Source organism: Abramis brama (assembly GCF_963993115.1).
Source record: "Abramis brama genome assembly, chromosome: 6".
Lineage (NCBI taxonomy): Eukaryota > Metazoa > Chordata > Actinopteri > Cypriniformes > Leuciscidae > Abramis > Abramis brama.
The window spans coordinates 35,645,466-35,789,644 of NC_139968.1; the positions used below are offsets into that span (position 1 = coordinate 35,645,466).

Below are 144,179 nucleotides of genomic sequence, written 5' to 3' on the forward strand. Positions count from 1 at the left end.
TTACGGCTCAAGGTTAATAAAGGCCTTCTGAAGTGAAGCGAAGGGTTTTTGTAAGAAAAAAACATCTATGTTTAAAACTTTATAAACAATAATAACCAGCATCCGTCAACCATCCGCACATAGTCGACTTACAACGGAAGTGTAACTTCTATACGTATTGAGGAACGCGCACACACAGAGGATAGGCTACAGCAAAATAAAACACTGGTCACAGATTTTTACAACAATAAACAATGAGCATTTTTAAAGAGAATTATTGGACGATTTCAATACAAGAGAAGATGAACTTGAATTTGTTACCCAGACTTTTCTGTTTAAAATACAATAAATGTCTATTCTCAACTACTCCAACGTCATACGTCACGCAAGAAGTTGCACTACAGCCGTAAGTTGGTTATTATAGTTTATAAAGGTTTAAATATGGACATTTTTCCTACAAAAACCCATTGCTTCGCTTCAGAAGGCCTTTATTAACCCATTGAGTCATGTGGGTTATTTTTATGGTGGATGAATGCACTTTTTCGGGCTTCAAAAACTCCTGCCTCAATCACTATAAAGCTTGGAAGAGCAAAGATATTTTTGTATACTTTGATTGTGTTCGTCTGAAAGAAGATAGTCATATACATATAGGCTGGCTTGAGGGTAGGTGAATCATGGAATAACATTTTTGGGTGAACTAACCTATTTAACATGAACATTTTATATATATATATATATATATATATATATATATACAAACAGCTCAATGGCTGATGTTAACCATTGAGCTGTTTGAGCCGCTGTTATTCAAAAAACCACCAGATGGCACCATTTATGTAAACAGTCTCATTCAATGGATGACCAAAGTTGAAAGTAGGCTATATCTTTAAAATCAGTTGCATTCCAGTAATAATGACTGTCTGTAATTCCAGTTCCAAGTCTGATACCCACTGCTGTTGCTGCTGCTGTTCTGGTGGTGGCTGTTTGTTCCTGTTGCACACAACTTCTATGTCAGAACGGTGAATAGCCTATTACAAAAAACCTGACAATTTAACACAAATAGATTTATAGTGGTTTTTAAAAGAAAACAAAATTATGTATTTCCTCTAATATAATGTGTTTATTTGATTATGTTGTCATTGCTGAAACAGATGACAGGATGCAGCGCAGCGATCGGGTGAGAGTATATCTGCACTGATTCTGTGTCAGATCTCAAAGTGGAATTTGAGTTTCCTCTGTGTGGTTTCATTCAGATATCATTACATACAAAAGTGCACTGCTATTTTATGGTTTAAGTTAAAAATGAATAGATATGAATTTACATTTATTATTATTAGTGGTAGTATTAGTAGAAGTTGTAATTAATTGTTTATTAATACAGGGTATTATGATTCTGCTTTAGGGTCAGGTTGTAACAAATGTGAGAACGGTTTTCCTTTTTATTGTCCTTTATCATGATCAATGCAAATTAACAAATAAATTAAGTATAACAATAAGCAAAGCAATATGACAGTCAATGTTACAATGTTGTATTTTTCTTCTTTCTGTTTTTGGATAATGTTGCATTTAAATTTTTGAAGATTTGAAAAATAAAATATTGTTCTGTATAATTTTGTATAATGCAATTGTATTTTTGTATTTAGTCTGATATACGTATGTATGTAAATGTTAATGTAGGCTACATAAATTGGTTTTTAAACTATTGAAGTATATGCACTTTAAAATTATTAATTTTTTTTAACACTGAAGACTGGAGTAATGATGCTGAAAATTCAGCTTTGATCACAGGAATAAAATTACATTTTACAATATATTCACATAGAAAACAGCTATTAACACTTCTACGTTATTCTTTTTTAATGTAGGCCTAAACCTACAGGATCTCAAGAAAACCCCAGAAATTAAAATGTGATTTTGTAACATAATAATGTATATTTTTTAAAATAGGTTTTTATATATATAAAAAAAATAATAATAATAATAATACTTTATTATGTGAAATGTGTTTACCCCACAAGGGATATGTGTTGTGACATTTGCCCTTCATTTTGTGTTTTTCTTATTATGCAACAAAAAGCATTTTTTATAGTCTCCCATTGATGTCTATGGAATTTTTTTTTTTACATTTATCAAAAATTTTAAATACCTTGATTCCTTATTGAATTAAAAGCAAGAGATGGGATAAAATATGTATCTGTCAATACGACAAAAGGTCAGTTAAAACTATTACACCTGACATTTCTGTCCCCTTCTGAAATGATGGCTGGTTCAGATTCTTCCTGTATAATTGTTTCTCTCCATTGTAATGTAACTTATTTCGTCAAGTGTTTAATATGTTACAAGGCCTGGATAGGTAATTGAATGCAACACGTAGGGTCTACCATTGTATTGGAGCATTAGGGGCGATTGCCACCCCTTGTACTTTTGGTTTTTGTAGAGAGTAGTTAGGTTGTCACGGATGTTAAAGGTACAATATGTAAGATTTTGTATTAAAATATCCAAACTTGCAGGGTTATATTTTTCTTTTAATTGTGTACTAAATGCTTCAGAGAATTTGTAAATTCAGAAAAATTCACAATTTAAAATAGTGCCCGTCCCTTGTAACTTATTGCCTGTCAATGACATAATATCCACATTATCCCTGGTTTCCGCTTGTACTGCCTTAGTAACCATGGCAACAGACGTGGACAACTGCGTAACGTCTAGCGCACGCTCACGCTGTTGTTGTTCTGTTTAAACATTATGGACCATGGCAAGCAGACTTAAGGAGAAATAAAACAAGGATCAATATCAGCGTGGCGTTTTCAAGATGCCGAGAGCTCCACGTCCACGACTAACTTGGACTTGACAGAGTCACTCTTGCATGTACTTTAGACAGGTGAGGAAATGTAAAACTAATCAATGTGATATAACACAACATGATGAAATATATAATGTTGAATATAGAATATGATCAGTATGTTGTATGTTGATCAGTATTACATGAACAGTTGATTTATTATGTCTAAGCTCAACCCGCTCCTCTCAGATGATTGACAGCAGAAACGAACCAATCAGAACGTCACCTGCAAAACTGAAAGTAAAAACGGAGAGCGGCAGAGAACAGCACGGGAGAGAGAAAAATAGCAAAGAGCACCAGTATCAGATTCAGAATAAACAGAAAATACTTCAAACTTTGCTAAAGTTAGTGTTTTAAACAAGTATTAACTTGAACATCAAAACATTATTTTAGCTAAAGTCATTTGTATTCATTGTGCCTTTTGCCCCATGTGTCTGTGTGGTAACATTTGCCACCTCATTCATTTATAAGATTTTTAATTCAAATAAAACACTTCTATACTTTATTTTCACACAAAATCTGTTACTCCATTAGTGTTCAATAAAAACATGTATTTTTTTGAAATCATACACTTTGGGAGTGGTGAAAAGCATATTTTTCTTAAGGTGTGACTTTACCCCTGTTGTTACTCAATCCCTCCAGTGGTCAAATAATGTTTAATTTCTGATGTTATAGTTTCATTCATAATGCTATCATTCATGTTGGTGTGTGAGAGAGAGGGTAATTTAGTGACACTGCACATGTTTATTAATAGGTTTTATTATAATAATGTAAGGGTTTGTTTATCCTAAAAGTCACTGTTTGGATTTAAATAGGCAAATACCTAAGAGTCTATGCCTGGATTTCACACATGAATTGTCAGTCCAGACTATAGACTGTAAAATATACAGATTTTAAAAATCATTTAATGTCTTTGGGATGGGCTAGAGGAGACTTTACAGTGCGCTTGACTCTTGCATTGTCACTACAAGATCTTTGATTCACCTCTTTATTGAAATAACATCATTTATTTCCATCAAGAGGTGCATACATTTTTGGTCAAGATCTTTTATATACTTATGAAAAAATATAAATTTATTTTTATTTAGGGAGATCTTATAGTTTATTATATTTTTATTAATTGAATTGGTGACCGTGTTATTCCTATTATGATATGTAGATGGAAACAGTGATTTAACTCAGCCGATTTGTTCAAATATTGATTCATTCAGTAAGAAAACATCACATGTTGCTTAGAGGCAGAGCGGTTCTGTGGAGTTTGGATTTTTTTTGTGTGTGTGTGTGTGTGTGTGCAAAACAACAACAACAAAAATATTCGGAAAACACTCTTCTCGTGTAATATCTATTATATCACATTATGTTATATAATAAAATGTTCACATGGGTTTTTTTACGGCATTTTTAAATAGGAATAATTTTTTTTTTAAATTAATTTGGATGATTGCGAGATGACAGAAGAAAGCCAATCTAAAATGGCCGACGATGTACTATATGGACGACATCAGTGAAGGTGGTGCGCAACTTGTGGTTTGCAGTCGGATACACGTGGATAATGGCGGTGTACAGAAAAGACACAGATTGGTTAGATGGCCTACTTTCTTTCACCACCTCAAAAACATCAAAATGAATACAAGATGTAGACATACATATATGCATAAATAAATGTGAAAATAAATAAAAGTAGAAATAAATAAATGCATACATAATTAAATTAAAAAAAGAAAGAAATGTGGAAAAAATACAATTATACATAAATGATGAAATAAAAGTATAAATAGGCCTTTGCCTTATTTTTATTTATTTTTTACATTTCTGAATATATTTGTTTGTGTATTTATTTATGTATTTGTTTTTATTTCTTCGTATATTTATTTATTTATTTATTTATTTATTATTATGTCAGCTTTGTCATTCCATAGTTGGGTGCACTCCAGACAGTGCACTTTATGGTTAGGCCAACATAAATTAACAACATGAATAGACAATATATAAGATATGGTACAAAATAGGCTAGAGAATGTAACACAAGAATAAATAATGTAAATAAATAAATAATATTATTGACAAAAAAAGAATGTATCCAAAAATACTGTTTTGAGTCAAAAGTGAATTTCAATGTGCATTAAGTTATAAATAGACCGTTTAGTTGAGTTTCTGGATGTGTGAACCACTAAATTAAACTAACACAGAAAACACAATCTCAGACATTACAATAACAACACATGAGAGTGTAAAAAGCAGAGAATTAATGTGAACTATGAGGTGTGAGTCAAGGCTGAATGAGCTCTAACATTTATTCCAGTAGATACTGTATTTGATCATCGTTTTTTGGGGACATTTTCATACACAGCCTCCTTCTTTGATTTCTGCAAGGAAAAATGCAGTCATATAAAAAAAAAAAAAAGTAACACAATTTGGCTTTAAATTTAAATACCTGATAATGAACTGTTTCTGTAAAATAACTTATTTGTCCGGCCATAGTTTTAAGTTTAATGTATTGTATGTATTGTTTAATGATCGCTGTCGTCTATGTAATGTATAATCTATATTTTTATCTGGAGGATAGTCTATTTTCTAGTGTTTCTAACACGAATCCACGATAACTGTACTTGGCAGCCTCTGGCCACTGATGGAACGGCGTTCTATTGCGCATGCGCGACTTTACCTGCTGCTGCTAATCCGTGACGTGTTGATCTCTTGTTGCATTGCTAATGGTTACTGTCTGGAAGATATCAGATTCGATCGAATCAATGACAATCAGCGTGCTTTGCCCTTTCAGATAATGAAATCACAATAATACCAACATATCAACATGTAGTAAGAAAAATATTGCGCTAAAAAGTTTTTTATTTTTTATAACTGACGAATCACATGCGTCACATGGAGTAGCCTACAACGTCAACTCACCCTGTTATTCAATTTCTTGCGCACTTTCTAAAAATACGTCCAAGCTTAGAAACATGTTCTTAGTGATAAATAAAAGAGCACGAATAAAGAAGGACGAACGTCTTCAGGCATCACTTTCTCCCTGAACACGGATGTGCCGTTATAACTCACGATGGAGAAGATAAACTTAAGTTGACGTTACTTTCTTCCGGGGAACACAAAAGGAGAGGCAACACAACTTAATCAGAAAGTTGACTGACAGTGACATGCGAGTTTGTAACAGTAAGGTAAATAAATACGATAATTTTTATGTTTGGATGAATCACTGAACATAATAATTTATCAATGACCTTTTACTGTTATTGATTTTGATTTGTGCTAATTCATTTGTAGGACTGCAAAATGGAACTGTGTGTTAATTTTTACACTGAGGTACAAACAATAGGCCAATACTTTGTAAATAGTAACGCATTTTTTTTTTTTTTTTTCTGTTTAAGGCATTTAACTCACAAAAGCTTGAATCAGACTGACTGCAACAACTTGCAACACAGTCATAAATGATCTTACCATTTTTTGTGTTTTTTGTTGACAGGATGCTGAATTATTTCCTTCCTCCTCCCGGGTCTGAACTGCATTCATAATCACAGAAACAGTATGTTAAAACAACAATGTTTTTAATCCTATATTGACATTTGTACCTTAAAAAAGAGAAATATTTCGCCTTATGCATTAATTGCTTGCTCTCCTGACCTGTTTTTCTACATTTCCTGCAGATGCAGAAGATCACAACGACTGCAACAACAATCATCAAAGAACCAGCAGCAGCAGCAGAGATCAACACTATCAGAAACACTGAGACTGGAGGAACTGAAGGAGACTGTGTGTCCGGTGCTGTAGTGATAAAGAAAGAAGTGAATGCATCAGTCTGATCTACAACAGAAGACAGAGATCAGGTCAGTAAACACACACATATATCATCAGTGCTGTGGTACCTGCACATGTGTGACAGAGTGTGTTGATGTCCAGATGTGTGGTCTGGTTGCTGATGGGATTGTTCAGCACACAGCTGTAGGTGTTTTTATCCTGATATTCCACCTCCAGAGGTAGAGAGAGACTGATGCTGAGATCACACACACTGATGCTGGACAATACACTGATTCCTGCGTACCAGGAGAGAGTCGCATCACTCACATTCAACACTGATGAACACACCAGTGAACAATTTGATGATGAAGAACAGTTTCTGCTGATGACAGGAACAGGCAGACGAGCTGAGAAAACATGAGCGAATAAACAGAAATCTGGATAGATCTAGTCAACAAAATTGTATTTTCGGCTCAATGTGTGAGTGAGTGTTCAGTGTGATGGCGGTGATTAAACATTTCAGTATGTAAATAGTTTAGTAATATTCTGGTTTCAGTGCTAGTTAAACTCAATTGACAGCATTTGTGGAATAATGTTGATAACCACAAAAATAATTTCCATTTGCCCCTATTCATCAAGTACCTTGGGTGAATGGGGATTTTTGTAATTTAAGGAGAGAGTGCAGGAAGTTAGAAAGTTTATGGAAATCAACAAAACTTCATGTTCATTTTGAGCAGTTGAAAGGGCTTTTTGTTCATCAGCAAAGGCTGCAAGCTGTTAATATCTCAAAATTAATAACTACTAACTGCCATAATGCAAGGTTTTTAATCAAAACCATCAATAGGCGCTGTTCCACTGTCAGCCCAGTGCAAGTTTAGCCCCTCCCGTTCAAACCGCCCCGCTCTAAGCAGGACTCAAACCCTGGGCCTGTCCGCACGGGAGACGGGCGTTCTAACAAGAGGTGGTACCATTTAAAGCGAGCCGTACCGTACCGTACCTGTACCATGCAGTGGAAAAGCGCCATCATTCATCCTCCCTTTCTACAATCAACTGTGGTGTTCCACAGGGCTCCCTGCTGGGACCAAACCTGTTTTCAATTTAGATGTTACCTCTTGGATATGTTATCCGGAAAATCATATAAATTGCATATGATTTACAGTTATATTTATCACTGCACTCCAATTATCGACAAGCTGTTTTTAAGATATTACTATTGACATATGCTTACAATGAAAAGTCAATGGGGTCCTTCTGTAAATGTTCAAAAACTGTTACAACAAGACAAAATACGTAAGCAATGAGCGTTAAGTTAACATCGGTTTAGAGTAAAAAAAAAATCATTAAATAATTGTATTATATAACTTTATTTCCATGACAGTTTAACTCCTTAGACCCTTAAAATTACTTTAAAAATGATTTAAGCAGTTAATTGAAGCCCTCCAGAAATTGTGTTGACACAAGCGCTTCACCTTAATCTTGAGTTTTGCTTAATAAAAAAAGTAATGAAATATTTTATACATTTATATTTATATCAACCACAAATGCTGTTGATAAAACATAATTTGTTCTGAATTAATAAAAATAAAATAAAAAAAAAGAATATTTGAAGGGCAGGACAAATGATCGCTACTCACCATATATAGAAACACTGAATGTTGTTAATGTCAGGTTCAGTCCATATATCTCTTCTATATAAACTCCAGTATGTTCAGTTGTGGTGTTTGTGATGGTCAGAGATCCAGTTTGATCGTCCAGCTTCAGTCTGTCTCTGAATCTCCCATCAGAAACATTATATGTGGAGAAGATTTGCTTCTTTTTATTCATTTTAGCTATGAGAGCCTTTTCAGCTCCAAATTTCCACATTATGTAGTCATCTTCACGTATTTGAGTATCATCAGAGTTTAGAGTGACAAAATCTCCCTCCATCACTGACACTGAATCACCAAACACACCTGATGAACAAAAGATTTTACATAGATGCTCCTGATGGTTTACAAAACCTGAAATCAGCTGTTCTTTGTAACTAACTTACTAAAGAAATGTATATGAACGTTATATTAACGGTGTAATTACAGCTTGGAAAGTTGAGTTTTTCTAGATATTAACATAATTTAAAACCCACGAAAATGTGGCTTAGCTGTGAAGAATGTCACTGATATTTAGCAAAAACAACATTTATTATTTTTTATAACTTACCTGTGAGACGACACCAGCACAAACAGAACAAAGCAATCGTGTGAAACATTCTCACATTGTGACATAAGCAGCTCATCTTAGTCAAACTGAAACCTGCAGAGATGTGGATTGGTTTGCTTGTAGGTGGGCATTCATTCACAGAAGAGTGGAATATGGTCTACATCTTCCTATATTTCATGCTGAATTAGAGCTTATACATGTGAGATTTAAATGGTTTTTATAATTCAACTTAATTCAAATCAATGAAAATTAAATTAAGTATAAATTATTGTGTATGGATTTAACAATTTACACCATCTGCAAACTCCTATTGTGGTTCTAGCTGCTCATCTTAGTCAAACTGAAACTGCTGTGGTCGGTTTTCTACAGAGATGTGGTTTGATTTGCGCAAACATCTTTTAGTTTAGAAAGTACATTTAGTGTATTTGTGTTTAGTTTGAAGGTGAAGTGTTTCTTCCTCTGCTGCTTTTAATGAACCTAAGAGTTGATTTCCTCACAAAACAGCTTTAAAGTGTAAAAAAAAATACTGAATCCATAAAAAACATAACATACACAGATTGACAGGCCAAATTAGCAATAGGCGTAATTTGCAGGCGGAACGGGTGGGACATGTCCCCACCTCTTTTTGAGACATCTTGTGGTACAGATGTATCTAATACAAAGAAAACCTCTAGTTGAGTAGCAGACTCTCTTTTCATTCTGGTGAAATTACAAAACAAAATGCACAAAAACTTGTCCCTACTCTTGATATACAATCACTGATTAAAGGTACACTATGTAACTTCATAGTAAAAAAAAATATATATATATTATTATTATTATTATATTTATATAATGCTTTCCTGGGTACTCAAATACTAAAAACATATATGTTTGGTCTAGCACACACACAACACATTATAGACTTTATGTAAAACTATAATTGAGTTTTAAGGCCCGTTCACACCAAGCACGATAACTATAAAGATAACGATAAAGATAACTATATATGCGTCCACATGACCGATAACGGTCTTTTTATTCTAAGCACGCGCGCGCCCGGATGATCCAGATCCATTTTAAATGCGCGAGACCTTTAAATTAGAATGGATTCTGATTGGCTGTCAGTGTTTTATCGTTCGACAGTTCTGAAAGTGATCCCAACGATATCGTTCCTCATATCTTTATCGTTATAGTTGTGGTGTGAACTCTGTTATTCTTTAATATGGAGAACGATTTTTAGAATTATATCTTTATCGTTATCTTTATAGTTATCGTCCTTGGTGTGAACGGGCCTTTAGGCTGTATAGATTAGGTCAACCAGAACCGGGAACACTTCCCATAAATCCTGATGTACTCGTTACATCATAAGAAGAACAGCGTCTACACTAATATTAGTCTCTCTGTTTATCCCGAGGTTTAACGCAGTCCGCCGTATCCAGGCCGTATCCAGATCTGATGAAGGACCTGCGCCTGGACACGACGACAACGCAGTCCTGAAGTGTCAACTCTGTCCCCTGTGAAGGCCTCCTTCCCTTCCCTTTACCTCTCTGCAGATAAAGCGTTGTCAGGATCATTCCGGTTTACGTGGCCACGTGGACATAAATAATTCTGTATTATAAATTTTAAGGCCAGACAAGTAGTTTGTTGAGGGTTTATTTCAAAAGGAGTACACGCCTGCACACATATATTCAAACGCACATACATGGACTGAACACGTAATGTGCATATGCGCAGAGATAACTGATAATCATTTGCACCTTGGAAACTATTTCAGGGAGTGCATTCTTGAGACACCAGGCACTGTTTTGTGCGGATGGGCGGCCGGAGTGCCGTATTGTTAAACAATTCATATTGTTAAAAGCACTTTGTAAATTTAGGTGACTTGACTTGACTATATGGGGATGATTAGGAGGAGGATGAAGGAGGCCATTGTGCAGATTTGGCCAGGATGCCGGGGTTACACCCTTACTCCTTTTTTCGAAGGACATCCTGTGATTTGTATTGACCACAGAGGGTCAGGACCTTGGTTTAACGTCTCATCCGAAAGACAGTGCTTGTTACGATATAGTGTCCCCATCACTACATTAGGACCCACAAAGAGCACAGGGTGATTGCCCCCTTCTGGCCTCACTAACACCTCTTCCAGCTGCAACCTGGTTTCCCCAGGAGGTCTCCCATCAATCAGATACTGACCAGGCTCAGCCCTGCTTAGCTTCAGTGGGCAACAGGGTGATATGGCTGCTTTGGCCCTTTGTTAAAAAACAAAACTCCATGCATTTTGCAGAAAAACATTGTTTTGGTTGTGCTTGGGCTCTGCGTGACTGTGAAACTGTAAAAACATTTAGACCACTTAACTTAGTGACTGCTATCGGGATGTGAAGAGAGTTTCGACCAGTATAACATAAAAAAGAAAAAAGTTCTTGAACAAGGGATATAGGGGCAAGGAGATAGGAAAGTTGAGTTTTATTGTATTTTCTTTACTTTTTTTCCAGTAAATTAGAGATTTAAAAAAAATGTTAGTTGTTTTGCTTAAGTTGCTTATTGAAAAATAAAACCTTTATTTATATTCACTGATGATTATATTTGTATTGCCTTATTGCTAGACTACTTGGTGTCTTCACTTGCAATTCCTTATGCTTCTTTCATTCTTGCAGCACATTTATCAGCATATCTCATCAGATCTGTTTCTTCTGAGTTCAGTGCAAAAGTATCCAAAGCATGGAGTAAAATCATTGAATATTGATTCTGCTGCCGGTTTTCCAGATGTGTTCTTGGTTGCATATGCTTGAGCACACCTGGTAAAGTGGTCAATGACAACCAGTATGTATTGTTACAGTCCTGACTAGCTTCTGTTTCCTCATTTGTGTTTTCCTGTTGCCTAGAGGCATTTGTCTTGTTTTTGTGTGTGTTCTCTTTGTGTGTTTGCAGGGTAGAGTCAAGCTGTGGTTGATGTGGGTGATGAATCGACTGATAAAAAGTTCCTTCTTCCCCAGTGTTGTTGTCGATTGAGGCCTTTCCAACACCAGGAGTTTTCGAGTATTCATTTGTTATTTAGTCTTTTTTTTTCTGTTTTGATGTTGTTTGCTTGATTAATTTATGCATTACCTTAATAAAATCTACTTTTTGGTTAATTTAATTTGCGTGTGGCCTCGTTATATTCCCTGAGTCAGGTGGTTTTGTAAAAGTACTCAGTACTCAGTCATCTTTATTCCTCTCCATGTGAAGATAGAAACGAGTTAGAAAGGAAATATATAAATAGAAAAGTAGTTTTAATGCTTCACATTGGAGCACTATCATGGGATACATGCTTTTATCTTTGGTTAACAGGAGCTGATCTGACCATCAACAACCTCTCTCTCATTTACATTTTTATGTATTTTTAATTTTATTTTGTTTGTCAGTGTGTGACTCAGAGTGATATTTATGGAAGATTGTTTCCATCATGGAATAAAAATAATAATAAAGGTAAGTCACCTCACAAGTCTAATATTTTCTTTCCTTTTATTTCACACAATTCTGACTTTATAACTCGCAACTGATATGTTTAAGCTAGCGATTGTGAGGAAAAATAATCTGAATTGTGAGATAAATGGTCACATTTTTTTCGTGGGGAAAACAAGCTTCCATAGATATTTCTATAGCCACGACGTTAATATTGCAGTCAGTTATAATGCTTATTGTGTACTTTCAAGTTCTACCAGCAGGTGCGTATGGGACAGAATTCTTTTTTTATCTGGACTCATATGTATTTTATTTATTAAGTCTCTCACATTACTCATGTTACATGATATATAGCCGTGTGTTTACATTTTTTAAAATGTCAACTAAAATAATAAACTATCATTTCAACTTGATATGGTCTTTAAATTCTGTTTACATAATAAGTAATTGGCTATACTAATGCCATAAAAGTGCATTTAGGCTACGATATTTAACAAACGGTTAGCTCTGGGATGACTGAAAAGCCGTTTTGCATATTAGAACGTTCACTGCGTCATCGCTCTACATTCCATTCAGCCTGTCAGTTTCACTCACAAGTAGCCTACTAGTTTTAGGCTACAAGTACGCCCTCAAAGCAGGACACTTTTATGAATCAGAATAGCCATTCAATTTCTGTTGGGAAAATGTCGCTTCTCTTTAATTTGCTCGCGGTGATCTTGATTTCAACAGACCACGGTAAGACAAGATGTGTTACAATCTCTTTTGCAGAGTTGCACTGATTTATTTGAACGAATATGTATCGTAGTGGTGGTAGGATTATTATAGAGTGACAACAAATAATAGAACCAGCCCAAATCTGTTTCATTGGCGTTTTGTAAATGACTTCGTAAAAACCAGGCACAAAGAAAATACAGTGTACGTCGTCAGGGCTCTGTCACAAAACCAAGAACAAACTAGACCGAACCCTGACAAACATGGTATGATACTGTTAGTAAATATTATTTTACATCAGTGCATTAACTGATCAAATGTAGTCTAATGAATAAAATGCAATGTAGCCTAAACGTTATTTACAGGGAGGACTAAAAATATTTTGAAGAAACGGTCTGTATTATGAGTCTTGATGCTGTGGAAAATTGCACATTTTTCTGAAATATTTTTATGGGTAATAGTTGCATAGTTTTGTTTTTCTTACGTTAACTGGTTCTTCTCCAGGTGTGTCTGGTGTTGGTTCAGATGAAGTTTCAGTGTCAGTGATGGAGGGAGATTCAGTCACTTTATACACTGCTGTTCAAACAAACCAACAAGATGATATTAAATGGTATTTTAATGGCCTTCTCGTTGCTCAAATCAGTGGAGATCTCAGTTATATCTGTACTGATGTTCAGTGCAATAAAGATATTGAGAGATTCAGACACAGACTGAAGCTGGATCATCAGACTGGATCTCTGACCATCACAAACACCAGAAACACAGACTCTGGAGAATATAAACTGCAGATCTTCAGCAGCAGCAGCAGTGGAAAGATCTTCAGTGTTAATGTCCATGGTGAGTCATATACAGTAAAAACGTTTAAATGCAGATTATATATTTTTAAATCACATTGTTAATGTGTGTTCATATGCACAGCCCAAAATGGTTCTTTTCTGATCAAAAGTCAAGAAAGGGCTTATACAATCGCAGTCATGTTCACAGTTCTCTCATGTTGTGTAGTTTGTATTTGTTTTCAACAAAAGATCCTCCAGCATCTGTTGGTTTGTGTTTCAGGTGTTTCTGCTGCTGAAATAGATGAAGTGAAGAGAAACGAGGTAGAAACTGTCACTTTTGATCCTGCTGTAGCAAGAAAACCAAATTATGTGATGACGTGGCATTTTAATGACACTCGCATCGCTGAAATCACTGGAGATCTCATTGATATCTGTACAGATGTTCAGTGTAATGAAGGAAATGAGAGATTCAGAGACAGACTGAAGCTGGATCATCAGACTGGATCTCTGATCATCACAAACATCACAAACACAGACTCTGGAGAATATAAACTACAGATGATCATCAACAACAGCAGATTCAGCATCACTAGAGTGAAGAGATTCAATCTTACTGTCATTGGTGAGTGTATAATTTAATCTTTCAATGCATTTTCCTTTGAGGAATGAAAAAAAAAACAGTTTAATATTTTTTAAATCAACTCACTGTTGAGTTGTGGACTTTTTTTGAGCTTTGCCCAATAACACTTTGACTAATGATATTAACTTGATAACTTGAAAAATGCATTATATTAGTTTTCCAGTGACCGCTGCTGTTTCCTGTTGATACAACTGATGATCAATAATAAGAAGGGTCTAAAGTAAAAAAAAAAAAAAAAAAAAAGTCTTTCACAATAATGTCTTCACAATAATGGCTGTTTCTCTTTATCTGTTCCAGGTTCAGGTCTGTCTTCAGGAGCTGTGGCAGGAATAGTTTTTGGTGTTCTGCTGGTGTTTGCTGCTGTAACTGCTGCTGTGATTTACTATCGTCACCAGAAGACCCATGCACCAGTACCACAGAGTGTAAGTATTACATACAGCTGAATTAACAAGATAGATGAGATTTACTGTGCAAAAACAAAGTTTTGCTCTTTACTTTTATTTTTTATTATTATTATTTTTTAACAGTACAGAAGCAGCTATTCACTGGTTAAACAGTCAAAACAATCAAAAAACACCAATAACATTTTGTACAGTTTGTGTTTGTGTAACTTAAACATCAATCCTTCTCATCACTGACACTGTCACGTTTTGGGTTTCGTTTCTTGTTCTTATCATTGTCATGTTTCTCTGTCTTGTTAATGTGATCAAGTTTCCCTGTTTGTCATGTGATCCTGCCATGTGTCTTGGTCAGTTCTTACCATTGCACTGTTGTGGTTGTTCCGTTCCCGAGTCTTGTTCCTGTTCCTGAGTCTGAGTTTGTGTTTGTGAAGTTTTGAGTTTATTTAATAGAAGACTGCTGCACTTGGATCCTGTTTCCTCCTCTGCTTCAACCGAACGTAACAGTAACCTTCTGTGAATCTGTGTTTTCTTACAGGAGAATGATGCTGACAATAACCCACCACCTGATCCCAATGACATTCAGGAGAATGATGCTGATAACCCACCACATGATCCCAATGACATTCAGGATGGTGATGATGATAACCCACCACATGAACCCAATGTCATTCCTTTGGAGGACATGGAACATCCTTAAATCAGACTCAGGCCGAGGCTCCCAATAAAACAATGGACACTGAAGAGAATCAGGAAATGATGGAGAGACGAGGATCAGCTGAAACTCTCATCACTCGAGTAATTGCATCACGATTCCAAGATTTCAGTAGTCGGCACCAATACCATTTCACCTATTACATACCAATTTAACCAATTTCACGAGTTCACACTTGCTTATAATTAAATGGAGTGAAGCTTTATATGTATTTAGCGTGCTGTCCGGGGAAGAGGCTCCGAGCTCGGGATTTGGCCCATAACCAGAGTACTCCACCTGTGGTAGTAGTTACTAGAAGTGTGAAGAAGGGGTGGTGGAGGGATTCTGATAAACTGTCAATGAACAGAGGTAAGTCTGCTATATATATATATATATATATATATATGTATGTATGTATGTATGTATGTATGTGTGTATATATATATATATGTGTGTGTGTAAGCAATAAGGTACGAGAGGCTGTGCTGTCGCGGAGTGCCTGCAACCCCTTCAGCCGTTACTTATTCGCGATACAGCACTTGTCTCGAGTGCATATATATATATATATATATATATATATATAATTGTGTTTTTTTTTTTTCTAAACTGGAACCAAAACCAGCCTTAATAAGCTTGGAATATAATTTATTTATTTCAAAGTTGGTGAAACATTCAGGTATTTATTTTGTTCTTTGCCCGTAATTAGATGCATATACAGTATGACACAGCAGGCTGTGTTAAATGTTGTTACTCTGGCGTTAAACATGAGAAATACAGCCATAATAACACACAAATGTGTGTATACTTGATAAAACAATGCAATTCAACTTGTAAATCTTCATACATTAGGTAGATATTTATCTTCATCGCTGAAATGTGCAAAAATGAAGTTCACCTGAAGTTGTGAACAAACATCTGTGACATTTTATGAGGTGCTGATTCGCTGTGATTGTCGAGTGTTTTTTTTTTTTTTTACTCATGCCATTATTGTATTTTGTTGATGTGTTTGTTAGAATATTATGACTGTTTGATGGAGACGATTGCCTTGACTTTAATACTTTTTTTCCCCCCAGCTTTAAACTTGCAGTATCCGTTTTTTCTTTGGCAGCAATCTTGATCCCTTGGTCCTATTCTTTGATTTTTCTTTTTGTCTGGTGCTCATTGTAAATATATTAATCAATAGAGGTGTTTCATGATTTGTATTTATGTCGGGTAAATATTTTAAGAAAAGAATTTAAGTGTCAAAGCTAATATATGCTAAACTTCTCTCAAAAGCTTTTATCACAGATCTAATCATAAATCAATAAGAACTGGACATGAATGTTGTAGTTTTACTAACACTGAGGCTTTTTTTATTAATTTTTTTATAGACAATTTTTATATTTGTTTTAGAGACAAATATTGTGTATCTTGCATTCTGGGCAGAATATTTCCTTATCTTTACATCAGCCAAGGGAAAAAGTGACTTGAAGTAAAACCCACAAAAACACTGTTTTCTTTCTGAAACAAGGAAATTAATGTGAAAATTCTTTGTATATTAATGTGATAAATATTATTAAAAACATACTCATAACATATCTGTGCGTCTCTAAAATATTTTTGTTATCAGAAATATCTAAGCTAATATTGAATCATCTAGTTACAGGAATTTCATCAATGATGCACTACTTTGACTAGCAATTTTTTTATGGTTGTTCGAGGTCCTGTAATGTCATGATCAATGGACAGCTGTGTTTGTTTCGCTGTCTGTTCTCTCCCTCTCGACTGTTCATTATTCCTTTGTGCTGCTGCTCTAGATATTGATCACATACACCCAGCCAAAGAAGCACAGCAAGCAGAGACTCATTCTCTCCTGTCCCAGACAGTTTGCTGACTGTTGCTTTTTTACCTGTGATGTTCATCATTTGATCTTCAGTGTTTGTTGAACTGAAAGTATAGGAATGTTCTGCCAACCAAAATGTGTTTTGGTATACCATTTGCTGACGGCTCAATTTGTTACACGTTTTCTGTTATTTGATTTGTTTGGAAACCTATAGGGAGGTGGGTGCCATTTCCTTTGTAATCTTCTCTCCCTTAATTCTGGGCGAGACAAGGAAGTAGCCTGGAAATAGCCGGAAGGGGGGGGCAGCCTCGGCGGGAAGCAGACTGAGGGGCCGCTGGCCGTCGGGGCAGGATATGCTTTATTGCCTCAGTCTTCTTCTGGGCGGCTGAGAACTGTTGGGCAAAGTCCTCGACCGCACCACCAAATAGCCCAGCCTGGAATATATGGGAGTTGAGAAAACGAGTTATCTCAGCCTCCCGCATATCAGCCAGGTTGAGCCACAGATGGTGTTACTGAACCACACGTGGATATCACCTGGCCCAGGGATCGTGCAGTGACCTTCGTCACCCGTAGAGCGAGGTCGGTAGCAGTGCGCAGCTCTTGCAGGAGCCCTGGGTCAGCCCTGCCCTCGTGCATGCCCAAACACGCGAGGCAGCATTCATGACCGTCAGGCGGATGGACCATGTGCCCACAGCCAGAAACACACGGGCAAAACCTCTTTAAAAAGATTTGCCCGTGCAGCTCTTTAAGAAAAGAAAAACTCTTTCAGAATGCTGAAGCACCCAGGGGAACACGAGCCGCGTTCAAGCCACTGAACACACCAGCAGCACAGACGCGCCGTCCCACCAACACCGACTGAAGAGCGCTCGTTGCTTGAAGAAGGCGAAGGAGAAGCACATACACACTTCGGCTCCAAAGCAAAAACATAATGCGAGAGTGCTCTCGCGGCTCCTTATATACCCACGCGGTGGGGCGATGTTCGCGATGCAAATTCCGCAGACCCATAGTATTTTCATAACATTGGCTCGTTTTCTAATACTCGAAGGTAATAGGGCTCTCTAGCGACACGGCCATTTCGTCAGTCACTGACGTATCTCGTAGTGACTGACTGAAAGAGAATGTGAGTTCCTGGTTTTGACACGTACTCAAGTAGTACAGTAGTATACATACTGTTTTATCAAATACAAGTGCCTGTCTTTAGCCTATAAAAATATAAAAAGCTCACAGCAACAGTTTTACAGGTTTATGTGCTATCAGAAATGACTGTCATCAAAATAATAATTAGAGCAATTCTGAAAAAGCACACTCTTTGACGAAGATCCCACATTAAATTATGTTTTTTTAGTAGGATCAATAACTTGTTTGGCGATGATGTGGTCTGCTTGAGTCTGTGGAAATGTGATGCATTCCACTAGTTGTCATTATGATTATGTGGTTTAATTTCTGAGCGGTGTTGTGGTGAAGGTTAAAAGCAACAGCACCATGTCGGTCTTAGGAGAGAAATGCACAAGAGGATACAGGTTTTCACTGCAGAAGACTGGGTGTAACACATTCAATTGGATGTGGGATATTTAATAAGCAGTTAAATGACAGAAAATAGTTGTGTTTGTCATCAACACAAAAGTCCCCAATAGCAACCAAATCAGGCCCAGTTTAAGCTTTGAGATGCAAGGTGGGCCGGAGTTGTTCCTTTAATGCATTTAATAGTATTTAATTTTTTTGTTTTGTATCACTACTGTAATTTTAGATTTTATAACAAAAGGGTAAGGTTTTGAGAGGGACTATTAACACTGCTATTCTATTTTTAGAAGCATAAATCATTTATGTTCCTGTTTAGCTTCCTGCTCATTTTATAATATTCTGTCACAAATTCAATTATGCATTTTTCCTTAATGTTTCAACATTAAAAAGTAATCTTATATGTCTACTATTAAATTGATACATTTATGAATAATTATGATCTCCTATATCAGTTGGGGGCAGAACAAAAAACCTTTTTTGTGTGTGTGGGTGTGTGTGTTTTTTTTTTTTTTTTTTTCTTAATGTAATAAAAAACTGAAACAAACTCAATTTTATTTCTTACTAGGTTGTTCTTACAAGCTATGAAATGGTAAACTGGATACATTTGTTCAGATAGTTTTTCATGAACAAGCAGATTTCTGATACCAAAATTTTGATCTTATCCCCCAAGCAATTGGATTTTTAATGAATTTGGATTAATCCATAATAAACCGACTACTACTATTATTCTTTAAGTCTCCTTATATTGCTCTATATCTATTCCCCTCCTAAAGCTGAGCTTTAAAGGTGGTATCAGTGATTTCAGGGCCAAATTTTTTTTTTATCACATTCATCGAATTTTTCCTAACGATCCGCTAGCTGCCCGCCCCATAAGCATGCCGTCAAAAAAACGCGTCTCTGTAGGCAGCCTAGGCTCTGAGATCTGCACACAAAAACAAATGGTTTAGCCAAACACTCAAAACCAAAACAAATAGTGTTCCAACCAATCACCGACAGGGGGAGGGTGTTGTGAGGTTTTGTGCTCATGCATGGCTGCACGTGAAGTCAGAGCTGAAGAAGAAGCTGGCTCAAAACCTCACAACACCCTCCCCCTGTCGGTGATTGGTTGGAACACTATTTGTTTTGGTTTTGAGTGTTTGGCTAAACCATTTGTTTTTGTGTGCAGATCTCAGAGCCTATAGGCTGCCTACAGAGACGCGTTTTTTTTTGACGGCATGCTTATGGGGCGGGCAGCTAGCGGATCGTTAGGAAAAATTCGATGAATGTGATAAAAAAAAATTTGGCCCTGAAATCACTGATACCACCTTTAACTGATAGGCTAGTCTTTTCATTTTTGTCTGTGTCAGTAAAGAGTGTAAACATATATAAGGGTCAAATGAAATTTGTTTTATGAATCATTTCTAAGTTTAGTGAATTTACTTAATTCATTCGTTTTTAAATAAATGCGCATTGGCTGGTCTAGCCTGAAATATGTCTAGCCTCTTTTTAAAGCTATTTGAGCAGAAGAAACAACCATCTGTCTTTAGGTTCTGTAGCAGGGATGTGTGTTGTTATTATGCTGGTGTGATTTACTATAACTGAAGTAACATGAGCAGGACAAAACACCTGATGTAAAAATTTTGTGTGCCAAAAAAATATTGTAGGCTATTTTTATTACAATAATTGAGTTTGTTATAAACAGGCATCAGGGGGCAGCCCAGTGATCAGCGAAGTGTCTTTACTTCATTATAGTGTTGGAAGAAAAAAACCTTTCCGAAACTCTGAATCAATTGAACCATTTGCTTAGAAAAAATGATTCACTCTTTCGAAGCGCTCAAATTGTCACACCCTGGTGACCCCTGCTGGTCAGAACAGTGTAAATACAACAAAAACTCAGGCCAAACATGCATAAAAGCAGCTTTTACAAACCAGTTACAAATGTTTTATTGAAGGTGTAATTTATTAAATGCAATTAACAAATCATCTAATACCATTAAATATTATTTAAGTTAGTAAACAAGTAAATAGTAAACAAGTTTTGTTTGTTTTGCAGTCAGACCAATAAGAGACTATTAACTGTAACTCTTACTTTTTATTATACAAATGTGTCATTAAATACCTACAAATGTATAATAATGTATCCAAGGTCAGGTTCATGTTTCCCAGAGATCATCGCCCCTTAGCGGCGAACCATTGTCATTTCAAAACCGTTATGATGTGCATAAAACTCTACCGAAATCACATTACTGTGGCAGTTTCAAACATGCCCCGAATAACTGGTTCTAAACAAATCAATGGCAAAGGTTTTGAAGCTTCATGTGTATGGAAATTCACTTCAGACTTTTAGTTGAGTTTCTGAATGCAATGCTATTTTTGAACCATTATACTAATTCAGAACAACACAATTTCAGACATAACAATAACAACACATGAGATTGAAAAAAAGCATGAAACCATGAAGTTAAAACATAGCAGAGAATAATGTGAACTAAGATATGTGAGTCAAGGTCGTATGAGCTCTAACATTTATTCCAGTAGATACGGTTATTGATCATCGTTTTTTGGGGAGATTTGCATACAGAGCCTCCTTCTTTGATTTCTGCAAGGAAAAATGCAGTCATATTTAAAAACAAACAAACAAAATTAACAAAATTTTGCATTAAATTTAAATACCTTATAAGGCCCTGTTTCTGTAAAATAACTTCTAATAGTTTCAAGATTTGAAAAGTGCTGTTGATTGTATGTATTGTTTAATGATTGCTGTCGTCTATGTAATGTATAGTACATTTCTATCTGGATGATAGTTTATATTTTCTAGTTGGCGTTCCTTCTATGGAAACACAAATTAGGTTATTTTTTTATTAAATCTGAGAGCGGTCTCACTCCTCCATAGGCTTCTAGGTAGTTGCATATTGCCGGCCCAGAAAGTTAGTAAAGACAATGTTTAAAATAGTCCAAGTGACTACAGTGAGTCAACCTTAAGTTTATGAAGAACTTCCACAAATAAAAGAAAAGAAAAAAAAGAAAATAACGACTTTATTCAAATATTCAGTTTCCGTGTGGGCCTCCAACGTGAGTTCACGAGAGATCCATTCCAATTCCAATTCGACATTGATTGTGCTTTAGGTCTCAATGAAGTATTTACAATGGTTCTAAAGTGTGCATTTCCTGGATGTCCGAATTCAATAGCTTACATACACCACGTGTCTTCCTCTGCTTGTAAACAGACAGTGTAGGGCTTCCGTGTTTGTGTAGGTTAACTGTGTGTTGGGTGTGTATATACAATGTGTTGCCATTGTTCTCTCGAATGCCCAAGACGAATTTCTCCAACTGGAGACAATAAAGGCTTATCTTATCTTATTCTGGCTATGTCAGGACGTCATCTTCTCAGTTCTCGCACATGCATCGTGGCGTTCTCGTGAACTCACGTCAGAGGCCCACACGGAAAGAAAATGAATAGTTGAATAAAGATTTTTTTTTTTTTTTGCACAAAAAGTATTCTTGTCGCTCATCCATGTCTTGTACCACCCATATACAATGGTTCCGACGCCCATGTAATCAGCGACCTATAGTACTTTCAGGTAATGAAATCACAACTATACCAACATTTAAATCATGTTTTGCCTGCTTATGCCTTGTCGTCTTGAGTATAATAAACAACTCCCTGAGCACGGGTGTTGTGTCTGCTGCACTCAAAATCGCTGCTATAACACTGGTACCAAAAAAGACCAACAGACACTGGGTAAACCTCAATAATTTTCGTCCCATTTCCAATCCGTCCTTTCTGGCTAAATTGCTTGAGCGAATTGTGGCTTTGCAGTTATACACTCACTTCACTTTACATTTCTTTTTGAGCGCCTCCAATCTGGTTTCCGCAAACTGCATAGCACTGAAACAGCATTAGTTAAAGTCACCAATGACCTGTTACTTGCTGCTGACTCTGGCTGTCATTCAATCCTGATTCTTCTCGATCTCAGTGCAGCTTTTGACACTGTAGATCTTTCTCTTTTACTCACTTTTTTGGAAAGTTCAGACCGTGCAGCAGTTTGTGTCCCTGGGGGAATTTAGGTCCAATATTGGTTCACTGCAATTTGGTGTTCCCCAGGGTTCAGTTTTGAGTCCCCTACTTTTTTTTGCGTTACATTTTTTCCCTTGGGCAGCTTCTAAGATCCTTTGGTCTACATTTACATTCACTCAAAACCTGGTGATAACTCGGCTTTCTAGAACACTGCATATCGGAGGTAAAAATATGGATGTCACAAAATTTTCTTTGTCTCAACATTGACAAGACTGAGGTTATGCTCATTGGTTCACCCCAACAAATACGTAAAGCTGGCCCTTTAACCCTAAAGGTTGATGGCTCTGCTATGGAGTTTTCAAACTAATTTACAAAATCTGGGGATGATATTTGATTCAAACTTAACATTTGATCCACATGTCCAGAGCATGGTTAATGTATAATTTTTTCACCTCAGAAACATTGTAAGACTGAGCCCAATGCTATCTTTATCCGTGGTGGAAAAACTGATCAACACGTTTGTTTTTTCTCGCATTGACTATTGTAATGCTCTGCTCGCTGGGGTCTCTAAATCAACTCTAAACAAATTGCAGTTGTGTTCAAAACTGCCAAACTCCTGACAAGGTCCAGGACACGTGAGCACAAGTGTGTGCCTGAGTCGTCCTAAGTGTGCCTGTGCGCAGCCTCACACTGGGACAGGCAGGGCTCGTTGTGGCATAGTGGGTACTCGTTCCCCAAAGTGTCATAGTCAACGCAGTTTGAATTCTCTCGAAAGGGAACATCTCGGGTTTCGACTGTTAGAGAAAAATAGTATATTTATGTTTGGATGAACTAATCACTGATAATTTATCAATAACATTCTATTGTTATTGAGGAAAAATACCATACTTTTGCTAACTGCGTGCAGATAGATTTTGATTTGTGCTAATTAATTTGTAGGACTGCAAAATGGAAATACTGTATGTTAGTTTTTACACTGAGGTATGAACAATACACTTAGTGGGTTTTTTTTTAGCTATTTGATTAATATTACTCACAAAAGCTTAAATCATACTGACTGACTGCAAAAACTTCTTACAACACTGTCCTAAATGATCTTACCATTTTTCGTCTTTTTTGTTGACAGGATGCTGCATTATTTCTGTCTTCATCACAGGTCTGAACTGCATTCATAATAATCACAGACGTGTTAAATCAACAATGTTTTTTAATCCTATATTGAAATTTGTACTTACAAATAATATATTTTGACTTCTGGATTAATTGCTTGCTCTCCTGACCTGTTTTTCTGCATTCCCTGCAGAAGCAGAAGATCACAACAACTGCAACCACAATCATCAGAGATCCAGCAGAGATCAACACTATCAGAGACACTGAGACTGGAGGAACTGAAGGAGAGAGTGTGTCTGGTCCTGTAATTGATAAAGAAAGAAGTGAATGCATCAGTCTGATCTACAACAGAAGCCAGAGATCCGGTCAGTAAATACACACATATATCATCAGTGCTGTGGTACCTGCACATGTGTGACAGAGTGTGTTGATGTCCAGATGTGTGGTCTGGTTGCTGATGGGATTGTTCAGCACACAGCTGTAGGTGTTTTTATCCTGATATTCCACCTCCAGAGGTAGAGAGAGACTGATGCTGAGATCACACACACTGATGCTGGACAATACACTGATTCCTGCGTACCAGGAGAGAGTCGCATCACTCACATTCAACACTGATGAACACACCAATGAACAATTTGATGAAGATGATGAAGAACAATGTGAAGAGTTACTGATGATGACAGGAAGAGGCAGACGAGCTGGAAAACATCAAAGAATAAACAGAAATATGAATTAATCTAAAGGGATGGGCACGAGTACTTGAGTAGTCAAACGTGACAGCGATTATCAATCATGAAAACGATGATCGCCCTGACTTTAAAAAATACATTTTTCTATTGGTTATTGCGGAATTTTGGATGGTACCTGAGGTCTGATTGGATAGCGTTAGCACGCCTTCCAGTCCAGCGAAATCAAATGAAAATTTATTTGAAAGGCAGTGATGCCTGGAATCACTTTGATCATGAAATATTGCAAGATGTGCAGCACCAGTCTGTCATACAGTATACAGAATGTGATTGTAATAGATTGGAATGTTTGTAAATTCCTTTTGCTTTAGTTGCCCGTGTATCAGCGTGCTGTAAAGGGAACCCACAATGAGATAGCAGACTAGCACGGTCAAGTTCACGTGTGCATTCGTGCACTTTAGTGCAGATGTAAGTTGTAAGATTACTTGTATTTTGTCTATCTGATTTAATCTCATATAGGACAAGTTTGGTTGAGTATATTAACCAGCTAGCAAAACACTGCAGTACCGACCGGTCCTCATTCACTCTACAGTTTGCAGTGCCCGACATGGGTTATTTGTAGGGGTGTAATGATACCCTCATGTCCCGATTCGATACATATCACGACACTGAACTCACAATACAATATTATTGTGATACTCCAAGATATATGATAAAAGGTTAACAAAAAATGTACTGTTGAATAAAATGCTAAATTTGATATTACATTTTAGGTGTAAATTAACAGGCTTGGACTTGCATGGGACAATGGTGACACCAGAATACAAATATTCATGATTCTGAAGCTGAAAATACAGAATTATTTTTAGACGAACATGCTTGCACTCTGTCACTGATTAGATATATTTAAAATAATGTAGGCCACTTTTTTTACTGGTAACATAAGACATTTGGCATTATGAGGACCCACAAATAGTCCCCCGTTGCATAGGGTAGGACAAATGATCTCTACTCACCATAGACAGAAACATTGAATATTTCTGATGTCAGTTTCAGTCCACTTATCTCTAGTTTATAAACTCCAGCATGTTCAGTTCTGGTGTTTGTGATGGTCAGAGATCCAGTTTGATCGTCCAGCTTCAGTCTGTCTCTGAATCTCCCATCAGGAGCGTCATCGTATATAGTGAAGATTTGCTTTTTTTTCTTCATTTTAGCTATGAGAGCCTTTTCAGCTCCAAATTTCCACATTATGTAGTCGTCTTCACGTATTTGAGTATCAGAGTTTAGAGTGACAGAATCTCCCTCCATCACTGACACTGAATCACCAAACACACCTGATGAACAAACAGATTTACACAGATTACGGTTTCTGATGGTTTACAAAGTCAGAAATCAGCTGTAGTTTGTAAATAACATACTAACGAAAGGTGAGATATATGAACATAATATTAATGGTGTAATTACAACATGGAAAGTTGGGTTTTTCTGGAAATTGTCAGTACCTACCACATTTTGGTATATGGGACATTTATAGATAAAACAGGATTTCTACACTTTTTATCTAATGAATTTGTATATTTTTTTTATGTTACTACTGAATAATACAAAAAATGTTTAGAGATGATTTGCATTTGTAATCCTTGAGATTAACAATTTAAAACCCACAAAAATGTGGCTTAATGGAGGATTTGCTATGAGTCTCCATTGGTTGAAGTTACATTCAGTGTAGCAACTTGACTTCCATGACTTTTATCATCTGTGAAGAATGTTACTGATATTTAGCAAAAAATATGTAAATTTATAACTTACCAGTCAGACGGCACCAGCACAAACAGAACAAAACAAACACGTGAAACATTCTTACATTGTGACAGTAGCAGCTCATCTTAGTCAAACTGAAACCTGCAGAGATGTGGTTGTGGTTGTGGATCTGCTTGTAGGTGGGCAAATACAAGCAGGTGGGCAAACCTCCAAGCTCATTAGGTAAAATGAGAAGAAAATTGGAATATTGTGTACATCTTCCTAAATTTCATGCTGAATTAGAATGAGATTTAAGAGATTTAAATGGTTTTATAATTCACTTTCATTCAAATCAATCAAAATTAAATCAATTATAAATTATTGTGTATGGTTTTAACAATTAACACCATCTGCAAACTCCTATTGTGGTACTAGCTGCTCATCTTAGTCAAACTGAAACCTGCGGTGGTCGGTTTTCTTCAGAAATGAGGTTCGATCTGCGAAAAGATATTTTAGGTGAAAGGGGGCATTCAGTGTATTTGTGTTTAGTTTGTAGGTGAAGTGTTTCTTCCTGTGCTGCTTTTAATGAACCTATAGCAGTTGATTCCCTCATAACACAGCTTTAAAGTAAAATAAAATAAAAATACTGAATGCATAAAAAACTGTCAAATCTGACTCACAGGTCAGACATGATAACATACACAACATTGACAGCTAAGCAATAGGTTTGCTGGAGGGACATGCCTCTTTACATCATGTGGTACAGATGTATCTAATACAAAGTAAACGTCTAGTAGACTCTATTCATTCTGGTGAAATTACTAAACAAAATGCACACAAACAACTCCCTGCTCTAGATATGCAATCACTGATGAACATCTTTGGTTTTAAAGGTTTTCTGGTTACTCAAAGCGCTTTACAAGGGGGGAAATCTCCTCAACCACAGTGTTTAACATCCACCTCGATGATGCAATGCCCACCACACACCAGCTTATTGGTGGAGAGGAGATGGAGTGATGAATACAATCACCATATATATATATATATATATTTCTAACATCTAACCGTATTTCTCTTTTTAGGCCTAACATGCTAACACATTGAACATAATGTACTGTCCTGTGTTTTTGAATGTTGTATGTTGTGTTGCCATACCCCCTTGACTTTAATTGTGTGAGTCTATAAATAACAAATGTGGGATATGAAACTAGACAGATGTCTAAACTTGAAACCAAAAACCGAGTTTGGTTCTACCTGGTAACAGAAGGGTTTGCATATGAAGGACCAATCAAATTGTGGAGAAATTATGTAATGTTTCATGTCATTTTTGCCATACCTCCTTATTCTATAAAAACTGTTGTATTTGTGTTTTCCGGTGGGATTCTCAATGGAATTTGTCTGAGATCCTCCTGCCTTGCTTCTTCTTGGGGGGGATTCTCTGAGAACTGCTCGAGAGATCCTCCGGCCGTGATTAAAGCATTTAGAGGACATTTGCTGAAGTCTGTTTGGAAGTCTGTATTGCTGCGCAGCAAGAAAGCTAGTTAGGGAAACAAGTTGTGATAGTGTGGATCGCGTTAAGAACACTTGATACCTTATTCCCAAGTGATAGTGTTTTCGATAGGGGGCGAGTCGTCATTCGACTCTTTGTGAGACTCTTAGTACGTTTTTACTTAGTACGGTTTTCTTGTATTTCTTGTAGGGTTAGATTGCAGCTTAGGCGTCAACTCGAGCGTTCAGAGGTAACTCAACTGAGTATAATATATTCAGGTGTCAAGGTGACACCAGGTGCAACCTAAGTCAGGTGCGATCTACCACACACCCCTACTCTTTTTTCGAAGGACGTCCTGGGATTTTTAATGACCACAGAGAGTCAGGACCTCGATTTTAACTCTCATCAATGGTGCTCGTTACAGTATAGTCACTATACTGGGGCGTTAGGACCCGCATTCATTCATGCATTCATGCATTCATTCATTTATTCATTCATTCATTCATTCATTCATTCATTCATTCATTCATTCATTCATTCATTCATTCCCAGCAGCAACCTGGTTTTCCCAGGAGGTCTCCCATCCAGGTACTAACCAGACTCAACCCTGTTTAGCTTCAGTGGGCAACTAGTCTTGGGCTACAATGTGATATTGCTGCTGGCAGAACAGAACGTGGTAATTCAAAGTGATTTACATAGAAAGGAATAAAAATAATCACAAAATAAAAGCAAGGAAAATTAAAAAAGTTATTCAAAATGATTTACATAGTGTGACATTTGAATTCCTTTCTATGGTAATTCAAAGTGCTTTGCATAGAAAATAAGCACAAAATAAAGCAGTTATAAAATGAATGAATTAGAGTCAAATTAATTAAAGTAGTAAAAGATGATACATAGAATAAACTTCTCATCTGGCAAAACACTGGTGTATCTTATTTTGCATCTTTCAATTTCCTCACCTAAGTGGTTTATGTTTCTCTCTTACCCAATTCTCAGAGCCATTTGAGTTCAGTTTAGAATCAAAAGGAAGAATACAGCAGTCAGTCGGACGTACAGTGGATACTTTGAGATTTTCCCATGATGGTCAGTCTCCGGTAAAACCTAAAATGCAAGTCATGTGAGATTTGTTTAAACTATATAGAAAACATACATTAGAATACACAACTGCATGCATTTTGCAGAAGAACATTGTTTTGGTTGTGCTTGGGCTCTGTGTGACTGTGTGGGTGAATATGATTATGGCATTCCTAGGGGACACCGCCATACGAGCGAAAAGGGCACTTTCGCTTTACCTATTAAAGGGGCAGGGACTCAAAATGTATGTTAGGAAAAAGAAGGCTTGGGAAGGCAATGAGAAATAACAACACAGGTTTATTTATTAGAAGTGCAGGTAATGGTTAAGCAGGGAAGGAAATTATATTTCTTGGATGCAAATTAATAACCAGAGTTGTACTGTGTTGCAGGTGACATTGGAGATTGTGTATTTGTGGATGGTGAACGTGGAGAGCACACACTTCCAGGGATGATCCAAACAGGTGAGAATAGGTACAGGTCTTGAGTGGCGTGCAAGAGAGATTTTGTCTGAGACTGTGAGTGTGACTGTGATTTTCATCTCTGCTAATACATGTTTGTACATACATTTTTGACTACAACTTATTGTATTATGATTTGGGCTGTGTTCACCAGTAATTTGTAAATATATATATTTTGTTTACATATTCCTGAATATAGTTTTTGTCAACTTAAAGGTAGGGTAGGCAATTTTCGTAGAAGCTAGCGAGGCCAGCTTTGAAAGCATAAGATCCCACCCTCCCTACAGAGTGTCATCAAAGCCACGACTCCTTCAGAACATGAACACGTACAGCAAACAAATATATAAATCAATAATAATGATTAACTTAAAGAGCACTGACCTGTACCACCTGACTGCTGCAGTTTCATTTTGGCGTGATAGTGTTGACATTGAAATGCATACATTTGAATCATTCAAGTATAACATCACAGGTTTCCATCTCTTTCAAATTATAGTAGTTATGGCATGAATGGAAATACATATGCTGACAGGCAGGTGGGACCATTGTATCATTATATATACATATAAATACATTTGGACCACTTAACTTAGTGATTGCTATCAGGATGTGAAGAGACTTTCAACCAGTATAACAAAAAATGTTTCTGGAACAAGGGATGTGTGGGGGCAAGCTGCCATTTATTTCATATATTCATCTTTTTCATGCTATTTTGATTTAGGAATATAGGGAAGTTGAGTTGTATTGTATTTTCTTAACCTTTTTCCCAGTAATTTTGAGATTTTGGCCTTGTCCTCTCGCTTGTTGAAAAATAAAGTTGCTTGTTGAAAAATAAAACCTTAAAAAAAGATTCTTATTGACTGATGATCATGATATTTTTCCCTGCTTACTTTTTGACAATTGCTGTCTTCACTTGGAATTCCTTATGCTTCTTTCATTCTTGCAGCACATTTATCAGCATTTCTTATCAGATTCTGAGTTCAGTGAAAAATATCCAAAGTGTGGAATAAAATCATTGAATATTGTTTCTGCTGCCGTTTTCCAGATGTGTTCTTGGTTGCATATGCTTGAGCACACCTGATAAAGTGGTCAGTGACAACCAGTATGTATTGTTACAGTCCTGACTAGCTTCTGTTTCCTCATTTGTGTTTTCCTTTTGCCTAGGGGCATTTGTTTTGTCTTGTTTTTGTGTCTGCTCTCTTTGTGTGTTTGCAGGGTAGAGTCAAGCTGTGGTTGATGTGGGCGATGAATCAACTGATAAAAAAGTTCCTTCTTTCCCAGTGTGGTTGTCGTCGATTGAGGCCTTTCCAACACCAGGAGCTTTCATGAGTATTCATTGGTTGTTTAGTCTTTTGTGTTTTTTTCTTTATTTCTTTTTCTGTTTGTTGTGTTCTAGTGTCCTTTTATGTTTATCACTATATTTAATTACACACCATGACTCTGAGCGCTGTGCATCCTTTTTTTTTTACTGAACTCGCATACAAGACACAGGCATGAGCAATCAACAGATGATTAGTCCAGACACAGGCATGAGCTATCAAAATATGATCAGTCCAACACATAAGTCAACTTAATCAAACACAGAGTGTGTCAAACCAAATCCACCACACTGTTTCCATGTTGCTTGCTTAATTTATGCATTTATGCAGTAAAATCTACTGTTTGGTTAATTTAATTTGCGTGTGGCCTCCCATTTTGTTATACTACCCTGAGTCAGGTGGTTTGTAAAGGTACTCAAAGTCATCTTTATTCCTCTCCAAGTGAAGGTAGAAATGAGTTCAAGGGGTGAAGTAGTTGTGATGCTTCTCATTGGAGCACTATCATGGGATACATGCTTTTATCTTTGGGTGACAGGACCATCAGACCATCAACAACCTCTCTCTCATTTACAGGGACCTGCAAAAAATTTTATTTGTATGAATTCTTAATTTTATGTAGTTAGTTAGTGTGTGGACTCGTAGTGATATTTATGGAAGCTAGTTATCAAGTCCAATTCTGGGGGGTGGGGGGTCAGCTCACAAGTCTGATATTTTCTTGCAATTGCGAGTTTATTTCATGCAATTCTGACTTTATAACTCGCAACTGCACGTATTTAACTCACAATTGCAAGAACAAAAGTCAGAATTGTGAGATAAATAGTCACAATTACCTTTTTATTTTTATTTTATTTTTATTTTTATTCTGCCGCAGTAACAAGCTTCCATGGACTTTTCTATAGCCATTAATACAGAAGCTTATTGCAGACAGTTATAATGCTTATTAGTTACAACATCTACCAGCAGGTGGAACAAAGTTTTATTTTTATTTTTATCTGGACTCATGACATGTATTTTACTTTATATTAGCCTACTCATGTTACATGATATTTAGCCTTGTCTTTACCTTGTTTAATTTTTCAAATAACTAAAGTAATAAACTATCCTTTAAACTCAACATGGTCTGTAAATTCTTTAAAATAATAATATACTGCCACAAAAGTATATAAAGGTTACAAACGGAAGACTGCGAAAAGCCTTTTTGCATTTGCACTGGTCATATAATGGTACGTGCACTTTTACAAGTTGATTGTACTGAAATGTGTGTTGGCAGTGCCTGTACACAACCATCATATAATGTTAAAAATCCATCCAGTGTTTTTTTTTAATCTCCTTATATGTTTTCCCCTGTCTCAAATCGAGCCGTCTGACCGTGTGACTTGATTGACAGCAGCGTTTCAACACAGGCCCGCCCTCGCTCGTGAGCGAGCTGTCATCATAGTCCGCCATTGTTGATACGCTGCATGGAGCAGAATGGCTTCTAAGCGATTGTGGTGTTCTTGGGTGTAATAACGAACACAACAGTCATTTTGATGTTCCTAAATCCAAACAGCTGAAGACGCAGTGGCTGAGTTTTGTTTTCGAAGGGAATATTCCTCACGTTCAACGTCAATGCTTTCATGTTTGCGCGAATCATTTCTCACCAGACTGCTTTAAAAAGGAGGGTCCCTCAGGTGCACCTGAGGCCCACAGTGACGGATTAATTGACAGCTGCTGTCGGACTCTAAAATGGAGAGTGACTGGAGTGATGCAAGTAGCTTTGCAACAGAGCTGTCATTTGAAGTCGAGGACTTTTCTCCCCCACCTTCATCTGAAGTGGAGGAGGGTGAATTGTCTGTGGACACAGGACCAGAGCCTTATCAATTCGAGCCACTGGCTCAAACTGCGGTCTTAACTCCCGCATCGCGATAGGTATCCGACGATGCTAGCGAAGCAGGGAGAATGGGGCCAGTGTCTGAGTGGAAATAAATACTTCCTCACAGGGTCGCAAGACGACGTAAAGTACATGCATCTGATGAGTTATATCGAGTTGATGTCAATAGCGCGCACTCTCTGTAGGCATATTCATATTTTGCCGCTATGTGAAAAAATCCAGCAAAATGCGCTGACGTGTTTGTCGACCCCAGAGGATTTACTTTAGCCTAACCATAAATTGTGATTAAAATATATATGATCACTCACATCAAGACGCCACTGCGGTGGTGGAGTCCATGCAGGAGGAGCAGCGTTTGGCACTGTGGTTGGCACTGGTACAGTGGTTTTGAGAAACAAGATGTTTTTTATACTGCCAAGGGTGTGGTGAGCTCGTACCAAGGGCGTGGTGAGCTGGAACCTGCTCACGTCATATAGTACCGGTTACATACCACCGCAAACATCCAATAGGAAAATTCAACTGCAGTAGCCACCGTTCAACCTGAAGAAGGCAGCACTCAGATGGTTTTACACCATATTGTAGAATTAAAGGAGCCGTATGTAAGATTGTGGCCAAAACTGGTACTGCAATCACTGTATCCCCTCCCCCTCCCCCCTGACTCGAGGTTGCCAGATAGGCTGCAGGATCCAGCAGGAACGTAAGCTGCAGTTTGTAGCTGCAGCTGTGGTAACTAGAGCAGAGCTGGCAACCCAGATGCCGAAACACTACTGACTTCGTGATTGGTAGATAGGTGGAGGGTGGGGCTTCAGGCCAAAACACAACATGACAACATCAACATCAGTTGAGGGCTGCAACTTCACTTTTTAAATGACAATATCCTGGCCGGACTACTGTTGTCAGTGATAAGTATTTGAAATGAACGTGATTTCTTAATGTCTAGTGATATCAGGGCCATTTTATGATTAATTGAAATAGCCTACATTTCTTACATACAGCTCCTTTAAAACACTTTATATCCAAATGTCAAAAAAGTTACTCGAATCAATGAACAGCACTAATAAGGCCCCATTCTTACAGATCATTAACTAAAAAAAAGTTGGTTTAGGGTTTAGTTACCTTTTAAAGTATATTACACATTTTTAATTTAGACCCTAAAGAATCATATTAACTTGTACAAAAATGTCATTATATGACCCATTCAGACCCTGCTTCCATTACAATGGACATCACGTCAACCCCCCCTTTTTTTACTTCTGGAGCATTTCACCAAGTTTAAAGCCTGCAGTCCATTAGATTGGATGCTTGTCATCCAATCAAATGGCAGTAAAGCTCTGCATGTAGTAATTATAAAAAAAAACACTACTTTGAAGAGAAGCATGTCAGCACTTCACTCCAAACACAGAAGCAAGCAACATTTTATATGGTTTTATTTACATTTTTTGATATGTTTGTCAATATTTCATAGTTTGTATGTAAAATAGAAAGATTGAACTTATTAATTAAAGTTAAAAATCGATTGTAGAATTTCAAATTTTAAAAATCAGGATTTTTTCAAATGTGTCTGTCCTTTAGAATGGACAGTGGGTTCAAAAGCCTGTTACTGAAATCACATTCCAGTAATTGAAGTCCAGTAATGCTGATTGAAATTTCTTATATAAAAAATCTATATCACAGTACCGATACATTTTTTAAACTTTTTCATATGCAGAATATATAGTTCTTGAAGTGCTTGAACATATAGCTGATGGAAGTATCTCAGATGTTGACTTTATGTGGAGTGATGATGAGGAAGATGGAGATGTAAGAAAAATATCCATATTTAAAACTTTATAAAGTAAAATGACTAGCTTCCGGCCAAACGAAACATACAGATTTGACATAAATCTAAAGCGTAACTTAAAAATGAATTATTTTTCTTACACAAACGCATCGATTCGCTTCAGAAGGCCTTTATTTACCCCCAAGAGCCGCATGGAGCACTTTTATCATGGATGGATGCACTTTTATGGACTTTCAAAACAGAAACAACCATTCACTGCCATTATAAAGCTTGGAAGCCAGGACATTTTTTAATATAACTCCGATTGTATTCGTCTGAAAGAAGAACGATGTCATATACACCTAGGATGGCTTGAGGGTGAGTAAATCATGGGCCAATTAAAATTTTTGGGTGAACTATCCCTTTATAGGTATAGTACACCCAAAAATGATATTTGTCATCACTTACTCATCCTCATGTTGTTCCAAATCTGTATGAGTTTCTTTATTCGGCTGAACATAAAAGACGATATTTTGAAGAATGTCGGTAACTAGACATTTGACAGTATAGCCATTGATTTCCATATTTTTTCCTACTATAGCCTATATTTCCTAACAACTACATATTATATTATTATTATATTATAGTATCATTATTAGTAATTATTTTGAAAATTATAATATTTATCAGTAATGTATCAATATAGATATTACAGTACAATACCGTATAATTAATTACAGCAAAAGCAGATCAAATGACGAAATACAGTAAAGTACTATTTGGTAGTTTACAGTACTGATCTTGTGTAGCCTACTGTAAAGTGAATTACAGTAGAGTTACTGGAAATCCAAATACATGCATCATGGATGGCAACCGTGCTGCCAGTAATGTACTGTAGAAATACAAGAAAATCGTTAACAGAGAAATTGTTTCAAAGATGCACACAGTAAATTACTCTAACGTGAATGCGTTGATTGATTCCTAGGTTTATTTTGTTATGAATAAACAAATGTGCGATCTATAAAGCAAAAACCTTACAATTAAAGTTGAAATGTTGTAATGTTCAAGTTTTTGATCTAAAAAAAGAAAGATGCGCAAAGAAAATGACTCTAACATAACCATATTGATTGATTAAGATATTTAGTTTGTTACAAACAATGTGCAATCTGTAAAACAAAAACCTTGAAAATTAAAGTTGAAATGGTATACTGTTGAAAAGGTTTTGACCTTGAGAAAAAGCTTTAAGTATATACTAACAATTTTTATGTTTATTATTTAATTTTATGTTGGTACCTACATTTTTGTGAAGTACACCTGTTTTGATCTGACGTCCATTGAAATGGACAAAAACAATTACAATTAAAGCCGAACATTTTTTTTTATTTGGTCTCATTTATAGAAGCCTCATGAGCTGGGAAAATGTACTTTTATATTTTTCAGAAATTTAAAACATAATTCAGGTCTGAAGGGGTTAAGAAAACTGCTGGTCATTCGTGAGGCTATCAACTAACAACTGCCGCAGCATCCACACCCTTAAATCACTTTTATGAATTATCATCGGCATTCATTGTTTCAAGGGGAGAGTGGTGAAAATGAAGATTCTCTTTCATTTGATCTGGATTTTACTCGACCACGGTAAGATTATGGTTTGGTTCTATTTTCTGGTGTTGCATCAATTTCTCTGACTGCATATTGGGCGCTGTAGTGATGGCAAGATTGAAATTACATGACATTGTCATAATTCAATGAGAAATGCGCAATGGTCAGTTTCTGTGCTGTATGCCATCATGCAGTCAGCCTAAATGTCGGTATTCTTTTGCATCGGTGCATAATCTGATTAAATGTATCTTGAATGTGATGTAAATCTGGACAAAAGCTTCTGCCGAATTAATAAAATGTAATGTAACCTCAACACGTTATTTACGTGAGTGATTCGAACGGTAAGACAAAACAAACGACACTTTATTATCCGTGTCTTAATGAAATGGAGTGATCTTAAGTATTTTAATGGAATAATCTGTCATATTTATTATGAGTAGGCTATATAAACATTTTTATAATATAAATGCGCAAATATAGGAAAGGGGGCAAAATACCCCTTGTAGAATCTGCAAAATAATGAAGTATTTTAACAAAATAAGACGGGATCATTAAAAATGCATGTTATTATTTTTTAATTTTTTATTTAATAGTCTACTGTCCTGATTAAGATATTTTACATAAATGATGTATACATATAGGCCTAGTCCACTAGAAAAAAAGAAGCTGAATTTAAAATGACCCCGTTCAAAAGTTTACATAGCCTACGTCAGGTCACGAAACACAGGATTCAATTGCGGATTTTCACATGAAAAAAAAAAATTCGTTTCTGAAGGTTTATTTAGAACAACAAGGAAGCAAGACAGGAAAAGCTGGTGTAACGTTAGAGTCGCAGCAGTTATGTCCTTGGCAGCAGTGGGCTGTAACGTTAATCCGATCCCAGTACGGGGACAGCTGAAGGAAACAGCGGTGAACGTCAACCCGGGCAATAATTCAATCCAAAACGCAGGCACAAAGAGTACGAAATAGTCCGTAAAAACAGGAGAACTGGATGGATAAACTGCGCAGACAGCGAGACAACAGAGAACCAGGCGGGAAGGAAGTCGACCGGAAGTTGAAGCCGGCCGCGTGCCACCATCTTGTAGCAGAACTTCACCTGCAGTTAGCATCCCATTGACTCCCATTCATTTTGGCGTCACTTTGACAGCGAATAACTTTACATCTGAGGCGTTTGAAGACTCCATTTGTCCATTATTTATTTCTAAAGAAACACGACAATGTATAAAATGCTCCATTACCTTGTAGCTTATGTTATGGCCCCGTAGAAGCAGTTTTTGTAAAAGTAGGCTAACGATTGCGTCATAACCACGCGACTCTCTGTCGCACAGTAGAGAGATTACCGTATGGACGGGAGGAGAAGCTCGCGGGCAATCGGGGGGACGTGGAGGCAAAATGACAATATAATTAATCAGAATACCTAGCAAAAGTTGCTCCTGCTCCAAGCTCATGTACAGCTCCTACTCACACTCTCCGTCTCTGCAAGATTCGGAAGGGAATGATTCAGATTTCTCTTGGCACAGCTACTAGAAGACAGACGGGTTGCTCACGTGGTCCGTGTAACGCTTTGCTCGGTTTGAGTCTGCGCGTCAGGAAAGGAAGTGCTAAGAAATCGCTAAAAATGGGCTTCACTTGTCTCAATATAGATCCAATGAGATGGCTCTGTCCACTTCTGTCTATGCAGAGAACCAGTAACAACGATGATGACAATCTTCTTCTTCTTCTTCTTCTCTTATTTAATGGCGGACTGCAAACAACGTTTAGGTGCATGCCGCCACCTACTGTACTGGAGTGTGTATTATCATGTCATTTTAAATTCTACTCCATAACCCTGAGTCTTTTAAAAAAGTAAATAAAGCCTTCCTAGTGATTCTTATTCCTTCTCCTTCTGATCCCAGTATCCCTACCAGATTCCACTCCCTTCCTGCCTCCTGAACCTTATCTTTAAGCACCTGTCTTTCCACTTCATTCAATGTACAGTTCAATATTACATGTTCAACATTTTCTTTTGTAAGGACCACCCATTGGCCCAATGACGGAATCCAACGGCCTGGCGAAGGTTTAAAGCGTGTATGTCTTTTCAGCGATCCAGTGAAGTTCACTTAATTTATTGGAATTTAGTTTTAGTATTACTTCAGCTCTATGCGTAATCTGACTCCAATTTCAAATGATAATCAAATTTAGATCGTATTTCTGATTAGAAAATAATCATAAATATTGATTATGAATTAATTTAGATCTTTGATTATTCTGATTATCCCATACTTTCAATATTCGTTCATTACGGACCTAGTGTCGCTTTGAGACGTCACGTCGCGACTGCGCGCTCACGATCACAAACTAGCCAGTCCTGAAATAGTCAGAGGGTGCAGTGCAAGTATTTTACCCTATGCAGCCGCTCACTGCAGACCCATAGGTGTAATTTTTTATAATATTTGCAGCGTACAACATGCTAAGTCAGGAGATAGTCAGAAATCAGAAGGTCATCTAAGATGTGCTCCATGCTCCATTCATAGTGCCTTCAGTTTGATCTATCCTGGACAAAGATTTGCGGAAACACCAGACTGCACATTAATCTACTAAAATGAATGATTTCTAGAACTTCAGAATAAATCAAGATGTAACATTTATTTGTCAGGTAAAAATGTATCATGCCAATTACAGAAGTAAATGATTAAAAACCAATTCAGAAAATATATGACATCATTTACTCAAAGATGACTCTAAAAGTAAGTAATGTTTTCCTGACAAAGACACAGTAATGTGTCAGGGCTTTCCAACAGGAAAATACTGACATGCATTACTGTATGGGGGATGATCCTGGTAAAGAGTCCCAAAGATTGCTCTGTCCCCTCACCTTAAATACCAGACCAGAACAACAGGGGTTAAACAAATGTTGTTTAGAGTTGGTTGGGCCAATCCATGTACCCCAGGGGGGTAGCACCTGGTTTCTTGAGATATCTTAAAGAGATATCAGCCAGAGAGGAGATACAGGATTCTCCTAAGTTCTCAATCTTTCTCATTAAACCAATGACTGCAATGAAATTAAGACCATTTTACCAATCGCACTGAGACCCTTAAAATGACACCAAACATGAAAAGGAAAAGCAACACATTCACAAGATACACCATATGTGATATATAGACATTCTTAATTTAACTTTTAGTGACTTGAGGAGGGAGAAGAGGAGGGAGAGGGGGGATGAGTTGAAGTCAAACAAAGGGACAAGGAGATAAGTTTGGGCAGGACAAGGTTCTGTGCTCTGTCTTTGCTATCTGCTGTCCAGGGGGCATTTCATGGCGTTATTGCAGGGTGAGTTTTGTTTTAGCAGGAAAATCAGTTCTTACACTTTAACCCCACATTTTTCACAGTTCTCACTATTCCTTTTCCCCATTAAAAATAATGTGCCATTCAGCCCTGTGTGATCCACTCTCAATCTTGTCATAACAATTTCCTCACGCCTGGTCTTTTCCATGTAATTCTTTATACTGACACTTTTTTGTATTTTATAAAATCTCCTACCTTTCCTGTCTTCCTCCCATCGTTTCTGCCATATTTCAAGACCTTTCCTTTTAACCACTGCTTTGCCTTCACCTTTTCCTAGTGGAATTATAATTATAATTACTTTTAGCAGTGTCTCTTTGGCCAGTTTATCTGCCATCTCGTTCCCTTTAACCCCCTCATGTGCTGGCACCCAACAAAACTGAATATCTATACCACCCCGATGTAATCTAAATAAACTGTTAAAAAGTTCTATTAGTAGATCCTCTCTTATTGATGTTACTGCCTGAATACTTTTAATTACGGCCAAAGAGTCTGTGCACAGTACCACCCTATCAGGTCTGACCTCTTCAACCCACTGTAGTGCAATAATGACTGCTACTATTTCTGCTGTGTACACTGATAACCGGTCAGATAGTCTTTTGGAGAAATGGATTTTAAATTCTGGTATATATATTCCAACACCCACACATTCCTGTTTATTCTTGGATCCGTCTGTATAAATCTTTAAATAATTATAGTAACTGTTTCTTATGTAAAGGTTTGTTTTAACTCCTATTTCCTCCATTCTCCATTCTCTTTTCTTTTCCAATATATTAATATCAACCTTTACTTCTGGAAAGAACCATGGTGGAATTCTACTAACTGGATTGGCCGTGGTGAAATCTAAGGCTTCCATTTCATATTCCCTCACTCTCATTTCTCTTGTCCATCCAAAACCAAGCCCCTGAAACTTGGAATACTCCCAACATTCCTGAATTGTTTCTTTTGCTGGGTTTTCTTTCCCACTTCCTTTCAATCTAATCCAAATACGCCATCGCCAGTTTCTCTCTTCTCAACTCCAGTGGTATCTCTCCTGCTTCTATGAGTATAGCATTAATGGGGGTTGTCTTAACCGCTCCGGTGCATACACGTAATGCTCTATACTGTAATCTATTAATTTTTTCCAATATTGTTTTTGCCGCTGCACCATAAACTACGCAACCATAGTCTATTGATGACCTCAGGCAAGCCCTATAGATGTTAATTAACGACTGCCTTTCTGCACCCCAGTCACATCCAGCCACAGCTCTCATCAGGTTAATAACTTTTTTACATTTAGTTTCTAGGTGCTTAATATGCGTTTTCCATGTACACCTACTATCAAACCATAGTATGATGACAATCTTCTTCTTCTTCTTCTTCTTCTTCTTCTTCTTCTTCTTCAGCGTTTTTGGCGGTTGGCAAACCAGCTAAAAGGTGCTTTACCGCCACCTGCTGAACTGGATTGTGGAACAAAAGTCTAACTGACAAACACAGGACCAGAGAAGTGAGAGTGACAGCCTATTTATTTTTAATACTGTGTCGTTACCTGGATGATCCGCAACTATTTTTTGTTTTGTGATGGTTGTTCTTGAGTCCCTTGTTTCAGTTAAACTGAACATTGTTCTTCAGAAAAATCCTCCAGGTCCCGAAAATTCTTTTGTTTTCTTTTGCATATTTGAACCCTTCCCAGCAGTGACTGTATGATTATGAGATCCATCTTTTCACACTGAGGGACTCAAACACAACTATTAAAAGCTTCAAACTAGGGATGGCCCGATACCGATACTGGCATCGGGTATCGGGTCGATACTGCCCTCATATACTCGTACTTGTACTCATAAAAATTCGCCGATACCACGCACCGATACCATGTACATTTTGCAAAACGAAACTGGCCGCTGCGAGTGCTTTGTCGAGGTGAACTGAGTCAAAGACGCACGAGCTGGTCGAGCACATCCCTTAGTTTAAACAGACATTAGTGGAAAGTTTGTTCAGTCTGATGTCAATGGCAACGAAATTAAACGAGGCATGTAGCTTTAGCTTATTATTGACGTTAACTGACGAGAGAGAGACAGAGAGAGAGAGAGCGAGAAGCGCACTTCTGTTGAATGCTCTTTGCTGATCGACTCAGCACATGTTATTTGGATGAAAACTAAATCGTATATGTAAGTAAAGTAAAACATGAACTGTTACCTGACTGAAGTATAACGAGTGGTTCCCTACATAATTACAGGACGTGTGCAGGTTAAGAAGTTTCATGAACGCAAACATCCGAAGCGCGCGCCTCACAAACCAGCGTCTCAGCGCGCGAATGCTGAATTAAATTGTCTTTCACGTCTTGCGCTTGTACGGACGAATTCACACACAACTATGTAATAACGCCCGTCTTGGTGAGTATCCTATAGTAAACAAAGTCGGTTATATCTCAAATGAACGTAGCATGTTCAAATGAGCTCTGGTGCGCTCGGTCTTAAAAGGGCAGCAGTTTGATAAACCTGCTTCTGTGTTTTAATGTTAATCAAACAAAGGACAAAGAAATACTGACTGCTCTTGACTAAATAGGCTACCCTTTTCAACTTTACAAAAATATCCATCTATATATAATTTATACAGTAATGAATATGCTTTTTTCACATTTGATTACTTTATTCAAATGTCTGTACCTGTTAGATCTACCTGAAAAAACTCTAAAAACACTGTTTATTTCATTTGTAGCCTTTCTTTGTTGTATTGTATATATTTATCCTATTTGTAATTCGATTGATTGTTTTTATTTTGTTACTGACTGCTTACTTGTTTTAAATTCACATTAATTAGGCTGCTAGTTTTTGTTGTAGTCTCAAAATTGGATTAAATAATTGATATTTCACTGGTTTTGACAAACATTTGAACCGCTGACCCAGTCCTCAGCACTGAGCCCTGCTGAAGCAGCTCTAAATATGTGCTGTGCTATTAAATGAAAGATAAAATATGATAGAGCAATAGAATGAACAATGACAGTACAGAAGTACAGTACAGAAGCTCATACAATGCATTTTAGCAGGCTTAATTAAGCATGAAAATAACTCAAAGAAATATATATATTTGATGAACAAATTAAGCCAACTAATATGATTTATAATCTTTTGGTTTATCTACTAATACATTTAAAAATTACAAATGCAGTGAAAATTCAGGTATCGGTTACGGTATCGGTATCGGCGAGTACCAAAAATTACAGTATCGGTATCGGACTCGTTCTGCAAAAAGTGGTATCGGGACATCCCTACTTCAAACATTCACTGATACTCCAGAAGGAAACATGATGCATTGAGAACCAGGGGGTGTAAACCTTTGAACAGGATGAAGATGTCCAAATTTTTCTTATTTTGTTTAAATATCTTTTTATTTTATGTATTCCTTCAGAAGCGTCAAGAGATACGTGCCCCCCAGAAGACAAATTAAGTAGAAAATACCTCTTCACATCAAAAGATCTTTATGCATCATGTTTCCATTTCTTTTTTATAAATCAAGGTTTTTTTATTGTGAACATCTTTTATATAAAATATCTTATTCAGGACAGTATTAAATAAAAAATAACATGCATTTTGTATGATCCCTCTTATTTTGTTAAAATAGTTAACATTTTGCACATTCTGCAAAGAGTGTGTAAACTTTTGAGCTCGTCTGTACTTCTCTTTGTTTGCATATGTTACATTATGAATACAGACATATTTTTTCTACTTAAAATCTATATGATCTGTACTGTAGAAAAACATTTACACAGCACTATTGTAATTTTTTGTTTGGCTTATGTTTTTCTCAAGGTTCATCTGGTGCTGATACAGATGAAGTGTCAGTGTCAGTGATGGAGGGAGATTCAGTCACTTTATACACTGGTGTTCAAACAAACCAACAAGAAGAGATTAAATGGTATTTTAATAACATTCGATTTGCTGAAATCAGTGGAGATCTCAGTTTTATCTGTACAGATGTTCAGTGTAATGAAGGTACTGAGAGATTCAGAGACAGACTGAAGCTGGATCATCAGACTGGATCTCTGACCATCATGAACATCACAGACACACACTCTGGAGTTTATACACTGAAGATATTCAGCAGTAACAACATTGAAAAGATCTTCAGTGTTTCTGTTCATGGTGAGTTATTTAATAATGTTTAAATGCAGTTTATATATATTTAAAGCACATTGTTAATGTGTGTTAACCGGCACAGACCAAAATGTTTCTTTTCAGATCTAAAGTCAAGAAAGGGCTTCTGCAATCGCAGTCATGTTCACAGTTCTCTCATGTTGTGTAGTTTTTGTTTGTTTTCAGCAAAAGATCCTCCAGCATCTGTTGGTTTGTGTTTCAGGTGTTTCTGCTGCTGAAATAGATGAAGTGAAGAGAAACGAGGGAGAATCTGTCACTTTTGATCCTGCTGAAGCAAGAAAATTAAATGATGTGATTATGTGGTATTTTAATGACACTCTCATTGCTGAAATCACTGGAGACCAGAGTAAGATCTGTACAGATGTTCAGTGTAATGCAGATACTGAGAGATTCAGAGACAGACTGAAGCTGGATCATCAGACTGGATCTCTGACCATCACAAACACCAGAAACACAGACTCTGGAGAATATGAACTACTGATCATCATCATCATCAACAGCAGATTCAGCATCACTAGAGTGAAGAGATTCAATCTTACTGTCAGTGGTGAGTGTATAATTCAGTTTTTCAATGCATTTTCTTTTGAGGAATTAAAAAAATCAGTTTAAAAGTATTTTTAAATCAACTCAATAAATGGTGAGTTGTGGACTTGTTTAAAAATTGAGCTTTGGCTCAATAACATTTTGACTAATGTGATTAACTTGATAACATGAAAAATGCAATATATTTATTTTCCAGTGACCGCTGCTGTTTCCTGTTGATACAGCTGATGATCAATATAGATGAGTCTAAAGTAAAAAAAAAAAAAAAAAGTACTGGATAGATTATCATCACTCTCTCGTAATAATGTCTGTTTCTCTTTATCTGTTCCAGGTTCAGGTGTGTCTTCAGGAGCTGTAGCAGGAATAGTTGTTGGTGTTCTGCTGGTGTTTGCAGGAGTATCTGCTGCTGCTGTGATTTACTATCGTCAACACAAGAGCCATGCACCAGTACCACAGAGTGTAAGTATTACATACAGATGAATTAACAAGATATAAAAGATTTACTGTGCATAAAAGAACAGTGGAATGATTACATTCTAATGTATAATAATGATTTGAATTATTATTAAATCTTTAAAAACACAAACAACTCCCAAATAAACTAAATAACAATTAATACAAAACATAAAGTGCAACAATTTTGTATTACTGTATTATAGAAGGTTTGATGCAATGTAAGATATCAGGCGTCATTTATAAAACGTGTGTAGCCACAGATTTGATCTTAGAGTATGTGTACGCTAAAATCCACGCCGACGTTCATTTTCATAAAAACGGTCTTTGAAGTGGAAAGGTGTTCAGCACCACGTCAGGGTCTGAGCAGACGTGTGTACTTGTTCTTCTGGCAGAGAGTCAGAGAACTGCAGGTATTTGGAAATCTAAGCAAATCTTGCTGCTCGCCGTTCTCGAGTAAAGGTTTTGGATGTTGAACTGGTGCTCTTTTATATAATTATTGTGTCTTTTAGAAGAGTATAACGGCGTAGGCAGGCAATTATGACACACACACAAACTTAGAGTGACTGCTCTGTTTACTCTCTCATACATCACTGACATAACACCGGAACAAATTCGGAAACACATGTACAAAGTGCATCATGGGAAATGTAGTCACATAAACAGCGTTAACACAATATACAACAATATTAATGACATTATTACAAGACAGAGATTCAAAAGCATTCAGCTGAGCACAATTTCAAGATCATTTACAATTTATTAATTTCACATCTGGATGAAAGGCCTACGAATGGTTTTGTGTGTGCGTACGTTCATTCTCTGAATCACACATACTCATATTTGATAAACGCTCGAAAAATGTCATGTATGGCGGTTTCTACAAAGCATTTTATAAATGAGCCCCATTGTGTTAATATTTAGCGAAAGAAAACCTCTGTACATCCACAAACAACAGGGAAAAAGACAATTCAAGTCTATAGTATCAATTGTATTACTTTTAAGGTGACCAAATGAGCTGCTGCTCCCGCCTCTGTCCAGAAGCCGGTCGATCCTTTACACGAGCTTCAGATACTCCGGGAATAACAAAACACGTGAATAACATCACTTATACAAAATCTCAGAGATAACCAGTAGCGGAGTGACTCAGGAAGAGGTTTAACTTTTAGATTAGACATTTCTGAATGGTTAGTGGAGATATTTATGTAGTTGTTGTGGAGTTACATAAATTAATCTGGGGGATTTCCGTTGAAAATAAAATGAATTCACTGCTTGTCTCATCTGAGTCTGGGACTCTAAATAGTGTTCAGTGCTCGTCTGTGCAGCGACGACAGAACAGTTTACATGCTTAGCTCGAACTTTTGCCATTGCGTTAGGACTGTTACACTGTTGTCGCTTGTGAAAACCAAATGGTGGCGCCGTGGGTGGAAACATGCAGATTAAGGGGTGTTAATATTATAATAAGATCCCCTTCCTACGTCAGAAGGGGTGCGGAATCTGATTGCCTTATTGTTTGACATGCTTGCAGAGAAAGGCTTACCAAAGCAAAGTTGCTAGGTTGTCACTTTTCACGTTTTCGGGGTTGGTAGATGCACCAGGGACCCGATTATAGCACTTAAACATGAGAAAAGTCAGATTATCATGATATGTCCCCTTTAACCATCTGTGAATCTGTGTTTTCCTACAGGAGGATGATGACTTGTGATAACTCACCACGTGACCCGCATGACATTACTTTAAAAAGGAGGATTCTTACAATCAGACTCAGACTGAGGCAGACAATAAAACAATGTAACAAACAAATGATGGAGAGAGGATCAGCTGAAACTCTCATTGCTTATCATTTCACTAAATATTTGTACTATATTACATATTTATAATATTTTTACTTATATCATTAAATAAATATGTTATTATAATAAAAAACACATTATATTTTAGTAATTTTTAACCTTACATAATACTACCAGCTGATAGGGCTCTCTGCATGTTTAGAGCATAGGTGAGATTTTTTTCTTGAGAAAAATTAACGTCTATCTTGTGTATCTAATCTTTATCCAAATGAGTCAATATTAAATCAAATCACAAGAATTGATTTGTATTGAAATCGTGAAATTTGTCAAGCAATAATAATAAATAAATAAAGTAGCTTAACAGAAATTGTATCATGTAAACATTGTAACATGTTGTCACTAAACCTAATAAAATTCTGTGTAGTTACTAAAATAAAACAAGCTAAACTCAAAAGTTGGCACCTATGGATTCAGACAGGAACAGTGAGTGATTATCTTGTTATTTTCATTATAAGCTCTAATGCACTGAACTGGTTTGACACATCAATCTTAATGTCCTGCCTGTGTACATCCTCACTGTTACTGACTGCATTTCCAGAAATACCTCACAGTCTCAGAGGACTTAAGTGCTCTACTGCACTACTGATACTGAAGCTGTTTTTACTGGTGTTGTTGCTGTTACTGGAAAAGTATGATATCAATATTGTGCTGGTGTTTAGTTTAAACATTAACACTAACCCTTAGTTATAAACCTTCATCAGAAAACACTGCTTGACTGTACTGTGAATAGCATAGCTTTGTATATGTCCAGCATCTGCACCAGAACCAAATCCTGCCTTGATTATCTTGCTGCAGCTTATTATATTCATTTATTTATTTTAAAGTTGGTGCATTAGAATATTTATGAAAATACTTGGTGTGATGTTGTCAGGAGGAATGTTAAAGCACAAATTTCACACAAATGTGTGTATAAAAAATGCCATTTTTATAGCAATAAAATCATAGTGTGTCTTCATACGTTTGGTAGATGTATCTTTATCTTCATTTTTAAAATATGCAAAAATGAGTCACAATGAAATGGTCAAATTCAGATATTTCATGAGGTGCTGATTTAGTTCTTTCATGTTATTTGTCGGCACGTGAGGAGGAAGATGAAGAGCCATGTTATTTGTCTATGTTTTTTAATCTTGTGTCTCATTCAGTTTTGGTCATGAATCATATTCAGTTGTTTGTCAAGCATCTCGTGTCTCTTTCAGTTCTATTGTGTTCAGCTGGGTTTATGAGTGTGAATGTTTTTTAAACTCATGGCATTATTGTATTTAGCTGATATGTAGAATATTATCACTGTTTGATGGAAATGATTTGGCCAGTGTATCAGCTAGCTGACTTTGCTCTTTCTTTTGGCAATACAATACAATTATTTTGTTCCTTTTTTGGATGGTGGATGGTGTCTTTTGTATGGTGCTCATTTTAAATATGTAAATAGAGAGACTAATTTATTTTAAGTGTCAAACCAAATAAATGCTAAACTCCTCAAGCCTGTACCTCTGATTTGACCATCATTTAATAAGTGGACACTAATGCTTTGGTTTTCTAACACTAAAGTTTATTTAGTAAGAAGTTTTTTTTTGTAAGAATATCTTACTCTTTCTGTAAGAGACTTTCCATCAGCCAAGGGGAAAAAGTGCCTGAAAACCCACAATGCTTTTTTTCATTTGTGAAACAAGGAAATTAACTTGAAAAATCTTTGTGTGTTTATGTGATAAATATTATTAAAAACATATGATTCACTCATAACAGCTGGAATTTATGTCTCCAAAATATTTGTGCATGTAATAATCGTGGACTGATAACATTGGATCATCAGGTTATAAATTATTTCACTTTCACCAACAGTTATAGTGATTGTTACTATACAGTAAAACTGGTCATGGTATTTATTATTTTGGTCACTGGGAGCCTATTGATATGAGGTGTAGCCTATGGAGATGTTAAAGCCTCTTGCACTTCAAGAGAGAATCTGTTAGGATAATGAAAGAGACAGACAAAAGACATACACGAGTGCACCTGGGCAATATGAAAAGAGACCCACAATATATAGGCTACATGATTTTATGTTATTGTAGATGTTAGCCAACAAGCTTGCTAGTTAGTCTTAGCCTCTTATAGATCAAGGCTGCAGATACATTAACAGTAGACTCAAGGCTAGCAAACAGTAACATTACTCTATTCGAGCGCTATATCGACTAACATGGTCTTACTTCCTTTGAATTTGCAATATATTTGTGTTGTTTTAATTCCACTTCCCTATAATGACATCGTCAGCTATTCACTGTTAGATCAGTTCGATTATTCTACACGAGCTAGATTCACTGGAAACATACTGAGGACATATGCTGGTTACAGCCGTGTAAATGCAACAAGAAGAGCAAAAACATGTTGCACACTACTTTGAAACCGCAGTGCGCAAGCTTAGAATAAACTGATTGTGTGTCATGATCTACCATGATGCAATGTTTAGTGTTCAACTATTAAGTTTATTTTTCATTGATATACTTTGTTTTCGTAAACATAGGCCTATTTTAATCTAAAGTTGTAAAAGAATGTTAATTGGCATAAATAATTTTGCTCAGTAGGCTAAGTGGAGAGGCGCACATTGGTCACAAGAGGGCGCACTTGCTATAAAAAAACCCTCTCGTTCGGCTGCATTATAATAAAGCTGTCATATTGCCTATTTTTCACTTCCATCTCATATTGTTTTTCCATAAACATGTCCCGTTCAGAGGCTCCGTAATAACATTAAAAAAAAAAGAAAAAAAAAAAAGGAAAAAAAAGAAAACAGTGATAAAATATCTTCTAAATTTTTGTAGCTTCCTACTGGGTTGAACAACTTTCTTCAGGTCAGATGTGGCCAAAACTGTGAAATGGGTCGGGTCCGATGAGTGGGTCCGATAAATGCATGTCAAACCATATTTCATATTATTGTGGGAAAATCAAATCATAAATTTTAAATAAAAACATAAAATTGTTATTCGAGCCGTAATCGTGCAGTACACAGAACATGAGAATGACAGATATTGCACTGATTTAATAAAACTGAAAAATATTTTTTCATCTGGAGCCTTCAAAAAAAAAAAAAAAAAGATAATACACATTTATTCTTATTAACTGTAAGCCGTGTTCGCCCCCGTCACTGAGAGGAAAGAGGAAGGACTGAATCTCATCTTGTGCTTCATTCAGTTTGTTTCAGAGGAATCTTAATAATGTGTCCCACTGCGTCACCAGACCAAAATCCCACTGCACTACTGGCTTTCATTCACACTTGCTTTTAAACAGTCGGTCAAATCAAGCAAGAGGTCACGTTTAACTGAGCGTCTGAATGCCTTGTGAAATGGAATAAAAGCAGGCCTTGCTTGAGCGTCCATGATTGAAGATACAGTACCGATACAGTACAGTACAGATGTTATAATGAATCATCGCTGACTTCTCTGATCTCTCTAATCTTCACGTGAGAGGGAAAAATGTGTTCAGCATTTCTTATCACAGACTCGTCTGTTTCTTCTGAGTTCAGTGCAAAAATATCCAAAGTGTGTGAGTAATGAGTAAAATCATTGAAAATTGTTTCTGCTGCCGTTTTCCAGATTTGTTCTTGGTTGCATATGCTTGAGCACACCTGGTAAAGTGGTCAATGACAACCAGTAGGCCTATGTATTGTTACAGTCCTGACTAGCTTCTGTTTACTCATTTGTGTTTTCCTGTTGCCTAGGGGCATTTGTCTTGTTTTTGTGTGTTCTCTCTTTGTGTGTCTGCAGGGTAGAGTCAAGCTGTGGTTGATGTGGGTGAAGAAAAAAGTTCCTTCTTTCCCAGTGTTGTTGATAGAGGCTTTTCCAACACCAGGAGCTTTCATGAGTATTCATTTTGTTGTTTAGTCTTTTGTGTGTTTTTTTCTTTCTTTCTTTTTCTGTTTGTTGTGTTCTAGTGTTCTTTTATGTTTATCTGTGTCTTATCACTATATTTAATTACACACCATGAGACTATATGACTCTGAGCTCTGTGCATCTTTTTTTTTAACTGAACCCTCATACAAGACATGGCATGGCACAGGCATGATATATCAAAATATGATCATCAGTCCAACACATAAGTCAACTTAATCAAACACAGAGTGTGTCAAACCAAATCCACCACACTGTTTCCATGTTGCTTGCTTAATTTATGCATTACCTTAATAAAATCTACTTTTTGGTTAATTTAATTTGCGTGTGGCCTCCCCGTTTTTTATACTACCCTGAGTCAGGTGGTTTGTAAAAGTACTCAAAGTCATCTTTATTCCTCTCCAAGTGAAGATAGAAACGAGTTCAAGGGGTGAAGTAGTTGTAATGCTTCTCATTGGAGCCCTATCATGGGATACATGCTTTTATCTTTGGGTGACAGGACCATCAGACCATCAACAACCTCTCTCTCATTTACAGGGACCTGCAACTTTTTTTATTTGTATGAATTCTTAATTTTATGTAGTGTGTGTGGACTCGTAGTGATATTTATGGAAGCTATAGTTATCAAGTCCAATTCTGGGGGATGGGGTGTCAGCTCACAAGTCTTCTATTTTCTTGCAATCATGAGTTTATTTCAAGCAATTCTGAATTTATAACTTGCAACTACACATACACTGTAAACCCAGATTTTGATTCAACTCAAAGAGATTGAGTTCATATTACTTAAATGTGTCTAATTTATTGACATTACTTGTTAATTCTGATTAAGCTGAACTTTTTCTTGTCCTTTCTTATTGTAATTGAGTTTTTAAGTCCAATCAGTAGTTTCTACTCAAACAAACTGAGTTTGTATTACTTAAACATGTGTCATTTCTTTACATTAATTATGAATTCTGAGTAAACTGTACTTTTTAATGGCCTATCTTATTGTAATTATGTGTTTGAGCTCAAACAACTTAATATCACCAAGTTTTGCCTGTCCAACAGTATGTTCAGAGGGTCAAAAACAAAATACGAAATCGCGAATTATTTTCCAGATGGAGTCACGGGTAAGTTCGTGATTTCTGGACGTTATTGTTGTGTCCACTGTAACCATTTGTAAATTTACTGCTAATTTCCTACAGAATTGTAGTGCATTTCCATAATACAGCTAGTATTAGGCTGTATCTTTTACAGAACAGCTGTAAATATACAGCACATTTCTGTTTTCAACCCGATAAATTCGTAATACAGTATCATACTGAAAAGGTGTTTTTGCCGCTAAAGTCGAAGCTCTGCAGGAACGACAGTCAGGGGAAGACGCACAGGAAACAGCGTGGGGTGATTTTTGTTTGATGGATGGCGGCAAACGCAGCGAAATCGATTATGTCAAAATATAAGAAAAATTATAATGGAAATGGACCAGAGACACTAGTTAGTGTTGATGATACGGATGTGGAAGATGATCAAATGGAGTTAGGAAAGATAGGAGAAGAGAGGAATATGGATATAAGGGAAGGTGTAGGTACAAAGAAAAGAAAGAAAAAACATCAGATAGAGGTAAGAAGTTCAGGTGAAAGTGGAAATGAACAGGAGGTGAGGAATGTAAATTTGGATGAGTTGAAGGTAATATTGAAATTTAAAGAGGATGGTGGAATACAAAAGGTAAGTCCAATTGCATTAACAAAAGAGTTGAGGAAGGTAGTAGGAGAAATTAAGGTTGCAAAAGTGTTAAGCAATGGAGATTTGATGGTGGTTTGTAATAGTGAAGAGCAAAAAAAGAAAATGTTGAAAGTTAGAGTAATGTGTAAGCAGGAAGTGGTGAGTAGTAAGATTGTAGGACAGAGACAGTGGGTAAGTGGAGTAATATCTGGAGTGCCATTAGGAGTATCTATGGAAGAACTTAAAAGTAACATCAGCGGTGGGGAAATAGTTGGTGCTAGGCGACTGTTTATGAACAGAGAAGGGAATAGAGTTGAGAGTCTTTCGGTGGAGCTTAGGTTTGATGGAGTTATTTTGCCGGATAAGGTCAAGCTTGGATTTATCAGTTACTCAGTAAGGCCTTTTGTGCCTCCTCCATTAAGATGTTATAATTGTCAAAAATACGGGCATGTGGCTATGGTGTGTAAGGCTAAGAAACGATGTGCAAGATGTGGGGGGGAGCATGATTATGGCAAATGTGAAGGAGCAGGACCAAAATGCTGTAACTGTGGAGGGGATCATAGTGTTGCGTATGGAGGATGTGAGGTGAGAAAGAGAGTAATTGAGGTACAGAATGAGAGAGCTAAGAGGAATATAACATATGCAGAAGCTGTTAAAGTGGTTGATACAAGGAGTAAAGAGAAAGAAAGAGAGAGGGATGTGCAAAAAGAGAGGAGAAGTGAGAAAACATCAGAGGTGGAAGATAGGATTACAGAAGAGACAATGATTGTAAGTAAAGTTAATTTCTTGTTGTTCATAGCTGAAGTAATTAATTGTACTGCACAAACTGAAAAGAAGACAGCTAAGATTCAAATTATAGTCAAGGCAGCAGAGAGATTCTTGGGAGTAAAGGACATAACATGGGTAATGGTTAGGGATGGGCTGATTAATGAGACACAGTCAAGCCAGGAAGCATGGTTTGGATAGGAGGATGATTTTAATTTTACAGTGGAATGCAAGAAGTCTTGTGGCTAATGGATTGGAGTTTAAAAGTGTTATTAATGAGATGGAAGTTAAACCGGATTTGATATGTATACAAGAGTCATGGCTTAAACCTAGATTTGATTTTGTTATTATAGGATATGTGAGTGAGAGGAGAGATCGAGAGGAGGGTAATGGTGGAGGGTGTATTACTCTGATTAAGGAAGGTATGCAATATAGATCATTAGGTAAAGGTGTAGCACAAGAGTATGTTGTAGTGGAGGTATGGGTGAATGGACAAAAGTATGTAATAATAAACTTTTATAATCCTTGTAAGAAATTAGTGTTGAGTGAGTTAGAACAAATAGAGGGTCTTAATGAAGAGAGGGTGATTTGGTGTGGGGATTTTAATGCACAGAGTATGTTATGGGGAGGTTTAGTGACAGATTGTAATGGAATGGTGATGGAAGATTTGATAGATCGGAGGAATTTGGTATGTCTGAATGATGGGGGTAGTACAAGAGTAGATGTGGCTACAGGTAAAGAGTCTGTGCTAGATCTAACAGTGGTGTCTGATTCAGTTGCAGGGAGTGCTGAGTGGGAAATATTGCGACAAGATACTATTGGAAGTGATCATTATCCAATAATGATATATGTTAGTGTAAATGTGAGAGTAAGTAAGGTGAGTCAAGGAAATATTGGTAGATGGAGGTTTGATAAAGCGAATTGGGAAGAATTCATGAATCTGAGTGAAGAGGGATTAAAGAATATTATAATTGAATCAGATAGATCTGTAGAAATGATAAGTGATGATATTGTTTATGCCATTCAAGGAGCAGCTAATAAATATATACCAAAAGGGAAAGGAGGTAGGAAGAATAAGATAGTTCCGTGGTGGAATGAAGAGTGTGCAAGTGCAATAAGAAGGAAAAGGAAAGCATTTAGGATAGTTAAGAAAACTCATAATTTTCAAGATTTAATAGAGTATAAAAGAGCACAAGCTGAGGTAAGGAAGATTGTAAGGAAAACTAAGAAAGAGTATTGGATGGCTTATTGTGATGAAATAGGGAAGAATACACCAGTAGAGGAGGTATGGGGCATGATTAAGAAAATGAGAGGGATTCAAAAGAGTAATGGATATCCAGTTTTAAGTATGGAGGGAGAAATAGCTGTGGAGGATGAAGATAAAGTGGAAATGTTTTTAAAGGCATTTATTAAAGTAAATAGCTCTGAGAATTTGACTGAACAGAGTAAGGAAATGAGAGAGTGTGTGATGAAGGAATATTCTGAAATAAAGAAGAAAAAAGAGGCTGAAGATAATTTGTTAGATGTATCATTTTCTATGAGTGAGTTAAAGAATGCAGTAAGAAGAATGAAACAATCTACTACAGGAGTGGATGGAATTAGTTATTGTATGATGAAGCATTTTAGTGAAATTTCTATGGAAGTGATTTTAACATTTTATAATAGAATATGGATGGAAGGTATAATTCCCCAAAGTTGGAAGGAAGCATTAATTATACCTATTAAAAAGCCTGGGAAAGATCCAAGTAATCCTATAAATTATCGTCCAATAGCTTTAACTTCTCATTTATGTAAGGTAATGGAGAGAATGGTTACTGATAGATTGACTTATCATTTGGAAAAAATGAATTGGTTTTCTTCTTATCAAAGTGGGTTTAGGTGTGGCAGAGGGACTATGGATCCAATAGTATTTTTAGAAGATGAAATAAGAAAGGCATTTATAAATAAGGAAAGTGTTATTGCTGTTTTCTTTGATATAGAAAAGGCATATGATATGTTGTGGAAAGAGGGGTTACTAATAAAGTTACAGAAGATGGGTATAAAAGGAAGAGTGTATAATTGGATTAAAGAGTTTTTAATTGGAAGAAGTATTAGAGTAAAGGTGGGTGGAGCAATATCTTCAAGTGGAATAGTTGATAATGGTACACCTCAGGGCAGTGTAATAAGTCCACTTTTATTTATTATTATGATTAATGATGTTTTTTTAAGGATTGATAGAAGTATGGGGAAATCATTGTTTGCTGATGATGGGGCTATCTGGTTTAGAGGAAAGAATATAAAGTATAACATAAAGAAAATGCAATGTGCTCTAAATGAAGTAGAAAAGTGGTCAGGGGAAAATGGTTTTAAGTTTTCAGTGGAAAAGACAAAAATAATAGTTTTTACTAAAATGAGGAGGAATATGGATGTTAAGTTAAAATTATACAAAAAAGAATTAGAGCGTGTAAGTACAGTAAGATTTCTAGGAGTTTGGTTTGATACTAGATTAACTTGGAAAGAGCATATTGAGAAAATGGTGGGAAGATGTAAGCGAGTTGTGAATGTAATGAGATGTATTTCAGGTCAGGAATGGGGAGCAGATAGATTGGCTTTAAAAACTATATATATATCTATGATAAGATCTATAATGGATTATGGTTGTATTGTATATGGTTCTGCAAATAAATCTCATTTAGTTAAAATAGAAAGAATTCAATCTCAAGCACTAAGAATTTGCTGCGGAGCATTTCCAACTTCTCCAGTTTCGGCTCTTCAGGTAGAGATGGGTGAAATGCCCTTGCAGATAAGAAGACAGCAATTAATGGCATCTTATTGGGCAAATTTGAGAGGACAGAGAGAGGATCATCCAACAAGGAAGGTAATGAGTCCTAGCTGGGAACATGAGAAGAGAGAGGGTAATAGTTTTGGATGGAGTGTGGGGAAATTAGTTTGAGATATGAGATTGGAGGAGGTTGGATATGCTCCAATAATTCCTTTATCTCCAGTACCATTATGGGTTATGCCCCAACCAGAAGTAGATTTAAGTTTATTAGAAAAAAGACAAAAGGAAGGTTCATATGAAACAGAAGTATATAATGTAAGGGAGTATATTGGGTCAAGATATGGGGAATATATGCACATTTTTACAGATGCATCAAAAGATCCAAAAACTGATCATGTGGGTTCTGCATTCATTATTCCAAAGGTTAAAGTGTATGAGAATAAAAGGATATCAGATTGTTTATCGGTGTATACTGGAGAGATGTTTGCAATAATTATGGCAATAAGGTGGATTAGGGAAGTTAAAATATCCAAGGCAGTAGTATGTTCAGATTGTAGTTCAGCTCTAATAAGTTTGAAGGAGATGAAGTCAGAAACAAGACAGGATATGGTAATAGAGATAATTCAAGAATTATATTCAATCAAACAAGCTAGTTTAGAAGTACAGTTTTTGTGGGTTCCAGCACATATTGGGCTGAGAGGTAATGAGGAGGCTGATGCATTAGCAAAAAAGGCAATAGAACGAGATATAGTAGATATACCGATTTTATTTAGTAGGTCAGAAATTAAGTCAATTATTAAAAAAAATATTCTGAAAATATGGCAGCAATATTGGGATAATGAAATAAAAGGTAGACATATGCATCAAATAGAGCCAATAGTGGGTAAAGGAAGAGTATCAGGTAGGTGTAGGTATGAGGAGAATATGATTACAAGATTAAGATTGGGACATACAAGATTGAATAGTACATTGCATTTAATAGGTAAGAGTCCAACAGGTTTATGTGAGGAATGTGAAGTTGATGAAACAGTTGAACATGTAGTAATGCACTGTAGGAGATATAATGTTGAAAGGAAAGAGTTGAAGGAGGAATTAAATGATATAGGAGTTAAGTTCACTATTCAAAATGTATTAAAGTCAGATAGGAGTATAATTAATCTAATGGTAGAATATTTGGGAAACACTGGGTTAAATATGCGCATTTAAATAAGGGTGTTTTTTTTCTTTTTTTTTTTTTTTTTTTTTCTTCTACCTGTCATGGGGGCTGAGAGTAGACGGAGGAGCTGAACACGCAGCGCCGGATGAAACTCTATGAAGCCTCTGTGCGGGTAAATAGAGGTTATAGTTTAGGAAGTGTCAATGGTCCATTTCCTAGATAGATGGCGGTAATGCACATATCTGTCTGCGATCCGCCGTAAAAAAGCAAGAAGAAGAAGAAGAAGAAGATTGATTTCTTTCGCGCTCAATTCAGTTCAAATGTGACGCGAGCAGACACTACTACAGGCAAACTTGATTTGTCAGCGAGATTCATTCAACTGAACAGAATAATCATTCATGTTAGCCTATCAAGATAAACAGTGTCTGCGAATCTGTGAGCAATTTTTAAGATTTTGTGAGCTTCGGTTCGTGTTTCAAACAGTAGCTAACAGTTAGTTGCCTGAGGCGCAGCAGAAAATGGACGACATTAACGTTACATGAAGATGGATGGAAGAATCATCTGAATAATCTAACCTGTGCCTGTAACGATAAGTGGGATTTAGAGTTTGAGAAGATGGGAAAATTGTTCAACTGAGTGATACGGTAAGCCAGTATATATATTTTTGCGTTCGCATTTCTACATTGTTTCCACGTATTTGGTTTGATTTTGCGAACGCGGTTTGTACCGCGGCCTCGCAAGCATTCACTCTGTTGTTTACCAAGTAACTGTAACAGTTAACGTTAACTTCGACATTTCACATAGCCTAATAGGCAACATTTACCCTATTTTTTACAGTCTATGCATTTACCATGTTATTTGCATGACACGCTTTTGATATATATATATATACATATATTTTTTTCGTTTCAGGCTTTGCAATCTGATGACAATCCAGTGCTAATGTAAGTGCTTTTAAGTAGTGTTACAGTTATAGTCTATCTATGTGGTAAAAAAATAAAGAAATAATGCTGTCAGTTATGTGATCGTGCTTTTGAATCGTTGTCAGAATTTTGCTAGCACAAGAAAATCCATGTTCCTAATGTTGTTTTTAAATGTAGTATTCCTGATTGCCACGCCATGGTCCTACAACTACTCCCACCATTCAAAGAGAAGTTAGACGGTGTTATCCTTAAAGCAGATAAGTAGAGATTATTCAACAAATATCATTAATCTGTAATATGTTTTATGTTTTGGTTTTGTTGATCATGGCTGTGCTGTCCTTTTTAAAAATTGTTTCAGGAATTTGCAAAGCTGATATCCAGCAATCTACACTTGCCAGAGAGTCCACACTTTATAATGCTTGGTATGTAAACATTGGGTAGTTTTAATCTAAAATGAAAAGCCATCATTTACTCACCCCACTGCAAAATATGTTTTTCTTAATTAGTGTTTTTTTCTTGTTTCCAGTCCAGATATCTAAAATTCTTACATGAAGAAGCATTTAATAGACAAGTAAAAATTGTCTTGTTTTCTGAAAGAATAAGTCAAAATTAAGTGAGTTTATGCTTAAAACAAGCAAAATAATATGCCAGTGCTTTTAACGTTCTAACCCTAATCAATTTTAATGTTTAGGTGAAAAATTTAATTCATAAAAATATGAATAGACAACTATATCGAACCACAGTGAAACTCACACTAGTTATTTTAATTATTAATATTATTTATTAATTAATTTTTATTTTTATTTTTTAAATTACAGGTCAATCTCTATGCGACCAGTGCTGGATATTACGTTTGTAAGGTCAAGGTGTGTGTGGAAAGGATCACAGCATCTTCATCACTGGCCTGGCAGCGCTGTTTGCCTCCTCCTATAACTTCAGCTTGCAGTACAGGAAGAGGCAGCACCTTGAGTTTGTTCAGAGGTTAGTCATTGACATATTTGCCATTCATATAAATATTGGACTGAATTGTGACTTGTCTTGACAGTATTTATTAAGCTGACTACTGGTATAAACAATATGGCCATGGTTTCCATACTGGGCTTAGCTTAAGCCAGGTCTAGGCCTTAATAAAATAAGGATATTTAAGCAGCTTTTATAAAAATGTCTAATAAAAAAAAAACATTACTGGTGTGCATCTTGAGACAAAACAGTGGCAGTCACATTTTTTAAGATATGTCAGTGCAAGTTGTTTTCAGTTAAATGATTAGTGAAAATTCTGTCATTAATTACTAACCAATTCTTCCAAACCTGTAAGACCTTCGTTCATCTTCAGAACACAAATTAAGATATTTTTGATGAAATCTGAGAGGTTTCTGAACCACCCATAGACAGCAACGTCTTTGCAACTTTCAAGGCCCAGAAAGGTAGTCAAAACATCGTTTAAATAATCTATGTAACTACAGTGGTGCAACCTTAATATTATGAAGCGATGAGAATATCTTTTGTGCACAAAAACAAAATAACGTCATTATTCAAAAATCTCTACTCTTTCACGTCATTCTCCTACGCTGTTGACGTAGTGTAAACAGTGTCAAGTCACCTTCATTTATATAGTGCTTTAACAATATAGATTGTTTCAAAGCAGCTTTACAGTGATAATAGGAAAGTACAGTAACATAGATTGTTTAGGCTTTACAGCAGCTCTAGAATAAATTTATTAGACTATTTTTGACCGTCAAAATGCCGGCGGACAGCATCAGTGAGTTGTTCAAAATCTTTCTTTTTAGTAAACTGTGTAAACAAACAATGTTCTCAATGCTGGAGTTCATGTGTAGAGCCCCTGGTGACACTTCCAGTAAAGTTTCATGTTGTGTCGAGCCTTCTTAGTGTTTTAAAAATAGCTATTTTTGATGCTATAATAGTCGTGCCCCAAGCACTCACATTCAAAAGGCAATTTGACCGAAAACGAAAATACGGTCAAACTTAAAATTGGCGTTTCCATCCTAATTATGCTTTTAAACGAAAGTTTGCCTCGGGTAGATTAACAAAAAGAGGTTGCATTTTGGCAAGAGTTATACTTTAACGCGTTCCGGCCCACTAATCTGCACAAAACGGATGTGTCTGGTGGCTCGAGAATGTAAACCCTGTTTTAGATTTCTAGGTGCAAGCCTTGAAAAAAAGCCAGTGCAGCGCTTCTGGGTTCTACGTCAGAACGTAGGCTTATTATTGGCCAACTCTGGTCGTGTGTGATGACCCAAGAGCTAGCCAATAGTGAGCCTACATTCTGATATAGAACCCATAAGCGCTGCACTGGCTTGCACTACGTCAACAGTGTAGGAGAATGACATGGAAAAGAAGAGATTATTCAACAATGTCGTTATTTTGGGGTTATTTTGCACACAAAAAGTATTCTCGTCACTTCATAATATTAAGGTTGAACCACTGTAGTTATATGTACTATTTACTGATGTTTTTACCACCTTTCTGGGCTTTGACAGTTGCAATGACATTGATGTCAATGGAGGGACAGAAACCTCCCAGATTTCATCAAAAATATCTTAATTTGTGTCCCGAAGATGAACGAAAGTCTTGAGGGTGAGTAATAATGACATAATTTTCATTTTTGGGTGCAAACATGCATTTTAGTCTGGTAAATATCATGTTTAACATTATCATGTAGTCATGTATGCAATTCACATTGCAAGGCTTGCAATTAAAGTTAAATTATTTCTGTCACAAAGGTTTGGGCTGGATTTTGGCAATGTGTGCTCTATATAAACTGAGAGTCTATGGCTGCCTTTCCACTGATACTCTGATGGGACCTGATGAGGGGATGATATTGTTAATGAGCTGGGTGATGAGTAGACAAAAGTTGTAGAATAAAACTTTAAATCTGGCAACCCCACTTTCAAAAGTTTAGTTAGTAGTATTTATTATGACAGTGCACATGTAAACAGACACATTGAGTTGATGTATTTTAACCCGGGCAGAAAAAATATCAGTTATTGATCACAACATCCAACATTGCTTTTTTTTTTCATGTTGTTCAGTTTTATCCAAACAAACTAGTCGTTAAAACCGATATCTGGTTTTTATTTACACATCTTTTGTGCTGTCTATCTCTGTCAAAATATATAAACTCAGTCCATAATATTTCATTGTTTTTTTTTCTTTCTTTTCAGCCTTTTAGACGCTTTCTTCACATCAATCCTGAACGTGGATCAAAAACAAAGAAAGGACAAGTAACTTCAAAGAAAGCTGGCCAAGTTGTGCAAAACAAGAACACCACAGAAAGCCTACAGGTTTCCTCACTTCTGCGAAAACTTGCAGACTTTGAATGGGATTTCCTTTGCACTTTTATGGACTTCAGAACAGAAACAGCAATTCACTGCCATTATAAAGCTTGGAAGAGCCAGGGCATTTTTAATATAGCTCCAATTGTATTCGTCTGAAAGAAGAATGTCGTATAGACCTAGGATGACTTGAGGGTGAGTAAATCATGGGCTAATTAACATTTTTGGATGAACTATCCCTTTAATTAAGCGCTAAGTGTTACCTGTTTAAAGTGTTAAAATTGCATTTTATGTTTAAAAAAAATTCAGCCAACATGTTCACAGAAGGCAATTTTCTGATCTTTGCTTTTAACCAAAATAAATGTTTTAAAACCCAGAAAATGTTGTTTTCTTTTTCCTAGTATGGCTACTCTTATGAAACCTTAACATATAATATTTTAATTATGTAATTATAAAAGCAGCATTCCCTGTAAAATACAATTTATTGCTGTATACAAGTTTAATATTGTAAAAGTATGTGGTATATACTGTATTTGGTAATTCCAGTGGAGTACTATAAATGCTTTTTACTGTGCTAGTGCTGTAAAAATACAGTATGTGGCTGGCAATGGCAAAATATTTTACATGGCTCTATTTATTGAAAGATATTTTGAGTTTCAGGAGCTAAAAGTTAAGTTGGGTACGTTAGAATATACAATTTAGTTGAATTGGTAATGGAGTAATGCTTACTTAACAAGCTGAGTTAAATAAATGGGTGGAGGATGATTGTTTAAACTAAGTATCTTCAGTTACTTTAACTCGGTTATAAGTACATTCAACTTAAATGTTCTATTCCATTCCATTATGGGCTTAAGTACATTGAACGTAGTCCATTTCACTTATTCAACTAATGCTTCATTACTTAAAAATTTTAAGGCAACGAGTTACCTTGGTTTTTTTAAGTAAATTCTACTTATCCGGGTTTACAGTGTATTTAACTCGCAATTGCAAGAACAAAAGTCAGAATTGTGAGATAAATAGTCACAATTACCTTTTTATTATTTTTTTTTTATTATTATTATTATTATTATATATTTTTTTTATTCTGCTGCGGTAACAAGCTTCCATGGACTTTTCTCTAGCCATTAATACAGAAGCTTATTGCAGACAGTTATAATGCTTATTAGTTACAACATCTACCAGCAGGTGGGACAAAGTTTTATTTTTATTTTTATCTGGACTCATGACATGTATTTTATTTTATATTAGCCTACTCATGTTACATGATATTTAGCATTGTCTTTACCTTGTTTAATTTTTCAAATAACCAAATTAATAAATTATCCTTTAAACTCAACATGGTCTGCAAATTCTTTAAAATAATAATATACTGCCACCAAAGTATATAAAGATTACAAACGGAGGACTGCGAAAAGCCTTTTTGCATTTGCACTTAAAGGGGTCATATAATGGTACATGCACTTTTACAAGTTGATTGTATTGAAATGTGTGTTGGCAGTGCCTGTACACAACCATCATATAATGATAAAAATCCATCCAATGTTTTTTTTTTTTTAATCTCCTTATATGTTTTCCCCTCTCTCAAATCGAGCCGTCTGACCGTGTGACGTCACAAGATCGGACGCCCCTCCCACGATTGTTGATTGACAGCAGCGTTTCAACACAGACCCGCCCTGAGCGAGCTGTCATCATAGTCCGCATTGTTGATACGCTGGAGCAGAATGGCGTCTAAGCGATTGTGGTGTTCTGTTCTTGGGTGTAATAACGAACACAGCAGTCATTTTGACGTACCTAAATCCGAACCGATGAAGACGCAGTGGCTGAGTTTTGTTTTCGAAGGGAATATTCCCCACGATCAACGTCAATGCTTTCACGTTTGCGTGAATAATTTCTTACCAGACTGCTTAACAAACGAGGTCAGTATAAAGCTGGTTTTGCTAAGAAGCTGCTCCTGAAAAAAGGATCGGTACCAACTATTCGTGTTCCTGCTGCACCTCCAGAAGAAGTGTGTGTAACGTTTTATTGACCTTTATATTAATATTTATATTAATGTTTGCAAATCGCTTGCACGCTTCACGATGAATGCGGCTAAGGTTTACACTCAGCGTACATTACGGCATGTTTTCTATGTACGACGTTCTCAATATAATTCATAATCCCACGTTTATAATGAACAACGCATTATGGTGCCCTCAGAGACTCCCGCTGCCATTTTTTCTCCAAAATATACCCTCAACTGTTGTCAAGGCAACACTCCACCTGTGTTTTGTCAAACACCCACAGAACAGAGGGGCGGGGTGAGCAAAGCTCATTATCATTTAAAGACACATGCACTGAAACGGCGTGCTGAAAACAGAGCTGTTTTTGACCAGGTAAAATTAGTGTTTTCTTACAATACTAATGAGAATTTTTAATTAAAGTATATTACAAACTTTTCATTTAGACCCTAAAGAATCATATTAGCTTGTACAAAAATGGCATTTTGACCCCTTTAAGAAAACTGCTGGTCATTCGTGAGGCTATCAGGTTTCCTAACAACTGCCGCAGCATCCACACCCTTAAATCACATTTATGAATTAGAATCGGCATTCATTGTTTCAAGGGGAGAGTGGTGAAAATGAAGATTCTCTTTCATTTGATATGGGTGATCTCGATTTTACTCGACCACGGTAAGATTAAGGTTTGTTATAATCTATTTTCTGATGTTGCATCAATTTCTCTGACTGCATATTAGGTGCTGGAAGGATTGAGATTACATGACATGGTAACAACTTGACACTGTCAGAGAATTCACTGAGAAATCAGCAATGTCAGTTTCAGTGGCGTGAAACAATAGATAATAACAACAATGTATTATCCGTATCTTAATAAAGGTGAACTGAAGTATTTTAATGGAATAATCTGTAATATTTATTATGAGTCTATAAACATTTTCATTATATAAATGCGCAAATATAGGGAAAGGGGGCAAAATACCCCTTGTAGAATCTGCAAAATGTGAATTATTTTAACAAAATAAGATGGGATCATTAAAAATACGTTATTATTATTTGTTTAATAGCCTACTGTCCTGATTAAGATATGTTACATAAATGATGTATACCCTACATATAGTCCACTAAATAAGAAGAAAAAAAAGAAGCTGAATTTAAAATGACCCAGTTCAAAAGTTGACATAGCCTATTTATTTTTAATACTGTGTGTCGTTACCTGGATGATCCACAACTATTTTTTGTTTTGTGATGGTTGTTCTTGAGTCCCTTGTTTCAGTTAAACTGAACATTGTTCTTCAGAAAAATCCTCCAGGTCCTGCAAAGTCTTTTGTTTTCAATCATATTCAACATGTTTTCAACAATGTTTTGCATATTTGAACCCTTTCCAGCAGTGACTGTATGATTATGAGATCCATCTTTTCACACTGAGGGACTCAAACACAACTATTAAAAGCTTCAAACATTCACTGATACTCCAGAAGGAAACATGATGCATTAAGAACCAGGGGGTGTAAACCTTTGAACAGGATGAAGATGTCCACATTTTTCTTATTTTGTTTAAATATCTTTTTCTTTTATTTAGTCCTGCCCTTCGGAAGCATCAGAAGAGATACATGTCTCCCAGAAGACAAATTAAGTAGAAAATACCTCTTCACATCAAAATGTTTACACCCCCGGCTCTTTATGCATCATGTTTCCATCTGTTTTTTTTTTTGTGTGTGTCTTGTGAACGTCTTTTGTATAAAATATCTTATTCAGGACAGTATTAGATAAAAAAAATAACATGCATTTTGTATGATCCCTCTTATTTAGTTAAAATAGTTAACATTTAGCAGATTCTGCAAAGAGTGTGTAAACTTTTGAGCACGACTGTACAAGAAGATATTCTTCTGCTGTTTGTTTGCATATGTTACATTATGAATACAAACATATTTTTCTACTTAAAATATATGATCTGTAGAAAAACATTTTCACAGCACTATTGTAATTATTTTTTTGTTTGGATTATGTTTTTCTCAAGGTTCATCTGCTGTTGATACAGATGAAGTGTCAGTGTCAGTGATGGAGGGAGACTCAGTCACTCTAAACACTGCTGTTCAAACCAACCAACAAGAAGATATTAAATGGTATTTTAATGACACTCGTATAGCTCAAATCAGTGGAGATCTCAGTTATATCTGTACAGATGTTCAGTGTAATGAAGGCACTGAAAGATTCAGAGACAGACTGAAGCTGGATCATCAGACTGGATCTCTGACCATCACAAACACCAGAAACACAGACTCTGGAGAATATAAACTACTGATCATCATCATCAACAGCAGATTCAGCATCACTAGAGTGAAGAGATTCAATCTTACTGTCATTGGTGAGTGTTATAATTCAGTTTTTCAATGCATTTTCTTTTGAGGAAATAAAAAAATCAGTAAAGTATTTTTAAATCAACTCAATAAATTTTGAGTTGTGGAGTTGTTTAAAAATGAAGCTTTGGCGCAATAACATTTGACTAATGTTATTAACTTGATAACATGAAAAATGCATGATGTTTGTGTAGCCGCACTGGCATTAGTAGTACATTTAACATTAGCTCAAATGATCTATAGGGAATTTTAATAATTAATCATGAATATGATTAATATTTTGCATATTACAGTTACATTAATTTATCGAAACTGAAACTAGATCGATATGTATATATGAATAACCAATCACAACGAATTATAATTCCTCATTCATATATCAATAATCTTATTTCAAATCGAAGTTATGGGATAACTTCCAATGGAATTAATTTAGTTATCAAACAATCTGTTTGTCCAGCAAACATTAAACGTAAGATTAACTTATCGACTTCTCAAAGAAAATTATCCTTCTTACAAACGCAAGAAAGAGAATTTTTTTCTGGCCTTGAAAAAACCCCAACTCTCTGTGTTTATGAAATTAGGTTACTGAAATCGTAACAAGATAAAGCCGTAGCTTAAGATCGAAACATCTTCATTGACTTTGTTAAATGAGCATTGAGACAATCAGGAATATATGAAATTTAATAATTGAACTAATGAATACATAACTACGATTCACACAGAGTAAATATGTATGTATATACAGAACACGTAAACAAATACAAGACTAAACGAAAATGAGAGAGAGAGAGAAAGTGAAACTAACATGTGCGATCAAAGAAAGATCACAGTTAGGCAAAATCACAGACAGTAACCTTTTGAGAGAGACAACAAGAAGTCACATCAATCAAATCAAAAATCATTACTTGCGTATGGTTCTCTTTTTATTTGCTGAAGAAGAGCTCTTTTTAGAGCGGGGCGTGTTTCCTCGTTTCTTTGGGGCGAGCAGACTTGCGCGAAGTTTAAAGGTTCACCGAACGTGAAGTTGCCAGAAACATGATTCAGAGTTCATCTCCCTTTGTGGAGGGAGAGGCAAATATGGAAATACAACTTAGTAAAGAAAATAAAACGGAGATGAGGACTCCCTAATTGTAGATGTTAGAGAAAGCTTGCTAGTTAGTCTTAGCTTCTTATAGATCAAGGCTGCCAAGATACATTAACAGTAGACTCAAGGCTAGAAAAAAGTAACATTACTTTAGGTATTCGAGCGCTATATCGACTAACATGGTCTTACTTCCTTTGAATTTGCACTGCATTTGTGTTGTTTTAATTCCACTTCCCTATATTGACATCATCAGCTATTCACTGTTAGATCAGTTCGATTAGGATACACGAGCTAGATTCACTGGAAACATAGCATACTGAGGACATATGCTGGTTACAGCCGTGTAAATGCAACAAGAAGAGCAAAAACATGTTGCACACTACTTTGAAACCGCAGTGCGCAAGCTTAGAATAAACTGATCACCTGTCATGATCTATCATGATGCAATGTTTAGTGTTCAACTATTAAGTTAATTTTTCATTGATAGACTTTGTTTTCGTAAACATAGGCCTATTTTAATCTAAAGTGGTAAAAGAATGTTTATTGGCACAAATAATTTTGCTCAGTAGGCTAAGTGTAGAGGCGCACACTGGTCACAAGAGGGCGCACTTGCTATACAAAACCCTCTCGTTTGGCTGCATTATAATGAAGCTCTCATATAGCCTATTTCTCCCTCCCATCTCATATTTCTTTTCGTCAACATGTCCCGTTCAGAGGCTCCATAATAACATTAAAAAAGCAGTGATAAAATATCTTCTAAATTTTTTGTAGGTTCCCTCTGGGTTGAACAACTTTCTTCAGGTCAGATGTGGCCAAAACTGTGAAATGGACTGAAGTGGGTCCAATAAATGCATGTAAAACCATATTTCATATTATTGTGAATATATTTATATTAATCATAAATAATAAATAAAAATATAAAATTGTGTTATTCGAGCCGTAATCGTGCAGTACACAGAACATGAGAATGACAGATATTGCACTGATTTAATAAAACTGAAAAATATTTTTTTCATCTGTTAAACTTTAAAGGACCATCAAAAAAAAATAAAAAATACACATTTTATTCTTATTAACTGTAAGCCGTGTTTAACTCTTTCAAATAAGCATCAGCAGGTTCTTGAGCGTTTCGCTCCCGTCACTGAGAGGAAAGAGGAAGGACTGAATCTCATCTTGTGCTTCATTCAGTTTATCTCAGAGGAATCTTAATAATGTCCCACTGCGTCACCAGACCAAAATCCCACTGCACTACTGGCTTTCATTCACACTTGCTTTTAAACAGTCGGTCAAATCAAGCGAGAGGTCACGTTTAACTGACCGTCAGAATGCCTTGTGAAATGGAATAAAAGCAGGCCTTGCTTGAGCGTCCAGATTGAAGATACAGTACCGGCAGATGTTATAATGAATCATCTCTGACTTCTCTGATCTCTCTGATCTTCACGTGAGAGGGAGAAATGTGTTCCTATTTCTAAAGATGACTAAATTGAGCTGTGCTCCTATCAAACTTTTCAATCTGTAAATATAATAAATTTAGTGGGACATCCTTAATTTCAGTCTCAGAAACTTTGCCAGTGGCAAAAACTTGTGTGATTTAAGGAGATGGTCTCCATGATTCACCCCAACATTAGTGAAACTGGTACAAACATCACATCACATTAACAGATCCGATTTCCCTGATTGACACATTGGTGGGAATGATGTGAATCAGATATTAAAACAGGCAGGGTATTTTTCTCTCTTCTCATCTCTACTTTGGAAATTTGGTATCTATAAGTAAGCTGTCATACAAAGGTAGAGTTTGCTCCATATCATTACTGGTATAGATGCAAAAACTGTATGAGGTTTGACATGCTTATTTCTGCTACTATTATATTACTATTTCTGCATGCCATGGTCAGATTATTTTGCTTAGATCATTTCCATTAACATAGGATAAAAATGAATGTTTAACCAGTAAGGTAAAGTATCAATAACAAACAAGTATGCTCACTGCTCAGACTAAACTGTTTCTCAAATATTCCCCTTGGCTCCATTCCATTGCAGTCTGACGTAAATATAAAGTGAACTGAGGTAAGCAGGACATCCACATTGAAAATCATCTTTCAGAGTAGTTTTCAGTGTCCACACACTGAGATCAATAAATCATCGATAAATCAACATTTATTAACAGAATTGTTTTATGACTGAGAGTCACATTTCTGTGTATTTAGAGCGAGTGGTTCTTAAAATGTGGTAAATCACACCACCGTGGAAACTAATTGAAATGTGCTTTTTATTTGGCCATCTCATTTCTGATCTACAATTTTATTATAGCTTTGTGTGTCTAATCATTAGACCCTTAAGGCAATGCCCACACTCTTACATTTACTGTGAACAGTAAGAATAGATGATTCACATGTTAACACAATATAGAGACTAGCTTTCTCCCGTCCGGTTGCGACTGCGATCTCAGAAGTAAACTGCCAAGGGAACGACAAGGAAACGACACTCATTTTGTCTGTCTCTTTTATTGTTTCGCACTGTTTTCATAAGTAGCCTACACAGTGCTTCACTGCCTGTGTGTCCTTTGCTGCCAGCCCAGATATCCCCTAGGTCTGAGGCCGGTAACAGTGTGTTAGGATAGAACAATATTTGACCGAGATAAAACTATTTGAAAATCTGAGGGTGCAAAAAAATCGAACCATTGAGAAAATCACCTTTAAAGTTGTTCATTTATGTTTGCGATTGTGCTGCATTCACTCACAAAAATAAATGTTTTGTATATTTATGGTAGGAAATTTACAAAATATCTTCATGGGACATGATCTTTATCTAATATCCTAATGATTTTTGGCATAAAAAAAAATCTATCATTTTGACCCATACAATGTATTGTTAACTATTGCCACAAATATACCCGTGCGACATGCGACTGGTTTTGTGATCCATACTGTATGTTTAACTTGATCTGACAACCACCGATTTAGATTAAAACAATCAAATCAACAGTGTTACTCACAACAGGATATTTTAGATATTTCATTTCAGAAACTGGACTTTGAAACACTATTAATGTTTTCCTTGTTGAATATTTGCAAATAACAAATAAGGTTGATGAAATTCCCGTCAACTGAATAAGGTCATGTTTGCACTGTCCAGTGTTTAAAGGTCACTTCAGTAATAAATACTCCAGCGGTACTGATGGACAACAGTGGAGCAAGATTCATCAACACTTTCTAAGGTTTGTTCATCATCGTGCTGTTGATTACTGTAAAACCTTCAGGCAAAAGAAAACAACAAAATATTCATTTACCCAGAACAAGGTAAGCATTTTAGAACTTTACTCAGCAATAAGATATATATATATATAATATAGTAATATAATAATATAATATAATATATAATAGAGAAAAACAAAGGCACTGGACTATGCACAAAAAAGTGCACAGCTGTGTTAACATAAACTATGTGCAAGTAAAAACAAAGGAAGGGTCTCAACAGCATTTTGTTAATCACGTAATGTCAGTAAAGGTGTTTTGATGTGTGTATTGTTCAGCAGGTCATGGAGATTCATCAGTCTGCTGTGATTCTGCTGCTGGTCTTGTGTGTGTCGTTCTCCACTCATGGTCAACCAGCCGGTTATTACAATTTCCTCAATCAGCACGTGGGTCCTTTTGTGAACAGGGAAATGTGTACCAGTGAAATCCAAAGGAGACGCATCACTGCACCTGACGGTGGCTGCAAACCTGTCAACACCTTCATACAAGCAAATGATTATGAAATTTACCCAGTTTGTGGCGGAGGAACTCCACAGGGCGGAAACCTGTTTCGGAGCACCACAACTTTTAACGTGGTCACGTGTAGATTACAATCTGGGTCGATATACCCAAACTGTAAATATCGTACAGGGAAGTTGTCCACTCGTAATATAGTGTTGGCGTGTGTACGCAGCGGCTGGCCTGTACATTATCAAAATGAGTAAGTAAAGTACAGATGACCGGCTGAATAGAGCATCACAGAGATATAGTTGCTAATCATTTGTTCACTTCTCCTTTCCCATCTTTCTTTGTTTCTCAAGTGCAAAAAGAGAAAAAAGTGAGTCAATCATGAAACCAAAAATAAAATAGATGAATAAATACAAAATACAAATAGAAAGTGTAAACCTCTGTCTTTATGAGACTCTGATATGAATAAGAATATCTTCACTATCTCTCATCATTTACCTTAAAAGAGCATAATGCTAAAAATATATTTACATTTCTTTAAGTCGATGGTATATTCCTCACTTCTTCATGCATGTCTCTGTGTGTAATTGTGCTTTTCATGTGCAAGATTCAGCTAGTCTACTGAATTTTTAAGCACTTAACACTTTTTGAGCATTTATTAAAAAACATTTTTAATGTGAGAAGTGAAAGAGCAAAAACAGATGTCCACCTGTCTGTAATCCTCAATAAAACTTCTCTACGACCTTTAACCTCGTCTGCATGATTGCCTTGCATCTCAACATCACAATATTGTGCAGCATTGCTGTCGTAGTCGTCACGGCGCAATACTTTTGGGTCCAACGACAACTGTCTTTCACACGGTTCAGCCATTTTACTTGTTCGCCATTTCTTATTTTATTGCAGTCTAAACTCTTGTTTCACGCAAGTTTCATAAATATTTTCTGGGGTTTGTTCATTATCATATTGTTGATTACTGTAAAGCATTCAGACAAAATAAATTTGTTAGAACAAAATATTCATTTACCCAGAACAACAAGGTAAGACCTTTAGAACTTAATGACTCTAACACAAATACAGAAACACAAAGGAACTGGAGCGAAACCGTGCACAGCTGGGTGAACAACTGTCAACTATAATCGAGACCACGTCAAAGTGACTGACAGAGAACATCTCAGTTACTATAGTAACCTCTGTTCCCTGATGGAGGGAATGAGACGTGGTGTCCCTCCGGTCACAATGTTGAACTGTCTGCTGAAATACCCGGGACAAGCTCTCGCTGAATGAGTGGATGCACACCAGCTCCTTTTATACCCATAGCATGCAAATTCCACTCGCCAGTTCTCATTGGCCTTTTCTGAAGTCTAAGAGGTGTTTAGGGATCTGAAGTCTCAGAGGTGTTTAGGGATCTGAAGTCTCAGAGGTGTTTAGGGATCTGAAGAAGTCTCAGAGGTGTTTAGGGATCTGAAGTATCAGAGGAGTTTAGGGATCTGAAGTCTCAGAGGAGTTTAGGGATCAGAAGTCTCAGAGGTGTTTAGGGATCTGAAGTCTCAGAGGTGTTTAGGGATCTGAAGTCTCAGAGGTGTTTAGGGATCTGAAGTCTCAGAGGTGTTTAGGGATCTGAAGTCTCAGAGGTGTTTAGGGATCTGAAGTCTCAGAGGTGTTTAGGGATCTGAAGTCTCGGAGGTGTTTAGGGATCTGAAGAAGTCTCAGAGGTGTTTAGGGATCTGAAGTCTCGGAGGTGTTTAGGGATCTGAAGTCTCGGAGGTGTTTAGGGATCTGAAGTCTCAGTGGTGTTTAGGGATCTGAAGTCTCAGTGGTGTTTAGGGATCTGAAGAAGTCTCAGGTGTTTAGGGATCTGAAGAAGTCTCAGAGGTGTTTAGGGATCTGAAGTCTCAGAGGTGTTTAGGGATCTGAAGAAGTCTCAGAGGTGTTTAGGGATCTGAAGTCTCAGAGGTGTTTAGGGATCTGAAGTCTCAGAGGAGTTTAGGGATCTGAAGAAGTCTCAGAGGTGTTTAGGGATCTGAAGTCTCAGAGGTGTTTAGGGATCTGAAGAAGTCTCAGAGGTGTTTAGGGATCTGAAGTCTCAGAGGTGTTTAGGGATCTGAAGTCTCAGAGGTATTTAGGGATCTGAAGAAGTCTCAGAGGTGTTTAGGGATCTGAAGAAGTCTCAGAGGTGTTTAGGGATCTGAAGTCTCAGAGGTGTTTAGGGATCTGAAGTCTCAGAGGTGTTTAGGGATCTGGGCCCGTATCCCTAAAGAATTTTTGTGCAAAAAGTGGCTCCTAGCGGCCAAATTCTAAGAAAATTCTCAGAGTCATGACGTTTTCTTAGAATATCCCCTAAAAGTGACACGAGAATCCCAGTTAATATAAAAGCTATTCCTCAAGATTCCTAGCGCTTAAAAGGGCTCCTAAGGCGAGATCTGCTAAGAGCAGGGAAGAGGACTTTTAGTGGCTTAGGAGTTCCCCTAAGCAGCTGCACAAAATGGCCAACAGAGGAGGCAGGAGAGATGTTCTGCAAACACTGGATGACAGGGAATTATTGAGACGCTACAGATTGGATCGTGCAGGAATCATGTTTGTGGTGGATCTCCTTAGAGATGCAATTACTACTTCATTAAGGACAGCCCCTTGAGATAGGCCATCTTGTTTTCAATGGGGTCCATATGGGAGTGAAAGTACAAAATATGCCAGCTAGGATATTAATATGAGCAAATAAGACACGAATCATTATTTGAACAGGGTGTAATGAGCTTAAGTTTTCACATATTTTAGATTCTAATGTTAGGCTATAACCCCTACAGCTTACTATTCATTTTCCAGATATTTTCTTCAATGTGAAATATTATTTACAATTACAGTCTGTATAAGATTAGAGTGTATAATTATGTTTATTGATTTGAGGGTACATCTTTGCTCATATCACCAAAAGTTCATTTTCATCAAACTTGTAGGATCAACCAATTACGGCTTTTGAAATGATGACTCATACCTAGCAACGGGGTCAACCACACCTCCTCACTAAGATAGGATTTTCCATCCATTCCTTGCTCAGAGTTCACTGAAAATGTTCTGGAATCACTTCTAAGCTAAAACTCCTGGCAAGGAATTTTTAGGTTAAGTTAGGAGCTCTCTGAGAGGATTCTCAGAATCTTTAGGGATACGGGCCCTGAAGTCTCAGAGGTGTTTAGGGATCTGAAGTCTCAGAGGTGTTTAGGGATCTGAAGAAGTCTCAGAGGTGTTTAGGGATCTGTGACCCCTGTGTCAGTCATTGACATCACGTCTCATTCCCTCCATCACCGAACAGAGATTACAATAGTAACGAGACGCTCACCTAGTGTAAACAGAGACAATATATATATTTTATTTTTCTCTGTTGTAACTGAGTAACTATAACCATCTTTGTTTGATAATTGCAATTTTACATTTTCTTGATTTCTCCCAGTGCTGTGCTCTTCTTTGAGTAAGTCTACCTTTAACTTTAAACCTTTAATTAGCTCTTAACTCATATTCCTTTATCAGATAAATATCCATTAACCCTCACCCTTTTAAACCAGCAACATAAAGCATAACTGCAAACTTTATCAGGTTTGCTATGAGAGAGAAATTAAGTTTCATTTAACAAAGTTATGCGTGTCAGCCTGAGCAACTCACTTGACAGTCTCCTTCTCATATTATTCTCCTAAGACTGTAATCTCACAACTGTGTGTGTTTTCTGTGTGCTGGACTGAGAAACTGTTTGATATCATCTTGTTTGAGTATCTTATGTTAGCAATGCATTGTTGTCTTTATCAAACTATGTGAACTATGTCATCATACATTATGAAAGATGTGCAACTCTGAGCAACTCTCTCAGGCTGAATCATGCTAATCACATGGAGATATAGCCTATTAACAAAAATAAATCTTATTAGGCCTATATAATATATCATATTAAAAAAATGTATATATAAAATATAAAAAAGCCTAAAATATATTTTCAAAAAGGGCCTCATTAATGAATTTTGCATGATTGGGGGCTGCTACTATTTGCTTAAGCTTTTTGAACGTCTGATAAAGGCGCGATAGGCTGTCAATTTCATGTGGATAAAGGCATATTTTGTACATGACTACACATAAGGGCAAAAAAAGATGTCGTTTTAACGACTAAACATCTCGTTATTATGAGAAACGATGTCGTTAAAACGACATAAGATCTCGTTATTATGACATAATTGGGGGGAAAAATAATATGTTTGTGGCAGCAATGCGTCGCCGTAGAATCACGACATGGAGGCGTCGGCGAGTGAACTGGAGTTCGTCTCATAAATGAACCGAAACTCAGCATATAATTCACATTCATGGCGTATTTAGACACATTTAGACGCATTCATATCATTACTTTTACGAAGTGGACGAGCGGAGCGGAATATTCAGAAATGCGCTCTCCACTCACGAGCTCTGATCGGAACAAACCCGAACCTCACTGTCTGCTGAACTTGCCCAGAAACATCAAAATAAACATCCCGTTTCTTTATTTCCGTTTTGTCGCCGCCAATGCCGTCATATCTATGGCAAGCCGTTTTAACTTTTATTCATTTCCGGGATATGAATTGTTGATATCAACAATTACATTTTTGATATCAACAATTACATTTTTTGATATCAAAAATGTAATTCTTGATATCAACAATTTAATTTTTGATATCAACAATTGAATTCTTGATATCAACAATTTAATTGTTGATATCAAAAATGTAATTCTTGATATCAACAATTGAATTCTTGATATCTGTAATTATATTTTCACTAGTGAAATGTCACCATAGGCTATGGCAAGCCGTTTTAACTTTTATTCATTTCCAGGATATGAATCCTTGATATCAACAATTAAATTTTCACTAGTTAAAATTATAATTCTTGATATCAGGAATAATGTTTCTACTAGTAACAATGGCAATTTTTGATATCAGGAATTACATTTCAACTAGTAAAAATGTTCATTCTTGATATCAACAATTTAATTTTAATTAGTAAAAACTATAATTCTTGATATTAACAATTGAATTTCAACTAGTAAAAACTATAATTCTTGATATTAACAATTTATATCCTGGGAATGGCAATAGGCAAGCCGTTTTGACTTTTAATCATTCGCAGGATATGAATTCTTGATATCAACAACTAAATTTTCACTAGTTAAAATGATTGTTATTGATATCAGGAATTAGATTTCTACTAGTAACAATGGCTATTTTTGATATCAGGAATTACATTTCCACTAGTAACAATGCTAATTCTTGATATCAGAATTTACATTTTCACTAGTTAAAATGATAATTCTTGATATCAACAACTGAATTTCAACTAGTAAAAACTATAATTGTTGATATCTGTAATTGTATTTTCACTAGTGAAATGTCACCATAGGCTGCCATTCAAAATCAATTGTTGATATCAAGAATTGATTTCTTACTAGTTAAAATTCCAGTTTCACATATCAGAAATACAATTCTTACTAGTAAAAACCTTTATTTTTGATATCAAGAATTCAATTGTCACTAGTTGAAATGTCTATTCTTGATATCAACAATTTAATTGCTACTAGTAACAATGTTCATTTTTGATATCAATAATTCCATTTTCACTAGTGACAATGTTAATTTCTGATATCATGAATGTGATTGTTACTAGTAAGAAAGCCATTTTAGATATCTGAAATAATATTGATATCAGAAATACATTTTCAGATATCAAAAATTAACATTGTTACTAGTAGCAATTAAATTGTTGATATCAAGAATAGACATTTCAACTAGTGACAATTGAATTATTGATATCAGTAATTGCCATTTTTACTAGTAACAATGTAATTCTTGATATCAACAATTATATTTCTACTAGTAAGAAATCAATTCTTGATATCAACAATTGATTTTGAATGGCAGCCTATGGTGACATTTCACTAGTGAAAATACAATTGTTGATATCAAGAATTCAATTGTTGATATCAAGAATTATATTTTTGATATCAAGAATTAAATTGTTGATATCAAGAATTCAATTGTTGATATCAACAATTACATTTTTGATATCAAGAATTACATTTTTGATATCAAAAAATGTAATTGTTGATATCAAAAATGTAATTCTTGATATCAACAATTCATATCCCGGAAATGAATAAAAGTTAAAACGGCTTGCCATAAATAGGCAAGCCGTTTTGACTTTTAATCATTCGCAGGATATGAATTCTTGATATCAACAACTAAATTTTCACTAGTTAAAATGATTGTTATTGATATCAGGAATTAGATTTCTACTAGTAACAATGGCTATTTTTGATATCAGGAATTACATTTCCACTAGTAACAATGCTAATTCTTGATATCAGAATTTACATTTTCACTAGTTAAAATGATAATTCTTGATATCAACAACTGAATTTCAACTAGTAAAAACTATAATTGTTGATATCTGTAATTGTATTTTCACTAGTGAAATGTCACCATAGGCTGCCATTCAAAATCAATTGTTGATATCAAGAATTGATTTCTTACTAGTTAAAATTCCAGTTTCACATATCAGAAATACAATTCTTACTAGTAAAAACCTTTATTTTTGATATCAAGAATTCAATTGTCACTAGTTGAAATGTCTATTCTTGATATCAACAATTTAATTGCTACTAGTAACAATGTTCATTTTTGATATCAATAATTCCATTTTCACTAGTGACAATGTTAATTTCTGATATCATGAATGTGATTGTTACTAGTAAGAAAGCCATTTTAGATATCTGAAATAATATTGATATCAGAAATACATTTTCAGATATCAAAAATTAACATTGTTACTAGTAGCAATTAAATTGTTGATATCAAGAATAGACATTTCAACTAGTGACAATTGAATTATTGATATCAGTAATTGCCATTTTTACTAGTAACAATGTAATTCTTGATATCAACAATTATATTTCTACTAGTAAGAAATCAATTCTTGATATCAACAATTGATTTTGAATGGCAGCCTATGGTGACATTTCACTAGTGAAAATACAATTGTTGATATCAAGAATTCAATTGTTGATATCAAGAATTATATTTTTGATATCAAGAATTAAATTGTTGATATCAAGAATTCAATTGTTGATATCAACAATTACATTTTTGATATCAAGAATTACATTTTTGATATCAAAAAATGTAATTGTTGATATCAAAAATGTAATTCTTGATATCAACAATTCATATCCCGGAAATGAATAAAAGTTAAAACGGCTTGCCATACATAGGCTGCCATTCAAAATCAATTGTTGATATCAAGAATTGATTTCTTACTAGTAGAAATATAATTTTTGATATCAATAATTACATTGTTACTAGTAAAAATGTGAATTACTGATATCAATAATTCAATTGTCACTAGTTGAAATATATATTATTGATATCAACAATTGAATTGCTACTAGTAAAAATTTTCATTTTTGATATCTAAAAATGTATTTCTGATATCAATATTATTTCATATATCTAAAATGGCTTTCTTACTAGTAACAATCACATTCATGATATCAGAAATTATCATTGTCACTAGTGAAAATGGAATTATTGATATCAAAAATGAACATTGTTACTAGTAGCAATTAAATTGTTGATATCAAGAATAGACATTTCAACACTGTAAAACCCAACAAGTTAACTCAACTCAAACCGATTAAGGAAACTAATTGCGGCAAACCATTTAAGTTTTAAAATAAATACATATGAGTATTGTGAACTTATATATATTGAGTCATATTCACTCATAATTTAGTGTTCGTTTAGTCATTCATTTTGAGTATATGTAACTTGAATATTTTAAGTTCATTCCATTAAACTTTTAAAGTAATTTAAACCATTTAAACTAACTGGTTTGAGTTCATTTAATAAATCTAATCAAGTCATAACAACTATATAGCTACTCAAATGGTTTTAGGAAACCGATTGCGGTAAATGATTTAAGTTGATTTAACTCAAATTAATAAAGTTTTATAAGACAAAGGAAAAACATTGGTATAAAGCAGGGTTCCTCAAACTCGGTCCTGGAGGGCCACTGTCCTGCACAGTTTAGCTCCAACCCTGATCAAACACACCTAGCTGTGAGTTTCTAGAGATCCTGAAGACATTGATCAGCTTGCTCAGGTGTGTTTGATCAGTGTTGGAGCTAAACTCTGCAGGACAGTGGCCCTCCAGGACCGAGTTTGAGGAACCCTGGTATAAAGAAATGGTCAAAGAAAAGGATGCAGTTATTAATAGTATTTATTGAAAAATAATTTATTTTACAAAAGGTTCTCAGTGATGAATGTTGTGAAAGATGGTCAGTCAGTCTCCTCACTGTCCAAAATACAAAACTGCACATGACTTCTGTCTGGCGAACTGTGAATAAACAAACAAACAAAAAAAACATTAATCTTCCACTGACAAAACTGGTTTACTCACAGCATAAATGCTAGAATAGAGGTTATGCGTGACGTCACCGTCGGCTAAGTGGCAAAAAGACTGAGCGGCAGCATTTGTTTTCACTATAAAAACACACAAACACATCTAAAATGGAAAAGAGCTTTGAGATTGACAGTACAACTAGATTTGACAAGATCCAAAATGACTTACATTGCATTTCAAGGTGCACATTTTACATTCTTATCAGTTCTCAGTTCTTGCTTTCCCTGGGAAATTACCTTTTTCTTTAGTTTTTGCCATGTGAATGACAGTCACTGGAGGATAGTCAGTCAGTCTTCTTACTGAAATAGATCCAAAAATGCGCAGGACACGTTTGTCTATTTTGAACTGTGAAAAAAAAAAAAAAAAATTAATACATTTTCCACTGACAAAAATGTAATTTACTCACAGCATAATAAATAGAATAGGTCAGTTTGTAGTACCTTTTTCTTTCATTTTTGCCACGTGAATGACAGTCGATGTGGAGGATAGTCAGTCAGTCTCCTCACTAGACCCTAAATTGCACGGAACACGTTTGTCTATGCAAATACGTGAGAAAACACAAAAATATGAATTACTCTTACACTGACAAAACTGTAGTTTACTCATCATTATAAATGAGGAAATATGTCAGCTTGTATTACCTTTTTTTTTTTTCGTATGAATGACGGTCGGTGGTTGATAGTCTCCTCACCGATATCCAAAATTGCCCAAGGGACACATTTGTCTATGACAAAATGTGAGAAAAAACACAAAATATTAATTAGTTTTCCACTGTCAAAAAATTGGTTTACGTTACTCACAGCATAATAAATAAAGGAATAAGTCAGCTTGTATTACCTATTTCTGCAGTTGTTGCCATGTGAATGACGGGCGGTGGATGGTAGTCTCAATCACTGATAATGATCCAAAATGGCTCGGGACACTTTTGTCTAAGCAAAAATGTGAGAAAACACACAGAAATTAATTAATCTTCCACTGAAAAAACTTAAGTTTACTCACAGCATTATAAATGAAGAAATAGGTCAGCTTGTATTACCTTTTTTATTTAGTTTTTGCCGGTATATCGGTCGGTGGACGATAACGTTATAGCTGCTAGTCTCCTCACAATATCCAAAATTGCGCGGGACACGTTTGTTTACGCTAAAATGAGAAAACACAAAAAAATATTAATTTTCCACTTCTGTGGTTTACTCACAACATAATAAATAAAAGAGTATGTCAGCTTGTATTAACGTTACCTATTTCTTTAGTTTTTGCCGTGTGAATGACGGTTAACGTTAGCACTAGTGGAGTCAGTCAGTTTCGTCCTCACTGATAAATATCCAAATTTGCGCGGGACACGCTCTGTAAAAATGTGACAAAACGCACACACATATAAATTACTGTTCCAGTGACAAAACTGTCGTGTACTCACAGTACAACTAAATTACTGCCGCTGATTAAAAAAAAATCTCTAAGTTAGTGCTAAATGCAATGTCGCGTTGGCTTGGCGTTTCTGTGACGTGACACAAATGGCATAACTTAGTCTTATTACAGTAGTTATAGTAGCCTACGTTACTTTAGCTAGTCGGTCTTCTTAAGATGAAGAGTAACGACAATACAACGTTAAACGTACAAGTGCTCTAAAGAGGACGAAGCATTTTGCCGTGCTTACCTGTTAAATCTCTCCATGGCCGCCATTCTGTTCCGACTCCGAGTTACTTCGTGTGTGAGCTGAGCTGTGGGGGATGGGCAGATTGAAATAAATACGCGGGGTTTTCGGTGCGTGAGGGAGAACGCCGTAGAGAGACCTAAATGTAGGCTTCAAATGAAGCAGAACATGTTAAATGTATGTATTTAAGTGTTTATTTCATCTCCTTATACAAAAGTAATTTCTTGAAAAATAAAATTTAAAAGCTAAAATAACAAATAGGTTATTCATAACTTATTCGGTTTAAGTTCTGCTTAATACATTGCAGTTTTTGAGTTAATATCACATATTTTATTAAGTTAAACTAACTTTTTTTTAAAAATAAGTTAAATGTACTCATTTAGTTTAGTAACTTTCAGTCTTAGGTTTTACAGTGAACTAGTGACAACTGAATTCTTGATATCAAAAATAAAGGTTTTTACTAGTAAGAATTGTATTTCTGATATGTGTATTCAGAATTTTAACTAGTAAGAAATACATTTTTGATATCTGTAATAGTTTTGTCGCCCTTTTAACATTTAAAACACATGTAGGATATGAATTGTTGATATCAACAATTAAATTGTTGATATCAACAATTGTATTTTTGATATCAACAATTCAATTCTTGATATCAACAATTCAATTGTTGATATCAAGAATGTAATTGTTGATATCAAAAATACAATTGTTGATATCAACAATTTAATTGTTGATATCAACAATTGTATTTTCACTAGTGAAATGTCACCATAGGCTGCCATTCAAAATCAATTGTTGATATCAAGAATTGATTTCTTACTAGTAGAAATATAATTGTTGATATCAAGAATTACATTGTTACTAGTAAAAATGGCAATTACTGATATCAATAATTCAATCGTCACTAGTTGAAATGTCTATTCTTGATATCAACAATTTAATTGCTACTAGTAAAATGTTTCATTTTTGATATCTGAAAATGTATTTCTGATATCAATATAATTTCAGATATCTAAAATGGCTTTCTTACTAGTAACAATCACATTCATGATATCAGATATTAACATTGTCACTAGTGAAAATGGAATTATTGATATCGAAAATGAACATTGTTACTAGTAGCAATTAAATTGTTGATATCAAGAATAGACATTTCAACTAGTGACAATTGAATTCTTGATATCAAAAATAAAGGTTTTTACTAGTAAGAATTGTATTTCTGATATGTGAAACTGGAATTTTAACTAGTAAGAAATCAATTCTTGATATCAACAATTGATTTTGAATGGCAGCCTATGGTGACATTTCACTAGTGAAAATACAATTACAGATATCAACAATTATAGTTTTTACTAGTTGAAATTCAATTGTTGATATCAAGAATTATCATTTTAACTAGTGAAAATGTAAATGCTGATATCAAGAATTAGCATTGTTACTAGTGGAAATGTAATTCCTGATATCAAAAATAGCCATTGTTACTAGTAGAAATCTAATTCCTGATATCAATAACAATCATTTTAACTAGTGAAAATTTAGTTGTTGACATCAAGAATTCATATCCTGCAAATGATTAAAAGTCAAAACAGCTTGCCTATTGCCATTCCCAGGATATAAATTGTTAATATCAAGAATTATAGTTTTTACTAGTTGAAATTCAATTGTTAATATCAAGAATTATAGTTTTTACTAATTAAAATTAAATTGTTGATATTAAGAATGAACATTTTTACTAGTTGAAATGTAATTCCTGATATCAAAAATTGCCATTGTTACTAGTAGAAACATTATTCCTGATATCAAGAATTATAATTTTAACTAGTGAAAATTGAATTGTTGATATCAAGGATTCATATCCTGGAAATGAATAAAAGTTAAAACGGCTTGCCATACATATCCGCATTGTCCCTGGTTTCCGCTCGTGCTGCCATGGCAACCAGAGCTATGAAGCAGAGCCGTCTGATAGTAACCAAAGCGACTGACGCGGACAACTTTGTAGTTCGCAATGTCTATTTGCAGGCTGTTGTTGTTTCGTTCAAACATTATGGACCATGGCAAGCAGACTTTGGATAAAAAAGGAGAACTAAAATGAGAATCAATATCAGCGCGGTGTTTTCGAGATGCCGAGAGCTCCCATAGACAGTATATAAACGAGAGGTCCACGTCCGAGACTTCGACCGCTCCTACATGTACTTTATTAAACAGGTGAGCACATTTACATAAAACTAATCAATGTTTTATAGTTTAACAATGATAAAATATCAGAATATGATCTGTATGTTATGCTAATGTTGATCTATCTTACTGCTAGTCTCATACAGACAGACTAACACATACATTTCAACACATTCAAAATCAAGTTTAGTGTGCTAGTGTAATGTTAGACCAAGTGAAACAGCCCTGCGTTACCTCACAAGTTTAATTTGTCTAATAAACTGACCTGTGAGTAGTAATTCTGCGTGTAGTTCGGTAGAATGAAATGTCCATATTCCTTTTATATCCGCGGGAGTCGCGTCGCGTATGGAGCTGATAGCTGTCTCTTAGCAATCCTGACCTGCTTCATATGTATTCAGTCATCCATAAACATTATTAGATCGGTCGGCTTGACGTTGATGACAAGATCCATAATTCTTTGCAAATGTTGCGTCATCAATCTACGCCTTTGTTATTGTAAATAGGTTAGCGACCCCTAGTGGTGAAAAATGCTATACTGTACATTTAAGTTATTCATTAAATTATATGTTATACATGTGCATGTGTAAAATGAGTACGGTCAAAAATTGTCTCCTTCCAGCATCCAGTTTCAGCATCATGAGGAGCGTCACTGTGACTGTTACTGGTGAGTGTCATTTAGTCATTCAGGGCACTTGCAGGTTTAGAAAACAGTTGTTAAATCAACCTAATACAATTTTTTTTTTTTTTACTTTTTGTGAAGTGAATATCATACCACCTATCATACGTCAAAGTGACAATTTTCACTGTTACTCTCACAATCATGTGATGTTTTCCAATGTTATTAAAGTGATAAATTACCTAAAATTAAAATGATCCTATGATTTACTCCCCCTCAAGCCAGATTACAAGAATATTAAATAAATAATTATAAAACGAATAAGGTGGTAGCACAGGCAAGTGTCTGAACGACTGCCTGCTGAGCATTTCTGCTTGCCGCCCCTCCGACAGTGCCATTGCGAGTATAGCTGCAGGGTCATCAACCGGGAGCCACCCTTCATTGAGGTTTCGCTCCATTAATCCCGGAACATCTCACGGTGGTGGAGCAGCTGACCCTAGGACCCTTGCTTTCCCCACGCCTGGTCCTTCCTTCTTAAGCAAAGCCAAAAGCTTCCTGCTCAGCACTCGGCCAGGTCTTTCAGAGTCTTTCTGAGTTTGGGGCCGGTGACTCCCGTGCTCTTCAGGAAGCGCTGGGTGGATGCTTTCCACGAACCCCCTACAGACAACCTCCACCAGGTAGCTGACAGCTGAGCACCAGCTCACAGTACTTTGATGCTGTTTGAGCTGCTGTTATTCAAAAACCCACCAGATGGCACTATTATGTAAACAGTTTCATTCAACGGATGACCAAAGTTGAAAGTATATCTTTAAAATCAGCTGCATTCCATTAATAATGACTGTCTGTCTTTAAATTGCCGTTCAAAGTCTATTACCCGCTGCTTTTGCTACTGCTGTTCTGCTGGTGGCTGTTTGTTCCTGTTGCATGGACCTTCTAAGTCAGAACGGTGAATATTACAAACAGACAATTTAACACAATGGAAATAGATTTATAGTGGGAAAATATTTTTTAAAGCTGCAGTCCATAACTTTTTTGGTTTAAACATTATCCAAATATTTTTTTGAGCAAGTATAACCAGCCAGTGTTCAAAACGATCTTCTTGCCTTAGCTCGATTCAAAACGTTAAGCTTGTAATAATGTTTTTAATGCCAGTGGTACTGGTGGATTTCCACGGGTAATTCGAGCGTGTCTTTGCGTCATTACGTCACATCTGAACACATAGAGAAGGTGCTACTGCAGCTTTAAAGAAAACAAAAAATGTCCTTCTAATTCACCAAATAATAATGTGTTTAATTGAGTATGTTGTCGAAACAGATGACAGGATGCAGCGCAGCGATCGGATGAGATTAAATCGCCACTGAATCTGTCTCAGACATCTGTGGAAGTTAAGTTTCCTCATGTGTGGTTTCATTCAGATATCATCACATACGAAAGTGCACTGCTATTTCATGGTTTAAGTTAAAAATAAATTTATACATGTATTATTATTATATTAGTTGTAGTATTAATTCTATACTTGTTTATCTCCCCTTGATGTCTATGAAAACATATTTTACATTTATTTATTAAAAGTTTTTAAATACCTTGATTTGTATAAAAATGTGTATCTGTCAATAAGACAAGGTCAGATAAAACGATTACACCTGACATTTCTGTCCCCTCACTTCTGAAATGATGGTTACGCCCCTGGATCAGTGAAGCAATGAAATAAACATTTCTGTTCTGGCATAATTTGGCCTTGGTTGCATTGTTTTTTTTTTTTTTTTACTCAAAATGTGATTAACATCTACATAAGTAGATGTGTTAGGGTATTTGTTGAGGCAACTGCAATTTTTATAGTGGAGGAACGGAGTGAGGCTGTTCAGGCAAGTGCAATTTTTACTGTATTTTTATGGTGGAGGACTGAACGGCGGTTTAATCTGGAAACCGGACTGGGCAGGGTCAGGGTGAACAGAGCAAGGCCGGTTGCGTGAGTCGTCCCTCATGGATGACTGCCGCTTTACTTTCATTTTGATTGTTTATTTCATCATTAAAGTTATGTTGATCATTCACCAGTTCCCACCTTTCCCTAACCTTGAACTCTGCTAAAGTCATTTTCTGGACGGACTGTCATTTTAGTTGACTCATTTATGGCAGAAACATATTTGCATGATGCCTCATTCAACCGCTCCAGACATTGGAATGTTGCATCTGGCATCTTGAAAAGGTCAAGATTTCAAATGATCCAATGAGTTTTACCAGATAACAAAAAAAAAAAAAAAAAAAAAAAAAAAAAATTAAATCCCAAATAAATGTGGAAAACCTTTCACAGGTGAGCATGTGCTGGTTTGTGTGCATGTATGAACTAAACATTGCAGGTTTTATGGCAGATTTTTAATGTCACTTAACGCCTTTATATTTTTGTATTGTGTTTTGATCAACTAAATCCTATGAAGATCTACAGATAATCATTCATATGTATAACTTGCAGAGCCTCATTTGCATTTCCCTGTCACCAGATAAGGTTTGCATTGTTTTTCTGTTCTCTCTGTTTGCAGGGTGGAGTCAAGCGGCAGATTCTGTGGGTTACCTGATGAATCAACTGATAAAAAAGTTATGTGGATGTCGCTTGAGTCTTGTCCAACACCAGTTTTTGTGTATTCATTTGTTATTTTTTCTCTTTCTTTTCCTGTTTTGATGATGTTTGCTTAATTCATTTATGTATTACCTTAATAAATAAATATCTACTTTTGGGTTTAATTAATTTCTGTGTGTCCTCTTTGTTTGTTATCCTCCCCTGAGCCATCTTTATTCCAAATGAAGATTGAAATGAGTTCAAGGTGTAAAGTTGTAATGCACCTCTGAGTCCAGAGTCAGACCATAGACTGTAAAATATTGAAAACATGTAATTCATTGAAAGTATTTGGGATGTGCTGGAGAAGACTTTACAGAGTGCTTGACTCTTGTATTGTCACCACAAGATCTTGACCAAAAACTAATCCACCTCTTTTGGTTGAAATATATATATTTTTTTTTTCATTGGAGAGGTGCATACATTTTGGGTCAAGATATGTTATATACCTATTAAACAATATAATTATGAAAAGAATTTCAGTTGCCATTTGGTCGTTACATTTTATTTAGCTTTTGATCCCCTTTAAGTTATTATAGCAGGTCACTTCAGTAAAGCTGACACAGGTGCAGAGTCAAAATATTTTTTTATTTATTTATATTATTTTGGCAGATCGGATAGTCTGCCTAAAGTGTCATTTCAATGGTGACCTGGGGCCTATACCATGAAGCCGGATTAGGTGGCTAGCCAGCTATGTTTCAGCTTAGTTTCCGCCAACCCTGGGTTTTAGGTAGGCCTACTATGAAAGTAGCTCGGCTTTAATCGGTGTTCGTTGCCATGGTGCGCTGCACGGCTAACCTGCTCCGGGGCAGGTTATGTTCTAGATTCGAGATCTCAGACTGAAGTTTGACCAATCAGCTGAGAGCAAAGAAACATATAGGTGACGTAACTTATTCCAAGTGTCTGTTGCAATGACTTCACCTTTTCTTCCAAATCCGGTGGACATCTCAGTGTAAATTGTTTGACGAGCACTTCGTAGAAAAAGAGTTTTTAGCCAGACAAAATCCCCTTGCATAGGCTAAAGATACAGATTTTCCGCGGAAGGATTTTTTTTTATCTTTGCGAACTTCTTGAGCCTCACATAAAGAATTTAACACGTCAAATGTATGCACTGACTGTACCATAAATGGTATTTCGTTGCGTTTTTTTTTTTTTTTTTTTTGCGAGTGGTACATTCTTGCACGGTGGGTGACGCACAGAAGCTAGGGGAAAACATATGTTTGTCGAACTATTCTCAAGGTGGTCCTCGCATGAAAAGTATCATTAATAGTATTCGCCGGACATTTATCGACCATGTCCATAAAAGAGGGATTTTAAAAAATTGCCGGTAAGATATATTGATAGGGTGACATCACATGAACACATTTTTATTATTATTTTTTTTTTTAAAAAAAGCAAATGTACTATACAATATAATACATGTTAAGAATTATTTTGAATCTTTTTTATTATTATTATGTTAATCTTATGATATATGGATTCCCTAGAGTTATTGCAACATGTATGCAGTCTATTGCTCCAATCTCCACTGCTCTAGGGGAACATGAGGCAGATTATGTTAATAGGAAGTCCTATCACAGCCATAATGTTCAGGTAGAGATGATGTGAATATGTGAGATGATTATTTTCTGTGAGATGAATCTTTAAATTAATAGTAACATTAACAGATATAACAATGATTTACTAAACATTTCATCTGCAGACGACTTGTGGTCATGAACATATATGATCAAAGTTTGGATGCCAAATGGCCTGGCTCCAGTGCTTGACTCACAAATTTTCCGTGAGTCTTTGTTGTGTCAGCACAACACAGTGAGGAAAGCAAGTTAAATTTGGTACAATACAAAACACTGTTAATTTGAACTGAGCTAGAAAAACCTACACAATAACCATAATGACCCTCAGACAGGGCCACAGCCCCACTTCAATGTGGCCCTAAGTAAAACCAGAGTGAAGATCGAGATGACCTTTGGCCTCCTAAAGGCACATTTCAACTGTGTTCGGCCCTTAAGAGTCACCAGAGCGGGCATCACAGATAGTGGCTGCATGTGCCATTCTGCACAATATAGCCACCAGTAGAAAGGAGCGAGAAACACCACAAAACCAGCTTCTCCCCGATGAAACTGACCCGATCACACTTGACCACCCAGCTGGTGCAGATGTAGATGCAATCACCATACAATATTACACTTAATAAAAGCACATTGAAACTGCAGATATGTCTCAAACTGTTTTATTGGTTTTGTGGGATGGGAAGGAGAAAGAGACCAAGAGAAAGTTGCATTAATAAATATTCATACTAAAGTGTTACTTGGTTAAATAAGTTATACTATATATACTATATAACTATATCCATGCTGAGATCAGTTTTATCCAGCTGTTTAATTTTGTTTGGAGCCTCCTCAGCTCACAGTCCAGCTCCTTTAGTGAACAGTCTAGTTCAAGACTCCTTTAGTGTGCAGTCTAGTTCAAGACTCCTTTAGTGTGCAGTCTAGTTCAAGACTCCTTTAGTGTGCAGTCTAGTTCAAGACTCCTTTAGTGTGCAGTCTAGTTCGAGACTCCTTTAGTGTGCAGTCTAGTTCGAGACTCCTTTAGTGTGCAGTCTAGTTCAAGACTCCTTTTGTACAGGGCCCTGACTGAGTCTGTTTCCACCTGAAACTTAATTCCAGCACAAACATGATCATTACTGGAGGCTCATCAAAATCACAAAAAGTTCCTTGACTTCCTACAAACACAGGACTGACTGTAATTTATGTCAAGGGTTTTAAATCCTTACACATTTCTTCTGAAGCCCATTGAGGTAGAGGCCTCAGTTTCTGGGGCAGGTTGTGAAAAATCCTACAATAAAAGAGATGTGTAAGGGCCAGTCCCTTTTTTATGCCACTCATTCAAATGTTTTCCATAATAAAAAGCCCAGTGCATTCACATCAGAAACTGTCTGAGAACACACAGACAGAGTGTCTTCATTTCCTCCACCCTAATAAATAAAAGTAGGCCAATGTAAAGCATAACTGTTGTAAAGCAGGTTATGTTTGGTGTTCTGTCTGCTGCACACTGACCTCTGTGTGGGAGACTGTGTGTGTGTTTGCTGGCTTCAACAGGGACACTGTATTTCCCTCTACTGCAGAACATACAGTCAGCCATATTTAAAACTTAAAAAAGTAGTAATGTATTGCACACGTACCCAGTGTTACTTGCTAGAGGAGCCAGCACCAGGGTTAGATTGTACAGCACCTGTGATCCCATCCATAATCGGCCGTCCCTTATTGCCTGCTCAGAGCCAACTCCTCCGCCAGTGTATTCTGGTTTTCTGAATTTAACTTTCTCCAAAAGTCTTCTCTTGCTTTGGCAGCAGAGACCGTATTGTTTCGAGCTTGAAATACATATTTAAATTCATCGTAATTATGAATGATTATCTCTTGCTCCTCCACGGAAAAATCGCGACCCGCGATTGGTTGTTCAGTGTCGACGTCACTCTTTTATGTGCACGCGCGCGTGGAGTAATCATAGCCTGAGGATCAAAGCCTGAGTTGACAGAGAAAGTTGATGAGCTGCATCATGGTACCAATAAAGCCTGATTGCATCGGTTTGGTTTTGTCAACTTAAAACTAATCCTGTAACCCCGAGTTTGTTCAGCTACCTTCATGGTACAGGCCCCAGGTGTTATTCAATGGCAACAGTGAATTAAATAAGCCGATTTGTTTAAATACTGATTCATGCAGTAAGAAAACACCACGTTGCTTAGAGGCGGAGCGGTTCTGTGGAGTTTTAAACTTTTTTTTTTTTTTTTTTTTTCAGCAAAACAGCAAAAAAGAAAGAATATTTTTTTCCAGAAAAACACTCTTCCCGTGTGATATCTAGTATATCATATGTTATATAATAAAATTATCACACACATGGGCTTTTTTACACTATTTTTAAATGGGTCATTTTTTTATTAATTTTGATGTTTGTGAGGTGACAGAAGAAAGTAGGTCTATCTAAATGTCAGCGAAGGTTGGCTGGTTGTGGGTGTGCAACTTGTAGGTCGCAGTTGAATACATGTGGATTATGGCAGTGTACAGACAAGAGGCAGTTGGGTTAGACTTTCTTCCTCCTCTTCACAAACATCAAAATGAAAACAAAATGTATACATAAATGCATATGACCATAAATAAATGTGAAAATAAATAAATGAAAAAATAAATAAATCAGGGAAAAATACAATCAAATAAGGGGAAAAAGTATACACTTTTTTTTGTACATTTCTTAATATGTTTATTTGTGTATTTATGTATGTATTTGTTTTTAATTTATTTGTATATTTGTTTATTTATTATTATGTCAGCTTTGTCATTCCATAGTTGGTTACACTTCAGACAGTGCACTTTACAGATAGGCCAATATAAATGAACAAAATGAACATAAAAGATACACGGTACAAAATAGGCTACAGAATGTAAAACAATAATAAAGATTGTAAAAAAAGAATATTATTGCCAAAAAAAAAAAAAAAAAAAAAATCCAAAAATACTGTGTTGGGTCAAAAATGAATTTACATGTGCATTAAGCTATAAATATCATTTACTAAATTAAACTAACACAGAAAACACAATTGCATTACAATAACAACACATGACAGTGCAAAAAGCATGAAACTAAAGTTAAAACATTGGCAGAGAATTAATGTGAACTGGTGCGAGTCATTTTTGGGAGAAATTTTCATACACATGCTCCTTCTTTGATTTCTGCAAGGAAAAATGCAGTCATATTATTATATATATTTTTAAATTGGCTTTAAATTTAAATACCTTATAATGAACTGTTTCTGTAAAATAACTTATTTGACCAGTCTTCGTTTTAAGATTTGAAAATTGTAATTTATTTTATGTATTGTTTAATGATCGCTGTCGTCTGTAATGTATAATCTATATTTTTATTTGGAGGATAGTCTATATTTTCTAGTTCTTTCACAAATCCACGGTAACTTTACAAGCCCAGCCTCTAATGGAACAGCATTCTATTGCGCATGCGCGACTTTACCTGCTACTCCGTGAGTACCACTGCATAAAGTTGATCTCTGCAAGATGTCTGTTAAATTCCAGATAGCAACGACTATTTGATGTGCATTTTACATCTGGTAGACGTATTTTTAAGAGTGTTTGCTCATCTGCAATATGTCTATAGGACGTTTCCTGTCAGATGTCAAATAGACGTTTAGAAGACGTAATGATTTAGAATGTATGTTAAACTGACATCTTCTAAACGTCTATTTGACATTTGACAGGAAATGTCCTATAGACGTATTGCAGATGAGCAAACACTCTTAAAAATACATCTTCCAGATGTGAACACACACATCAAATAGATGTCTACGTGATGTACGTGTGCTATCAGGGTATTGTTCCTTGTTCTAACCCAGATAGCACACATCTATTTGATGTGTGTGTTTACATCTGGAAGACGTATTTTTTTTAAATGTTTGCTCATCTGCAATACGTCTATAGGACGTTTCCTGTCAGATGTCAAATAGACGTTTAGTCTTTAAGATGGATTTAGAATGTATGTTAAACTGACATATTAAAGATATCTATCAGATGTTAATAATCAGCAGATGCTTTCCAGATAAAGTGATCTTTAACAGACATCTTGCAGACGTATGTGTGCTATCTGGGAATGGTCTGTCTGGAAGATCAGACTTGATCAATTCAATGATAATCAGCATGCTTTTTTTTTTTTTTTTACAATCACAATAATACCAACATATCATTTATTAATAAATAACATATTGCGCTAGTTTAAGTAAAAAATATAATTTATATTTTATAGCTGACAAATCTGCGGCCGACCTTTCACTTCTGGAGTCACAACAGTTAAACTTAATGCGCTAAAGGATTAGTTCACTCCAAAATGAAAATTTCCTGATAATTTACTCACCCGAATGCCATCCAAGATGTAGCCTACTAACAGAAAGTTGACTGACAGTGACATGCGGATTTGTAACAGGTATACGGTCAGTAACGAGTATTTTTATTATGTTTGGATGAACTGATCACCGAATATAATAACAATTTATCAATTACATTTTATTGTTATTGAGGAATAATAGGCTACCATACTTTTCGGTGTGCTAATAGATTTAGATTTGTGCTAATTCATTTGTAGGACTGCAAAATGGAATAATTTATTTTTATTAAAATTATTTATTAAAAATTAAGAATTAAAAACACCAATTTTTGCAAACAATAGGCCTATGCTATTAGTATAAATAGTATAAAAACATTTTTTTGTCCTGTTTGAGGCATATTACTCACACAAGCTTGAATCAGACTGCAACAACTTCTTGCAACACAGTCATAAATTATCTTACCATTTTTCGTGTTTTTTGTTGACAGGATGCTGAATTATTTCCTTCTTCCTCCCGGGTCTGAACTGCATTAACAATAATCACAGATACATCATGTTAAAACAACAATGTTTTTTAATCCTATATTGAATTTTGTACCTTAAAAGAGAGAAATATTTTGCCTTATGCATTCATTGCTTGCTCTCCTGACCTGTTTTTCTACATTTCCTGCAGATGCAGAAGATCACAACGACTGCAACCACAATCAACAGAGATCCAGCAGCAGCAGAGATCAACACTATCAGAGACACTGGAGAGTTTGAAGAAGACTGATCGTCCCATTCTGAAATGATAAAGAAAGAAGTGAACGCATCAGTCTGATCTACAACAGAAGCCAGAGATCAGGTTAGTAAATACACACATATATCATCAGTGCTGTGGTACCTGCACATGTGTGACAGAGTGTGTTGATGTCCAGATGTGTGGTCTTGTTGCTGATGGGATTGTTCAGCACACAGCTGTAGGTGTTTTTATCCTGATATTCCACCTCCAGAGGTAGAGAGAGACTGATGCTGAGATCACACACACTGATGCTGGACAATACACTGATTCCTTTGTACCAGGAGAGAGTCGCATCACACACATTCAACACTGATGAACACACCAGTGAACAATTTGATGATGAAGAACAGTTTCTGCTGATGACAGGAACAGGCAGACGAGCTGAGAAAACATGAGCGAATAAACAGAAATCTAGATAGATCTAGTCAACAAAATTGTATTTTCGACTCAATGTGTGAGTGAGTGTTTAGTGTGATGGCGGTTTGTCTATCTCAAACTACAAAATGATTAAACATTTCAATATGTAAATAGTTTAGTAATATTCTGGTTTCAGTATTTGTGGAATAATGTTGATTGCCACAAAAATAATTTCCATTTGCATTTTTAACATTTGTAATTTAAGGAGAGAGTGCAGGAAGTTCGGTATATACTGTTTGTTATTTTTGAAAGGGGCCACCGGAGGAAAACAGGGGAGGGTCATGTATTTTTATTCTTTGTTGAGGGGAGGGTCATCCAACTTTTTTTAGTCTAGGGGGAGGGTCACCCAACTTTTGTGAAAACAGCAACATTTCAAAGTGGCTTGTTTGGTGCATATTTTTTTACATGTAGCTCCATGTTGCTCTCGCGGTATCAGCCCCCCCATCGCTATCAGATGGGTCTGACCCAACAAAAACCCAGTTTGGCGCTGTTTGACAGTGTGCGCGCACTAAAGTACGCGCCGCTCAGAAAAAGTGCATCATGTCAGAACAGAACACCAATGAAATGTTTGCCCGCAAAGCTTTAAAGCACGAGCAAATAATGAACTTTTGTGATTGCGAATAAGTGCAGTGTCCTGTGAGTGTAAATCTACCGCTGCATTAACATGTGGATGTGATGTGAATGTAGGCCTACGTCGAGTTTTACAGTATTGGGACTGAGGCGCCAGAACTACAGCTGATAGAATGTGCGCTGTAGCGCGATACTACCATATTTTAGTTTCCATTCTTATTTTGTTTCCACAATAATGTTAGTGAGTAAATCTACTGAAATTGCCACCATAACAGTGGAGTGTGATGTGTAATATGTAGGGCTACCACATTTTTAAATTACTAAGGTAGGAATAAAATACGTAGACCTACACCAAAAAACTAGTTGAGGATAAATTCGTTAAAATCGGGCAATTCCAGCGTTATATGGACGTGACATTTGCAGTCAAAACTTGAAATAACTCTCAGAAAATGCATTTAATACCAATATATTGAAACGTCTGTTTATATCATACTCCCTTAATAAAGGAGTCAAGACATTAGAAAAATATCAGTCTACACATGCGTTTTATATTTAATATGAGGGAAATACACATGTGACGTGACACAAAAAATCTCTAACTTTTAGGTGGCAAAATATTCTTTAGTAATTGTATGAGTTGCACTGCGCAAACCAAAAGTAATATACCCACCGGATGAAGAAGGGTCGGCCTCCACAGAACATAAAATATTCTTTTTATTTTATTTTTCGTGTTGCTTTTCTGAGGAAAAAAACAATGTTATGGACGTTCTCCGTTACGGACATGACCGCTCTGAGAGCGACTTTAAAACTTTCACAGAGACCTCAAACAGAAAGCACAAAGCCTTTCTTTAAAGTGAATTTCGTTTTTTTATTAATTGTATCTTAATTTTAATCAATGTTTCATCATCCAAATGGTCTGGATTTAATAAATAAGAATTACATATAGAAAATAGATAATCATGACACAGAGGCGCCGGCGAGTGAACTGGAGCTCGTCTCATAAATGAACCGAAACTCAGCGTAAGGTATAGCCTACTTGCCTCACAGACCTGAGAAATATATAGAAAGCTTGAAATGTCTACTTTTAAACAGAACAATTCAAAACGAAAGAAAACAGACTGCTCTCTTCTAATGTAGCCTAATCTGTATTAAATATTTCTCTCTGGCGTGTTCACTACTGCGAAGATCGCGAGTCAGCATCGTTCTTCATCTTTGCAGTCGACACAGAAAACACATGTTTATTAATAAACAATTAAAATGTCTCCTTGCTATATTTGACATATTCATAATCATTACTTTTGCTGGTTCTTTGTGACAGCTTTTAGATGCTTTATTGGCAGTGCCACCCACATGTTGAACGCGTAACCCTGCATAAGCACCGAAAACAAGATTTTTTTTTTCTAATATAAAATCAAAAATCGTGATACAAACCGAATCGTAGGTTTGGTCTATCGTTAGGCTACAGCACTAGTAAGATGAGAAAGCCGGAGTTTATGGTTGTAAAAAACAAACAAACAAAAAAAACAATGGCTATCTGAACATCTTTGCCAATTAAGCGCAAAGCTGAAGTAATAAATAAATTATTGGGGAGGGTCATGCCTTTTTTCACAATCATTTTGAAGGGTCATAGAACAATGTATTGCTGGCAAAGGGAGGGTCATGTATTTTTTGACTACAGATCTCAAAACTCCTCCGGTGGCCCCTTAAATAAAAAACGAACAGTCCCTTAGAAAGTGCATGGAAATCATCAAAACTTTGTTCATTTTGAGCAGTTGAAAGGGCTTTTAGTTCACCAGCAAAGGCTGCAAGTTCTGCTAATATCTCAAAATGAATAACTACTAACTGCAGTAATGCAGGGTTTTTAATCAAAACCATCAATAGGCGCTGTTCCACTGTCAGGCCAGTGCGAGTTTAGGCGCTCTAACAAGGAGGCTTATGTCCGCAGTCTCTAGTGTCAGTCGCTAGATCGCCTCTTGAGATCAGGGGAGTGAGGTTTATTTGAACAGTTTGAGATAATTTATGTCCCCCTTCTACAATAAACTGTGGTGTACCACAGGGCTCCCTGCTGAGACCAAATTTGTTTTCAATTTAGATGTTACCTTGGGTGTTACGAAGCATCCGAGTCAGAGAGATCCATTTGTAGCGTGATTTATTAGAGTAATCAAACAGGCAATGGTCAGAACCGTCAGATACAGCAGAGAAGGCAGGGCAAAATTATTGTACAATACCAGGCAGAAGATCAGGGCAGGCAGCAAACAATCAGAGTCAAAGATCAAAGCAGGGGTAAAGTAGGCAGGCGGCAGACAAACAGAGAAATCCAGTAACGGGCAGGATCAAAGGGCAATCAGGCAGATACAGGAATAAATGCTCAGTAATGTCCACAATAGCAAAACAAGACTTCGCTCCGAGCGTTGTGTGAGTGTGGCTTAAATAGGTGTTTGATCATGAGGTGCAGGTGTGTAATGCAGTGCAGGTGTATGGAGTAATCAGTCCAGGTAGATGCAGGATGGGAAATGTAGTCTGTGAGTCTGGTGTGAAGTGCCCTCTGGTGGCTTTCAAAGGCACTCCAGCTGGTGACCGTTACATTGGGTTTGTAATCCGGAAAATCATAAATTGCATATGATTTAGAGTTATATTTATCACTGCGCTTTAATTATCGACAAGCTTAGATGTCCTCCAAGCATTAACAGATAAATTCTTAATTCTTAATGTAAATTCTTGTATTTTCACATTCTGTTGCCACAATTCGGAACGGCACAAACGCAAACCATTTTTCTTCACTTGTGAGCAACTCCGATCATCACTCTTCACACACACGACGCTCCTCCCACCTGCACACTGTTGTTTACCTTTTTCCGGCTAGAACTGAGTTCCCACGGGACTTCAACGCGAGACTACAGCTAGCCGTCTAAAACACTATTTAGGTGAATTTAAACAATGGCTAAGTTGCTAAACGCATCTTGTTGTCATGTAAGGGCCCTGTTCATGTTGGACAGACATTTTAATTGCAATTTGTGTCTGTTAACAGGCACAAAGACACCCTTTATGTATATGCCCCCATAACTGCCGTTATAGCTGAGTGGGAGCTCTGGACATTAGCTGTAGTATCTCCGTGTTGCAAGCACCGATCCGGTTCGTTTTTTTTTTCTATAGACAGTACTCACAAAGGTCTAATGATCAAGATCAACATTACACCACAAATGCTGTTGATTGAGTACAGAATATTCCTTTAAAAAACAAGAATATTTGAAGGGCTGGAGTCTGGACAAAAGATCTGTACTCACCATAGACAGAAACACTGAATGTTTTTGATGATTTTTTCAATCCACTTATCTCTAGTTGATAATCTCCAGCATGTTCAATTCTGGTGTTTGTGATGGTCAGAGATCCAGTTTGATCGTCCAGCTTCAGTCTGTCTCTGAATCTCCCATCAGGAACATCATCATATGTGGAGAAGATTTGCTTCTTTTTATTCATTTTAATTATGAGAGCCTTTTCAGCTCCAAATGTCCACATTATGTAGTCGTCTTCATGTATTTGAGTATCAGAGTTTAGAGTTACGGAATCTCCCTCCATCACTGACACTGAATCACCAAACACACCTGATGAACAAACAAATGAAGGCTCCTGATGGTTTACAAAGTCTGAAATCTGCTGTAGTTTGTAACTAATTTACTAAAGAAAGGTGAGATATATGAACATTATATTAATGTTGTAATTACAACATGGAAAGTTGAGTTTTTCTGGAACTTAACATCATTTAAAACCCACGGAAATGTGGCTTAGCTGTGAAGAATGTCACTGATATTTAGCAAAAAATATAAACATTTTATAACTTACCAGTCAGACGACACCAGCAAAAACAGAACAAAGCAATCGTGTGAAACATTCTCACGTTGTGACACTAGCAGCTCATCTTAGTCAAAACTGAAACCTGCAAAATGTGGTTTGATCTGCTTGTAGGTGGGCTTTCATTCACAGAAGAGTGGAATATGGTGCACATCTTCCTATATTTCATGCTGAATTAGAGCTTTTACATGTGAGATTTAAATGGTTTTATAATTCAATTCAATTTAAATAAATCAAAATTAAATACTTTAATTATTGTGTATGGTTTTAACAAAATAAAAGGTAGCTGCTCATAGTCGAACTGAAACTGCTGTGGTCAGGTTTCTACAGAAATGTGGTTTGAAAGTAGTTGAGAAGGCACATTTAGTGTATTTGTGTTTAGTTTCTAAGTGAAGTGATTCTTCCTCTCCTGCTTTTAATGAACTTAAGAGTTGATTCCCTCACAAAACAGCTTTAAAGTAAAAAAAAAAAAAAAAAAAAAAAAAAACTGAATTATAAAAAACAACATACAAAGATTGACAGCTAAAAAGGCGTAATTTGCAGGCGGGACGGTGGGACATGTCCCCACCTCTTTTTGAAACATCTTGTGGTAGATGTATCTATATAAAGTAAACCTCTAGGTGAGTAGCAAACTCTCTTTTCATTCTGGTGAAATTACAAAACAAAATGCACACAAACTTATCCCTACTCTTGATATACAAAGGTACACAGGTGCTAATATTAGCGTTTATCCCGAGGTTTACCGCAGTCCGCCGGATCCAGGCCATATCCAGATCTGAGGAAGTCCTGAAGTGTCCACTAGTCCCTGTGAAGGCCTCCTTCCCTTTACCTTTGTACAGATAAAACCTTGTCGGGATCATAGGCGTCACTAGGCCCTTTTTAGGGGGCCTTCAGTTTACAAAGATGTAAGTAGCTAAACTAAACATTTTATATTTGACAGTTTTTAGGTCATAAATGCTAAACGAATGACAAAAATAATTAGAAAACCAATTAATTTTTGTATAATTTCGCCATTTTGAGAATTAACGTGTAATTCTGTCATTGTGAAGGGACAAACATTAACAAAGCCATTTTCACCATGTTAGGCACAAGATTAATAATGCATGTGTACATGTTGAGAACTAATATGACCCCATAACAACCTCAAAGGTCATAGGACCTCTTTGATTATAAAGCCCTGTCTACGGCTATGCGTGTGATGTGCATGTGCGCAGAAATAACTGATAATTGCACCTTGCACCAACTATTTTGGGGAGTGGAATTGAGTCGTTATTGCCAGTATGTATTGTTACATTCCTGACTAGCTTCCTCATTTGTGTTTTCCTGTTGCCCAGGGGCATGTGTTTTGTTTTTGTGTGTTATCTCTTTGTGTGTTTGCAGATAGTCAGCTGCGGTTGATCTGGGCGATGAATCGCCTGCTAAAAACGTCTCGATTGAGGCCTTTCCAACAGCAGGAGTTTTTGAGATTTTTTTTTTTTTTTTCTGTTTTGATGTTGTTTGCTTAATTACCTTAATAAAATGTACTTTTTGGTTAATTTAATCTGCGTGTGGCCTCTCTGTTTGTTATATTCCCTGAGTCAGGTGGATTTGTAAAGGTACTCAGTACTCATTCATCTTTATTCCTCTCCAAGTGAAGATAGAAACGAGTTAGAAATGAATATAGATAGAAAAGTAGTTTAACTATCATGGTATACGTGCTTTTATCTTTGGGTAACATGACCATCTGACCATCAACAACCTCTCTCTCATTTACATTTGTATGTATTTTTAACTTTATTTAATTAGTGTGGAGTGATATTTATGGACGCTTGTTTCCATCATGGAATACAAATAATAATAAATGTAGGTCACCTCACAAGTCTGTTTTTTTTTTTTTTTTTTTTTTTTGCCTTTAATTTCACACAATTCTGGCTTTATAACCCGCAACTGATTTGTTTAAGCTAGCAATTGCGAGAAAAAAAACCCCTGAATTGTGAGAATAGTCACAATTGTGGCGGAACAAGCTTCCATAGATATTTATATAGCCATGACATTAATACAGAATATTGCAGTCAGTTATAATGCTTATTGTGTAGTTTCAAGTTCTACCAGCAGGTGCTTAATGGAAAAGCCTTTATTTTACTGTCTAGGGAAAAGCACCTGCTTTCCATAGCTCTACAATCCATCGGTCATCATCGCTCTACATTCCATTCAGGCTGTCAGGTTAGTTTCACTTACTGTACTAGTTTTACAAGTACGCCCTTAAAGCGGCACACTATGAATCAGAATAGCCATTCAATTTCTGTGGGGAAAATGTCGCTTCTAATTTTGCTCTCGGTGATCTTGATTTCAATTGACCACGGTAAGACAATATTTGTTACAATCTCTTTTCCGGCGTTGCACCGATTTATTTGAACTGGACTCATGTATCGTAGTGATGATGGTAGGATTATTATCGGGTGACAATTAACAAATCATAGAATCAACCCAAATCAGTTTAAGTGGCGTTACAATGGGGACTTTGAGGCTAAATGACTTCGTATAAAAAACAAGCACACAGACATAAGATAAGAAAATACAGGAGTGTCACTGTCATAAAACCAACAACAAACTAGACCGAAGTGACAGAAACCTGACAAACTGTTATGATACTGTAGTAAATATTGTTTTACATCAGTGCATCAAAGGTAGCTTGAATGTAATGTGAGCTTCTGCCAAATGAATAAGAGGTAATGTAGCCTAAATATATTATTTACGGGGAGAACTAAACATATTTTGAAGAAATATGATTATGAGTCTTGATGCTGTGGAAAATAGCATTATTTTCTGAAATATTTTTTATGGGTACTATTCATATACATTATGAGTCTATGAAAATGTTTGATTATGAAAATGTGTATTGGGTGTGTGTAGATCATCCATGAGACTCATGTTTGTCTGATGAGTGAATGTTTAAGACTTCTTCTGCTGTTTGTTTCCATGTGTTACATTATGAATCCAGACATTATGAATCCAGACATATTTCTCTGCTCAAATCTGTATGATCTGTTAGAAAATAACAGTTGCAAAGTTTTGTTTTTGTTATGTTAACTGTTTCTTCTCCAGGTGCCTCTGATGTTGGTTCAGATGAAGTGTCAGTGATGGAGGGAGATTCAGTCACTCTAAACACTGGTGTTAATACAACTCGACAAGACGATTTTAGATGGTATTATAATATCATTCGCATCGCTCAGATCAATGGAGATATTAACAAGACCTGTACAGATGTTAAGTGTGATAACGGTACTGAGAGATTCAGAGACAGACTGAAGCTGGATCATCAGACTGGATCTCTGACCATCATGAACATCACAATCACAGATGCTGGAGAATATGAACTGAAGATCATCAGCAACAGCAGGAATAGCAGCAGCAGGAACAGTGGAAAGATCTTCAATGTTACTGTCCAAGGTGATTCATTTAATAACATTTAAATGCAGTTTATATATTTTTAAAGCACTTTGTTAATGTGTGTTTGTAGGCACAAACAAAAATGATTATTTTCAGCTCAAAGTCAAGAAAGGGCTTATCCAAAGTCATGTTCACAGTTCTGTCATGTTGTGCAGTTTTAGTTTGTTTTCAGCAAAAGATCCTCCAGCATCTGTTGGTTTGTGTTTCAGGTGTTTCTGCTGCTGAACGAGATGAAGTGAAGAGAAACGATGGAGAATCTGTCACTTTTGATCCTGCTGTAGCAAGAAAACCAAATGATGTGATGAAGTGGTATTTTAATGAGATTCTCATCACTGAAATCAGTGGAGATCTCAGTAAGACCTGTACAGATGTTCAGTGTAATGAAGATACTAAGAGATTCAGAGACAGACTGAAGCTGGATCATCAGACTGGATCTCTGATCATCACAAACACCAGAAACACAGACTCTGGAGAATATAAACTACTGATCATCATCAACAACAGCAGATTCAGCATCACTAGAGTGAAGAGATTCAATCTTTCTGTCATTGGTGAGTGTATAATTTAATCATTCAATGCATTTTCCTTTGAGGAATTAAAAAACAGTTCAATATATTTTTAAATCAACTCAGTAAATGTTAAACTGACTTTTTTGAGCTGATGTTTTCTGTTGATACAGCTGATGATCAATATAGAAGGGTCTAAAAAAAATAAAAAAAAATAAAAAATAAGTACTGGTTGTATTATCATTCACAATAATGTCTGTTTCTCTGTAGATGTTCCAGGTTCAGGTGTGTCTTCAGGAGCTGTAGCAGGAATAGTTGTTGGTGTTCTGCTGGTGTTTGCAGGAGTAACTGCTGCTGGTGTGATTTACTATCGTCACCAGAAGACCCATACAGCAGTATCACAGAGAGTAAGTATTACATACAGCTGATTTAACAAGATAGATGAGATTTACTGTGCAAAAACAAAGTTTTGCTCTTTACTTTTTTTTTTTTTTTTAACTGTACAGAAGCAGATATTCACTGGTTAAACAGTCAAAACAATAAAAAAACACCAATAACTCCCAAATAAACATTTTGTACAGTTTGTGTTTGTGTAACTTAAACATCAATCCTTCTCATCACTGAAACTGTCACAGTTTGGGTTTCTTTTCTTGTTCTTTTCATTGTCATGTTTCTCTGTCTTGTTAATGTGATTCCCTGTTTGTCATGTGATCCTGCCATGTGTCTTGGTTAGTTCTTATCATTGCACTAATGGTGGTAGCTCTGTTCCCGAGACTTGTTCTTGTTCCTGTTCCTGAGACTTAGTCTGAGTTTGTATTTGTGATGTTTTGAGTTTATTTAATTTAAGACTGCTGCACTTGGATCATGTTTCCTCCTCTGCTTTAACCAAACGTAACAGTAACCTTCTGTGAATCTGTGTTTTTTTTTTCAGTAGGATGATGCTGACAGTAACCCATCACCTAATCCCGATGTGGTCCAGGACGATGATGCTGATAACCCACCACCTTATCCCAATGACATTCCTTTGGAGGACATCCTTAAATCAGACTCATGCCGAGGCTCCCAATAAAACAATGGACACTGAAGAGAATCAGGAAATGATTGAGAGAAGAGGATCAGCTGAAACTCTCATCACTCACAGAGTAATTGCGTCACAATTCCAAGATTTCAGCAGTCGGCACCAATAACAGTAAACAATTTACCTGTTACATACCAATTTAACCAATTTCACGAGTTCACACTTACATATAATTAGATAGAGTAAAGCTTTATGTGTATTTGGCGTGCTGTCCGGGTGAGAGGCTCAGAGCTCGGGATTTGGCCCATAACCAGAGTACTCCTGTGGTAGAAATAGTTAGAATTAGAAGTTTGGAGAAGGGAGGGTGGAGGGATGCTGATAAACTGTCAATGATATATATATATATACACCTCTTATTGTTGATTAACTGTTAATGATCCACACTTGTGTTAATTATCTGAAAATGCTCCTCCCGAACTTTATTAAATGTCATAAATGTTAAATGATATATGAACACATTTAGCCTTAAACCGTATATGAACGATAAAGTAAGAAACAGAGCAGTAGATCAGCCAGTGCTTGATGTATCTCAGTGTATTTTAAAAAAAAGCTGTTACAGTAATCCAGACAGAAACTGTGAGTGATTATCTCGGTTTCTTAACATCTCCACTATAATGCCGATCTGTTTTGACATCTGGAGTTATTTTGTCCCGTCTGTTTACTTCCTCTTATAACTGATCGAACTGTTTTTTACAATTACCTCAACAAGATGGGCATTATGACCAAGATTTTCCTCCTCAACACATGGACAGTCTGCACTACTGATACTGTAGGTTATTTACTGGTATTGTTGCTGTTACTGGAAATGTCTGGTATTCTTATGTTGCTAATATTTATAGTTTAAACTGGTACATTAACCCTTACTTATCTACCTTCATCAGAAAACACTTTCCAGCAGCTAGACTGAAACCAAAACCAGCTTTAAGATGCTTGAAATATCATTTATTTATTTTAAAGTTGGTGAAACACTCAGGTATTTATTCTGTGTCTTTAACTGGACTCATATATGATACAGGCTGTAAACCTGAGAAGTGTTACAGCATAATAACACACAATTGTGTTTATACTTGATACAACAATGCACTTACACTTGTAAATCTTCATACATTAGGTATATAGATATTTATCTTCATGGTTGAAATGTGCAAAAAATGAAGTTCACCTAAAGTTGTGAACAAACATCTGTGACATTTTATGAGGTGCTGATTCATTCTTTCATTTCATCATATTGAACTGTGATTGTCAAGTGTGATATTTTTTTTTTAACTCATGGAATTATTGTATTTAGCTGATATGTTTATAAGAATATTATGACTGTTTGATGGAGACTTTTGCCTTCACTTTAATACTGTTTAATACCTCTCAAAAGCTTTTATCACAGATCTAATCATAAATAAGAACTGGACATAATTGGTGTAGTTTTACTAACACAAATGTTTTTTTTTTTAATTAGCTGTTTTAAAGAGACCAATATTGTGTTTCTTGCATTCTGGGCAGAATATTTCCTTATCTTGTACATCAGCCAAGAGAAAAAGTGCCTTGAAGTAAAACCCACAAAAACACTGTTTTCTTTCTGAAACAAGCAAATGAACGTGACACATCTCTGTATGTTTATGTGATAAATATTATTAAAAACATATGATTCATTCATAACACCTGGAATCTATGCGTCTCTAAAATATTTTTTGTAAATATCTAAGCTAATATTGAATCATCTAGTTATAGGAATTTATTCACTGATGCACTGCTTTCATTGGTTGTTGTTATGTCTTGTGATGTCATGATGGGCGGCTGAGTTGTTTCTGTGTTCTCTCCTTCTCTACTGTTAATTTTTTCTTTGCTCTGCTGCTCTAGATATTAATCACGACACCCAGCCGAAGAAGCACAGCAAGCAGAGGCTTGTGGACGACAGTGTGTGTCTTCCTTTGTTGCATCCTTTTGGAGTCACAGGTCGTAACAACACATCAACTGCAAAGTGTCCAATGTGTAAACAATAGGATTTATGAACTAAATTCAGCATAAACTCCAGCACAATCTGCATTTTTTTAAACGCTCAAGACAGACGTCACTACCTGAACTTCATAGCAATCTGAGCACATTGATAACATGGCAATAGTTTTGTCACAATACCAGATTTCAGTAGTCGCTACAAGAATACACATAATAGAGGTCATTGGGTTTACACAAATATCTTGCCAAGATGCATGTGCTCTTCAATGGACATGTGCATAAATATGCAAAAGAGTGTTTGAAGGCAGCTGTCAATCGAATAACACACAAGTATTGAATGGAGTCTGCACTTAGTTCAAACACTGTAGTTGTTATTGCTGGAGTTGTCACAGTTAATCACCAGGTTTTCATTTGTTATTTTGGCGTTAATACTTCTGGTGATGTTTGTCGGATGAAATGTTACAGCACACAAATGTGTGATGACTTGATAAAACAATGACCAATTTTTTACTGTTTTCATAGTGTTTTATACATAGTTTTTATATACATAGTGTTTGACTAAACTGCCTAGATTAGTTTTTATTAACTTTTGAAGCGACAGATAGTTGTGTGGGCCGTCAATGGAGGGACAGAAATCTCTCAGATTTCATTTAAAATATCTTCATTCTCAGAGCCGGAGAGTAACAGAGTACATTTACTTGAGTACAGTACTTAACCCTGTATGGTACGGTGTTGCCTCCAGGCAACATAGTCTATTTTAGCTTTTTTATAATAAAAACGTAATAAAATTTTATTGGTAAATGCTATCTAAGGGGAGGGGAACTCAAATACTAACCGATGAAAATGCAAAAGAGGGGCCACATGACCCACAGGGGTCCATTTTGGTCCCTCTTTCAGCACACGTGCACATGTCACATGGCTCCATATTTTCTCCACTGAAAAGGGCATTTTTCACTAATTTCTGTCCAGATAATCAGTTACAAAAAATCAGAGTCACCTTCATTGGTAAGTAAAGAAGTATTTTCAAAAACTTTACATTATATATCATCAAATGTTTCATAGGAAATTACATAAAACTGCATGTTGCCTCGAGGCAACATTGTACCATAATGGAATCACATAAGGCCATACCAGGCATACTAGGTTTGAATACTTGAAAGTATATTTTATTTGTAAGGAAAGAAGTTTGAATTATCTAAATGTATTTGCATTTTTGCAAACTGAAAACTCAGCATGGTTTGACGGGACATTTGGCCACTATAGTGGGAAATCGGACAAATAGTGGGTTCGTGGGACGAGGGCGTGGCTGCGGACCGGTCAGGGGGTCAACGGGACATTTGGCCACTATAGTGGGCAATCGGACAAATAGTTGGTTCGTGGGACGGGGGCGTGGCTTGTAAGTGGTCAGCAGGGGTCGAGGGGACATTTGGCCACTATAGTGGGTAATTGGACAAATAATGGGTTTGTGGGACGGGGGCGTGGCTTGAAAGTGGTCAGTGGGGGTCGAGGGGACATTTGGCCACTATAGTGGGTAATCGGACAAATAGTGAGTTTGTGGGACGGGGGCGTGGCTTGTAAGTGGTCAGCGGGGGTCGAGGGTACATTTGGCCACTATAGTGGGCAATCAGACAAATAGTAGGTTAGTGGGACAGGGGCTAGTGGCGCCAAACTGAGGATGAAGGCGGTGCTACTTCTGGGGGTCTCGGATAATCGGAGTGCTCCCGTCAGGCCCCCCCTGACCCCACGCGAGTCATTAGATCGGCCAGGGAGGTCTTCCACATGTTTGATCTTGCTGTTGTTGAGGCCTGGCTCCTCTACCGGAGAGACAGCAGAGTTAGGATGAGGTTCATATTAGGATAAGGTTATGGTGATTGTTAATGTTTTACCTTGAAACAACACCGATTGTAAGGTTTTGATATGATAACTTGATGATATGATGGTTTGTAGTACTTGCGTTCCACGATGGTACAATGTTGCCTGAGGGCAACAGCTGGATAATAAATGTTACTTTTTATTAAATATGAAATGTGTAATTCATTAAAAACTTGATAAATATGTTTGTTCCAGTGTTTAGTTCAATAAATTGATGTTTTCAATAAATATATACACTTTTTCTTCATGAAAATGTCAAATGTTTAAATTTGTCCATTGTGGTACAATGTTGCCTTGAGGCAACAAACTTTTAATTAATAAATACATTTCAAAAATAATGATAATGTTTATTGATATTATTATAGTGTCCATTTTTAAGCAGGAAAAACATTACAAACCATTTTTTCCTCACTGATATCATATTGCGTACCATAGAGGGTTAAGTACAATTTTGAGGGATCTGTACTTTACTCGAGTATCATTTTTGGGGAGTACTCATGACTTTACTCAAGTACATTTGAGAGGCAAATATTGTACTCTTTACTCCACTACATTTCTATCCATAACTGTGAGTACCCGTTACTACTTCTTATGTGATTCCCTCTCAAATGTGATTGGATTGTGCAGGCACCACTGATTGGGACAGCCTATCAGCAATCACCTTCAGCTTTTCGCCAGTCAACTCCATGGTCAGATTTAGATAAGAGACGAAACCATGGATGAAGACGCAGCAGGTCCATCCTGGGAGTATTTTTTTCCCAGGATGGTAGGGGAAGACTCATGAATATTCATTAGGCAAGTCATTCCTGATTGGTCTTAACCCTAGTGACAGGTTATGGGGCGGGCTTAGGGAGGTCATAAGACCCCCAGTGATGGGTAGGTTTAGGGGTGGGGTTAGTGGTAGGTCATCAGACCAATCAGGGATGACTTCCCTAATGAATATTCATGAGTCTTCCCCTACCATCCTGGGAAAAAAATATCGCATCCCGAACCCGTGGCCCCACCTCGCCAGACTATTTCAATCTTCTGAACAAGTTAATGATAGTTTTCGCTTCAAGTGTTTGCTGTGTTTAACAATGTAAGCACTGTGGCAGTAGTATATGCAATAATATGCAATATTTAGAAAATGTACTCTTGTAATCTTGATACTCAAGTACTTTTAAAAACAAGTACTTTAGTACTTTTACTTAAGTAGACATCTGACTGTAGTACTTTTACTGGTACTTGAGTAAAATTTAGCAAGGGGTATCTGTACTTTTTTTTAAGTAATGAAGATGTGTACTCTGTCCGCCTCTGTTCATTCTAAAAATGAAAAAAAGTGTTAAAGGCTTTGGAACAACATGAGGTTGAGTAAATTATATCAGTTTCATTTTTGGTTTAATCATCCCTTTATCATAATAACTTGCTGTGGAGCAGGAAATAAAGAAAGAAAATTTCTGTTTGATAGTAAACATACCCATGTTGCATAACCTGCTGTCTGGGCATTTTATCTGGGAATGTCAGCAAAACAAGTCAGACACAACTAGTCATATAAACAACTTTCAGTTTGCATTTATAAGAACACAATTTTACATTTACACTGACAAAAGCCTTTATTTCCACAGAATCAGGGCTGTGTGATACTTTAAAATGAGGGTCTTTATTTTGCTCTCAGTGTGTGTGTTAGTAAGTGCAAAATTAATTTGTTACAAGGTGTTTTCAAAGATAATGAAACAAAAAGTATGTAGTGTGAGCATGACGCAGTATGAATTTATTCAGGTTTAATTATTTTTAGCTATTGATATTTGAAATATCTATGGTTTAGGATGAAAGTGTTATTTTATGAGGTTGCATGTAAAATTGTGTCCTGGTCATTTATTCTGAATCACTATTAATATTTAAGAGGTATATATAAGAGCTATATTTAATAGTCAACATGATTTGAATTGCTCTGTTAAATCAGTCTTAAACTTTCAATTGCTGATAAATCGGATTCTGTAAATGCATTTAAAATAAAAAGGCATTGATACTGTACAATAAAAAAATGACTTAATATGGTGGAAAATAGCAATAAACTAATTTATACCGGGGTCCAGGGATTGATAAAACAAATAATGATCTCTTTTGTAAGGACATTATAACAGGACGTGTGCAAGTCAAGAACCCAGCAAGCAATAGCCGTCTTTTCAACGTCTGGGTTAAATATAGACCCGATATAGTCCGGCTATGTGTAACCCACTTTTAGCCCAACTAACATTTAATCTGGATAAATGTATTTTTTTCCAAAATAACTTGTGAGATGTATGATATTCCATCATGTAAGCAAAGTCTACCGTGATTACAAGTTATTTGGCTTACTTTATTTTAGGCTACATGTTATAGGCTGTGCGTAGCCACGATTTAGCTCGTATTCAGACCCGGCTATGCGTAACCCACTTTTAGCCCAAATAACATTTAATCTGGATAAATGTATTTTTTTTCCAAAATAACTTGTGAGATGTATGATATTCCATCATGTATGCAAAGTCTACCGTGATTACAAGTTGTTTGGTTTACTTTATTTTACATGTTATATGTGTAGGCTGTGCGTAGCCACGATTTAGCTCGTATTCAGACCCGGCTATGCGTAACCCAATTTTAGCCCAAATAACATTTAATCTGGATAAATGTATTTTTTTCCAAAATAACTTGTGAGATGTATGATATTCCATCATGTAAGCAAAGTCAGATGTGATTACAAGTTGTTTGGTTTGCTTTATTTTACATGTTATATGTGTAGGCTGTGCGTAGCCACGATTTAGCTCGTATTCAGACCCGGCTATTGTTGCCCACTTTTAGTCAAAACTGATTAATTGTAGCCTAGTTTTTTTGCCAGGCAGTGCATGAAATGGTTGATATTCCATCATGTTCGCATTGGTAATGATATCTGCAAGGTTCAATGTGACATTTTACGACATGGTCGATCTGTTGTCACGATTTAGCTCCAAATTGGACGGGCTATATGCGGTCTGCTTTAGCCCACCTGGCGAAATCAAAGCAATCTGGTCTACGTACGGCTTGGCTATAGCCCTGATTCAGACCAGCGAGCTAGTATAAGAATATTAGTCTTAAAAATGTTTTCGCTCACACAGCTTAATGTTTGCTGTCACACATAAACATAACATTCATACACAATCTACGATATGACTGTCATTTCAAATTAAATCAAATGCAATTGCATTTCTCAACCGCTAGATGGCACAATCGAAACACTACTGAGACATGACTACTAGGACTACTGGCATTGCGCGACTAGATCACTTTAGCCAGATCTCGCGATAAACATTTCCTCCATTTTCAATTTTATTTTACACGAGGCTGCTGTCAGAGAGCAACGGGCGAGCAACACTCTGAAAACCTTCAAATTTCTACTTCGGTCTTGTAAGTATGCGTGTTATTTTTGTTATGTTCATTGTTTAAATTAGTTAGTTGTTATAATGTGTAGAAACCGTGACATTTTAACATTACCATTGCAGAGTACTATTTTTCTCCAACAAGTTAACGTTACTTGCACGTGTTATTGCAACTGTGTGCCCTTAATCTAAAATGTATCTAAATTCAAGGTGGTAAGCATGAAACTATGAAACTTATCATTACTATTTTTTATTACTATTAAAGATACCAATATATTTTTGTTTTTAGATTGGAGTAAGAAATAATAGTTTTTGATTTAATGCAAATTTTCAAAGTATACTTTACATAAAACTTAACAGCAACATAGTGCAACATGAAAAGAAATTATAATTTTTTTTTTTTTCCTTTCCAATTAATAAAAGGTAGTGGCAAACAGTAAAGTCTTTAAACTTTATTTAAAAGAATTAAAATATGCAGCATACATTCAGTTTTCAGTGAATTTGTTTCAGATATATGGTGCATAAAAACCGCAATGCTGCTTCTCCATGTTTTGTTTTGACTTTTTTTTTTAATTTTGACTTATAAATTTGATATAAAAGTAGCTGGCTACTGTCCCAGATGACCTGAGAGGTCTGCTCTGGATGGTTCATAATGCATCAGAAGATTAGAAATTTACTTTGGCCTTAAAATGTTAATTAATTTAATAACCAGCTGTAGTATTTTGATATGAATTCTTTGACAGACATATAGCCAGTGTAAAAACCTCAGAACTGGAATGATGTAATCCACTTTATTCGATTTCAAGACACTGTTTATCGCAAATTATCCAGCAATCAGTCAACAAAGTACAGCAATTGAATATACAGAACACTTGTCAATGACTACCATTAAATGTCTTGTTACCAACATTCTTCAAAATATATATTTTTTTTGTGTGTGTTCAACAGAAGAAAGCCATACATGTTTGGAACCAAGTGAAAGTGAGTAAATGCTTACATGATTTTTTTTTTAATGAACTACCCCTATAAGTATCTTTTTATGTTCATTAGAGTTATATGAGTAAGTGATAAAGAATGATTTATAGGGATAGTTCACTTTGAAATTAAATTTTGGCATGTTTTAGCTTACCTTAAGGGCATCCAAGATGTAGGTTTACCATAATATTGATATAAATTATATAGTCTCAATCTATATTCCGTTAACTCTATATTGGCCAGCTCTAGTGTGCATCCTAGCAAAAGTGAATGACTGTAATTAGTTAAAAATGATTGTCAACAATGCTTTTCTTGAGCAATAATTTTTTTCTTTTTCTCATTTGGCAGACGCAGTGATGACCAACTTTCCTTCGGCGACTGAATGGGAAATAAAAAATGCAATTTCTGGTCATTTTAAACAAGCACCAGGAAGAGATGGGGGTGGTGGTTTTGGATATAAAGATAATAATTTATTCTTAAAAAATTTAGTATCTTAAGTTGTTTTACATATTTTCCAATATTTTATTTGTTAATTTTTATGTTTGAATGTTGTCTAAGTTGTTAATATAATTGTTCTAAATAAATCCTTTATATTCAATTAGTTTGGATGGATTTTCATTTATGAGAACCTGTTATATTTGAGTGAAAAGAATCCTTATGCCTCATTTTGTTGTCTATTACATGTATATGTAGTGTAATTGATGACTAGTCTATTCTTGGGCTATGGTTAGACGTCTATTAGATTTTCACTGACAGCCCAAAATCAGCCTTGTTTTAGCCTAGACCCATATTGCCTGTCTATTAGACGTATATATGTAGTCGTTTAATAGCTGTCTAATTGATGACTAGTCTATTCTTGGGTTATGGTTAGACGTCTATTAGACGTATAAATATAGTCATTCAATAGCTGTCTGATTGTCTATTCTTGGGCTATGGTTAGACGTCTATTAGACGTATACATGTAGTCATTCAATAGCTGTCTATTCTTGGGCTATGTTTAGACGTCTATTAGATTTTCACTGACAGCCCAAAATTAGCCTCGTTTTAGCCTAGACGTCTGGGCTGTGTTTAGACGGCTATTAGACGCAAAATTGCTTGCTGGGAAGTTCCATGAACGCAAACATCCAAAGCGCGCGCCCTGAAAACCAGCGTCTCAGCGCGCGAATGTAACCCCTCTCACCCGGGTCCTTCACACCCCGCTCTGTGCGGGTCTCGAACTTGGGTCTCTGGCATGAGAGTCAGGCGCTCTAACAAGGAGGCTAAAAACTGCAGCCTGTAGCGTCTGTCGCTAGAGCGCCTATTGAGATCAGAGGAGTGAGGTTAACTCGCACAGCAACTACTAGCTGGCCTCCTTTACATGAATACTGAATTTAATTGTCTTTCATGTCTCGTGCTTGTACTGACGAATTCAAGTAAGTCTCTTAAAGGGACAACAGTCTTAAAAACCTGCTGCTGATGTTAATCAAACAAAGGACAAATTAATTACTTTCTACTCATGACTAAATTGGTAACCTTTTGTAACTTTACAAACATATCTATCTACATTTAATTTATTCAGTTTTGAATATGAAGTGTTTTTTTCTCACATTTTATTGATTACTGTAGTTTTTGTTGTAGTATCAAAATTGGAATAAAGAATTGATATTTCACTGTGTCCAAACACTTGTACCCCTGACCTAGTCCTCAGCACTGGGGCCTGCTGGAGCAGCTCTCGATATGTGCTGTACTATTAAATGAAAGATAAAATATGATAGGGCAATAGAATGAAGAGTGAAGTCAGTAACAGAAGCAGATTCAATACATTATAGCAGGCTTAATTAAGCATCAAAATAACTGAAGGAAATATTTATTTAATGAACAAATTAAGCCAATTAATATGATTTATATTCTGTTGGTTTCTCAATACATTTAAAAATTACAAATGCAGTGAAAATACAGGTATCGGTTATATACGGTATCGGTATCGGCGAGTACCAAAAATGAAAGTATCGGTATCGGACTTGGTCTGGAAAAAGTGGTATCGGTGCATCCCTACGAATTTCCCCATCTCATGATTTTCCTTTTGTGGTTTGGCCTATGTTTTCTTGTAATCTCTAATCTAATGGGTTAATGTTTCAATCTTTAAAAACTATGGTTAACCAAAATCCTGTGTGGCATGTTTGGTCTCTATAAACTCCAAAATTCGTCCCCCATTTGCTAATTTATATTACATTTTGCTAACTTTGTGACACATTAGTATTTTAAGAATCTTGAAGAATCTTCTCTTAAACACCCAATGAAACTACATACTACAAACTACATCAAATGCCTCCTAGAACACAATGGGTTGTAAAACTTTCCCTCCAAAGGAAACACTTCTTATTGGCTCACAGACCCCCAGAGGGTGTGACATCTTCTCGCTTTAAAAATCACTGATCACAAGATCAGCCTCTCTCTTAGTCTCTCTTACTCTCTTGGCTCTCTTGTTTTTTGCTCTCTTACTCTCTTGGTCCTTCCTGAGAAGTCCTAATATGAAGATGATGATGGAACTAGAAGTCCCCCAAGGACCCCTAAGCTTGTGCCAGTCTTCGGCCTTGTCTTTCCATTCACCAAAGAGACTCTGACTCCAACTGGTTCTCTCTCATCAAGACAACATCAGCAAATATCAACTGGAGCCTCCACAAATTGCATCAGGACAGTTTAATTCAAATGGGCGAGACATGCAAGTATCAAACTTAGTCTCATTATTTGATACATTAATGAAGGAGTCAGATGTAATGATTATTCAACCACTAGATGGCGGTGTGTACCAGTGATGTAGGTGTAGATCACCTTGTTATGTGGTTGGAGGATGAACCCAATCGCAGACAGTATGCAGGACACACAAGGTTTATTATATACAAATAAAAGGGAAAACAAAGGGGCAAAACAAGACTAGACAGGACAACGAGTGACTAAACTAGACTATGACTTTGACAACTAACTAGACAATGAACAAACGGCAAATACAAGATCAGAACTTCACTAGACAATCCACTTGACAGGAATACTCACAGACAGATCACACAATGTATGACAATGAACTGACGCAAGACAGCAGACATGAGGGGATTAAATAGGGAACAAATGATAAGCAACAGGTGATAATGGGAAAACAATAATGACTAAACAAGGATAACAAGGAGGGCGGGGCTATATGACGAGACAACACAAGCACATGGCCCAGCAAAAGGCCATGTGTGTGCACATAAAACATGGGTCTGTCATGATCCTGCCTCAAGAATTAAACAACATCAAGGATAAGATGGCAGGATCATGACACACCTGTTCATATCACATGACATTTAAACTTCCTGTGGGTTGTATTAGGGACAGCTGGCAGAAATATCTTTCGATCCACATGCTTTTAAATTGTGAGAGTTTTCCGAAGCCGAAAAGAAAATACATTTAAATTGTGTTTTTTTGGACATACTTAACATATTTAATGTATACTAAGTGTACATTAAATGTATTATTTTGAAACAGATTTAAGTATATTTAGTGTATTTCAAGATATGCTTACAATGCATTTAAAATATACTTCTTGAACTAGTTAGAATATATTTGAAGCTTCATTTTAATGTGCATTCAATAGCATTTTAGCTCATTAGATATGCATTAGCATTACACTTCTAGTGTATTATAAAGCTTTTTTTTCCTCAGTATTCAAAGTATACGAAAAAGTGCAGAAATCAATAAATGTTAAGGCACACACATACATACACATTGAAATATAATTTTATATATTATTATTTTTATATATATTATTATATGTAATTTAATGTACTATGATTGTGTACATTACAAAATAAACCTAGAGTACATTAAAAAAGTACAGCAGCATATTTAATTTCTTGACCAAAATACATTATAATAAATGAAAGATCAGTGAAATGCTATGGCGGAGCTAGTCTATCATTTTGGAGAACATTTCTGTTATAGCCTATAGGTATTACTGAAAAAGTAGGCCTACACTATGTGTAAGATTTTCTGTCCCTATATGTGCCTCATTCCAGTCCTCACATTTAGCAGTTGAATGAACAATGACCCAGCTCTGAGGCAGAACGTTTTCTCAACTTTATTGACACTTACAGTCTAAATATATGTAGTAAGAGCATGAGGGGAGTTTACACAGAAGTAACCAATAAGAGTACTTACCTTCCATTATATACGATACACTGAATAACAGTCCATATGTCAATTTCTGGCTAGCTTACCACTAGTACTTGTGCAGTCAAGAGGACCTTTATAATGTGTTAGAATCAGAGACAATTTATACGAGACATGCCACTTCTTCAATACAACTATATAAGGAAAATCCGTAACGGCAAAGATGGCGGTTGTATGCACATGTCCCTCCCCTCCCGCTGGAAAGCCAATCATCTGCTTTTAACAGTCAGCAGCTGACCACTAAGGAGCGAATGTACAGTGACGTGACATAACTGCCATTCAACCTGTGCTTTCGTGCTGTGGCTGGCGCTGAGCCAAAGACGGACGCGCTGTCACGATCCACACACCAAGGAAAGGGAGAGAAACAGGTGGATCCAAAAACAACACTTTTATTTGTAGGGCAATCCAATTCGTCGTCATCCATACAGGAGTCAAAATCCATGTTAGCAGTCCAATAACAAAAAAAAAGGAACAAAACAAACTCAAACCAGGAAACAGACTACAAGAAGTGTAAGTGACATACCACAATGACTCCGTGACTTTATACACAGACACTAACAATGTGATAGGGAACAGCTGAGTGCAATCACAAGTGATGAGAACAGACAAAGGATTATGGGAAATGCAGTTCCAGAGTGAATGGTGACAGTATGGGGAAGAGACCTCTAGTGGACACCCGGGGAAACATAAACCAGACACTGTGACACGCGCTCGGCGCTTGTCATAGGCTATATCACAACTGTTCAGTGTTTTAACCACATAATGTTTATTTTAGGTTTCAGACATTTAAATACATATAATTGTTTAAGTGCTAGGCACAACACCGGCATCTGGATAGAGACGTCAATGAAGTTTGGTGTCGTGAACGTGAACCCTTGCGCATGCGTAGTAAAGGTAGAACCTGTGGGGGAAAAGGCATTTTAAACCTTATTTTGGGGCAAAGTCATCAAACTTTTACAGCGATTTTTATCATATTTTACTGCTGTTTCTATACATGCAGTTTTTATGTCCCGCTGGCCAGTGAAAGTTCTGTTCTGACTTTCTGCCCATCCATTTAGATAGGAGCCTGGTCTTGTCCGAAATAGCTGCCCGGAGGCGTTGCCAAGAGGGCGGCCGAGTGGCACGACTTGCCTAAAAGGACTTTGGTTAGAATAGAGGAGAATAGGAGACCATTCCCATAACCTATGGTCCAAATAATGAAGAACAGATGTTGCCAGTAGGCTACCTTCTTCAAAGAAACCCATATTCATACCCATATGAAAGTCATATTCTTCATGCCGAGACTACCATCCTAGAATTCTTTCACTATGAATATAACATCACTGAATAAATAAGCATCACAATGCAATTTTTTGAAAATGAAAAAGAAAAAACATTACTTTAAACCAAAGTGCAGAAGTAAATAGTTCATTATTTACTAACCTAAGCCTGCAAATGTCTGAACCGAAGAAACAGAAGAGTTTATTTATTTTTTATTTTTTTAACCTTTATTTAACCAGATGATCTCATTGAGATTTAAAACCTCTTTTGCAAGAGAGACCTGGCCAAAATGGCAGCATACTAGCAACGCATAGTTACAGATATGATCACCAAGCATACGCACAACAACAAGAAACATTTAAACAAGATCCTCAAGATACATAAACAACATCAACATCAGACTACTTAAAAATACAATTTAAACCTACCATAGGTGTAAAACAATTTAAGTATTTTAAAAACAGTGACAACAATTTATGGCATCTATTTCCAACACTTTCATGCGATGTTTAAATTCACCAAATGAAATCAGAGTTCGCAATTGCAAATCAGTCTGCAATGTATGTTTAAATGTAACATCTTCATCTTCAAGTGGACGGTCACAATCACAAAGTCCCTTTAAAGCAATAAAGCAACCTGTGTGTATTACAGGACATTAAGTATATGTTGTATGTTGATAATTGTGGTTACTTTTTAACCTGTATTTTCCATTAGTGCGGGCTGATGCTGAAGAGGAAGGACCTGTGGGCATGCGGTAGCAGGGAGCATGGACGAGGTGGGAGAAGATGTCCTGGACCGAGATCTGGCAGGCAGATCCCCAGCAGATCAAGTTCTTGCTCCAAGCGGTATAGACCAAGTGATCTATTGGGACGCAAGCACTACCGACACAGCCAGGTAATAGCTGATCACTTCTGGAAACAGATCATCCGGAAGTATTTGCCCAGTCTGCAACTTCATAATAAATGGCAGAACCCTTCTCCTAATATTACAGGACAAGTGGTTATGGCTGTTGATCCTCAACTACTCAGATCCTTGTGGCCGGTTAGCTAAGAAGTGTATGTTGTTGTTGTTGTTGTTGTTATCATTACATGTATGACTCAATCATTTCACTAGCGCAATCACATTTGGTGTGATACTGTGTTAACTTATTGAAACTAATATCGATGTCACATTTTAGAATGGCATTTGTACCTTTATTTGTGCATTTATTTGTGTGTTTTTAACGTACATGATTTTTCATCAATAAGCAGGGATTATGGTGTTTTTTTCTAATATGTGCTTTAATGACGGCAATTTGATCAGCGCAATCTTATTGTAACTGCTTCATTATTTTAACATGCTGTTTCACAAAATGTATATCCATGGGAACTGTCAAGTCAAGTCAAGTTTATTTGTATAGCGCTTTTCACAATACCGATTGTATCAAAGCAGCTTCACAGTATTAAATTAAAATAGTACATCAAGGTTTGTTTCTAGTGGAAAATGTCCACGTTTGGTAATGCTGATCATTAGTATTGTTGATTGATTAATTACAGTTTTTCTCGATTGCTTAAACACATTTCTTGAAACTATGCCTCGTATTCTCAAGACTGTAAACACAAATCCATAACGTCGACGTCTCACCCAATTCCCCAAACATCCTATTTTCAAGTCAAAATGAAGCTCTACACTCAAAACCATTCACTCTTGCTGAAAAACCAAACTTTGCCCTCAGACAGGACACACAAGCCCTCAAAATCACACACACTACAACATAGTCTAACACACTGGTGCAATAAATTTAAAACAACATTTCCAAAACTGGTAAGTTATGTTGCTTGTGGTTCCCCCATCAAAACCTTTTCACATGATGAACACAAAAGACACAACCAGTGGATACATTGGCAAAATTTTATTCATACACAGTACAACACACACACACACACACACAAACAAAAACAAAAAATTCCTGTTTTACTCTTCTTTTTTTTTTACTCTTTTTTTTTTACTCTCTCCAGTAATTTTTTTTTTTTATATTTACTTACAGTAAGATGTGTGTGACCATCATATGACAGTAAAAGAGCGCACACAAACCTTATTCTAATATGGAATTGTATTAGAGTTGTAAAGAATGTTGGTTGTGACAGGAGGGCCTCCACTCAAGGATGAACACGTCTAAGAATTTTCCACATATGGTTGAAATACCATCATTGGCCTAGAAAGATAACATTCTGGGAGTCAAGACTATAAAGTAGAAAGGATGCCCTCCCTTCACTGTCACACACTGTGTCACTCTGTGTGACTGTACGACTGCTGGCCTTTTCTTGCAAGAAAATACACCTCACCAAAGACTATTGGAAATGTTTGTCTCGACTCTTACTCAGTGATAGAATTTTGTTTGCTACCACACCCCCCTGAAGGCTCTCGAGGTGACGGTAAAGCGACTCAAATTTGGCCTTACTCGTAGCCCAGCCTCCCTCATAGTCATACCATTGATAAAGACATGGGAAACTAGAGTGGCTTGAATTTCATCTGAGACTGCAAGTCTTCTTGCCCTTCCTCCTCCTCCTCCTCCTCATCCTCCTTATCCCTCCTCAATCTCTTCCTTCATGTCTTTCTGGATCCATTGTTCCAAAGCTCAATAAACTGATTTGGGCCCTTTTATATATCTATTGAAGGATCTGATTGATGTGTTAAATTTTGACTCTTAGTGTTTCCACCTGGGTTATTGTGTGCTAACTGAGCTGAAGTTGTGCTGACTTGAGTGAACAATATTGAATGCTAGTGCTTTCTAAATGACAACATGGTCTAGGCAATGAGAAATGAAGGGATTTGTGTGTAGAGTTTTGCAGTGAAAGTTCAACAAATCTGATTTATGTGTCAAAATAGGGAATAGTGTTTATAGTTTAGTGAAATGGGTGTGATTTTTGATAAATGGCATTATGGTTTTGAAATTTTAGTTCAAAAGCCTGGTTATAGTGTTTAAGCAATCGAGAACAACTGTAAATTAAATATACTATGAAATATTTGTAGAGTACACATCATATTGTGGGAAAATCAAACCGTACATATTAAATAAAAACATGAAATTGTGTTATTTGATTCGTAATCACGTAGTACACAGAACACGAGAACAACGGAATGACAAATATTGCACACTTCTGATTTCATAAAATTGAAATATAATTTCATCTGTGAAAGGAGCCTTCAAAACAAATTATAAATAGACATATTTTATTCTTATTAACTGTAATCTGTAAGCATTTCGCCCCTGTCACTGTGAGGAAAGAGGAGGGACTGAATCTCAACTTGTGCTTCATTCGTCTCTGAGGATACTAAATAATATGTCCCACTGTGTCACCAGATCTAAACCCCACTGCACTATTGGCTTTCATTCACTTGCTTTTAAAGCAACACTAAGTAAGATTTTTTACCTTCAAATAATGTTTTCAAAATTGTTTCAGTGGTTCATCAAGTCGTAACAGGGTGAAAGGCACTTATGTCTCCACTTTGCAGTCCTTTATCTGCTATAACCACGCTATGTAAGATTGCCAGATCAGGTCGCGTTTCTATAGTTCTAATGAGACTATTCCACTTCCAACCTGCAGGGCGACCGCAGAGGGCAAAGTGCCATAGTGTTACTTTAAGCAGTCGGTCAAATCAAGCGAGAGGTCACATTTAACTGAGTGTCTAAATGTCTTGTGAGATGGAATAAAAACAGGCCTTGCTTGAGCGTGCAGATTGAAGATACAGTACTGGCAGATGAAGAAATAATATAATTAATCATCTCTGACTTTCAGATCTCTCCCATCTTGAGGGGGAGAAATGTTCCTATTTCCCAACATGACTCAACTGAGCAGAGCTCCTATCAAACTGTTCAATCTGTAAATATAATACATTTAGTGGGACGTCTCATTTAGCTTTCTGTCTCTGAAACTTTTCCAGTGACAAAAACTTCAAACTTCAAAGCTTTATTGTGTGATTTAAGGAGGTGGTCTCTATGATTCACCCCAAAATGAGTAAAAAATGGTACACACATGCCATCACATGAACATGTCCCTGATTGACATTCCTTGGTGGGAATCATGTGAATCAGATATTAAAACAGATATATTTTTCTCTCTTCTTACCTCTGTTTTGGCTATTTGGAATCTAAGTAAGCTGACATACAGAGGTAGGCTACTGTAGTTTGCTCCATATCATTACTGGTGTAAATGCAAAAACTGTATGAGGTTTGACATGCAGTTTCTTACTGACGCATGTAACACATATAACTATATGTCTGCATGCCATGCTTAGATTATTTCCATTAAAGTAGGATCAAAATGAATGTACATATTCCCTGTCTCTGTGTGTAAGGTAAACTATTAACAACAACCAAGCATGCTCATTGCCCAGACTAAACTGTTTCTTCCTTGGCTCCATTCCATTGCAGTCTGAAGCAAAGATAAAGTGAACCGAGGATACATCTATAGATATTTAGATTCTTTTTCATGTCCACACATTGAGATCAACAAATCATTGATAAACCAACATTTATGAACAGAATTGTTTTGTGGCATTGAGACATTAGGAAAATATGAAATATGGATGTGCAGTCACATTACATTAATACAAATAATTTAGTAGCCTATCCTTGCCTTGTTTTTGAATAAATAAATCAAATAGTATCAAATACATTTCAAATAAAGTTTTTCTCAATCTTTTTCACTGCCCAAATAGTATTTTTAATTGATTTATATTTATAATGGAAACAGATTATAATGGAAATGATTTCATGTAAGCATTTAACTCCATGAGAATGGCATATTTAATCTAAAAGTTTATATCAGAAGTAAAGCATAGTTTAAATCATTCTTTTATTTATTTAAACTGTTAATGTGAACATGCACTGTATGTATTTAGGACTCATAATCAAGATTTACGTTTCACTAAACGGCCCAACGCGCTCGCTGGTGCGGGCATTTAAGAAGGGATGGATATTTGCTTCAAGTGAAATGGCTTGGTGAGTGAAATTATATTTGTATTATCTTTTTGTGTACATGTATAATTGTCTTTAGATTTTCTACGTTTACACGTGGATGGCTATTTTCATAAACGGACATTTCACCCCTGTTTGTTTTCAAAAATAACATCGTGCACACGAACCTGTGTATATGCTATCAAGAGCATGCCAAACCTGTAGGTGGCAGTGTAACGAGAAGCACAAGCCCACCTTAGCCAATCAGAATCCCGAAAATAGTCACATTCTGTGACGTTGCTGCCTAAAACTCAGTTTTTCTCACTTTACATGCAAACATGCAAACGAAGATTTTCAAAATCTCCACTCTGGCCGGAGTTTTTAAAAAGAATCGGTTTCGTTGGCGAATCCTCCGCACATTTTCCAGTCATGTTTGTTTTTATAAAATCACAACTTATTTGTCGGAAGTGGCGTACGCCTCTATCAGGGCCTGCTTTGTGCGTACGCAAACGGTTATAAATGAGGCCCCTGGTCTGGTGACTGGATACTGTCATGGGATGTGGAGGTAGAACCCAAACGCAGACGATATGTGCAACACAAAAGGTTTATTTAAGCAAAAACCAGAAAACAAAACCCACGAGGGGGCAAAACAAGGGCAAGACAGGCAAGAGATGACTAGACTAGACTAACACTTTGCAAACTAGACTAAAACAGAAACAGGAACAATACTACTACTTAGACAAGACTTTCAACAGGACTTTCAACAGACTTACTCAGGAACAGATCTCACAGTGATTAACAATGAACCGGCACAGGACAGCAAACACAAGGGGATTAAATAGGAGAAACTAAAGAGGGAAACAGGTGACACAGGTGAAGCAATAATGACAAAACGAGGATAACAAGGGGGGCGGGGCAAGGAACGAGACAACGCAAGCACATGGCCCAGCAAAAGGCCATGTGTTTGCACATAAAACACGGGTCTGTCATGATTCTGCCTCAAGACTAAAGAAAATCAAGGACACGAGTGCAGAATCATGACAGAACCCCTCCCTTAAGGAGCGGCTTCCAGACGCTCCTCAAGGGAACATCAAACGCGGGACAAGACGGACTGAGACATAGACACGAACCAACAAAACATGACAAATAACAATAAAGGCAAACATGAATAAACAATAACAGGGTTGGGGTGAAAAATCAAAAACAAACAAGGCAAAGGAGGTGGAGGAAACACAAAGTCCTTGGGGGGCAGTCCAGGGTGAATGGGACCAGGATGAATGGGTGAGACAGGAGTACTTGGTTGACGGGGTGAGGGTTTAGGGCGAGGAGTCTGGGGAGACCGGGACGGGGACAAACGAGGAACAGTCTTGGGGGAAACTGTCTGGGGTGAGGTGGTGACAGGGCAAACACCGGGAGGTAAAACAGGAATCCGGGCGGGGGAAACAGTCGAAGACATAACAGGACTCAAGACAGGGGATGTAGAAGGAGACCGTAGAGGGGAAACTTTGACTGAGCTCACGGATGATGACTCAGATCCCAAACTCAGCATCTCCGACTCTAGAACAGCGCTCTCCGCAGCAGTCTGGTGTACGGTGCTCTCCGCAGCCGTCTGGGGTACGGCGCTCTCAGTAGCTGGCCTGGGAACAGAGCTCTCTGCAGCTGACTTGGGATCAGCATTCTCTGCAGCCGGCTTGGGATCAGCGCTCTCTGCAGCTGGCCTGGGATCAGCGCTCTCTGCAGCAGACTTGGACACAGGGTATGGGGACAAGACAGGACTGACAGGGATTTCTAGAATTTTGACAAGACGGGATAAATATTCAGACAAGGTTCTTGCAGCGATGACGACCAGCATCTCTTGACTCGCTGAAACTGAGCGCAAAACAGCCCTAGCAGCTGAATCGGCCGCTGCTCTCTCTGCAGCACTCACGACTGCAGACTCGGGAACAGCGCTTGCATTAGCGGGCTCTGGAACAGCGCTTGCATTAGCGGGCTCTGGAACAGCGCTTGCATTAGCGGGCTCTGGAACAGCGCTTGCATTAGCGGGCTCTGGAACAGCGCTTGCATTAGCGGGCTCTGGAACAGCGCTTGCATTATTTTTAATTGATTTATATTTATAATGGAAACAGATTATAATGGAAATGATTTCATGTAAGCATTTAACTCCATGAGAATGGCATATTTAATCTAAAAGTTTATATCAGAAGTAAAGCATAGTTTAAATCATTCTTTTATTTATTTAAACTGTTAATGTGAACATGCACTGTATGTATTTAGGACTCATAATCAAGATTTACGTTTCACTAAACGGCCCAACGCGCTCGCTGGTGCGGGCATTTAAGAAGGGATGGATATTTGCTTCAAGTGAAATGGCTTGGTGAGTGAAATTATATTTGTATTATCTTTTTGTGTACATGTATAATTGTCTTTAGATTTTCTACGTTTACACGTGGATGGCTATTTTCATAAACGGACATTTCACCCCTGTTTGTTTTCAAAAATAACATCGTGCACACGAACCTGTGTATATGCTATCAAGAGCATGCCAAACCTGTAGGTGGCAGTGTAACGAGAAGCACAAGCCCACCTTAGCCAATCAGAATCCCGAAAATAGTCACATTCTGTGACGTTGCTGCCTAAAACTCAGTTTTTCTCACTTTACATGCAAACATGCAAACGAAGATTTTCAAAATCTCCACTCTGGCCGGAGTTTTTAAAAAGAATCGGTTTCGTTGGCGAATCCTCCGCACATTTTCCAGTCATGTTTGTTTTTATAAAATCACAACTTATTTGTCGGAAGTGGCGTACGCCTCTATCAGGGCCTGCTTTGTGCGTACGCAAACAGTTATAAATGAGGCCCCTGGTCTGGTGACTGGATACTGTCATGGGATGTGGAGGTAGAACCCAAACGCAGACGATATGTGCAACACAAAAGGTTTATTTAAGCAAAAACCAGAAAACAAAACCCACGAGGGGGCAAAACAAGGGCAAGACAGGCAAGAGATGACTAGACTAGACTAACACTTTGCAAACTAGACTAAAACAGAAACAGGAACAATACTACTACTTAGACAAGACTTTCAACAGGACTTTCAACAGACTTACTCAGGAACAGATCTCACAGTGATTAACAATGAACCGGCACAGGACAGCAAACACAAGGGGATTAAATAGGAGAAACTAAAGAGGGAAACAGGTGACACAGGTGAAGCAATAATGACAAAACGAGGATAACAAGGGGGGCGGGGCAAGGAACGAGACAACGCAAGCACATGGCCCAGCAAAAGGCCATGTGTTTGCACATAAAACACGGGTCTGTCATGATTCTGCCTCAAGACTTCCAGACGCTCCTCAAGGGAACATCAAACGCGGGACAAGACGGACTGAGACATAGACACGAACCAACAAAACATGACAAATAACAATAAAGGCAAACATGAATAAACAATAACAGGGTTGGGGTGAAAAATCAAAAACAAACAAGGCAAAGGAGGTGGAGGAAACACAAAGTCCTTGGGGGGCAGTCCAGGGTGAATGGGACCAGGATGAATGGGTGAGACAGGAGTACTTGGTTGACGGGGGTGAGGGTTTAGGGCGAGGAGTCTGGGGAGACCGGGACGGGGACAAACGAGGAACAGTCTTGGGGGAAACTGTCTGGGGTGAGGTGGTGACAGGGCAAACACCGGGAGGTAAAACAGGAATCCGGGCGGGGGAAACAGTCGAAGACATAACAGGACTCAAGACAGGGGATGTAGAAGGAGACCGTAGAGGGGAAACTGGGACTGAGCTCACGGATGATGACTCAGATCCCAAACTCAGCATCTCCGACTCTAGAACAGCGCTCTCCGCAGCAGTCTGGTGTACGGTGCTCTCCGCAGCCGTCTGGGGTACGGCGCTCTCAGTAGCTGGCCTGGGAACAGAGCTCTCTGCAGCTGACTTGGGATCAGCATTCTCTGCAGCCGGCTTGGGATCAGCGCTCTCTGCAGCTGGCCTGGGATCAGCGCTCTCTGCAGCAGACTTGGACACAGGGTATGGGGACAAGACAGGACTGACAGGGATTTCTAGAATTTTGACAAGACGGGATAAATATTCAGACAAGGTTCTTGCAGCGATGACGACCAGCATCTCTTGACTCGCTGAAACTGAGCGCAAAACAGCCCTAGCAGCTGAATCGGCCGCTGCCCTCTCTGCAGCACTCACGACTGCAGACTCGGGAACAGCGCTTGCATTAGCGGGCTCTGGAACAGCGCTTGCATTAGCGCTTGCATTAGCGGGCTCTGGAACAGCGCTTGCATTAGCGCTTGCATTAGCGGGCTCTGGAACAGCGCTTGCATTAGCGCTTGCATTAGCGGGCTCTGGAACAGCGCTTGCATTAGCGCTTGCATTAGCGGGCTCTGGAACAGCGCTTGCATTAGCGCTTGCATTAGCGGGCTCTGGAACAGCGCTTGCATTAGCGCTTGCATTAGCGGGCTCTGGAACAGCGCTTGCATTAGCGCTTGCATTAGCGGGCTCTGGAACAGCGCTTGCATTAGCGGGCTCTGGAACAGCGCTTGCATTAGCGGGCTCTGGAACAGCGCTTGCATTAGCGGGCTCTGGAACAGCGCTTGCATTAGCGGGCTCTGGAACAGCGCTTGCATTAGCGGGCTCTGGAACAGCGCTTGCATTAGCGGGCTCTGGAACAGCGCTTGCATTAGCGGGCTCTGGAACAGCGCTTGCATTAGCGGGCTCTGGAACAGCGCTTGCATTAGCGGGCTCTGGAACAGCGCTTGCATTAGCGGGCTCTGGAACAGCGCTTGCATTAGCGGGCTCTGGAACAGCGCTTGCATTAGCGGGCTCTGGAACAGCGCTTGCATTAGCGGGCTCTGGAACAGCGCTTGCATTAGCGGGCTCTGGAACAGCGCTTGCATTAGCGGGCTCTGGAACAGCGCTTGCATTAGCGCTTGCATTAGCGGGCTCTGGAACAGCGCTTGCATTAGCGGGCTCTGGAACAGCGCTTGCATTAGCGGGCTCTGGAACAGCGCTTGCATTAGCGCTTGCATTAACGGGCTCTGGAACAGCGCTTGCATTAGCGGGCTCTGGAACAGCGCTTGCATTAGCGGGCTCTGGAACAGCGCTTGCATTAGCGCTTGCATTAGCGGGCTCTGGAACAGCGCTTGCATTAGCGCTTGCATTAGCGGGCTCTGGAACAGCGCTTGCATTAGCGGGCTCTGGAACAGCGCTTGCATTAGCGCTTGCATTAGCGGGCTCTGGAACAGCGCTTGCATTAGCGCTTGCATTAGCGGGCTCTGGAACAGCGCTTGCATTAGCGGGCTCTGGAACAGCGCTTGCATTAGCGCTTGCATTAGCGGGCTCTGGAACAGCGCTTGCATTACCGGGCTCTGGAACAGCGCTTGCATTAGCGGGCTCTGGAACAGCGCTTGCATTAGCGGGCTCTGGAACAGCGCTTGCATTAGCGGGCTCTGGAACAGCGCTTGCATTAGCGCTTGCATTAGCGGGCTCTGGAACAGCGCTTGCATTAGCGGGCTCTGGAACAGCGCTTGCATTAGCGGGCTCTGGAACAGCGCTTGCATTAGCGCTTGCATTAGCGGGCTCTGGAACAGCGCTTGCATTAGCGCTTGCATTAGCGGGCTCTGGAACAGCGCTTGCATTAGCGGGCTCTGGAACAGCGCTTGCATTAGCGGGCTCTGGAACAGCGCTTGCATTAGCGGGCTCTGGAACAGCGCTTGCATTAGCGCTTGCATTAGCGGGCTCTGGAACAGCGCTTGCATTAGCGGGCTCTGGAACAGCGCTTGCATTAGCGCTTGCATTAACGGGCTCTGGAACAGCGCTTGCATTAGCGCTTGCATTAGCGGGCTCTGGAACAGCGCTTGCATTAGCGCTTGCATTAGCGGGCTCTGGAACAGCGCTTGCATTAGCGGGCTCTGGAACAGCGCTTGCATTAGCGGGCTCTGGAACAGCGCTTGCATTAGCGCTTGCATTAGCGGGCTCTGGAACAGCGCTTGCATTAGCGGGCTCTGGAACAGCGCTTGCATTAGCGCTTGCATTAGCGGGCTCTGGAACAGCGCTTGCATTACCGGGCTCTGGAACAGCGCTTGCATTAGCGGGCTCTGGAACAGCGCTTGCATTACCGGGCTCTGGAACAGCGCTTGCATTACCGGGCTCTGGAACAGCGCTTGCATTAGCGCTTGCATTAGCGGGCTCTGGAACAGCGCTTGCATTAGCGGGCTCTGGAACAGCGCTTGCATTAGCGCTTGCATTAGCGGGCTCTGGAACAGCGCTTGCATTAGCGCTTGCATTAGCGGGCTCTGGAACAGCGCTTGCATTAGCGCTTGCATTAGCGGGCTCTGGAACAGCGCTTGCATTAGCGCTTGCATTAGCGGGCTCTGGAACAGCGCTTGCAGTAGCGGGCTCTGGAACAGCGCTTGCATTAGCGCTTGCAGTAGCGGGCTCTGGAACAGCGCTTGCATTAGCGGGCTCTGGAACAGCGCTTGCATTAGCGCTTGCATTAGCGGGCTCTGGAACAGCGCTTGCATTAGCGCTTGCATTAGCGGGCTCTGGAACAGCGCTTGCATTAGCGCTTGCATTAGCGGGCTCTGGAACAGCGCTTGCATTAGCGCTTGCATTAGCGGGCTCTGGAACAGCGCTTGCATTAGCGCTTGCAGTAGCGGGCTCTGGAACAGCGCTTGCATTAGCGCTTGCAGTAGCGGGCTCTGGAACAGCGCTTGCATTAGCGCTTGCAGTAGCGGGCTCTGGAACAGCGCTTGCATTAGCGCTTGCAGTAGCGGGCTCTGGAACAGCGCTTGCATTAGCGCTTGCAGTAGCGGGCTCTGGAACAGCGCTTGCAGTAGCGGGCTCTGGAACAGCGCTTGCAGTAGCGGGCTCTGGAACAGCGCTTGCAGTAGCGGGCTCTGGAACAGCGCTTGCAGTAGCGGGCTCTGGAACAGCGCTTGCAGTAGCGGGCTCTGGAACAGCGCTTGCAGTAGCGGGCTCTGGAACAGCGCTTGCAGTAGCGGGCTCTGGAACAGCGCTTGCAGTAGCGGGCTCTGGAACAGCGCTTGCAGTAGCGGGCTCTGGAACAGCGCTTGCAGTAGCGGGCTCTGGAACAGCGCTTGCAGTAGCGGGCTCTGGAACAGCGCTTGCAGTAGCGGGCTCTGGAACAGCGCTTGCAGTAGCGGGCTCTGGAACAGCGCTTGCAGTAGCGGGCTCTGGAACAGCGCTTGCAGTAGCGGGCTCTGGGACAGCGCTTGCAGTATCGGGCTCTGGGACAGCGCCTGGGACAGCGCTTGCAGTAGCGGGCTCTGGGACGGCGCTTGCAGTAGCGGGCTCTGGGACGGCGCTTGCAGTAGCGGGCTCTGGGACGGCGCTTGCAGTAGCGGGCTCTGGGACGGCGCTTGCAGTAGCGGGCTCTGGGACGGCGCTTGCAGTAGCGGGCTCTGGGACGGCGCTTGCAGTAGCGGGCTCTGGGACGGCGCTTGCAGTAGCGGGCTCTGGGACGGCGCTTGCAGTAGCGGGCTCTGGGACGGCGCTTGCAGTAGCGGGCTCTGGGACAGACAGAGACAGAGGATTGGAGGCTCCCTTCCTCCTCTTCTTTCTCCTTGGCCGCGAAGCAGATGCCATGGTCGGACTAGCGACTGGTTGGGGAAGCTCAACAGGAGCTGTGACTGGGGCATGGAGGACAGTCTCTGAAAGGGCTGATTCCGTCGCAGAGGACTCTGATGCCGACTCCCAAGAAGTCCGTCTCCCTCGCTTGCCAAGAAGACCTTCGGGTCCGGATGACGTCTCGGGAGTGGAAGTGGGACCAGCTTGATCCCCCAGGGAAACAACACCTAGGACACAACCCTCCGGAATCACCGGCAGCTTGACTGGTGGTGAAGACAAGATGGACCCCCGTGACTCCCTCCTCGATAAACAATCCACCATATCAGCGAACGAATGGCCTACCAGCTTCTCTCGTTCAGCCAGGGGTGGAGGAGAGTTGAGACCCGCAATGAGGTAGCGGTTTAGGAGGACATCAGGCAGGAAAAACCTCCTCTCGTTCGCGACCCGAGCATACTCCCTCAATGATAGCTCTCCCTGGGAGGGAATCGGGAGTTTGCCCCTCTTAGAGTCAGCGATGGTCCTGTGCCACCAATCCTTCAGATCATCTGGGTCATGCTTGACAAAAGAGGACATAATGTCTGCTGGGTTCGGTCTTGGCCGGTTCATTCTGTCATGGGATGTGGAGGTAGAACCCAAACGCAGACGATATGTGCAACACAAAAGGTTTATTTAAGCAAAAACCAGAAAACAAAACCCACGAGGGGGCAAACCAAGGGCAAGACAGACAAGAGATGACTAGACTAGACTAACACTTTGCAAACTAGACTAAAACAGAAACAGGAACAATACTACTACTTAGACAAGACTTTCAACAGGACTTTCAACAGACTTACTCAGGAACAGATCTCACAGTGATTAACAATGAACCGGCACAGGACAGCAAACACAAGGGGATTAAATAAGAGAAACTAAAGAGGGAAACAGGTGACACAGGTGAAGCAATAATGACAAAACGAGGATAACAAGGGGGGCGGGGCAAGGAACGAGACAACGCAAGCACATGGCCCAGCAAAAGGCCATGTGTTTGCACATAAAACACGGGTCTGTCATGATTCTGCCTCAAGACTAAAGAAAATCAAGGACACGAGTGCAGAATCATGACAGATACGTGACAATGTGCTACTACTTGATCTGACAACCACAGATTTAGAGTAAAACAATCAAATCAACTGTGCATCACGACAATATTTTAGATAATTTAAAAATCTAGCTAAAGGATCTCTGGTTTGTAGAAACTGGACTTTGAAACACCATTAATGTTTTCCTTTTTGAATATTTGCAAATAACAAATAATGGCGATGAAATTCCCGTCAACCAGTTGTCCAAGGTTATGTTTGCACTGTCCAGTGTTTAAAGGTCACATTAGGTTTGCAATAAAAACTCCAGCGGTACTGACAGACAACACTGAAGTCTAAACTTGTGTTTGGAGCAAGTTTCATCAGTATTTTCTGGGGTTTGTTCATTATCGTGCTGTTGATCACCGTAAAGCCTTCAGGCAAAAGAAGACAACAAAAGATTCACTTACCAACAACAACAAGGTAAGAGCTTAAAAACTTTACTCAGCATATAAGATATACAATAAATGTGTCTTAAACAAATACAGGATTGCAACCGTGTGTGTACGAAACACAGCAGGGTTAAAGTAACTAAGATACGTGCAAGTAAAAACAAAGGAAGGGTCTCATAGTTAATTTTATTAATTTGTCACAGCCAAACTGTTTTAGTAAGTCAAATGTCAGTAAAGGTGTTTTGATGTGTGTGTTGTTCAGCAGGTCATGGAGATTCATCAGTCTGCTGTGATTCTGCTGCTGGTCTTGTGTGTGTCGTTCTCCACTCATGCTCAACCACAAGGTTATGAGCAGTTCCTCAAGCAACATGTGTTTGGTGCCATGACTGTACAGAAATGTGACAGTGAGATCCACACGAGAGGAATCATACGCTCCAAAACCACCAACGGCTGCAAAGAAATCAACACTTTCATACTAGCAAATAAAAAAGATGTTAAAGCAGTTTGTGGTAAAGCAGGAACTCCACAGGGCATTAACCGTATAAGTAACAATCCTTTCCCTGTGATCATTTGTAAATTACAGAGTGGAAATACACACCCACACTGTAAATACAGAGGGACCAGGTCCACTCGTAAGATTGTGTTGGAGTGTAGTAACGGCTGGCCTGTACATTATGCTGAAGGCGTAATTAATGTTGGATGACAGACTGAAAAGAGCTTTACAATATTGTACTTCTCATTTTCTGTCTTCCTTTGTTTTTCAATTGAAAAAAATAAAAACAAAAAAACAATCAGAATCAATCACAAAGCCAAAAATAAAATAGATACATAAATACTTGAGTTAGAGGTTAACGTGTCGTATTTCAGTGAATTCAATGAAGCACAGCTGTACATGTATCTAATAATTATATTTGAGCGCAATTTTTTTTGTGCTTTTGAAAAACAAGCACACAAGTTCAATTTAGGGTAAAAGAAAATGTAGCCTACCAAACTTTATGGGACTCTGATATGAATGAGAATATATTCACTGTCTCTCATCATTTACTTTAAATGAGCATAATGTTAAAATAACTTTGTAAGCTCCAATCACCGGCCCAAAGACGGTGTCCAGTGTCTTGGTTCGAAGGGAATTCAGCGTGTATGACGTTTCGGGCGCTTCTGGAAAAATCACTTTAATTTATTAAACAGTTAATTTCCAATTTTAATTCTGACTCCATGAATAATTTAATCTGACTCCAAATTTTAAGTGACTCTTTGTTTATTCCAATTGTCTATCTTAACAGCTGATCCGCAGATTAGTTGTGATTTAATTTAGACCAAGAATTATTCTGGGCATCTCATACTTTCAAATATTCGCTCATTACGGACCTAGTGTCGCTTTGAGACGTCACGTCGCGACTGCGCGCTCACGATCACAAACTAGCCAGTCCTGAAATAGTCAGAGGGTGCAGTACAAATATTTTACCCTATGCGGCCGCACACTACAGACCCATAGGTGTAATTTTTATAATATTTGCAGCATACAACATGCTAAGGCAGGGAATAGTCAGAAATCAGAAGGTTTTTCTAAGATGTGCCCCATGGTCCATTCAAAGTGCCTTCAGTTTGATCTATTCTGGACAATGATTTGCGGAAACACCAGACTACACATTAATCTACTGGAAATAATGATTTCAGAAGAATGCAGAATAAATCAAGGTTAACATTTATTTTTGCCAGGCAGAATTAAACATCCAATAAAAAGAATTAAAAAGAATACATAATACACAACTGATCAGCATATAATAGAGACAACATTCAAAATGCAATATCAAAAATAGTTTCAAAGAGTCAGCATACCTGGCAATAGAGACACACAGCAACAGTGTGGGAAGTTCTGTTTACAGATGCTTCCTTGAGTGGTTTGCCAATCCCCTTTAAATACCCAAGTGGAACAAAAGAACAATAAACATCTAGCACCCAAATATTTATTCAGCTTTTGCTGGACCCTTTCTCGTGCCCAAGTGGTCACGCCTGAGTTTGGGGGATAAACACAAATGGTTATCTATTATCTTTATTGGGGCATCTTCCCACATCAGAAGAACAGGCATTGTTTTCTTTGTTCTGACTGTTCTGCTGCTGCGGGAATGAAACTTCTTTACCATTCGCACCAGAAGTATTTATTTTGACCTCTCATAAAACAACTGGAGACAGTAGGTGTGTGTGTTTTGCATGGCTGAATGAGACCTGGGGGGAGAAGATAGTGTGAGGAGTCAGGACCCCAGCATGGGGGGAAGAGACGAGATTGGAGAAGTTGTGTTGTGCTCTCTGTCCCATAGATCTCTTCTTCAGATTAGTGAGTTTTATTGTTTTATTGCGGGTTAGGATTCTTGAATTCAGTCTTAGTAAAAGTCCATCCTTACAACTTCAAGTCTAAGTTGATGTTATATTCTTCTTCATGCATGTCTCTGTGTAATTGTGCTTATGTGGAAGATTTGGCTAGTCTACTGAATTTTTAAGCACTCTGTTAACACTTTTTAAGCATTAAAAACTATTCTAAAAAACTAGTGAATGAGCAAAAACAGATGAGGGAAGAAATATGCAGATGTTTTTTCCACTTGTCTGTAATCCTCAATAAAACTTCTCTACTACCCTTAAACTCATTTGCATGATTGTCTTGCATCTCAATCACAATATTGTGCACCATTTTTTATTTTATTGAAGTTTAAACGTGTTTGGCGCAAGTTTTATAATTATTTTTGGGATTTGTTCATTAACATATTGTTGATTACTGTAAAGCCTTCAGACAAAATAAATGTGTTAGAAAAATAATATTAATTTACTCAAAACAACAAGTTAAGACCTTTAGAACCCAAAAAAACAAAGGGACTGGAATGAAAATTGCACAGCTGGGTGAACAAAGTAAGTGTCAACTATAATCGACCACGTCAAAGTGACTGACAGGGAACATCTCGGTTACTATAACCTCTGTTCCCTGATGGAGGGAATGATACCTGGTGTCCCTCCGGTCACAATGTTTGACTGTCTGCTGAAATACCCGGGACAAGCTCTCGCTGAATGAGTGGATGCAAGTCTCAGAGGTGTTTAGGGATCTGAAGTCTCAGAGGTGTTTAGGGATCTGAAGTCTCAGAGGTGTTTAGGGATCTGAAGTCTCAGAGGTGTTAAGGGATCTGAAGTCTCAAAGGTGTTTAGGGATCTGAAGTCTCAGAGGAGTTTAGAGATCTGAAGTCTCAGAGGTGTTTAGGGGGATCCGAAGTCTCAGAGATGTTTAGGGATCTGAAGTCTCAGAGCAGTTTAGGGATCTGAAGTCTCAGAGGTGTTTAGGGATCTGAAGTCTCAGAGGTGTTTAGAGATCTGAAGTCTCAGAGGTGTTTAGAGATCTGAAGTCTCAGAGGTGTTTAGGGATTTGAAGTCTCAGAGGAGTTTAGAGATCTGAGGGATCTGAAGTCTCAGAGGAGATTTGGGATCTGAAGTCTCAGAGGTGTTTAGAGATCTGAAGTCTCAGAGGAGTTTAGGGATCTGAAGTCTCAGAGGTGTTTAGGGATCTGAAGTCTCAGAGGTGTTTAGAGATTTGAAGTCTCAGAGGTGTTTAGGGGGATTTGAAGTCTCAGAGGAGTTTAGGGATCTGAAGTCTCAGTGGTGTTTAGGGATCTGAAGTCTCAGAGGTGTTTAGGGATCTGAAGTCTCAGAGGTGTTTAGGGATCTGAAGTCTCAGAGGTGTTTAGGGATCTGAAGTCTCAGAGGTGTTTAGGGATCTAAAGTCTCAGAGGTGTTTAGGGATCTGAAGTCTCAGAGGAGTTTAGGGATCTGAAGTCTCAGAGGAGTTAGGGATCTAAAGTCTCAGAGGTGTTTAGTAGTGATGTAGTACTCGAGTCCGGTCTAAGAGTAAAATGACGTCATTCTTAGAATTTTGACACACTTAAGACAAAAAATTTACTCTGAGCGGCTTTATACATACGGGCCCTGAAGTCTCAGAGGAGTTAGGGATCTAAAGTCTCAGAGGTGTTTAGGGATCTGAAGTCTCAGAGGTGTTTAGGGATCTGAAGTCTCAGAGGAGTTTAGGGATCTGAAGTCTCAGAGGTGTTTAGGGATCTAAAGTCTCAGAGGTGTTTAGGGATCTGAAGTCTCAGAGGAGTTTAGGGATCTGAAGTCTCAGAGGAGTTAGGGACCTAAAGTCTCAGAGGTGTTTAGTAGTGATGTAGTACTCGAGTCCGGTCTCGGACTCGAGTCCGGTCTCGAGACCGATTTCTGCTTTCTCGGACTCGACTCGGACTTGTTCTTACAAAGACTCGGTCTTGACTCGGACTCGACCCTTCAAAGACTCGGTCTTGACTCGGACTCGGCATAGGCGGTCTCGTCCCATCACTAGTCCACTAGAATACATACCACTAGAAAATTTTAATTGACTGTTCGCAAAGACCCGCCCCCCTTAGTTACTGTCGCTATGTCCGACAAGCTACACCGTTCTCACGCCACACCATGTTCTCACGCAGTGAAAAATACATCGCGGAGCAGAGAGGAGACTGACAACAAGCTGACAGACAGGACAGAACAGGTTACTTCTCGGTTACTTTTGATATTAAACATATTAAACAAAGTCTCGCCTTTCAAATTTGGTCATTTTTTAAAAGAAATTTAAACAATAAATACCGTTTTGTGGCTCTTAAATGTGTCGTGACAGATCGCTGTAGAGCATCAGTTGAAGCTGCTCGTGAACCGATCATCTCTTCCTTCTAGTTAATTTATAGCCTCAAATAAACATGAACAAACATAAGAAGCAATGTTGTTTTAACCACGGCGTCAGTACACTCCGTGTTTCAAGTTCAAATCCTCCCATGTTAACCAACGGACTCGGTCTATTTTATTTTTTTTCTCTGTTGTAATGGAGCAACTATAACCATCTTTTTTTTTTGTTAATTGCAATTTTAAGTTTTTCTTGATGATTTCTCCCAGTGCTGTGATCTTCTTTGAGTAAGTCTACCTTTAACTTTAAACCTTTAATTAGCTCTTAACTCATATTCCTTCATCAGATAAATATCCATTAACCCACACCCTTTTAAACTAGCAACATGAAGCAAAACTGCGAACTTTATCAGGTTTCATATGAGAGAGAAATTAAGTATCATTTAACAAAGTTATGTGTGTCAGCCTGAGCAACTCACAGTCTCCTAATTTTTTTCTCCTAAGTAAAAAGACTGTAATCTCACAAATGTGTGAGTGTTTTCTGTCTGCTGGACTGAGAAAGTGTTTGATATCATCTTGTCTGAGTATCTTCTGTTAGCGTTGTCTTTATCAAACTGTGTCATCATACATTATGAACGATGTGCAACAGAGTATGTTCAGGCTGACTCATAATCACACAAAACCTCAAATGATGAAATTATGATACACTGTAAAAAATTTCTAACCCTCCCAAATAAAAAATTTCAAGTGACCGATAACATCTAAATTTTTCAATTGGCCCAAGTGAAATGTTGTAAATTTCAATTGGCCCAAGTGAAAATCTGTAAATTTAATTTTATAATTTAAAGAATTTCACTTGAACCAATTGAAAAAAATTGAAAAAACGCATCGCAATTATCCTGTAATTGCAATTACAGAGGTCAAATGTTTCCTGTAGTTTTTCACCAGGTTTGCACACACTGCAGGAGGGATTTTGGTCCACTCCTCCACACAGATCTTCTCTAGATCAGTCAGGTTTCTGGGCTGTCGCTGAGAAACTCCAAAGATTCTCTATTGGGTTTAGGTCTGGAGACTGGCTAGGCCACGCCAGAACCTTGATATGCTTCTTACAGAGCCACTCCTTGGTTATCGTGGCTGTGTGCTTCGGGTCATTGTCATGTTGGAAGACCCAGCCTTGACCCATCTTCAATGCTCTAACTGAGGGAAGGAGGTTGTTCCCCAAAATCTCGCAATACATGGCCCCGGTCATCCTCTCCTTAATACAGTGCAGTCGCCCTGTCCCATGTGCAGAAAAACACCCCCAAAGCATGATGCTACCACCCCCATGCTTCACAGTAAGGATGGTGTTCTTGGGATGGTACTCATCATTCTTCTTCCTCCAAACACGTTTAGTGGAATTATGACTTAAAAGTTCTATTTTGGTCTCATCTGACCACATGACTTTCTCCTATGACTCCTCTGGATCATCCAAATGGTCATTGGCAAACTTAAGATGGGCCTTGACATGTGCTAGTTTAAGCAAGGGGAACCTTCCGTGCCATGCATGATTTCAAACCATGACGTCTTGGTGTATTACCAACAGTAACCTTGGAAACGGTGGTCCCAGCTCTTTTCAGGTCATTGACAGAAGTAAATAGTCCATTATTTACTAACTTTAGCCTGCAAATGGCTGAACCAAAGAAACAGAAGAGTTTAAATGTCACATCTTCATCTTCAAGTGGACGGTCACTTTGAGTATACGACTCTCATTTTCTGAAACTGAGATCTTTCGATTCAGACACTGTGACTATATAGCAGGGATAGACAACTCCGGTCCTGGAGGGCCACTGTCCTGCAGAGTTTAGCTTCAGCCCTTATAAAAACTCACCTGCCTGTACCTATTTAGTAATCCTGAAAACACTGATTGCCTTGTTCAGGGGTGTTTTTATTAGGGTTGGAGCTAAACTCTGCAAGACAGTGGCCCTCCAGGACCGGAGTTGTCTATACCTGCTATGTAGGATATAGCGTTGACTATATCCTCATCAAGCTTGACATTTATTTATCCTGTTGTTTGTCATCATTATACAGCACTCTATGAGTTACATTGAACATAAGATTAGAAGAGGCCTAACAACACCACTTACAGTGAGCAGAGTTCAATCGCAAAGTCACTTTAAAGCAATAAAGCAACCTGTGTGTATTAGCCTACAGGACATTTAGTATATGTTGTATGTTGATAATAACCTAGTGTATATTCCATTAGTGCGGGCTGGTGCTGAAGAGGAAAGGACTTGCAGGATGGTGGGCATGCAGGAGCAGGGAGCATGGACGAGGTGGGAGGGCACGCTGGAGAAGATATCCTGGACCGAGATCTGGCAGGCAGATCCCCAGCAGATCAATTTCTTGGTCCAAGCGGTATGGCGTAGTCAGAGCTGAAGAAGAAGCTGGTTCAAAACCTCACAACACCCTTCCCCTGTCGGTGATTGGTTGGAACACTATTTGTTTTGGTTTTGAGTGGTTGGTGAAACCAACTGTTTTTGTGTGCAAATCTCAGAGCCTAGGCTGCCTACAGAGACGGCATACTTTTTTTTTTTGACGGCATACTTCTTTTTTTTGGGGGCCTGAAATCACTGATACAACCTTTAAGCCAAATGTCAGTAAAGGTGTTTTGATGTGTTTATTGTTCAGCAGGTCATGGAGATTCATCAGTCTGCTGTGATTCTGCTGCTGGTCTTGTGTGTGTCGTTCTCCACTCATGGTCAACCACCACAGATAAAACCCCGTTATCAAAAATTCCTCAATCAGCATAAGGGTTCTGATATGAAGGAGCAGAAGTGTACCAGTGAAATAATAAAGAGAGGCATCACTGGAACTGGAAATTGCTGCAAACCTGTCAACAGCTTCATACAAGCACCTACAAATTTTATTAAAGCAGTTTGTGGCAACGGAGGAAAGCTACAGGGCAGTAACCTGTTTGAGAGCAACCAGCCTTTTACTATGATCACGTGTACATTACGAAGTGGGTCGAGACCCCCAAGATGTGAATATGGTAGAGGGCAGAAGTCCCTTCGTTACATTGTGTTGGGGTGTGAACAAGGCTGGCCTGTACATTATGATGAAGGCAAACTTAATTTATAGATGACAGACTTCAGAGAGCTTAACAATATTTTCCTAATCATTTGTTCACTTCTCATTTCCTGTCTTTCATTGTTTTTCAAGTACAAACAACAACAATCAAACAATCAGAATCAATCCCAAAGCCAAAAATGAAATATATAAATAAATACTTGACCTCAGTTAGAGGTTAATGTGTGGCATGTTTTAACCAGTTCTTCACATGTGCTGTAAACATTGCAAACACAGTTTGAGAGCAAAGTCTATAATGAAGCACAGCTGTGGACATGAACACAACAGATTTATGCATAGCCTACTGAATTATATTTGAGCAAAATCAGGATTTTTTTTTTTTTTTTACCCCTCTGTCTTTATGAGACTGATATTTATACTTTATAAAATTAGTTCATAGACCTTACTATTAACTGTATCTAATTTACAGATAAATGTAGATGAGTAAATTAAGGAGTGCCCCTGAGTGGTACATCACAATCACACCACAGTGAAAAAAAAAAAAAAAAAAAGTGCAATGAAATGTGCATTTTTTTTTTTTTACCATATTCTACCTCTCATTTCTGATCTGCAATTTTATCATAGCTTTGTGTGTCTAGACGCTTAAGGCATTGCCCACTTTCAAACAAAGAACGTGAACAGCAAGAATAGACGATTCACATGTTAGTGACACTTCAATGTGATCATATGTGCTACTTGATCTGACAACAACTGATTTAGAATAAAACAATCAAATCAACAGTGTGACTCACAGCAGGATATTTGAGATAATTTATAAATCTCGCTTAAGGAGCTCTGGTGTGTGGAAACTGGACTTTAAACATCATTAATGTTTTCCTTTTTGAATATTGGCAAATCTACTATCGGCCTATACCAAACACTGTCCAGTATCTAAAGGTCACGTGAGGTTTGGAATAAAATCTCCAGTGATACTGTCAGACAACAGTGAATGAACAGAAGGAGCCAAATGTAATGATTACTCAGCCACTAGATGGCGGTGTGCACTGGGGTGTAGTTGTACTGTAGTAGGTCACCTGTTCATGTCACAGTGTGTAAACACTAAAATATGAAGCAGCACATCTGTTTTCAACATTGATAATAATAATTCATGTTTTTGAGCAGCAAATCAGCATAATGAATTGATTTCTGAAGGATCATGTGACACTGAAGACTGGAATGATGCTGAAAATTAAGCTTTGACCCAGGAATAAATTACATTTTACAATATATTCACATAGAAAAGAGCTATTAACCCATATACGTTATACATTTTTACTGTACACCCAGGATGTTGAGAGACCCCAAACAATAAAATGTGATTTTGTAACATAATATATTTTTTTATAGTAATAACTCTCCCTTGTTTTTACTCTACATGTGTGCAGTTTAAATTGATATAAAATCAATTTAATTTTTATTTATAAAAAAAAAAAAAAAAAGGATTTTATAAAAATAAAATAAAAATGATGCAAAATGTGTGTTTACGCTCTATCATGGATGTGTTGTGGCGTGGGCCCTTCGTTTTCTGTGCATGTTATATATATATATATATATATATATATATATATATATATATATATATATATATATATATATATATATATATATATATCAGTGCACCCCCTCAACACTGCACAAATGTAGAGTAAAAACATAAAAAAGTGAGATATATTACATTTGTAAAAAAAAAAGAAAAAAAAGAAAAGTATATATTATGATGTTACAAAATCACATTTTATTGTCCTAGGTCTTGGGAGAAGACCTGTTATTTTTTTTATTTTTTTATTTTTTTACGCTAACATAAAACAAGATATCATTCCAATCTTTTTTGTTGTTGTTGTTCTGATACTGTATATTTTCTTCTTTATTCAGTGATATTTTTTTACATTGTATAAAATCAGTGAGGACTTAATCCACAAGTGTTTGTAGTACATAGGCTAAATACATGTACAGTAGTCAAAAAAATATAGGAAAAAAGTACTATAGATGTTAATGGTATTGTTCCGCAGTGCGTTCGATTTCTTACCGAATTAATAGCAGGAGATGGGATAAAAATCTGTCAGTTAGACAAAGATCAGATAAAACTATTACACCTGACATTTCTGTCCCCTCACTTCTGAAATGATGACTACTACCCAGGTTCAAAGTCTTCCTGTATATTCGTTTCTCTCTATTGTAATGTAACTTATTTTGTCAAGTGTTTAATTATATGTTATGAGACCTGGGTATAAGAAAGTCACGTGGCATACAATGCAACATGGCAGACAGTGTAAAGTACTTCATTAGATCTAATGATGCCAAAAGAAGAAACATGTGAGCTGCAAAAATATGTAAAGTAAAAAGACTACTATTGTAACGGTCACCAGCTGGAGTACCTTTGAAAGCCACCAGAGGGCACTCCACACCAGACTATCATATTCACTCACAGACTACATTTCCCATCCTGCATCGACCTGAACTGATTACTCCATACACCTGCACTGCATTACACACCTGCACCTCATGATCAAACACCCCATATAAGCCTGGTTCACCCCTTCACTCACTGTGAAGTTTTGTTTGTGTCACACTGCATTTTTGAGCATTCTCCCTGGTTTCATGTCTCTTGGTTTTTTGGATTTCTTGCCCTGTTCCCTGGATTACTCTTTTGTCTCTGACCCCTGCCTTGTTTGTTTGTTTGCTTGTTTGTACGTACTGCCTGCCTGTGTTTGACTTCGCCTGTACTTTGGATTACGCCTTTGGATTACGCCTTTGGATTGCCCTTAAATAAAAGCTGCATTTGGATCTACCTTCATGTCTCGGAGCAGTTACGTGACAAATATAAACAAAGATGTTTATTTGAAAATGCATGTCATTAGATAAGGTCCAATGTTAGAAGTTAGTGAAAATGCAGTGTACCATCCCCAAATGCCTCAGAGCCTCTCTCTCTCATTCAAAGTCAGCTAAAAGCTGCTATCTGAGCCTGTGTCATAAGTGATAACAAAATGTGTTTCAGTTGAAAATCATGCAGAGATGTTCAAAGAATGCTAAAAGCATTTAAAAAATAATCTTCATTTCAGATTTTATACATTCGGAGGGCAACTAGCAGTTAAGTACTTCAATTACTTAATGCATTTAAGAGAGATTGTAAAAATAATAAATAATCTATTGATGCAGAAATGTGAGGTCATATTACAGACCTTAAAAGCTATAGAAGCAATACATTGTAGTTTCAACCAAATGGATCGCTGCTTTGCTCTGTGAACCGTAACTTATTTGCCTCATCTTAGTCTCCACAATGATACAGGCCCAATGGTGTTTGTTACAGAGGTAGCAGAACATTACACTGAATGGACGGTTGTGATATCTAAATTCACTGAGTATAATCTAAGCATTGCTGTGTTGCTGCTTTGAAGATGTCTACTGGATTTTAGTTATTAAATACTGCTGTCATGAACCTGTCTCCCTGTTTTAGCACTATTATGCAGTCCAAATGGCTCTGATGGTTCTTGAATGCACTTCCCCTAAGCTCCAGAAAATACTTGAAAACTGAAAACTGTCAAAGATTTTGTAATGGGAAAGATCAGTTACCAGTGTGCATGAGGCGATTTCTCAATGATGAGTAAGATCCTCTTTTGGCCAAGCAGAGGACAACCTAAGGCAGGAGGTCACTGCTGCCCCTGAAGGGAGGTGTGATGGGTATATAAAAAACATGCGAGCTCCTCCATACCCGCAACACCAGCAACCACATTCCTTGGATGGCTTGTTTTTCATTGTGAAAAGTGTCCGTGACCTGTGCAACTGTACATTCGTATGTAATACGACACCCTGAGAAAAAGGAGATTATGTATAAAAAGCTAATGGGAATGGGCTTTTAAGAACCAGCTGAGACCATGAGGTGATTCCCTTAATTACTGTGAGTCCATAACAAAACATATTCATTTAATCAGCAACATGACTTTGTGCCTTAATGGCACAAACAGAGGTTTTACATTCAGTTTTACTCTGAAGCCGTGAGGCTGTGCTGATGTTGAACTAATATATGTTATAGTTTTCACTCATGCAGCTCCTTAGACATTGCATAGGATCATTTCAAAACATGGTGATGGCTAAAGATGAAGACCGCTATAGCTCATTTAAGAGAATGTCTGGGTCAATTCAGTATTTAAGCTAAAGATACCTCACAGATATGGATGTGTCTCCCAATGCAGTCCCTTGCAAAGCATGCAGGGAACTACAGATCCACTGTCCAGGGCTGTGTTTCCCAAAAGCATTGAAAGCCTAAGTAGATCATGCTTTTGCCACCAATGGTCTGTACGATCAACTTCGCTCACGATGCTTTTGAGAAATACAGCCCTGAGCAGAGGATCTGTAGTTCCCAGCATGCTTTGCAAGGGACTGCATTAGGAGAGTAAATTTGGGGATTAAGTGTTATTTTATGTGTTTTTCATCTTTGTTTATAATAACCCCAAATCACGATTTGTCATAGAAACTAAATTCTCAGATCAGCAAGAGTGCATGTGTCGAATGTGTCCAATCTGAGCTTAAAGGAACACTCCACCGTTTTTTGAAATAGGGCTTATTCACATTCTTTCATACATTTAGATAGGTGGGTAAATGCATTTTTGTCTCAGTGCATGCATTGTTTTAGTTTGACAGGGTCGGCGCTAGCTTAGCTTAGCACAATGAATGGAATCCTTTGTTGCCAGCTAGCATGTCCTGAGTGAAAGTGATAAAAAAAAAAAAACGAAAAAAACACGTAATTACTTCTTGTGGCCTGCGTATTCACAACGAGTACAAATAGCGTTGCAGATTAACACTATGTGATTTCTTACTGTGCGTTCACACCGGATGCGAATAGCGCGTCAAATTCGCGCCTGCCGCCTCTATTTATACGCTTGACCACTTTGTGTGCATTCGCGTGTCAAGAGCGAAATTGACGCGCGTAAAATCAAAAGTTTGAAGCGAAATTTACGCGCGTCAGAGGCGAAAGTTTCGAAACCTGTTGGCGGCCATCTTTTTTTAGATGTTTATCGAGCATTAGCATTAGCATTAATCGAGAGAATCACCGCTCGTATATGCTCTGGAGAACAGAAATAGCTGCGTAGGGGACATCGTGGCTGTACTCAGGTCCACCGTAGGTTTGGTGGACCTAACGGTGAGGACGCTGACGAGGACAGCGTAGGCCGTATAAGCCTCGGCCTCGAGTGGTCGCTGCCTGACGAGCCCGCGCTGTACAGCCCGGCGCGAGGTTCACCCTCGCCCGCACCTAATCTGTGATTTATTTTTGTTTTGATAATAAATGGAGCCAGTCTTCAAAAGTGAAACCTGTCCTGTGATTTTTTTTTTTGTTGTTTTTATGTACTAAATTGTGTTTGTTGTCTTTACATTAGATTAATAATGTTTCATATAATCTAGAATAGATATGGAATAAATAGCATTCAATACAAAATGAGTATCTCTCATATTGAAATCGAGTTTTATGTTTTTATTTGATTTATTGTGCATTTTAGTCATATTACAAAATAATTTATTGAGGCCAAACATAAAATAACATTATAAACTGTCACTTCACCACGTGACAGCAGCATGCAAGCAGGCTCCTGATTGGTTAACGCGGCGCGAATTGACGCAGAAGTTCAGATTTTTCAACTCGGGCGGCAGACGCGAATTCGCGTCAAACGCGTGAATGCACAAATAGCACTAATAAAATCATTTGCGCGTAACGCGCTTAACGCCTCATTCGCGCCGCAGGAATTTTTACGCGCATAACGCGTCTTTGCATTGACTTAACATTGAAATCACTCGTGCCTGACGCACTATTCGCGTCCGGTGTGAATGCACCATTAGGCAGATATTGACTTGGGACTATATTATGGGGAAGCACAGGCGAAGCACGGCTATTTAGGCGAAGCACAGCTACTTGGGCGCAGACATATCACGCAACACATGAAATCCCACGACTTCAGTCAACATACCGGTGTGAATAGTAGCTGCCTGGCTATTTTCCCTACAGTACATGAATGGCGATGAACATGGCTGATTTTGTGTGAGCCAGAACCATACCTATATTGATACTTTGCACGTGACGTCAGTTGTACTGGCTGGCGGGCAAGAACGTCATTCTCTAGCAACGAAAACCAGTAATCAAGGATCTTGCCAGGACGTTGCCAGTTTTAATATACAAAAGTTGGTGTTTTGAGGTGTACACGACATGCCAGATAGTTGTTGTGCGATTGGATGCACTAACCGCGTTTGTTGCCCGCCAGATATCACGTGACTGCAAAGTATCAATACAAGAGTTTACAGAAAATGAGTGGAAATAGAACGACAGGCGGAGGTTGCGATCGCTCAACAGCCCGAGGACGTGAGAATGAGAGCCAACACGAACTGGTGGTGTGAATGTGGGGGAATATGCCGACTGAAATAGAGTGTCTGTGCTGTGGCGAGTGGGACAAGTTACTGCCATCGATAACCAGGCTCAACGTGTCAGATCAAGATGAGCGTGCCCGCAGTTGTGTCACAGCTACCGAGGATTTCACGGCGCTGATCCATCCGGCAGTACTCGATTTTTTTTTCCGGTGTGATAAAGTGAACTGGAAAAAACGCCCCACGCCGAATGGACCAAATGGACAGCTGTCCACAGAGTAAGTGATTATTTTAAACATGACACATGTATAGTAAACTGCTTGTAGCCTTCTCCTCATAGTAGTACTAAAACCCCTGAGCCTAACTCGGTGAGAGAAATATAGCTAACTTAGCCCTCAGTCATTTCATTTTACAGGTAACGATAACAGTGATTTTTATTTTAGTTTGGTTGTTCATGCTAAACAGGTTGAATTCAACATGAGGTTATACTAGAGGAGGCTAACGTTATTTGAACCGTAGTCTATATACAGCTTATCAGCATCTATCTTACAACCGAATAAAGACACAGATTAACATAAGGA

General features: G+C 37.5%; 5 protein-coding genes and 5 long non-coding RNA genes across 13 annotated transcripts; 7 read left to right on the forward strand and 3 right to left on the reverse strand.

Moving 5' to 3' along the window:
* Nucleotides 1-4,573: 4,573 nt before the first annotated feature.
* LOC311084393 (uncharacterized protein) lies at nucleotides 4,574-12,028 on the reverse strand. Its single transcript, XM_084116396.1, has 5 exons — nucleotides 8,203-12,028; nucleotides 6,697-6,975; nucleotides 6,455-6,595; nucleotides 6,272-6,333; nucleotides 4,574-5,184 (listed from the first exon to the last, which is right to left on the reverse strand). The coding sequence occupies exons 1-5, from the start codon at nucleotides 8,492-8,494 to the stop codon at nucleotides 5,137-5,139; spliced, it is 822 nt and encodes a 273-aa protein (XP_083972522.1). The 5' UTR covers nucleotides 8,495-12,028; the 3' UTR covers nucleotides 4,574-5,136.
* A 793-nt stretch (nucleotides 12,029-12,821) lies between these two features.
* On the forward strand, nucleotides 12,822-14,313 carry LOC311085916 (uncharacterized protein; the record flags this gene model as incomplete). The annotated part of the gene is made up of 3 exons (XM_084118534.1): nucleotides 12,822-12,922; nucleotides 13,403-13,735; nucleotides 13,955-14,313. The coding sequence occupies exons 1-3, from the start codon at nucleotides 12,835-12,837 to the stop codon at nucleotides 14,311-14,313; spliced, it is 780 nt and encodes a 259-aa protein (XP_083974660.1). The 5' UTR covers nucleotides 12,822-12,834.
* Nucleotides 14,314-20,663: 6,350 nt separating this feature from the next.
* Nucleotides 20,664-96,871, reverse strand: LOC311084795 (CD48 antigen-like). 3 transcript variants are annotated; one of them, XM_084117079.1, is made up of 6 exons: nucleotides 96,783-96,834; nucleotides 96,227-96,544; nucleotides 92,058-92,336; nucleotides 91,825-91,956; nucleotides 91,638-91,699; nucleotides 20,664-21,327 (listed from the first exon to the last, which is right to left on the reverse strand). In XM_084117079.1, the coding sequence occupies exons 1-6, from the start codon at nucleotides 96,829-96,831 to the stop codon at nucleotides 21,280-21,282; spliced, it is 888 nt and encodes a 295-aa protein (XP_083973205.1). In that variant the 5' UTR covers nucleotides 96,832-96,834; the 3' UTR covers nucleotides 20,664-21,279. The 3 variants fall into 3 exon arrangements, 2 of the variants coding, with proteins under 2 accessions (XP_083973205.1, XP_083973206.1); XM_084117080.1 differs by lacking the exon at nucleotides 20,664-21,327 and adding an exon at nucleotides 89,528-90,015 and having other exon boundaries at nucleotides 96,783-96,871; XR_014606607.1 differs by lacking the exons at nucleotides 91,638-91,699; nucleotides 91,825-91,956; nucleotides 92,058-92,336; nucleotides 96,227-96,544; nucleotides 96,783-96,834 and adding exons at nucleotides 23,848-23,909; nucleotides 24,027-24,135.
* On the forward strand, nucleotides 35,793-47,816 carry LOC311085613 (uncharacterized protein). 2 transcript variants are annotated; one of them, XM_084118151.1, is made up of 6 exons: nucleotides 35,793-35,886; nucleotides 40,558-40,658; nucleotides 42,961-43,293; nucleotides 43,508-43,852; nucleotides 44,180-44,307; nucleotides 45,989-47,816. In XM_084118151.1, the coding sequence occupies exons 3-6, from the start codon at nucleotides 43,002-43,004 to the stop codon at nucleotides 46,004-46,006; spliced, it is 783 nt and encodes a 260-aa protein (XP_083974277.1). In that variant the 5' UTR covers nucleotides 35,793-35,886; nucleotides 40,558-40,658; nucleotides 42,961-43,001; the 3' UTR covers nucleotides 46,007-47,816. The 2 variants fall into 2 exon arrangements, with proteins under 2 accessions (XP_083974277.1, XP_083974276.1); XM_084118150.1 differs by lacking the exon at nucleotides 40,558-40,658 and having other exon boundaries at nucleotides 35,814-35,886.
* Nucleotides 56,671-61,003, forward strand: LOC311084641. Its single transcript, XR_014606560.1, has 5 exons — nucleotides 56,671-57,056; nucleotides 57,325-57,356; nucleotides 57,513-57,757; nucleotides 58,154-58,316; nucleotides 60,518-61,003. It is a non-coding gene; the product is annotated as an uncharacterized lncRNA (long non-coding RNA).
* On the forward strand, nucleotides 69,165-70,522 carry LOC311084816. The gene is made up of 2 exons (XR_014606611.1): nucleotides 69,165-69,371; nucleotides 69,605-70,522. It is a non-coding gene; the product is annotated as an uncharacterized lncRNA (long non-coding RNA).
* On the reverse strand, nucleotides 78,035-80,145 carry LOC311085423. Its single transcript, XR_014606820.1, has 8 exons — nucleotides 79,890-80,145; nucleotides 79,474-79,579; nucleotides 79,272-79,375; nucleotides 79,073-79,164; nucleotides 78,877-78,959; nucleotides 78,676-78,771; nucleotides 78,472-78,580; nucleotides 78,035-78,169 (listed from the first exon to the last, which is right to left on the reverse strand). It is a non-coding gene; the product is annotated as an uncharacterized lncRNA (long non-coding RNA).
* Nucleotides 96,872-107,989: 11,118 nt separating the features above from the next.
* LOC311085427 lies at nucleotides 107,990-110,985 on the forward strand. Its single transcript, XR_014606823.1, has 3 exons — nucleotides 107,990-109,025; nucleotides 109,946-109,978; nucleotides 110,321-110,985. It is a non-coding gene; the product is annotated as an uncharacterized lncRNA (long non-coding RNA).
* An 18,324-nt stretch (nucleotides 110,986-129,309) lies between these two features.
* LOC311084821 lies at nucleotides 129,310-132,100 on the forward strand. The gene is made up of 2 exons (XR_014606618.1): nucleotides 129,310-129,493; nucleotides 129,725-132,100. It is a non-coding gene; the product is annotated as an uncharacterized lncRNA (long non-coding RNA).
* A 4,322-nt stretch (nucleotides 132,101-136,422) lies between these two features.
* On the forward strand, nucleotides 136,423-137,262 carry rnasel2 (ribonuclease like 2; the record flags this gene model as incomplete). Its single annotated transcript, XM_084118535.1, has 2 exons — nucleotides 136,423-136,539; nucleotides 136,816-137,262. The coding sequence occupies 2 exons, from the start codon at nucleotides 136,423-136,425 to the stop codon at nucleotides 137,260-137,262; spliced, it is 564 nt and encodes a 187-aa protein (XP_083974661.1).
* Between the last annotated feature and the right edge of the window lie 6,917 nt (nucleotides 137,263-144,179).

Bases quoted from the DNA above. Each gene is read 5' to 3' on its own strand.
- LOC311084795 (XM_084117079.1), bottom strand. From the start codon at position 96,831: ATGTTTCACACGATTGCTTTGTTCTGTTTTTGCTGGTGTCGTCTGACT. The intron at 96,545-96,782 runs GTAAGTTATAAA...TTTGTTCATCAG, and splicing joins TTGCTGGTGTCGTCTGACTG to GTGTGTTTGGTGATTCAGTG. The intron at 92,337-96,226 runs GTGAGTACAGAT...ATGTTTTCTCAG, and splicing joins ATTCAGTGTTTCTGTCTATG to CTCGTCTGCCTGTTCCTGTC.
- LOC311085613 (XM_084118150.1), top strand. From the start codon at position 35,844: ATGAAGATTCTCTTTCATTTGATCTGGATTTTACTCGACCACG. The intron at 43,294-43,507 runs GTGAGTTATTTA...TTTGTGTTTCAG, and splicing joins CTTCAGTGTTTCTGTTCATG to GTGTTTCTGCTGCTGAAATA. The intron at 43,853-44,179 runs GTGAGTGTATAA...TATCTGTTCCAG, and splicing joins ATTCAATCTTACTGTCAGTG to GTTCAGGTGTGTCTTCAGGA.
- LOC311084393 (XM_084116396.1), bottom strand. From the start codon at position 8,494: ATGGAGGGAGATTTTGTCACTCTAAACTCTGATGATACTCAAATACGT. The intron at 6,596-6,696 runs GTACCACAGCAC...TTATCACTACAG, and splicing joins ACTCTGTCACACATGTGCAG to CACCGGACACACAGTCTCCT. The intron at 6,334-6,454 runs GTCAGGAGAGCA...TTATGAATGCAG, and splicing joins CAGGAAATGTAGAAAAACAG to TTCAGACCCGGGAGGAGGAA.